We start from the raw sequence: 121,896 nt of genomic DNA, 5'->3' as shown, positions 1-121,896 counted from the left end.
AAAAAATAAAAAAAAAATAAAAAAAGGTAAAAACTACAAAAAAAAACTAAAAAGAAAAAAAAAAGAAAACTAAAAACCGGGACGCAGGGAATATAAATGACGACCGAGACACTCGATGAGAAATTACAGACTGGGACACTGGGACACAAATAACGACCGGGAAATATAAATGACAACCGGGACACTCAAAGATAAATTACAGACCGGGACACCGGGACACAAATGACGACCGGGATACTGGGAATATAAATTACGCCCGGGACAGAGGGACACAACTACTGTTCGTTCGGACACCGGGACACAGGGAATAAAAATGACGGCTGGGACGCTCAAAGAGAAATTACAGACTGGGACACTGGGACACAAATGACGACTGGGATACTGGGAATATAAATAACGACCGCGACATAGGGACACAACTACAAAAGGGATACTGGAGCACAGGGGGGATATATAAATGACAACGGGGACACAAGGAATGTTCGATTAGCAATCACCATCAACAAAGCTCAAGGGCGATCATTAGAATAATCAGGTATAGATCTGAATTCGGGTTGTTTTCCCGTGGACCATGATATGTTGCATGTTCAAGAGTCGGTAAACCTGACAATCTATTTATATGCACAGACAATGGGACATCGAAGAATGTTGTATATTCGCAAGTTTTACGTAGTTAAAAACACATATATAATTATATATATATATACATATATATATATATATATATATATATATATATATATATATATATATATATATATATATATCTTTCTATATTCACAGGTGGGACACAGGGACACAACTACAATGGCGCGTAACGACTTACGCGCGCGGGGGAGCTTGGGGGGGCGCGGAGTGCCACCCCAACAGCTAGTATATATATAAAAATAAGTTGTTTGTTTGTGTGTCTGTCGACTGACGTCATGTTTGTGTGTCGACTGACGAAATTACAGACCGGGACACAGGGAATATAAATGACGACCGGGACACAGGGACACAACTACAACGGGGACGCCGGGGGCGCAGGGGGGATATTAGCAATCACCATTAAAAGCTCAAGGGCAATCATTATAATAATGAGGTATAGATCTGAATACGGATTGTGAAACAGGGACACAACTACAACGGGGACGCCGGAGGCACAGGGGGATATATAAATGACGACGGGGACACAGGGAATGTTCAATTAGCAACCACCAGCAACAAAGCTCAAGGGCAATCATTAGAATAATGAGGTACAAATCTGAATACAGATTGTTTTTCTCATGGACTATTATATATTGCATGTTCAAGAGTCGGTAAACCTGACAATCTATTTGTACGCACAGACCATGGGACAGCAAAGAATGTTGTATATTCGCAAGTTTTACGTAGTTAAAAACATATATATCTATCTATATTCACAGGTGGGACACAGGGACACAACTAAAATGGCGCGTAATAATATGGCGCGCAACGACTTACGCGCATGGGGGGGCTTGGGGGGTTGCGAAGCGCCCCAACCAACTAGGTGTTGCAGTGGCGCGAGTGCCACCCCAACAGCTAATATATTTATATATATACATGAATATATATATAAATATATATATATATATATATATATATATATATATATATATATATATATATATATATATATATATATATATATATATATATATATATATATATATATATATATATATATATATATATATATATATATATATATATATATATATATATATATATAAATAAGTTGTCTGTCTGTGTGTCTGTCTGTCAGGTGACGTCATGTTTCTGTGTCGACTGACGTCATGAAGTTAGTTGTCGTCATTTTTGCTATGACGTTGACTTCATTAAAGATATTTAAGACATATATGTTCACGTAAAAATCTATTAATGTTTAGCTTTAAAATGACTGATGAACTTACAGTGGCAAAAGCCGATGAAGATGCTCAAAGAGTCTATGCCAAAGCACTTGCTGCTGATAGAGAAAGTCAGAAAAGAAAGCGTGCCGAGGAATCAAAAGAACAGCAAGGCAACAGGCTTGAGGCTGATAGAGAAAGAAAGAACAGAAAGCGTACCGAGGAATCAAAAGAACAGCAAGGAAACAGGCTTGAGGCTGATAGAGAAAGAAAGAACAGAAAGCGTGCCGAGGAACTACCAGAGCAACGCGAAAGCAGACTTGCTGCTAAAAGAGAAAGTGAAAAAAGAAGGCGTGCCGAGGAATCACAAGAACAGCAAGCAATCAGGCTTGCTTCTGATAGAGAAAGTAAGAAAAGAAAGCTTGCCGAGGAATCACAAGAACAGCAAGAAATCAGGCTTGCTGCTGATAGAGAAAGTAAGAAAAGAAAGCATGCCGAGGAATCAGAGCAACCTGACAGTTATCGCCTGGCATTCAGGTACAACCCAGTCGATGATTATAGCTTGAATAGATGTGTTCAAATCGGGACAATGTCTAAAATTTGTCCCTATTGCAAGGCCTTGAAATTCAATGGTGAAACAATGGGAATGTGTTGCGCCTCAGGAAAAGTTAAACTTCCTCTATTGGCTGCACCACCAGAGCCATTGAAGACTTTCCTTACTGGAACTACGTCAGAATCTAAGCGTTTTTTGTCACAAATCAGAAAATACAACTCATGTTTCCAAATGACGTCGTTTGGAGCCCAAATCGAAAATCCAGATCAATTTATGTCTACTTTCAAAGTAAAAGGGCAAATTTATCATGGAGCAGGGTCCCTTCTACCATTCTCAGGCGAGAATCATAAATTTTTACAATTGTACTTCATCAGTGATAGAAATTCTGAATTGAAAGCACGTTGCGAAATTTCTCCCAACGTTGAAAGGACAATCGTTTCCCAATTGCAACATATTTTCCACGAAAATAATAATTTAGGGCGTCTGTTCAAAACAGCCATCGATTTGATGCCTACTGATACGCATAAAATTGTTATTTCCGCTGACAAAACGCCTCCTGACCAACATGTGCGTAGATAAAATGCTCCAACTATCGACGAAGTGGCAATCGTTATGGTCGGTGATCAGTTTTTACCTCAAGATATTATTCTTCATAAGCGAAACGCTCAGTTGTTAAGAATTGCTGAAACTCATCGATGCTACGAAGCCCTACAACATCCTATCATTTTTTGGGATGGAGCCGACGGCTATCACTTTAATATTAAATTGATGAATCCAGCCACTAACAAAGAAATGAATAAGAAATGCAGTGCAATGCATTATTATTCCTATAGACTAATGATTCGGCAGGATGAAGAAAATTATATTTTAAAATGCCGTGAATTGTTTCACCAATTTGTCGTTGATATGTATGCTAAAATTGAATCAGAACGTTTGCTATATATCCGCCTGAATCAGACCAAGCTTCGCTCTGAACAATACATTCATTTGCGAGATGCAGTTATAAATGACGGTAATACCACAAACGTTGGAAGATTAACAATTTTACCTTCGTCATATACTGGCAGTCCCCGTCATATGCATGAATATGCTCAAGATGCTATTGCGTATGTTCGTCTCTATGGTCATCCAGATTTATTTATTACATTTACATGTAATCAATCTTGGGACGAGATACTGCAGCTTTTACTTCAAGGACAATCGGCGGTTCATAGGCATGACATTACGGCCCGTGTCTTCCGGCAAAAGTTGAAATCACTGATAAACTATATAGTAAAACTTGAAGTGTTTGGGTCAGTGCGATGCTGGATGTACTCAGTGGAATGGCGAAAACGAGGTTTGCCTCGTAACTCCGTAAAGGCAATCAAATACATATGTAAATACGTCAACAAAGGCAGTGACATGGCAGTTTTTGGCTTGCAGCCCGAAATCAAAGATTTCGACAAAATCGTACAATATCAGGCTGGAAGATACATATGCAGTAATGAAGCTGTTTGGAGAATTCTTTCATTTCCGATACATGAACGTAGTCCAGCTGTTGTTCACTTAGCGGTACATTTACAGAATGGTCAACGTGTTTATTTCACGGAAACCAACGTGCAACAAAGAGCCCTGAATCCACCGGATACAACATTAACAGCTTTTTTTTCGCTTTGCAAAATGATTCTTTTGCAAAAAAACTGCTGTATACTGAAGTGCCTTCGTATTACACGTGGAATACTAAAAATAAAGTATTTGAAGGTCGAAAACAGGGTAAGTCAGTCGACGGCCAACCTACCATCTTCAAAGATACAACGATAGGAAGAATCTACACCGTTCACCCCAATCAACATGAATGCTTCATTCTAAGCCTGCTTTTTGTGAATGTACCCGGTCCGACATCCTTTGAGTATTTGAGAACTGTAAACGGTACTATACATGACACTTACCGTAGTGCATGCCAAGCTCTGAATTTATTGGAGAATGACCAACACTGGGATAACTGCATCAATGACGCGTGCGAAACGTCAACCCCAAGTCAAATTCGTGCATTGTTTGGCATCATTTTAACAACTTGTTCTCCATCAGCTCCTACAGAGCTATGGGAAAAATATAAGTCAAAAATGTCCGAAGATATACTCCATCGAAAACAATTAGAGACGTCAGATATGAGTTTTGATTTTACATCAGAAATTTATAACTACACTTTAGTTATTATAGAAGATTTGTGCGTACGTATGGCAAACAAACCTCTTCAGGATTTGGGAATGCCTTCACCTAACCGTATCGCTGCTGTTTCGACATGTGTAGAATTGGATCGTGAACAAAGTTACAGTACGAGTGATCTATTGTCGTATGTACATAATAACATTTCCAAGTTAACGTCGGAACAAAAAGACCTTTATGATACGATAATGCATTGTGTCGATAACAACGTTGGAGAAATTTTCTTTTTGGATGCGCCAGGAGGTACTGGTAAAACGTTTGTGATAAAACTGATTCTGGCATCAATTCGATCAAAAAATGATATAGCGTTGGCAATTGCGTCGTCCGGAATAGCCGCAATATTGCTGCCTGGTGGAAGAACTGCTCATTCCGCTTTGAAATTGCCTCTGAATTTGCATTCTACAGAAACTCCCACGTGCAATATTTCCAAATCATCTGGGATGGGTAAAGTATTGCAGCAATGCAAACTTATTATTTGGGATGAGTGCACAATGGCACACAAAAAATCGCTCGAGGCTCTGGATCAATGCTTGAAAGATTTAAGAGGGAATTAGAAACCCTTCGGTAGCACATTAATATTGCTTGCGGGAGATTTCAGGCAAACATTACCTATAATACCTAGATCAACTCCTGCAGACGAAATGAATGCTTGCCTGAAAAATTGTAATTTATGGGCACACGTAAAAATATTAAAATTAACTACAAATATGCGTGTCCGATTGCAAAACGATGACTCTGGTCAAACATTTTCAGATCAATTGCTGGCAATTGGAAACGGAAAGCTCCCAGTAGACTCAATTTCAGGACGTATACAACTACCTGCTGATTTCTGTAATTTAGTGACGTCCAAAAATGAATTGATTGTAAAAGTATTTCCGAATATTCTAAAAAATTATAAATATAATAAATGGCTAAGCGAAAGAACGATTCTCGCACCCAAAAATATAGACGTCCATGAAATCAACAATATTGTTTTGACCAAGATTCGAGACCAGGCAGTCCTTTACAAGTCAGTCGACACAGTTTTGGAACCAAATGAAGCGGTTAATTATCCATCTGAATTTTTAAATTCCATAGATCTTTCAGGGTTTCCACCACACGTGCTACAACTAAAAATAGGCGTACCAATAATACTTTTAAGAAATATCAACCCACCAAAGATTTGCAATATAATTATAGCGGCAATAATTATAGCCGTCCTGGCCCAGTGGGTTGGTGCGCTGGATTCGGGATCCTTTGTCTGAGAGGACATGGGTTCGAATCCCAGTGTACCCAATTATTCGGTTTGGGACGGGGGTCAGTGGTGTGACCCTGCAAGCTTAGCCAGAGTCGACCCAGCTCTAATTGGGTACCTGGAGAAATCTGGGGAAGGTAAACAGGAAGGGTTTGCGAAAGCACAGGATGGCTGGCCCCCAACCCCCCATTGCACTTCCTGGCTGAAGGGCCAAGAAACGGAGATCAGCACCGCCGGTAAGGTCTGTTAAGTCTAATGCCGTATCCTTTACCTTTTTTTTACCTTTAAAGATTTGCAATGGCACGCGACTTGCAGTAAAAAAAACAAAGGAAAACCTAATAGAGGCCACAATCTTGACAGGGCCTTTTGAGGGTGAGGCTGTTCTTATTCCTCGCATTCCCATGATTCCAACGGATCTGCCTTTTCAATTTAAAAGATTGCAATTCCCAATTCGATTAGCATTTGCAATCACCATTAACAAAGCTCAAGGTCAATCATTAGAAAAATGTGGTATAGATCTTAATACTGATTGTTTTTCCCATGGACAATTGTACGTTGCATGTTCGAGGGTCGGTAAACCTGACAATCTATTTATATGCAGCGACAATTGGACAGCGAAGAATGTTGTATATTTGCAAGTTTTACGCAGTTAATTTGTATTGTATCTATCTATCTATCTATCTATCTATATAAAAACGAGTTGTGTGTATGCATGTTTGTTTGTTTTTAAAAAGAACGTTTGCATATGACGTCATTATTAGTAAATACGGCTTTGTATATGCACAGACAATGGGAAAGCCAAGAATGTTGTATATTCGCAATTTTTACGTAGTTTGAAACACATATGTAAATCTATGTATATTCACAGGTGGGACACAGGGACACAACTACAATGGCGCGTAACGACTTACGCGCACGGGGGGGCTTCGGGGGGCGCGAAGCGCCACCCCAACAGCTAGTATATATATATATATATATATATATATATATATATATATATATATATATATATATATATATATATATATATATATATATATATATATATATATATATATATATATATATATATATATATATATATATATATATATATATATATATATATATATATATAATTTTACTTAACGTAAGCTTTCGATAGATCTTTTTTTTCAGTTTGCAAAATTATCAAACATGTCAATTATAATTACAAATGTCAACAGGTATTTACGTCAACAGCTTTTTTACTTATACGGTAATTTCTATGATTTTTGAGACCACTTTAACATTATGTCCTTCTTTTGCTCGAAAATAAAATATTCTGTGACACCAATTACTGGAGTAAAAGAAGCCAGAGCTCTTATTTCGTCACGGTAACTCCTTCAAACCTACCTCAACATTGCTTGCGTAGTGGTTTATTCAAATGATGTAAACTTAACAATAAAAAGCAGTGGTTAGACTAGATTGGATGGATATAATCCATACCTGTTCAGATTTAATCCATCCTAGTTTTCTTGTAATGACTAAAAGTATATTCATGAGTCAAACAACTCGATAAAATGCTAATAAAAGTATTCTGCCTGTTTCAGAAAATGAAAACAACCTTTATTTTCTCTGGTAGCTACAAGGTTTTTTTTGTTTTTTTTTTAAACATATCAGTACATCCTTTTGTTGGGGAAAAAATAATAATAATAAATAATTTATTAATATATAAAAATGACACAAATGTATAATAGAGTTAAAGCAAAAACATGGCAACTTAATTCTAAGTATACACATTGCGATCTATCCACTTGCATACGTTTACCAATTAAATTTTGGTTTTACCAAAAGATCAAAATGGAGAAGGTCAATTTTTGGAAAATGTCACATCACACACTGCTATATAAAATATATTATCACAGATGAACAGAAAACATCAACAATGACACAGAAAATGTTAAGCTTTGGCCAAGTCAAACTTAATACGATTTGTGTTGCACTCAATAAGATTTGTCTATGTTGCCATTCCAAAATTTGAGGTTACAAATGGATAAGTATATTAAATAACGTTCTAAGACCACAACGGCAATGCATAACGTTTAAAGTTTCATTCACAAAAATGAAAATCTAAGAAAAAAAAACACATTAAAATAAATTAGAAATACAACAAGGTGGATGTTCAGCCAGCTGAAAAGAAACGTAACATCAGATTTTTCTGCAAAGACCTCCACCAAGCCGTCCAACAAGTTCAGAAAAAGAAAAGGAAAAGAAGAAGTTTTGCGCAAAACAACTACAAAATATTTTGAACTAAATCGTACGGAGACAGAGAAATCAACTAGTTTTGGCTTCTAAATCGGTTTTTTCTTCGTATTTATTCGTCTTTGTCAAAGGTAATAACAATGTTTAGGATTTCCTGAAAATTCACTGTTTGCAATTTTGAATGAAATTCACAAGCATTCTAGCGAAAGATATAATGATACATGATAAAATTATAAGAAGATGCTTTAAAACTTCATAACAATTCGGATTACTTTACACTATTGGTATCCAGTTAGATATAAGATAGGCTTTTTTATAAATACCTTCAAGCCAAGGTGAGAAGAACTTGGAAATCTAAATTTCTTATTACTTTTGCAGCCGAGAAAAAAACGATTTGAAAATTGTTTTTACAAGCTGAAGGAAAGCTCAACCACAATCAGCAGAAATGTAGAATAAGATGTTTAACAAGACACTAGGTTGTGAAGACCCATGCCTTTTTTGGATTTTCCTAACTTGCCTAAGTGTATTCACTCTTGAGTGGTAGTTTCTTGGCTTTTATCTTGTTGGTAGTTTCTACGTATTTTCTTTTTTGAAAAATTACCAATTTAGAAAACTGTAAAGTATAGAATTTATAAGAAAATTCTTACATGGGACCGTCCAATGGCCTAAGATAGCCTCAGTGGAAGGGAATATTAAAGGTTATCACAAAGAATATTTAAAAGAAACATGAAAATTTTATGTTTTCTTAAAATTGAGAATTCGGAAATATCCAAAGAATCGTAGCCCTTCTAAATCCTAACCCTTCCACTGCATAGACAAGTATTGAGCTCAAGGTTAAACAACTATGAAATGGCAACAAAGCCCATTGTAAGAAGAGCTTCCTCTAGTGAGAGGAAGGCATATATTATTTTTTCTTTTGAAACAACTTTTGTAGTGTCTGGAGGTTTGAAGCGTGTCCGGTTCAGCTGCTATTTAATGAAGAAAAGTAGGTGTTGTCAAGGGTTTAAAGTTAAATGTGCTTTTGAAATTGCAGTCAGTGAAAGGAGTGGGGGCTAAATTAAAAAAGTAGTAATTAAAAAAGAAAATTTTGATCAAGTTAAGTCAGGTTCATACGTAAGACATTCGCTTTCCAATACATATATAATTACGTCGGGTAGTTACGTCGGATTAGCATAGTTCTGCAGAAACTTTGCTGAACAATATCTGAATTCCATCAAGCCAAGCATGGATGATCTTAGCAAAAAACATTGTACCATATCCCGCCCCTTTGAAGCGTGCCCAGCGTGGTAACGGGTTAGGGTAGGTTTGATTGCTTGTATCAATAGCTTGTGCTGTTAAAACAATAATAGTCCCTATTGATTCAAGAAGTTCACTAAATCCGAAAGTACGATCATCTGCAAGAAGTCGTATTATATATGGTGGCTCTGAGGTTCCAGCTTCTGAATTTTGACTAAAAATAAAAGTTTAAAAATAAAATTTTGAAGTAACAGTATAAAAATAGATGTTTATATAGGTCCTGCTACAGTAATAGCAAATTTTTCAAAACTTTTCCTTGTTTTACAAAAGAGTATATTATTGTATTTGAAAATTGATCCCATTGACAATTTAGAATTTTCGCGAGCCTTATTTGCGATATGAATAGAGGCAAGTAAAACCAAATCAAAGCTAAGGAATCAACAATTATCTAAAAGAAAAATCTAATAGTGATAAAGATAATTTTATTTTAGACGAAAAACTGTTCCTTAAAAAAGGTCATTATAATCCCAAATATAATCTAAAGTGCTTATATTTTTCAATGGAAGCCTTTTTAATAGAGATATCAAATTGTTTAATGTAAAATGAATAATTAAATGAATGTAGGCTAACTTTTATCTACCGTTAGAAAAAGCAGAAAAAGAAGATAGTGTATCAATTGTACATATGCAATATTCGTTAAATCTAACACTACCAATCAAAAGTTATAAGAAGAAGATATTAAACAGTTGTCAAAAATGGGGAGAAACATATAAAAGTTTGATTTTGTATCCCAAATCTTTAAGAGCGACCGCTCAAACACAAAGGCTGTTGATCTAAAATAAGAAGTACATATTTAATCAAGCACTGTAAGGCCTTAGTATTGGGAGGGGGGTTGAGTAGATAGTCCTGTTATGTCTGGAATAATTATATTTGTTTTAAGTTTTAAAGGCACAGTTTAATTTTATTTGAAAAGAAAAATTAATTAATTGAATAATCTCAAAGAACGACTGAAGCTCAATGTGCATATAAAACGAAGTCCAGTTGTCATTGCTTACACGCAGGGGGCCTTATGTTGTACTTCAGATGCTAACTTCAAATTTTTGTAAATATAATAGATAGTACTTCGTAAATTACGATTTTATATGGCAGCTCCCGACCTGAATTGCGAATAATTTTTCCCTTTAATTTGTCCATGTAATTCTACTCAAAAGCTATCCCATATTAGTTAAAATATTTTCAAAGCAAGTTATGCTCCTTCAATATTAAGGAGCATAAGATTCCTCATCCCTGGTAGTAGCTTCTATAGATTCTAGAAGTCTTAGGGCCTGAAGAATTTTACCCTTACAGCTAACTTGTCACCTAATTTGAGTTGCCAGTCATACCAGAAATTTCAAAAAATCAAGGTTCATATCCTAGTACCAGTGTTTGGTATTGACTTTATTTACAATCATACGGTTTCTATATTTTGGTGTAAGGTGACAATTTGGTAATTCTTTTATTTACTTATTACTGACATAACTAAGAAATAGACATAATTTTAGAATTAGAATTTCTTTCTGATTCCAAAAATAGCATTCATTTCTACCAAAAGAGTCCCCCCTCCCACGTTGTTTAGTGGTGTTAAACCCAAAAGGTTTATCTGTAATGAATGCGCATATTACCATTTTCTTGCTTTTTGAAGTTAAATCAACTCCAAGGAAAGAGTCACGAATGGAAAATACGTTTTTTGCACACTAGCTTAACCTAAAACTTTGCGACGGAAAAGAATGTTACATTTGGAAACAGAATAAAAATCTGCTTCTAAAGGTAATCCTACATCTCAGCTGTCTCAATTATCAGTGAATCAAAAACTTTTACTGACAACTCCTGTATCATACAATAGCTAAGACTCAGGGTTATCTATCTACTAGATCACAATATTTACGTTAATTGATCGAAAAATACGCTCATAATTGTTTAAAAAAGAAGAATCTTCCCACTTTCTAAGCAAAATTTATGATTTTCTAAGGAAGTGTTTCAATTGCATCAGAATTTGGATTTAGAATGAAACTCTGATTGTAAAGTTATGTCTATTTCTCACAATAATCAAAAAAAGTCCAAAAAAGAGATTTTTCAAAGAATTTTCGGAGCCCTTTTAAACCTAAGATCAGCAGAAATAAAGTCCTACAATAATTCAAACTCAAGAGGACCACAGAATACTTTTAGAGACATCGTGAAACCCAAAACGAACATAAATTAAAATAAATGATCATACTAGCCATAAAGATTACACACAAAGATATAGATGAATAAATAATTCTCAAAATAAGTGAAAATTAAAATGAATTTAAAATGTGAAACATAAACGAACAAAAACATTTCAAGCAGGAGATCGGCTACTGTCCCCTTTCCCCTCCCCTAACCATAAATACTCTTAATCGTGCTGCGTCATTTGCGTTTAATGATCCTCGGCAAAAATTCCTGCCGTTTTTAACAATTTCCGTTTTTGACGATAAAGTTTTGTACTAAAAGATTAACAAAAGGAAAAGGAAAAATCTATCATTTCCCGGAATTATAATAATCTATATATATATAAAAATAAGTTGAATGTATTTTTGTATGTTTGAGGATTGACGTCATTATAAGGATTGAGCATTATGACGTCATGTATGTATTTTGTATGTTATGTATGTGACGTCATTATAAGCTGGTGCCATTATTTCTTTATGTAAGGCTTTTTATATGACGTCATTATAAGTATATAAGGCTTGTGATTCAAAGAGAATATTTAGTATAAATTCTACAATGGCAAAAGAAACAGCCGAGGAAGCGACTCAAAGAGATAATGCCAAAAGGCTTGTGGCTAAAAGAGAAAGTAAAAAAAGAAAGCGTACCGAGGAATCCCAAGAACAACGTATGATTCCTGGATCTCCTGGACAAACCCTGGATCTCCCAGGGTTTCCACCACGGGTGCTACAACTAAAAATAGGCGTACCAATAGTACTGTTACGAAACAGTAGCCCACCGAAGCTTTGCAATGGCACGCGACTTGCTGTAAAAAAAAACAATGGAAAACGTAATAGAGGCAACAATCTTGACAGGGTCTTTTGAGTGTGAAGTTGTTCTTATTCCTTGCACAACCGGGACACTCAAAGAGAAATTACAGACCGGGACACCGGGACACAAATGACGACCGGGACACCGGCAATATAAATGACGATCGGGACACTCAAAGAGAAATTATAGACCAGGGCACAAATGACGACCGGGACAACGGGGACGCTGGGGAGGGGCACAGGGGGGGATATATAAATGACGATGGGTACACAGGGAATATTCGATTAGCAATCACTGTCAACAAAGCTCAAAGGCAATCATTAGAAAAATGCGGTATAGATCTGAATACGGATTGTTTTTCCCATGGACAATTTTATGCAGGGATACAGGGACACAACTACAATGGCGCATAACTAATATGGCGCGTAACTTATTATAATTACCTAGTTACATTCTCATTGTTCTGCCTTTGTGCTCTAAATAAAGCTGTGTTAAATAACGATCGCCGATTCCTTTCTAGAGCTCCTTTCTGAGGTCTATACTCTTGAAGCAACTTGCAGTTGTTGGCCCGTTCTGGACCTAAAAAACAATTGAGGTAATGGCAACGCAAAATAACATTGACAATTGTGATTTGACATTATTCGTCATTTGTGAAACGACCGTGTGCGGTTTGGCTTCTTACAGAGTATGTAAAAGGCATATAAATTCTACTGAAAACGAGGTAAAACCTGTTCTTCCTCCTGTAGTTTTCCTCCTTATGAAGTTGCTAGGTTATTCCTCCCTCTTTAGAAAATGAAGAAATACTCAAATGCAGTTTCATGGTTTGTAGCTTCCTAGATGTTTTCCAGAAAAATTGCCTACGGATTGTTTTGGGTACCTGACAAACCGAACTTATCTCAAATTGTAAGTTGTAAAAAAATATGGTTCAATACCATTTCCTAGTACCATAATTACCTACTAACCAGGACTGGTTTCCAAATAACCAGCGATTCTACAGGATTTAATCCTTATTTCGCTGGACTATGCGATTTGAGGTAATGATGAAAGATAGGATGAAACTAATGGGATGCATTCTGTGGATGAAGGATGACAGATAGGTTAGGTTAGGAGACTATTGAAATCTGTCGTGATATTTTTAAAGTAGATATTCTTGAGAGGCGCCGGAGATCACATCTGAGTGCAGATTTTATGCCTGACTTTTACAAATTGCTCTCAGACAGATTGTTGAAAGATGATCTTCTTCCACGATTTGCGATTTTCCGAGTTCCGGTTTTTCATCGACCCGGTTTTTCATCGAATATCGGACCCGTCAGATGTTCCGGTTTTTCCGAGCGAACCAAATACTATTTTGGCATCAAGATTAATTGACTGTGTTCGAATGTTAAATTTCCTCACTGAAAAACAAGAGTCAGTTTGCACGGATACGGGTGAACGAAACCGTTTATGGCCTTTCCTTCCTAAACCAGAAAATGCTACAGTCGCTGTCATTTTTAGTAATTTACCCGCTAGTATGCAGTCTTCCAACTCCGCTTAGCAGAGGGAGTTTGTTTCGAGTTTAGGGTGCTTGGACAAAATCGACCATGTCGAGGAACGGAGAGATAGGCTACTGGTGTTTATGAAAGATAATGATTCTGCCTCTTCGGTGGTAAGCTCCCTACCACCCTGTTCATACATCAGTGCTAAGATCGTAAAGAAGGAATATCTAGAAATTATATGGATTGACAAGGGCTTTGACGAATCAAATATTACAGGTCTAGTTAACTCTCTTGTGCAAGAAAATTGCTTTGGAAGTAGTTTAGTCGTGCAGTTGTCCTTTAAATCTCAAAAGGATCTCGATAAGGCTCTGAAGTACGGCAACAAAATTGATTATTCGCTTTTCTGGGTGTCAACTCCACTGAATCGACCCAAGCAGTGCTATAGATTCCAAGGATTTGATAATTTTGCACGTGAATGTGTGAATGCACTTCAATGTGGTAAATGTGCCAGACCAAATGTTAACAACCATGATAATGCATGTTCAGCCTCCACTGTGAAATATGCAAATTGTGGTGGTAATCACAGAAACAACAGCTTCTCCTGCACCAGTTTGAAGAGCCGTATGCATGTCGCTCCTTCGAGCACTCAAGCTTGAGGCTGGTAACCCCCCTCCCGCAGGTATGAACCTTCACACCGAACCTGACTGCATAAACTTGTATTTTCAGAACATAAATGGAGGAAGAGATAGGTTAACACTTTTTGCCAAAATAGTCAAATCATTCGAAATAGTATTTGTAGTAGAGCCCCAGTTTAAGTAGCGTTAATAGTCATCAGTTGGAAGTTTCTTTTGAACACGAGTTCTTCATCCGTCCTGTGAAAATCAAAGTAGGTCGTCCCTCTGGCGGCATTATTATTGGAGTAAATAAGAGCATTAAACGTGCTTTATTTGATACCAATGATACTTTTGTTGTGATTGATCTAGGCCATACCGCTATCCTTGCAGTTTATATGCCTACTAATTACAGGAACTAACAATCTAACTAACGTTTTGCTATAGCATGTGCAAGTGTCTCAAAAATTTTTCATGAAATACAAGCGTCTGGTAGAGCCATCTTGCTTTGTGGCGATTTTAACACTGACCTTGCTATTCCTAGTTTACCGTGGTCCAAGCTCTTATTATCATCATTTCCGAAAGATCTAACTGTGGCTATAACTAGCAAATATTATGGTTATGTTCATAGTTCAAGTAGCGTGGCAAATTTGGACTTTATAATTTCAGATCTTGAATCGTTAAAAAAGACTTTTGTTAAAGTATCGGATGAAATTTTTGTTAGTGATCATTCTCACCTGGAAGTGACTGTTATTTTAATTTTTTTTTGCCCTAGCCGTTGTAATCCGAAATGGTTTCAGAAACAGCTATGGGATAGGATAGACGTAAACTTATATCACTGCGTATTAGATGATATTCTCTGTAGAATCAGAATTCCTTTTCACCTCCTGTCCCATTCTCAAAAATTTTGTTCGTTGGAATTAAATATGTATTATGCTGAAATAGTTCATTTTAGGAAAGTTGCGGCATCCGTTGCGGTTCCTCTTATTAGAGTGCATAGAAATACTTAAAAAAGGGATGGTCTGTTATACCAAAGATGGGTGAAGCAAATAGAAACATTGGCTATGGCAACATATTTGGGATCTATGCGACCGACCGAGAAATGGCCCCTTTTCCAGATAATTAAATCAACAAAAAAAGAAACTTAATAAGTTATTAGCAACAAGGAAGAAACAACAAATAAAAGATATATCAACCAAGATTAGGAATAATCCAAAGTTCCTTTATAGTGAGGTTAATGGATTAACGCAGTCATCAGCTGATTTATCAGACTAAATCCCGCTAGAATAATGGTATGTACACTTTACTTCAGTTTTTTCGTCCAACCCACCATCCACCGAGTTGAGTTATTTTGGATTGTTATCTAAGCATTTTTCTCGGCTGAACCCATATAAAAACCTAGTTTGTTTTTCTGCCTCTTCGGTTTAATTAAAACTAGCTGAATAAAATGTTGGAAGGCCCCAGGTCCAGAATGTTTGTTACCAGGGCACCTTCTGTATGATACTACAAAACTACTAGAGCATCTTACGTTATTATGTCAAGTAATAGTAACCCATCATTATGTCCCTTTGATAGGAGAAGGTAAAGTAGTTTGTATACGCAAGAAGGACAAGGATCCTTCACATTGTTCATCATATAGACCTATAACACTTTTTCTGTTATTAGTAGATTATTTAAAAATATTTTACTCTAATATTTATCAACAAAACGTGAGGTGGGGGACCATTAATTGGGTTTTTGATGCGGTGTAGGGGTTCAAACTGCAAAAGCAATATTTCTAGAAATATTGGAACACCATCATAGTTTTAAAAGACACCTATTTGTGTGCGGAGTTGATATTTCATAAAAGTTTCATAGTATATTGCATAGCCACGCTTCTTTTTTTTTTATCAATTTAGCGTAGTGGAGTGAACCCATTTATAGGCCAGTGTTTGAAGGGTTGGTATGGTAATTCATCTGTCAGATTTTTTTATTTTGGGGAGGTGAGGTGACTTTCAGACCGAATTTCTTTACGTCGTGGAGTAAAACAAGGGACAGTTCTTAGCCCTTTTATATTTAATAATGCAATTAGAACAGCCACGCGGTACCTACCCACAAATGTGATTGACGGTGTCGACATTAGCGACTTGTCGTATGCTAATGATATTTTGTTATTTTTGGACAATTTAATATCAATGCAGACCGCAATTAATATATGGCACTCGCATCTACGAGAGACAGGATTAGAGATTGAACCTACTAAAACAGAATTCCCAGTGGCAAATAATAATATGGATTTCCAGCATCATTTAACCAGGGTGGGATCACTGAATATTTTTAAATAATTATTCCATTAATTACCTTGGGTTGCCAATTGATCCGTCAATTAAAGCGACACAGGAATTGGTGTTATCTTCTGTATTGGGAAAACTTAGGAAAACATATGGCCCGTTAGTCTGTGTGAAAGGTCATGTATTTTTCATTTTTCTATTTTTGAAGTTCTTAAGAAAAAGTGATAAAGAGCGTATCCTCGTGTAATTTTTCTGGTTTTGTAAATATTTTCTTGGAATTCCACTATGGTTCAAAAAAAGGCATATTATATGAAAATTCGCAATTTTTGATATTACTGTTAAAATGGATCAACAATGTGATCGATTTCTCAGATGGTCTAGAGAATACAGAATAAATTTTCCCTTAATTGTCTTGTTTAACGGAAAAATAGTTTTGTCGCCATAGCTTTAATAAAACAGCTACTTATGCGTTATGTATGAGTGTTTATGCGTTATGTTTTATGAGTTCTTTTATTGTTACGCACTAATGAGCTATCAAAAGCTGTTTACGATAGTCATTATGAGTATTATGAGCTAATTTTTGTCGTCCTTTTCGTTAGAAGTGTAATTTTATATTTTCCAGTTTTCTTGTCGATTATTTCCTATACTCCTCTGTGTACATAAAGGAAACAAATAAATTACTATTATTATTGTTATTATAAGAAAAAGTCTGTCCCCTCCTCATTACCCCCTTTCTTTAGATTAAAATTTAACTTTAAAAGGCTTTTTATCAGGTGATTCGTGATATCAAACTATAGTATTGAGCGACCCGGCTCAATAGTAACCGAAACTCTAGAAAACAGAATTTTGATACTAATACATACATCAAAAGAATCAAATGGAGGAATTTATAATGGGAAAATAGAATTACCATGATGGGGAGCTGGATTTTCCAGCGTTATATAAAAAATAATGAGAAATTAAATAAAAAAAACAAGTTATTTCAACTAAAAGCAAGGAGTAACATTAAAACTTAAAACAAACTGAATTTATTAAGTAAATGAGTCGGTTCCTCCCCTCCTGAATACTTTGCTCTCTGCGCTAAAGTATTCCTAGTAATTTAAAAAGAGTTATTTTTTCTAATTAAACAGCATTTGTGATTCATGGTTCATTCTCAAAGAATTGGAAAAAAATTGAACTTTAGTGTAAAGAGCGAGGTATGGACGAAGAGGCAAACCCCCTCATATACCCGGCATTAACCTCTGATTTTCCTTTTAATTCAATCCATTGACTCTTAGAATTTTGCTTGTGCTCATGCTGTATGAGCTCTTGGCTCTCGGCTCTTACAGCCTCGTCACAAGTGCCATATGAGCTCTCAGCTCTGTTTTGACTCTGTAAGCTAAGCCAGAGTCAACCCAGCTCTAAATGGAAACCTGAAAAAATCTAAGAGGTAAACAAGGGAAGTGTCGAATGATTTACCCCCCAGCCACGCGTAACACTCCCGGCCAAAGATAATGAATCAGGAGATCTGTATCTGTATAACACAGACTATGGGTCAGTATGAGAATTTTTAGTTTTTTATTTTTCAAAAAACTCTAATATTAGTCTGTATTGGTGAATCAGTCACTTTTTTGTCCAAGGACGAAATGATTAACTTAATTACATTAGCGTCAACGTTTTTGACGTTTCACATTTTGACAAATATGACATGACCTTCTTAGACTATTTTTTGTGTATCATGCTTCTCTGATGTTTCAGTGGTTAGTAAAACGTTAACAATGTCAATGAATAGTCACAACTTGAGTTTTATATGTTTAAAAAGAAGAGAAAATAAGATCGAAAAACACGTTTAAGACCTACCTAATGCCCATTCCGGACCAGCCAAAACGATGATATAGTAATAGACAATAGGAGGTATTCCAAAGGACGTGAGGTTCATTATTTGACACTCGGGCGAAAGTTTAAACTGATCTGGTATGGTATCAACTGACCTTGCTATGTATAGTGGTTATTGTTTACTACTATGATACAACCTAGAGAGACCCAATCACCAATCAGGAGTTGAAGTCCAGAATACTTTGGTTCTCTATATAATTATGTATTCTTGTTTTGTAATTTTTGGATAAGTGAGTTTTCCTGAAGATGGGTGGAATAAGGGGACAAAGCTTCTTTGAAATTACTCAGAGTCCTCCCCAGAAGCATACTAGAAATAGATTTTGAGTACATTCTCACAAGAAGTTCATAATTTTATGAGCATCCGCTCCGGCACCGAAATAATAATAAAAAAAAGACAGAAATAAACAAATGGGAAAAAATATATTGATACCTTACTTAAACTATATTTTTTTTACTTGAAAATAAATAACCCCTTGACTACCGCCATCCTATTTCCTTATATTGCCGATAAAAGGCTAAGAATATCTTTTCGGAAAAAGATTTCTTAATTATTAGCATATATAGAAACAGTGCTATTTGAGCCTTATTAGCATTACTATTAATATCATTATTGTTATTACCTTTAATAATACTATTATTATTAATATTATTTTTATTGTTGCTTGTACTATCATTATTGCTTTTATGGACAGACTCACAGAACTGAGTGCAGGCTCAAATTATAATTGTCTCTTTCCTCCAAGCCCATTTCCTGCAGGGCTATTGGTGCCTTTAAGGATAATGTATATTCGAACAGGGCTCACCTACCTTATTTTCTCTGTAGAGGAGTTTTCCTTGGTAGTGTTTAGGTGTTCACCATAAGGCGTAATTATATTTCCATAGATTTAAGTTAGGGTAATTGAGGTCAAGTTTGTGCCACTACCTGAATATGAATTAGCCGAACTTAAAGCTATAAAATTATAATTTAACTTTATGCAACCTAGACTTACACAATATGACAAATCAAAGCATGACACAAAGCAAATAAATGATTTTGCAAAACATACCTTCGAAATAGACGAAGAAAGAGTCAAATCAGGAAATACAAAAAAAAATTTTAAATTATAAAATTCGAACTAGAATAAGGTTAGGTTGGAAAAGTCGCAACTAACCTTCTAAGCATCTCAATTTTAAGTTTTAAACAACACCCACCTACGAAAGGCTAAGAAATTTAGCTCATAGCAAGCTAAACTTCCAAAACCAAAGGTTTCAGACAACACACCAAACACCTGCAAAGGCTAAGAAATTGTTGAAGCCTACAAAGGATATAAAGGCTCAGAGTATGCCAAAATAGCAAAGCAAACATCTGGAATCCCAAATCTAACGCAAACCACAAACGCCTAAGAAAAAGCACCAACCAGTTAAAAGATAAACCATAGTAAACCAAAAACCTAGGACAATACACATAGAAAAGGATAAGAAACCACTACAGCTCCTACTACCATCGCTACAGAAACTGATATTACTACAACTCTTTCTACTACCCCCCCACACTACTACAGCAGCTACTTCTATTAATAGTACTATGACTAATACTGCTACTACTACAACTACTACTGTTACTGCTGCTGCTACTGCTGCTACTACTACTACTATATTTACTACCACAACCGCAGCTGCTAGTACTATTACTGCCATCACTACTGCTGCTACTATTAGTACCATTCCTTCTACAATTATCACTACTATTACAACCTCTTTTGCTTCTTCTACTGCTGCTACTACTACACCAACTACTACTGCTATTACTACTACTATTACTGCTACTACTACCCCCAATACTACAACTACTGCTATTATTAATACTGCTATGACTAATACTACTACCACTACTACTACCTCTTCTACTACTACTGCTACTAGTAGTAGTACTACTGCTGATACTACAACAGCTATATTTACTACATCAACCACCTCTACTAATAATACTACCACAATCACTACTGTTGCTACTGCTACTACTAATGCTTCTACCAATGCTACTACTACTGTTCATATTACTAAAACTACTACTATCAACGCTACTACTAATAGAATTACTACTACTGCTGCTACTACGCATACTAGTACTGTAGCTGCTACTACTACCACTTACTACATTTATTACCATCACTACTACTACTTCTACTACTGTTAAAACTACTACTATTACTACTAATATCACTACTACTACTACTATTACTACTAAGAATTGTTGCTCAAAAAGGCCTGAATTAGCGAACTAATGATACTAGATCCTGATTTTGCAAATCCTAAATATTACACTATTTTGGGAGGGGATATGAGTGTGTAGCCTCTTATCCTTTCTATTTAAAAGGATTCGACCTATAAAGACCTTTTTTTTGTACAAAAGAGGAGAGCTGGTATCACTGGTGTTGGTAATTGTCTGTTGACAAACCTAAAAGGTGAAGACAGGTTAATCCTAATGAAAAATACCAAAACATGATGTAATATAATACTTAAAAAATAAAATTATGGAAACTACGACAAAGTATTATGGAAAGCATTCCACGCAGAACGTATTATATTAAATACCTAACCTAATTTAACCTAACTCCTAACCACATCTAAATATTAAATATTTAATTAAAATATAACAACATTGTAATTTTCTCACTCATAAGTAAATCGTAACCGATTCCAGAGACGCAAATCGATCTTTGTCAGGTCTTAGACAGTGTAATTCTTGAGTGAGTTCCGCTTAACAGAAAAGTACCGTGTTGTCAATTTATGGAAATGTAGAAGAGGGAGACAAAAATTTATTTTTCAAAATAAAAGGTGTACTAGGCGGAGGGGTGTTAGTTCAAACACCAAAAAGGTATGTTTCGATGAGAATAATGAAAATGTGTCGTCCAAAATCTAAGGGGGGAGGTAAATATCCCCCATTCATTGACATGATTGGCTTGTAGTAAACTTTAATATTTCTTCAAATACACCATGGCAGAAGAAGGAGAAAACTTAATATGAAATAATGCTCCCCTTTACTTACTGTTCTTAGCAATCGATAGACTCTTAGGTTTTTGTTAATAGATTATGGGTGAGATTAAACTTAGTAAATGAATAAGATTTAACATACAAGCGAATGTTGAGCAATCGCGTAAGAGTAACTAGATTCAGGGTATAGGATTGGGACATCCAATCAAAAGTGAGCTGCTGTTTCACTATACCTTGTCCAGATTTTTGTCAGTTATAGCTGGACTTATAAACATGATTGGACTGCTATTCTACTATCTTTTTAGCTATATAGGACCTTATATTTTTTCAAGTAAGTTTAACTCTTAAATAGTGAGCTTTATTAGCCTGAGAATCATTCTTCTCAGTTAATTCTACTACTACTATTCTTGCTACTTATTTCTTACTACTCTATTTTCCTTCTTTTGAGGCTTCAAAGATTCTATAGTGGTACGTTTTAAACCTATTTTTTAAAGGTAGAATGACCGTTAAGTGAATGGTTGCTAGGTAATTTAAGGCGTTGAGGCAAAGTGAGTATTCTCAGGCTCTTAACTTTACATTTCTTCTTCTTGTTAGGGGTTAGCAATTGTTTGAAAGCATGCATCTTTGACTCAGACTAAAACATAAGTAGAAAAACCAGCAAATTTTGGTTGTGAGTCTGATTTTCTTTGACTTTAGGCCTTGGGAAAGGTGATTTGTCACGAAATGTACTACCACAGCCCGATTTTTGTTTATGTTCAAAGTTGGTAACGATTTTCCTAGAATCTTTTTCTAGTCTTAGAAATAAAGAAATAGCAGAAATGGGTGGATGGGGGTAGCAATAAAATTTTACCAGTTACCATCAAATATTTCCATCCAGGTTATCCATTATGGTAGATAAATTTGTGAGAGTTTGGCTTTCCTAAGATTTCCCACAATTTTGGAAAGACAGTGTTGTAAGAAATGAACGAGTACTTAAAGATGCTACTCTGACCTTAACTCAGGTCTGCAAATCAGCAAATCAGTACATGAATACCGTAAATTTACCTCTAGACGAACGGAAATTTGAACAAACGGAAAAGAAAACAAACAGAAGTAGGGTTACTATCCCCTACGGCAGATCTAGAACAAAATCTTGGGAGAGGAGTCATGTGACAAGGACACCAATAATTGACCAAATTGAAAAGTTCACTTAAAAAAGGGGTAAAAAAAGAAAAAAACAATTGGGGGTGCAAACAAATTTTTTTGGGGGAGGGAGGGGGTGCATTTTCCCCTAGCCTCCCCTTTCGAACCACCCCTGACTGTCACCTAAATCTTCTAAGGGCTTGAAAATCCATGGAAAGCCCTTCCTATGTAAAAGAGCCTCCCCCCTCGTTAGAGAAATTCACCTAGGAAAATGCCATTTTAGCGTAAAATTCCACCCCCCAGAAAATTTTCTGCGGACTATTATGGATGAACGGTTTTTCTTAGCGCACTTTTATTTGAAAAAAACTTAAATTTTTTATTTTTATAAAAATCATCTCAGAAATTCCCTCCTCCGTCGAACAGTTTTCCTATAAATTGCCACCGCTCTCACCCCCTAATAGAATGTTGCTTCCGCAGAAAATTCTCTCCGGAGAATTCATCCTGTGGAAAACACCCCCATGGAGAATTTTTTTCATGAGAATCCCATCCTCCTGCAGAAAAATTCTAGATAATTCCAAGCTGGTCAAATATCTCCCTTCACCGGACAATTTCCCTGAGCATCTTTACCTGTAAAATTGAGTTCGCATAGAGAAAGTAACTCACTGCAGCACCAAGCCGCCTGAGGCCAACACAGCTACGCAAGCCCCTCCTCCAACCTATTCTATTAAAGGCCTCCCTCTTTACACCCTCCCAAGAAGTTCCCAATTCCTTTAAATCTTTATTTATAACATCCTCCCAAACGACAGTGACCTGCTTTCCGTGTAGCCCCAGAAGGTTGGCCAATAAGTATAATCTTCGGCAATCTGTCATCCTTCATCTGCAGAATGTGGCCTAGCCATCTCAACCTTTCTTTTATTATAGCCCTAGAAAGCGGGATTGAATCACGTTTTTCGTACAGCCTACTGTTTGAAATACGGTCAGTCAGCCGGGTACCTAGAATAATCCGTAGGCAATTTCTCTGGAAAACATCTAGTAAATTTTCGTCTGCTTTTCGGAGCGCCCATCCTTCAGAGCCGTATTTGACCACTGTCATCACTGTAGCTTTCAATATTCTAATCTTGGTTTGCAGACTTATCTTTCTATTCTTCCAAACTTTGTTTAACTGTGAAAAAACACCCTGAGCCATAGCTATTCTACTTTTAACATCTTCACTGCTCCAACCGTCTTTACTAATAATACTACCAAGGTAAGTGAAGCTGCCAACCTGATCAAGCTTTTTGTTACCCAATGTCACCTTTTCATCTTCACTTATTCCTAGCCTTAGTGCCATAGTTTTCTTAACATTAGTTTTCAAACCTATTCTAGCACCCTGAACTCGCAAAACCTGAAAAAATTTATTCCTTTCGCTCACACTTTTATCTAATATGCTTAAATCATCAGCATAATCTAAGTCCTGGAGCGTCTTTCCTCCCAATTTGATTCCTTGGTCTCCAATCGCCTTTCCTGTGCTCCTAAAGACGAAGTCCATCAAAATGATCCATATAAAGGGGAATAGAACACAACTCTACTTAACTCCTCATTTAGTACAAAACCAGTTGCTAACCTCATTTCCTACCTTAACCGCAGTAGTATTATTCTCGTACATAGCACAAATCACTTTAATGTATTTTTCTGGTATACCATATAAGGATAAGACCTTTGCTATCGCTCTTCTATCAACAGAATCGAAAGCTTGCTTATAATCGATAAAACTGAGGACCGAAGGTGTTTGACAACGAAGGGACTTCTCAATTATTAACCTAAGAGTGAAAAATTGGTCGACACATCCTCTACCTTTCCTAAAACCGCACTCTTCTTCTCTTAAAACTTTGTCTACAGCATGTCTCAGTCTAAAAAGTATCATATTACTAAGTAATTTGCAAAAACTACAGTAATTTACTAATAGCGTAAAGAGCGGAGCGTTGAGGAGGGAACAGCCCCTTTCATTTATGGAGTAATTTCTGTTCATTTTAAGTTTTAATATCGCTCTTTACTTTCGGTCAAAAAAACTTGTTTTTTTAAAATTTAATTCCTGAACGTATTTGAATTAATACATGTTTTGATTTTGGCTCTCCGTACATGAATAGTTAAAATGAAATTTCCATATTAATTTATTTTTATGGCTAAATGGCTTTCTTATAGTTTTGATCGGACTATTTTGAGAAAAAAGGAGCGGGGGAGTAGGCCTAGTTACCCTCCAATTTTTTGGTTATTTAAAAAGGCAATAGAACTTTTAATTTTTTACGAACGTTTTTAGTAGTAAAAATATACGTAACTTACGAATTAACTTACGTACCAAACTTCTATATTCGCATGTTTTTATTACGAATATGACGAGGTTCACCCTCTCGTCAATACCTCGCTCTTTACACTAAAGCTTAAATGACCCCTGAATCACAAAGGTCGTAGAATAAATAGTTGAAATTAATAAAATTAATTTAGCGTAAAGAGCGAAGTATTAGGAGGAGATTAACCCTCCCATATGCATAATAATTTCTGTTCGTTTTAATTTTAATGCTGTTCCTTACTTTCAGTTGAAAAACTTATCATATTTACTTTTTCATTGTTCTTTCAAAAAATAAATACTAAAAAATCCTGTGACCCCTTAATAGGAATTTTCTTCCCCCATTTCAAATTCTCCATGGAAAGTTCCCCCTTATAACCCCCTCCCCAAAAACCAAAAAATCCCCCTGAAAGCCTCTGTACACTTCCCAATAACCATTACTATATGTAAACACTGGTCAAAGTTTGTAATTTGCAGCCCTCTCCCACGGGAACTGTGGGGGAGTAAGTCGTCCCCAAAGACATAGTTATTAGGTTTTTCGACTTTTCTGAATAAAATTGCTATCTCAGAATTTTGATCCGGTCACTTTCGGGAAAAAATGAATGTGGGAGGGGGCCTAGGTGCCCTCCAATTTTTTTGGTCACTTAAAAAGGGCCCTAGAACTTTTAATTTGTGTTAGAATGAGCGATCTCACGAAATTCTAGGACCACTGAATCGATACGATCATCCCTAGAGAGAAAAAAAAACAAAAAAAACAAACAAATAAACACCCATCCGTGATCTGTCCTGTGGCAAAAAAAAATGCTAAAGTCCACATTTTTGTAGATAGGAGCTTGAAACTTCTACTATAGGGTTGTCTGATACGCTGAATCTGAGGGTGTGATTTTTGTTAAGGTTCTATGGCTTTTAAGGGGCGTCCCCCTATTTTCCAAAATTAAGCAAATTTTCTCAGGCTCTTAACTTTTGATGGGTAAAATTAAACTTGATTAAGTCTAAGATTAAGTCTTACCTTAATTCGTTTAAGTTAAAACTGAATTTAGATTAAGTCTAAACTTACAACTTAAACATTATGAAATTCATATATTTTGCAGATTGATATCTTTATATATTATATATATATATATATATATATATATATATATATATATATATATATATATATATATATATATATATATATATATATATATATATATATATATATATATATATATATATATATATATATATATATATATATGCATACATTTATTTCAAAAGTAATTGAAATAATTTTTTATAATAAGATCATTAAATCAACGTGTGATTCTGTCGGTTCAATTTTTGCTAATTTCATTAAAATAACTTGTAATACCAACGAAATAACTTGCGATATTATGTCATTGAAGTTGATTGTGATGCTTTAAGTCCTTTAAGCAATTTGTTATGCATTAGGTCTTATATTTGCTAATAATATTGAAACAACTTGTGATGCAAAGTTGATTAAAATAGCTCATGACTAAAGAAAATAAAGTTATTAGATTAGGTTGTGTTACTTTATTTTCAGTTTTTGTTAATGCCATTGAAATGAATAAAGATATTAAGGTAGTTAAAATAACTTTTGGTACTCTAGGTCCTCTTTTTGAATGTTATAACGCAGTGGGACGCCAAAGTAGAAATACCACGGCGAACAAACCAATTTTCTCGCGTCTTTTCAAACCAATTTTTTCACGACGTCGTGGGAGATCTGTTGATGGTAATTCAAGGTAAGTTTTAAGAAGTTTTCATTTTTTATTAATTTCAGGTCATTCGCATAGGGTAAAAGTGATCAGAAAATAACAAGACTTTCCAGGTACTCCGAGGCACCAACACTGCCACAATTATTATTACAATCGAAATTTCAAATGCTTTTTTAAGCTAAGCTGCTAAAAGACGAAAAATATTTCCAGGGAGATAAAATAAGCGGTAAGGACCCTAAATTATGTAAATTGCCTTTGTAAAAAATATTTAAATGAGGAGGTCACATAAAGTCTTCACTGATACACATCAGAGACACAACGCTCCAGCGTTGTCTTGGTTGCTGCGGTAGCTGTACCCTAGTAAAGAGTGAACCACTGACCATAGTAACCAAAAGTTGCAAAAAGCGTTTTTTAAAAAAAAGTAACGGCCACCTGAGAAAAAAGCACCATCTGACGCTGATTCAGGAACTGTAAATATTATTTCGGTTAATCTTAAAAGTAAAAGTTTAATGCGAAAACAAATTTATGTTGATCTTGAGAAAGAGCAGAAAATCCCTCGAGGCTGGCATCAGATAGAAATAAAAAGTGCACACACGAAATCAGCATAGCTTAAACCTTGTATAGGATAATCACACTTCTCCTCCTTGGAACAACAAGTAAAATCACTTTTTTGCTTGGGTCGCACTGCTGTGTCTCTTTTTTCTGCCATGGCTAGCGGGTGACCAGAACATCATTAAGAGGCGCTTAATGGCTCATTCGAATGAAAATTAAATTTCCTAAAACCCACTTTTAAGTGACCTAAAAGATAGCCCCCTTTAAGATGTTCCAATTAAAGTTTTGAGATATGCATTTTGTTCAACATTGTTGGACAAACAACATTGTCCAGTAACTATGGTTTTGGTGATTATTTAACTTTCCATAGTCCCTGGAGAAAAGGCTGTACGTGGTATCAGGCGTATCAGTATCTTGTGTATCGGTATCGGACGTATACCGATATAACACATATCGGTTTCGGTTTTTTTCAATCATGGTCTTGTGCCTTCTATCGTGATTGTAGCAGCAGCTGCAACCTAGTAAAGAGCAAACCACTGCCCACGGTAATCTAAATTTGAAAAATGCGTTTCAAAGGATAACTGCATAATAAGAAAAAATTACAATCTGATACTGGTTCAGGAATGGTAACTACGATGTTGGTAGTGGTGACAGCATAATGACTTTAGACGATGCCCTGTCCCATCGAATCCCCGTCTGGACACTTTTTTTAAAAACATCTTCGAGATGCAAGTTTCTCTGAGGTAATAGGGAATGCCTTCTAAGAAATGCAGGCACATGTTACGTAATAGGGAAGGTTCACTTTGATTGTTATCTAATAGGGTTTGATTATTACATCATGGTTTTTCTACTGTTACGTAATAGGACGTTTTAGAGTCCGTTATTCAGGCGGGGGAGTTTTGTTAAAACATAATTTTTCAATATGTTGTTTAAGACGTCTCATAACACTCCAAGAAGTTTTTAAGACATTTTTCTCCAAGACATCAATGAAGACATCTTAATATATTTTTGAGACTTTTTTCTTCAAGAAGTTTTTAAGGATTTCTTTAACTCTTATGCAATAGGGGATTGGTACTTATGTTAAGGATGACGTAATCAAGCGTTACTTGCTTCTTCAAGGCCCATGGTAGAGCCCCCACCTGTAACTGTGTAGGACAAACACATGGTACGCTACATAGTACTTTAAGAGATTTCATTTTCTTTTAAGGCGTTTTTCTTCAGGAAACCTTTATAATCTAAAGATTTTTTTATTCGATTTTTATCTGCATTAGGATTCGAATATACGACCAGAGATTTCCTCAAACGACCAGACTAGAGCTTTAACTATCTGGACCAGTAAAGGATTCACAATATTTTGATTTGAGGAATACTTTCTACATAACCTATCGCACGCAAGGAAAATCCTCTGTCCGACACAATTGAACAATTAAATGATTCGCATGTTTCCAACCCTTTCCATATGAGAGCACAAGCATCCCAATGCTATTGATTTTTTGTCTTTTAGATACAGCTGCCTATTATAGCTTTATTAATTTTCTAACTTGATCGAGACAGGTTAAATTAGCTATTCAATCAATGAGATGTTACATAGCATTAGCTTTAGATGTTTTATTGCGGGAATGATTACATACTGAAGTTTTACCCTGGAACAAATAATCTAAGAAATTAAGGCTTTTATTAAACATATAACTTTTATTAATAAAAACAAAGTTACAAGCATTATCAAAACAAAGAAAAATCATTTAAAACTCAACAAACGAAAAAAACATAACATTCAAAAAGAAATGAACCCTTCCGTCCAGCAATATACTTTCTTAAATCCCCGGAGAGAAACAAAAATCCTTAGTATTGAATTTACCGCAGTAAGACACTACAGCGTCTGGAACAAGGAAGTTCAATAAGTAGTTTTTCTATTCCTTTAACGATTTGCAATTGTTTCTTTAGGCAAGTGTTACTCTTCTTTTAGAGCTTGTTTCTATAAACTACAACTCCCATCTTTAACCACCGTGTTTTAAATTCAAGGTTAATGCTCATATTACAATGCCTCGAGATATGAAGGTCCGACCTTCTTAAAATAAAGAGCTTCCCTATAAATACCCATCAAACAGTTCTTGGTAATGAACTGTAAGTAAGGAGCGATCCGGGTCGATTTTTCAATAAAATTCTGAAAAACAGAAATTTAATACCAATAGAAACACCAAAAGGACTATATTTTTATGCTAATTTTAAATATATAAATTTCATCAAGTTTAGGCCTACCCATCAAACATAATTTCAAAAGAGCAGTTTATTTTAATTAAACGGCCTTTGTGATTCAGGGGGTCATTATGGAAGAATTGGGACGAAATTCAAACTCTTGCGTAAAAAGTGAGGTACTGACGACAGGGCAAAACCTCCTCACATTATGTTTATGAGGAAATTCATTCCCTCGTCAATGTCTTGCTCGTTACGATAAAGTTCGAATTTTGTAAAATAATGGCCGATATGAACAGTGATTTGTTTTCGTTATTTTTCGGCCAATCTTAGCATTCTATTTTGGCTTAAACAACTTCATAACTATGATTGTATTTGATAAGAAGCTGGGGCCTGGCAGCTTCGCCGCCAGGCCCCAGCATGACACGCGGCAGGCTTCTATATATGGATTCTCATTGTCTCTTGTGTTCTATTGCAGTTTTTTCAATTTTAATTTTACTTTTTTTTCTTTTTTAGTTTTTTTCTTTTTTAGTTTTTTTTTAGTATTTACCTTTTTTTCGTTTCTTTTTAGTTTTTTCTTCTTATTCTTATTTTATTTTTCTTCTTTATTTTTTAGTTTTTTCCGGAACGTGTCCCAGCAACACGTGTGCAAGGTCCTAATTTTTAACTCCGTAAAACTTGCGGATATACAACTGGTAATTCTTCTGATATACTCTGCTAATTCCTCGACACGTATTTTTTTTTTACTTTCTTTTTCAGCCGCAAGCCTGGTTTCACGTTGCTCTTGTAATACATCTATACGCTTTCATTTTGTACTTTCTCTCTGAGCCGCAAGGCTAACATCCCCCCCCCTAAGGCAAAACTTAGGCAAGGTGCTAATTTTTCACTGCGTAAAACTTGTGGATATACAACGTCCTTTGCAGTCCCATTGTCTGTGCATATAAATAGCTTGTCCGGTTTACCGACTCTAGAACATGCAATATATAATTGTTCATGGGAAAAACAATCCGTATTAAGATCTATACCGCATTTTTTAATGATGCCCTTGAGCTTTATTAATGGTGATTGCAAATGCTAATTGAATTGGGAATTGCAATCTTTTAAATTGAAAAGGCAGATCTGTTGGAATCATGGGAATGCGAGGAATATGAACAGACTCACCCTCGGAAGGCCCTGTCAAGATTGTTGCCTCTATTACGTTTTCAATTTTTTTTTTACAGCAAGTCTTGTGCCATTACAAAGCTTTGGTGGGTGAAAATTTTGCAATAGTATTATTGGTGCGCCTATTTTTAGTCGTTGCACGTTTGGTGGAAACCCTGGGAGATCCAGGAAAATTAAAAATTCCGATGGATAGTTAACCACTTCATTTGATTCCAGAACTGTTTCGACTGACTTGTAAATGACTGCCACTTCTCGAATCTTGATCAGAATAATAGTGTTGATTTCGTGGACGTCTTTGTTATTGGCTGCCAGAATCGCTCGTTCACTTAGCCATTTATGATTTTTATAACTGGTTAGAATATTCGGAAAAACGTTTTCAACCAGATCATTTTTTTGACGTCATTAAATTACAGAATTCAGGAGGCAGTTGTATACGTCCTGAAATTGAGTCAACTGGGGAGATTCCGTTACCAATTACCAGCAATTGATCTGAAAATGCTTCACCAGAGTGATCGTTTTGCAATCGGACACGCATATTTATGGTTATTTTAATGGTTTTTCGTGCGGCCATAAATAAGAATTTCTTAGGCAAGCATTAATTTCATCCGCAGGTGTCGATCTAGGAATAATAGGTAATGTTTGCCTGAAATCTCCCGAAAGCAATATTAATGTGCTGCCAAAGAGTTTAAAATTTCCTCGCAAATCTTGCAATGATCGCTCGAAAAGCCTAGAGTTCTAATGATTACCCTTGAGCTATGTTGATGGTGATTGCAAATGCTAATTGAATTGGGGATTGTAATCTTTTAAATTGAAAAAGCAGATCTTTTCGAATCGTGGAAATGCAAGAAATAAGAAGAGCCTCACCCTCAGATGGTTCTCTAAAGATTGCTGCCTCTATTATGTTTTCAATTTTTTTTTTTACGGCAAGTCGCGTGCCATTGCAAAGCTTTGGAGGGTTAATATTTCGCAAGAGCATTATTGGTACGCCTATTTTTAGTTGTAGCACGTGTGGTGGAAATCCTGGGAGATCCAAGGAATTTAAAAATTATGATGGATGGTTAACCGTTTCATTTGATTCCAGAACTGTGTCGACTGACTTGTAAATAACTGCCTGGTCTCGAATCTTGGTCAAAATAATATTGTTGAAATCGTGGAAGTCTTTGTCCTTGGCTGCCAGAATCGGTCGTTCACTTAGCCGTTTATGATTTTTATAATTGATTAGAATGTTCGGAAATACTTTTTCAATCAATTCAATTCAATCAATTCATTTATAGTTATTTTAATGGTTTTACGTGTGGCCATAAATGAGAATTTTTCAGGCAAGTATTAATTTCATCCGCAGGTGTCGATCTAGGAATAATAGGTAATGTTTGCCGGAAATATCCCGCAAGCAATATTAATGTGCTGCCAAAGGGCTTAGAATTTCCTCGCAAATTTTGCAATGATCACTCGAGAGCCTTGAATTCTAATGATTACCCTTGAGCTTTGTTGATGGTGATTGTAAATGCTAATCGAATTGGGAATGGCAATCTTTTAAATTGAAAAGGCAGATCTGTTGGAATCATGGGAATGCGAGAAATAAGAACAGCCTCACCTTCGGATGGCCCTGTAAAGATTGCTGCCTCTACTATGTTTTAATTTTTTTTTACGGCAAATCGCGCGCCAGTGCAAAGCTTTGGTGGGTTAATATTTTGCAAGAGTATTATTGGTACGCCTATTTTTAGTTGTAGCACGTGTGGTGGAAATCCTGGGAGATCCAGGGAATTTAAAAATTCTGATGGATAGTTAACCACTTCATTTGATTCCAGAACTGTGTCGATTGACTTGTAAATGACTGCCTGTTCTCGAATCTTGGTCAGAATAATATTGTTGATTTCGTGGACATCTTTGTTCTTGGCTGCCAGAATCACTCGTTCACTTAGCCATTTATGATTTTTGTAATTGGTTAGAATATTTGGAAATACCTTTTCAATCAAATTATTTTTTGACGTCACTAAATTACAGAATTCAGGAGGCAGTTGTATACGTCCTTAAATTGAGTTCGCTGGGAACATTCTGTTTCCAATTGCCAGCAATTGATCTGAAAATGTTTCACCAGAGTTGATCGTTTTGCAATCGCAAACGCATATTTATAGTTAATTTTAATGTTTTTACGTGTGCTCATAAATAAGAATTTTTCAGGCAGGCATTAATTTTATCCGCAGGTGTCGATTTAGGAATAATAGTTAGTTTTTGCCTGAAATTTCCCTTAAGCAATATTAATGTGCTGCCCAAGGATTTTGAATTTTCTCGCAAATCTTGCGATGATCGCTCGAGAGCCTCGAGTGATTTTTTTGCACCATTCTGCACTCGTCCGAAACACTAAGTTTGCATTGCTGCAGTACTTTACCCATCCCAAATGGTTAAGAAATGCTGCACGTGGGAGTTTCTGTAAATTGTATACTCAGAGGCAATTTCAAAGCAGAATGAGCAGTTCTCCCACTTGGCAGCAACCTTGCGGATATTCCGGACGACACAAGGGCCAATGCTACGTCATTTTTGGATCGAATTGATGACAGAAGCAATCTAATTAGAAACGTATTACCAGTACCTCCTGGCGCATCCAAGAAGAAGATTTCTCCAGCTTGGTTATCGACACAATGCATTATCTGATCATAATTGCCATTTTGTTCAGAGGTTAACTTAGAAATATTTGTTTTTACATACGACAATAGGTCAATGGTGTTGTAACTTTGTTCACGATCCAATTTTACGCATGTAGAAATAGCAGCAGTACGGTTAGTTGAAGGCATTTCCGAATGCTTGAGAAGTCTATAAATGTACCGCTAAGCGAACAACAGCTGGACTTTGTTTATGTATCGGAAATGAAAGGATTTGCAACATAGCTTCATTACTTCTTATGTATCTCCCAGCCTGATATTGTACGACTTCATCGATATCACTGGTTTCAGACTGCAATCCAAAAACTGCCATGTCGCTGCCTTTGCACATTCCCATTGTTTCGCAATTAAATTTCAATGCCTTGCAATAGGCACAAATTTCAGACATAGTCTCGATTTGAACATCTCGACTCAAGCTATAATCATCGGAAGGGCAGTACTTGCCAGGCGATTATACACGCGTTGCTTTTGTAATACATTGACACGCCTTCATGTTTTACTATCTCTGTCAGCTGGAAGCTTGGTTTCGCGTCGCTTTGGTGATACCTCGACACGCCTTTGTTGAAGTAAAGACTAAAGCCTGATTTCACGTTGCTCTGGTGATTCCTCGAAATGCCTTCTTTTTTACTATCTCTGTCAGCTGCAAGCCTGGTTTCGCGTTTCTCTGGTGGTTCCTTGACTAGCCTTCGTTGACGTAAAGCCGCAAGCCTGGTTTCCAGTTTCTCTGGTGATTCTTCGACACGCCTTCTTTTCTTACTGTCTCTGTCAGCAGGAAGCCTGGTTTTGCGTTTCTCTGGTGGTTTTTCAACACGCCTTCGTTGACGTAAAGCCGCAAGCCTGGTTTCGAATTTCTCTGGTGATTCTTCGACACGCCTTCTTTTCTTATTGTCTCTGTCAGCTGGAAGCCTGGCTTCGCGTTTCTCTGGTGGTTCCTCGACACACCTTTGTTGACATAAATTGGACATTCCTAATCTGGCCCTTTCTCTTTCAGCCGCAATCTCGGTTTTGCGTTGCTCTGGCGTTTCCTCCTGGTGTTTCCTTTTTGGTGACATTATACGATAATTTCTCTTTGACATTAGTGATACTTTCTCTTTGAACCGAAATATGATGGTAATTTTTCTCTGAGCCGCAAATATATATATATATATATATATATATATATATATATATATATATATATATATATATATATATATATATATATATATATATATATATATATATATATATATATATATATATATATATATATATATATATACTAGCTGTTGGGGTGGGGGCTTCGGGCCACCCCAATACCTAGTTGGTGGGGGCGCTTTGCATCCTCCCAAGCCCCCTCCCACGCACGTAAGTCGTTACGCGCAATATTAGTTACGTGCCATTGTAGTTGTGTCCCTGTGTCCCACCTGTGATATATATATATATATATATATATATATATATATATATATATATATATATATATATATATATATATATATATATATATATATATATATATATATATATATATATATATATATATATATATATATATATATATATATATATATATATATATATATATATATATATATATATATATATATATATATATATATATATATATATATATATATATATATATATATATATATATATTTAACTACGTAAAACTTCTAATATACAACATTCTTTGCTGTCACATTGTCTGTCCATACAAATAGATTGTCAGGCTTACCAACTCTTCAACATGCAACATAATAATTGTCTATGGGAAAACAATCCGTATTCAGATCTATACCGCATTTTTCTAACGATTGCCCTTGAGCTTTGTTGATGGTGATTGCTAATCGAACATTCCCTGTGTCCCCGTCATCAGTTATATATCCCCTGTGCCCCCGGCGTCCCTATTGTAGTTGTGTCCCTGTGTCCTGGTCGTCATTTATATTCCCTGTGTCCCGGTCGTCATTTGTGTCCCGGTATCCCAGTCTGTAATTTCTCTTTGAGTTTCCCGGTCGTCATTTATATTCCCTCTGTCCCAGTCTTCATTTGTGTCCCGGTCTGTAATTTCTCGTTGCTTGTTTTTTCTTTTTAGTTTTGTTTAGTTTTTCACCTTTTTTCTTTTTTCAGTTTTCTTTTTCTTCTTTATTTTTGAGCGTCACTATGAAATACCTATCGCCGAACCTTTGTTTTTTAACTAAAATCTGGTAGGCATTGATGACCTTATCCAAGTCAAAATCCCAAACCCAATCATCATCGCTATCATTTTCAGTTTTGATATGTTTTGACTCTCGCTGTCCAGTTGGATTTTCATCTAACTGCGCGGTTTTGCATTCTTTAGCCGCAAGCCTGTTTTCTTGCTGTTCTTGTGATTCCTCGGCACGCTTTCTTTTCTTACTTTCTCTATCAGCCACAAGCCTGTTTTCTTGCTGTTCTTGTGATTCCTCGGCACGCTTTCTTTTCTTATTTTCTCTATCAGCCGCAAGTTTTTGGCATAGACTCTTTGAGCAGCTTCCTCGGCTGTTGCCATTGTAGGTTCTTCAGTCATTTTACAATTAAACATTTTTCCGTTCACGATCTTCTTACAATTAAAAATTTGTCTTTGAACGATTTTCTTAATACCTTTAATGACGTCATCGTCATAACAAACATGACGACAACTAACTTCATGACGACATAATGACATGACGTCACTCGACAGACCCACAGACAACTTATTTTTATATATATAAATAGATATTTTTATATATATAGATTGAATAAGACGTCATATTGAATATGAAGTCGTGTATTATATATTAACGTCATATTGTGACAGACAACAGATAAAAGGCAACAGAAAGTACATTATATATATATATATATATATATATATATATATATATATATATATATATATATATATATATATATATATATATATATATATATATATATCGATAAATAAACCGAATATATTCTATGTGTTTAACATTAAAACTTAAAACGAACACAAATTGTTACGAATATCTTTTAAAGATCTTTTTTTTCACTCCTTTGAGAATTGCTCAGCTTGTGACTCTCATTTTCAATAAAAATAGTTTTGACCTCTTCGGCTGTTTTGTTACAATACCTTGCAAAATTAGTTCTGCATATGTCGCTTATTTCGGTTAAGTGGGAAAATCTTTCCGTGGAGAAATTTCTCGTGGGGGGAGGAAATTTTCTATGGAGGGGGAGCTGGATTTCCAGAAATTACTTAAAAACGATCAGTAATTAAATAAAATACAAGTTTTTTTCAACTAAAAGTAAGAAGCAATATTAAAACTTAAACGAACAGAAAATATTACGTATATGAGATGGGTTTAGTAGCTCGCTCTTACAATAAAGTTTCTTTTTTAACTTTTAAAAGAGGCCATTATTGTAATTAAATAGCCTTTCTGAAATAAAAATCAAACTTAGGTTATTATAAGGTTATTATTAGTTTAAAATAAAGAGTAAAATTAATATGCAAATTTGATTTTAATTATTCTTGTATGGTGAGCCAAATTCAAAACATGCATTAATTCAAAAACGTCCGGAAATTAAATTAAAAAAAAAAGTTGTTTTAACTGAAAGTAACGATTGACATTAAAACTTAAAACGAAAAGAAATTACTACGTATTTGAGATGGGTTGCCTCTCCTCAGTAGCTTGCTCTTACGCTAAAGTTTCTTTTTCTACTTTTAAAAGAGGCTCTTATTCTAATTAAATAGCCTCTATGATTCAGGAGTCGTTTTTAAGCAACTGAAACAAAAATCGAACTCGAGTTATTATGAGATTATTATTAGTTTAAAAAAAGAGTAAAATTAATATGCAAATTTTGTTTTAATTGTTCATGTACGGTGAGTCAAATTCAAAAACTGTATTAATTCTAAAATGTTCCAAAATTAAATTAAAGAAAATAATTTTTTTAACTGAAAGTAAAAAGCAACTTTAAAATATAAAACGAACATAAATTATTTCGTATATGAAAGGGGTTGTCCCCTCCTAAACTCCCTGCTCTTTACACTTAAGTTTTTTATTATTTTAAAAGTAGATTTGGGAGAAAGAGTCAAACTTCAGCGTAAAGAGCGGGGCGTTGAGGAGGGGACAGCCCCTTTCATATACGCAATAAGTTCCGTTTGTCTTCGGTTTTAAAGTTGCGTCGTACTTCCAAGTGAAAAGAGATTTGTTTTCTTTCTGACGAAAAGTAAAGGGAGAGGGTCTGAAAAATTAAAAGTGATTTTTGGGGTGATCATATCTACAGTTTTCAATGTAAGTTCTTCGAGCGAGTCTTTTATCTTAGGGATGATTTCAATAAGCGCCAGTAGGAAAACCATGACAAACCGGAAATAAAAAGAAATAAAAAAATAAGCTGAAAACAAAATAAATATTTCCTTTCGAAGTGCAGTAAAAACAAAAAAAAAGTTTTTACTAGAAGTATTCCAACTCTTGAAAAGTTTTCTAGATCCCTTACGACCTCTTTTGCCCCTTCCTCTCTACCTTTAGTTCTGAATTTGTTTTCTGCTGTAAGAAGGCTCTTGGAGATTTAGAATATTTTCACCAAAAATACACATTTTGAAGCTTAAGACGCTGCCCTCTCCCCTTTTTCCACCCTATCTACACCAAGATTCACTAGCCTTCCTCCATAACGGTTTATTTACAACTATACGTAACTTTAAACGTTTTTATGTAGCCTCAACTGATTCAACCTATTTAAATTAAGCTTCAGAATAAATGCCCGTTTTAAATAGCCATTATTTTAAACGGTTTAAAAATTTTTTTTCCAGAAAGATTTTTGAAGATCTCATGTTAGCCTTAAATTCAGAAGAAAACGAAGTTACTAAAGATATTGAAATGGCTGTTACGGAGCTTCCAGAATTCGCAACAACACTTGGCAATGAAACCAACTACGTTAATGCAAGGTATATCTTGACTTTTTCTTTCTTTTATTCTTAGATATGTTTGTATTTATTTTTACTACTTCCCAGTGTATTTGAATTTTTGGGAAACTAGGTAAGCTGCAGCACTTCATTGCAAACTGTTAAGGAGTATACTGCTGAGGAAAATGTTACTTTTATTTCATTTTGCATACAAAAGTTAGTTACTAATTTAAAATTTTTATAACTCAATCCAAAAATAGACTTATTCTTAAGACAAGGTATCCTAAAGTTCTTTCCGTACACCTTCACTCATTATTGCTATTCTGGTGTTTGACCCCCACCCCGTTTTCTGCGGGTACCCTTGTAGGCTTCTTGTCTGGCTGTTTCCCTGCTTAACCATAATGTACATTCTTCAGAAAGATTTACTCCTCCCTGGATTACCCTTGAGATACCCATTTATGCTTTGGGGTCGTGACAACTTCAAGGGTTTAAGTAAAATAAATTTTTGAACTTGGAATGTTCTTCCGTCAAAGATTTCCATCGAATTGAAATTATGAACCGCTAATTCCTGTCTACTGAACAGTACTTTTTATCAAAAAATCACCTTTCATGTTCACCAGACAACACGGCAACACCTTTCAGGTTCAGAATCACCAGAAAACACAGAAACATGACATTATTTGATGCAGTCTATTTATTTAGGTAAAGATAAATGCTTTTTCGAGAAAAAACACATGAGTAACATCACATTCACATATATCAGTAATGTAATGATTTCCTAAGCCAATATAAAAGACTATACAAGCTACAGCCAGAAATGACGTCATTTTAATTATCATTCACATCATATTATGGATTCCAATGGCGTCACTCGTAGCATATACCAGGTTAATCTTAGAAGAATATTCAGTACTAGCTGTTGGGGTGGCGTGAAGCGCCACCCCAGCACCTTGTTGGTGGGGGTGCTTAGCCCCCCCCCTCCAAGCCCCCCCCCCCCCTCAGGCGTAAGTAAGGTGGGACACAGGGCCATTGTAGTTGTGTCCTTTTGTCCCACCTATGAATATCTATATATATATATATATATATATATATATATATATATATATATATATATATATATATATATATATATATATATATATATGACAACTAATTGACAACTAATTAACACCTGACAACTAATTTCATGACGTCAGCCGACACAGAAACATGATGTCACCTGATCCACAGATCCACAGACAGACAACTTATTTTTATATATATAGATAGATATAGATAGATAGATAGATAAAAATAAGTTGTATGTCTGTGTGTCTGTCTGTTGATCAGGTGACGTCATGTTTCTGTGTTAACTAACGTCATGAAATTAGTTGTCGTCATTTTTGCTTTGACGGTGACGTCATTCAAGATATTTAAGACATATGTTCACGTAGAAATCTATTAATGTTTAAGTTTACAATGACTGATGAACTTACAATGGCAAAAGCCGATGAAGATGCTCCAAGAGTCTATGCCAAAAAACTTGCTGCTGACAGAGAAAGTCAGAAAAGAAAGCGTGCCGAGGAACTACCAGAGCAACGCGAAAGCAGACTTGGTGCTAAAAGAGAAAGTGAAAAAATAAGTTGTCTGTCTGTGTGTCTGTCTGTGGATCAGGTGACGTCATGTTTCTGTGTTGACTGACGTCATGAAATTAGTTTTGCTTTGACGGTGACGTCATTCAAGATATTTAAGACATATGTTCACGTGGAAATCTATTAATGTTTAAGTTTACAATGACTGATGAAGTTACAATGGCAAAAGCCGATGAAGATGCTCGAAGAGTCTATGCTAAAAAGCTTGCTGCTGATAGAGAAAGTAAGAAAAGAAAGCGTGCCGAGGAACTACCAGAGCAACGCGAAAGCAGACTTGCTGCTAAAAGAGAAAGTGAAAAAAGAAGGCTTGCCGAGGAATCAAAAGAACAGCAAGGAAACAGGCTTGAGGCTGATAGAGAAAGAAAGAACAGAAAGCGTGCCGAGGAATCAAAAGAACAGCAAGGAAACAGGCTTGAGGCTGATAGAGAAAGAAAGAACAGAAAGCGTGCGGAGGAACTACCAGAGCAACGCGGAAGCAGACTTGCTGCTAAAAGAGAAAGTGAAAAAAGAAGGTGTGCCGAGGAATTACAAGAACAGCAAGAAATCAGGCTTGCTGCTGATAGAGAAAGTAAGAAAAGAAAGCGTGCCGAGGAATCAGAGCAACCTGAAAGTTATCGCCTGGCATTCAGGTACAACCCAGTCGATGATTATAGCTTGAGTAGATGTGTTCAAATCGGGACAATGTCTAAAATTTGCCCTTATTGCAAGGCCTTGAAATTCAATGGTGAAACAAAGGGAATGTGTTGCGCCTCAGGAAAAGTTAAACTTCCTCTATTGGCTGCACCACCAGAGCCATTGAATACTTTCCTTACTGGAACTACGTCAGAATCTAAGCGTTTTTTGTCAAAAATCAGAAAATACAACTCATGTTTCCAAATGACGTCGTTTGGAGCCCAAATCGAAAATCCAGATCAATTTATGTCTACTTTCAAAGTAAAAGGGCAAATTTATCATAGAGCAGGGTCCCTTCTACCATTCTCAGGCGAGAATCATAAATTTTTACAATTGTACTTCATCAGTGATAGAAATTCTGAATTGAATGCACGTTGCGAAATTTCTCCCAACGTTGAAAGGACAATCGTTTCCCAATTACAACATCTTTTCCACGAAAATAATAATTTTGTGCGTCTGTACAAAACAGCCATCGATTTGATGCCTACTGATACGCATAAAATTGTTATTTCCGCTGACAAAACGCCTCCTGGCCAACATGTGCGTAGATACAATGCTCTAACTATCGACGAAGTGGCAATCGTTATGGTCGGTGATCAGTTTTTACCTCGAGATATTATTCTTCATAAGCGAAACGCTCAGTTGTTAAGAATTGCTGAAACTCATCGATGCTACGATGCCCTACAATATCCTATCATTTTTTGGGATGGAGCCGTGGCTATCACTTTAATATTAAATTGATGAATCCAGCCACTAACAAAGAAATGAACAAGAAATGAAGTGCAATGCATTATTATTCCTATAGACTAATGATTCGGCAGGATGAAGAAAATTATATTTTAAAATGCCGTGAATTGTTTCACCAATTCGTCGTTGATATGTATGCTAAAATTGAATCAGAACGTTTGCTATATATCCGCCTGAATCAGACCAAGCTCCGCTCTGAACAATACATTCATTTGCGAGTTGCAGTTATAAATGACGGTAATACCACAAACGTTGGAAGATTAACAATTTTACCTTCGTCATATGCTGGCAGTCCCCGTCATATAGTTGAATATGCTCAAGATGCTATTGCGTATGTTCGTCTCTATGGTCGTCCAGATTTATTTATTACATTTATATGTAATCAATCTTGGGACGAGATACTGCAGCTTTTACTTCAAGGACAATCGGCGGTTCATAGGCATGACATTACGGCCCGTGTCTTCCGGCAAAAGTTGAAATCACTGATAAACTTCATAGTAAAACTTGAAGTGTTTGGGTCAGTGCGATGCTGGATGTACTCAGTGGAATGGCAAAAACGAGGTTTGCCACACGCACATATACTAATCTGGCTACATAAAAAAATTACTTCGAACGAAATTTATGATGTGATTTCCGCTGAAATACCTGATAAAAATGTCGATAAGGGGTTACATGATATTATTGTAAAAAATATGATGCATGGACCTTGCGGTGCACTGAACGAAAATTCACCATGCATGGCCAAAGGAAGGTGCACAAAGCAATATCCTCGACTTTTAGTATCAACCACAATTACTGGCAATGATGGTTACCCACAATATAGAAGAAGATCTACTGAAGTTGGCGGTAAAACAGCAATAATAAAGAAGCGTAACGGTACCACCATCGAAGTAGATAACCAGTGGGTTGTTCCATATTCTCCATTATTATCCAAAATGTTTAATGCACACATAAACGTTGAATACTGTAACTCCCTAAAGGCAATCAAATACATATGCAAATACGTCAACAAAGGCAGTGACATGGCAGTTTTTGGCTTGCAGCCCGAAATCAAAGATTTCGATGAAATCGTACAATTTCAGGCTGGAAGATACATAAGCAGTAATGAAGCTGTTGGGCGAATTCTTTCATTTCCGATACATGAACGTAGTCCAGCTGTTGTTCACTTAGCGGTACATTTACAGAATGGTCAACGTGTTTATTTCACGGAAACCAACGTGCAACAAAGAGTCCTGAATCCACCGGATACAACATTAACAGCTTTTTTTTCGCTTTGCAAAAATGATTCTTTTGCAAAAAAACTGCTGTATACTGAAGTGCCTTCGTATTACACGTGGAATACTAAAAATAAAGTATTTGAACGTCGAAAACAGGGTAAGTCAGTCGACGGCCAACCTACCATCTTCAAAGATACCACGATAGGAAGACTCTACACCGTTCACCCCAATCAACATGAATGCTTCTTTCTACGCCTGCTTTTGGTGAATGTACCCGGTCCGACATCCTTTGAGTATTTGAGGACTGTAAATGGTACTATACATGACACTCACCGTAGTGCATGCCAAGCTCTGAATTTATTGGAGAATGACCAACACTGGGATAACTGCATCAATGACGCGTGCGAAACGTCAACCCCAAGTCAAATTCGTGCATTGTTTGGCATCATTTTAACAACTTGCTCTCCATCAGCACCTACAGAGTTATGGGAAAAATATAAGTCAAAAATGTCCGAAGATATACTCCATCGAAAACAGTTAGAGACGTCAGATATGACTTTTGATTTTATATCAGAAATTTATAACTACACTTTAGTTGTTATAGAAGATTTGTGCGTACGTATGGCAAACAAACCTCTTCAGGATTTGGGAATGCCTTCACCTAACCGTATCGCTGATGTTTCGACATGTGTAGAATTGGATCGTGAACAAAGTTACAGTACGAGTGATCTATTGTCGTATGTACAAAATAACATTTCCAAGTTAACGTCGGAACAAAAAGACATTTATGATACGATAATGCATTGTGTCGATAACAACGTTGGAGAAATTTTCTTTTTGGATGTGCCAGGAGGTACTGGTAAAACGTTTGTGATAAAACTAATTCTGGCATCAATTCGATCAAAAAATGATATAGCGTTGGCAATTTCGTCGTCCGGAATAGCCGCAACATAGCTGCCTGGTGGAAGAACTGCTCATTCCGCTTTGAAATTGCCTCTGAACATGCATTCTACAGAAACTCCCACGTGCAATATTTCCAAATCATCTGGGATGGGTAAAGTATTGCAGCAATGCAAACTTATTATTTGGGATGAGTGCACAATGGCACACAAAAAATCGCTCGAGGCTCTGGATCAATGCTTGAAAGATTTGCGAGGGAAGTCGAAACCCTTTGGCAGCACATTAATATTGCTTGCGGGAGATTTCAGGCAAACATTACCTATAATACCTAGATCCACTCCTGCAGACGAAATGAATGCTTGCCTGAAAAATTCTAATTTATAGACACACGTAAAAACATTAAAATTAACTACAAATATGCGTGTCCGATTGCAAAACGATGACTTTGGTCAAACATTTCCAGATCAATTGCTGGCAATGGGAAGCGGAAAGCTCCCAGTAGACTCAATTTCAGGACGTATAAAACTACCTTCTGATTTCTGTAATTTAGTGACGTCCAAAAATGAATTGATTGAAAAAGTATTTCCGAATATTCTAAAAAATTATAAAAATAATAAATGGCTAAGTGAAAGAGCGATTCTCGCACCCAAAAATATAGACGTCCACGAAATCAACAATATTGTTTTGACCAAGATTCGAGACCAGGCAGTCCTTTACAAGTCAGTCGACACAGTTTTGGAACCAAATGAAGCGGTTAATTATCCATCTGAATTTTTAAATTCCATAGATCTTTCAGGGTTTCCACCACACGTGCTACAACTAAAAATAGGCGTACCAATAATACTTTTAAAAAATATAAACCCACCAAAGCTTTGCAATGGCACTCGACTTGCCGTAAAAAAAAACAATGGAAAACCTAATAGAGGCCACAATCTTGACAGGGCCTTTTGAGGGTGAGGCTGTTCTTATATATATATATATATATATATATATATATATATATATATATATATATATATATATATATATATATATATATATATATATATATATGTGTGTGTGTTTTTAACTACGTAAAACTTGCGAATATACAGCATTCTTCGCTGTCCCATTGTCTGTGTATATCGCCACCCCAACACCTAGTTTGTGGGCCCCCCCACTCAGATTGTCAGGTTTACCTGTCAATTCGGTTTACCTGGCATATAATTGTCCATGGGAAAAACAATCCGTATTCAGATCTATACGTCATTATTCTAATGATTGCCCTTGAGACTTGTTGATGGTGATTGCTAATCGAACATTCCCTATGTCCCCGTCGTCATTTATATATCCCCCGGCGTCCCCGTTGTAGTTATGTCTCTGTGTTCCGGTCGTCATTTTTGTCCCGGTGTCCCAGTCTATATTTTTCTTTGACTGTCCCGGTCGTCATCTACATTCCCTGTGTCCCGGTGTCCCGGTTGTCGTTGTATCCTTATAATGACGTCAGTCGACAAACATGCATGACGTCAGTCAACACACAACACACAAACAACTTATTTTTAGTGTCTCGGTCGTCATTTGTGTCCCGGTTGTCCATGGGAAAAACAATCCGTATTCAGATCTGTACCTCATTATTCTAATGATTGCCCTTGAGCTTTGTTGATGGTGATTGCTAATCGAACATTCCCTGTGTCCCGGTCGTCATTTGTGTCCCGGTATCCTGGTCTGTAATTTCTTTTTGAGTGTCCTGGTCGTCATTTATATTCCTTGTGTCCCAGTCGTCATTTGTGTCCCGGTTGTCTATGGAAAAAACAATCCGTATTCAGATCTATACCTCATTATTCTAATGATTGCCCCGGTCGTCATTTGTGTCCCGATGTCCCGGTCTGTAATTTCTCTTTGAGTGTCTCGGTCGTCATTTATATTCCCTTTGTCCCGGTCGTAGTTTGTGTCCCGGTTGCCCATGGAAAAAAACAATTCGTATTCAGATCTATACCTCATTATTCTAATGATCGCCCTTGAGTTTTGTTGATGGTGATTAATAATCGAATATTCCCTGTGTCCCGGTCTTCAATTATATATCCCCCCTGTGCCCCGGTGTCCCCGTTGTAGTTGTGTCCCTGTCTCCCATTCGTCATTTATATTCCCTGTGTCCCGGTCGTTATTTGTGTCCCAGTGTCCGGGTCGTCATTTGTGTCCCGGTCGTCTATGGGAAAAGCAATGCGTATTCAGATCTATACCTCATTTTTCTAATGATTGCCCTTGAGCTTTGTTGATGGTGATTGCTAATTAAACATTCCATGTGTCTCGGTCGTCATTTATATATCCTCCCCTGTGCCCCCCGTCGTCCCCGTTGTAGTTGTATCCCTGTTATCCGGTCGTCATTTATATTCCCTGTGTCCCGGTCGATATTTTTGTCCTGGTGTCCCAGTCTGTAATTTCTCTTTGAGTGTCCCGGTCGTCATTTATATTCCCTGCGTCCCGGTGTCCCGATCGTCATTTGTGTCCCGGTGCCCCGGTCTGTAATTTTGTCAATCGACAAACATAAAGTGAGTCAACAAACAATTTCATGACGGCATAATGCTCAATCCTTATAATGACGTCATTCGATACACAAACATGACGTCAGTCAACACAAAACACACAAACTACTTATATTTTTATATATATATATTCTAGCTGTTGGGGGTGCTTCCTGCCCCCCCCCCCAAGCACCCCTTGGCACAGTTATTTGTGCCTTTCAATTACGATGAACAAAATAATTATCTCAAAATTTTGAGCCGACGATTTTTGAAAGGAGGAGAGGAGTAGGGGAGGGGGCCTTATTGTCCTCTAATATTTTTGGTCGCTTGAAAAGGGCATTAGAGCTTTTAATTTCCATTCAAACTTTTCCCGATGTTTTAAGACCAATGGGTCGATACGATCAAACCTGGAAGAAGAAGCAAATAAATACGCATCCGTGATCTTTATTCAGGCAAAAAATACAAAACTCTACATTTTTGCAGATTAGATAGTGAAACCTCTATTTTAGGGTTCTCTGATAAGTTAAATCTGATGGTGGGATTTTTATTTAGAGTCTATAAATTTTAGCAGGTGTTTCCCTTTTTTTCGAAAATCAAGCAAATTTTCTCAGGCTCGTAGCCTTTGATGGGTAAAGCTAAAGTTAATGAAAGTGAGTTATTTGAAATCAGCATAATAATCCGATTCTTTTTATATATCTATGGGTATCACATTTCGTTTTTTATAGATTCAGTTACTATTGAGCCGGGTCGTTCCTTACTTACAGTTCGTTACCACGAATTTTTGATGTATAATTGTGTATCACCTAATATGGAAGAAGGCCGTTAGGCCTTGTTGTAGGTTGAGGGAGAAGGGCTTTGACTGATCCTTTAAAAATGCTTTGCCAAGCCTAAAGAGGTTGAAGGAAGGCATCATGAGGACCTAAGGAAAACTCCCTACAAGGGAAGTTACCCAGGAGACTTTTGTTCCCAGGAACTTTGTTTTTTATTAATATTTAAGAGAAACTATTGGGTTTTATATGCATTTGAGGGAGGAGGGCTTTGACTGATCCTTTAAAAATGCTTTGCCAAGCCCAAAGAGGTTGAAGGAAGGCATCATGAGGGCCTAAGGAAAACTTCCTAGAAGGGAAGTTACCCAGGAGACTTTTGTTCCCAGGAACTTATTTTTATTAATATTTAAGAGAAAATATTGGGTTTTATATGCATTTTTAATTCTTGCCAACAAACTGTAAGTAAAGAGTGACTTGTGCTAATAGTAACCAGATCCCTCACTTAAAAAGAAAACTATGATGACAGTTTGTGCAATTCCCAATATACAAGGTTTATTGAGTTGAAAAGGGCTCACATAAAGCTACGAATCTCAGAAAATTTGATCCAGTTGCACATCAGAGAAGTCTAGTTTAGAAGGATCAAGTTCTCATCTAAAAAGTATTTTTTTTTATTATAAACTTTTCTTATTAAGAGAAGGAACCTGGATGCATGTTCGTTTATATGGTGTTTTTTCCCTCACGGGCATTCGTACTTCTGCTCCTTGAATATCGAGAGCAGTCTCATTGATATTCACTGTCCATCATAAAAAACATTTTTCTTTTTTATAAAGAGGTGTTTTATCCCATTTCGTGGCACAAACAGTTAATTTTGGCCCAAAGTTTGGGAAAAAGTAATCGACGAAATATTAGTAAGATAGTCAATTAATTAAAAATTTTCAATAAAGCTGTATAATGAGCTTTTACATGTACAATAATGTCGCGCAGTGTCACATTATTTCTTCAAGGTGTATGTAGTCAAACAAAATAGGAAAAAAAAAGGCTAAGTTTCATTTAATTAAGTTTATTCGCTTGAGGCTTCATTGAATTATATACAGTAATTGTATAATTGCACACCACCCATGATACAGAAGGACCGCTAGATCTTTTTGTAGGTCGAGGATTGTGCTTGAAACTTTGAAAAGCGCGCTTTTACACCCAAGTTACCCAGCTACCCATGAAGCTCAGGTAATTATAGAAGTCTAGTTTAGAAGGATCGAGTTCTCATCTAAAAAAGTAGTTTTTTTTTTATTATAAACTTTTCTTATTAAGAGAAGGAACCTGGATGCATGTTCGTTTATATGGTGTTTTTTTCCTCACGGGCATTCGTACTTATGCTCCTAGAATATCGAGAGCAGTCTCATCGATATTCACTGTCCATCATAAAAAACATTTTCTTTTTTTATAAAGAGGTGTTTTATCCCATTTCGTGGCACAAACAGTTAATTTTGGCTCAAAGTTTGCAAAAAAGTAATCGACGAAACATTAGTAAGATAATCAATCAATTAAAAATGTTCAATAAAACTGTATATTGTAGCTTTTACATGTAGCTTTTACATGTTCAATAATGCCGCACAATGGCACATTATTTCTTTAAGGTGTATGTAGTTAAACAAAAAAGGAAAAAAGGCTAAGTTTCATTTGATTAAGTTTATTCACTTGAGGCTTCATTGAATTATATACAGTAATGTATAATTGCACACCAGCCATGATACAGAAGGACCGCTAGATCTTTGTGTAGGTGGGGGATTCTGCTTGAAACTTTGAAAAGCACGCTTTTACACCCAAGTTACGTAGCTACCCATGAAGCTCAGCTAATTATAGAAGATCATTTGGGAGATTAGGAATAAAATTTATCTCTAATTCTCTTTGATTTCTGAGAATATTTTTGGACTATGCCTAGTGCTGGGAATTGATATCTTCCCTTTTATTCAAGGTAAACTTTCTTATATGATAAATAATATTACATTCACATTCGTACGGGCACAAAGAAAGAGGGATGACGAGGGAAGGGTGTGTCTTAAGCCCCAGCAGAATTTTCTTAGAAAGGGGTTTTGTAAGTACTACCAGGATCTGTGTTGTCACTGAGACTGAAATCGGAATCCACATTATTTAGTGTCTTCCTGTTTTCTCGGGTTGTTGCAACCGGTTGGGGTCCAGTAAAAGCATCCCTATAAAAATATTGTTTCGAAGAATTCACATTAAAAACCGTGGGTACAATTATCGTATGATTAATGGTATATTTTTCAGAGCCCCGTCCAATTACATTTTCGTATGGGAGAACTTTCCCTGGGATGAATATAATTCTCGTTGTATTGTTATATAAATATTAAAATTAAAATTAAATTTAGGTTTGATGTAGGAAGTAGTCATCCTTTACATTTAATTGAGCATTAGATCAAAGAACTCGTAATAAAAAACTAGAAATTCAGAACTGAAATTTTCAGTGGAAACGGAAACTCTAAAAACACAGTTTTGATTACGATATATAAATAAAAGTTTATTACTCAGGGTGTTTCTAGATATTCAAAATTGTTACCTTTAAAGTTGTTCGTTAAAGAGATAGCAGCGCACAAAGCTAGTAGGTGGCAGCCTTATATGAGAGGAACTACCCGTTGCTAAGCCTCTCTTTACTCTAAAGTTCCATTTTTTCCCAATATTTTTTTTTAGAATACCAGCTCAAAGACAAAGACTTTTGAATTGACTCTTGAAGAATTCAAAATAGATGCAAAAAGTATCTTTAAAACACTAAGAAGATTTAGTGCTAAAACTGGTCGTTGTAGAAGGGGGTAGTCCCCTCGCATACTGAATAATTTCATTAAAGTTTTAAATTCACTATCTGATTTTATTTGAAAAAAATTAATACATCGAAGGAGTTTGATATAATATTGTGCTTTATGGATCTCAAGTTGTATTTTGGTACAATAAAAGAGCAAAGAGCGAGGAAATGAGAAGGGATGACTTCCTTATATATGTAATTATTTCTGTTCGTTTCAAGTTTTGATGCTGTTTCTTACTTTCAGTTGAAAGAACTTATTTTTTTTTAATTTCTGACCATTTTTTAATAATGCCAGGATATTTGCCTCCCCTCCATGAATATTCCCTTCTCCTCTCAATAAATTCCCTGGATGGAAAACTTACTTCAGTTTAAAACACCCCACCAGGAAAATTTCCCCTAGACAATTCCATTCACACTGAAAATTCCACCTGGAAAAGTTTTTGCGGACGATTCCTGCCGAAATTTTTTCTTAGCACAATTTCTTCTGAAGAAGATTTTAATATCTGATGGTTTTTCAAATCAAGCCTGAAACCTATCCTCCGTGCATTTTTTTTCCGCGACAACAATAAATAAACGCGCATCTGTTATCTTTCTTCTGGTAAAAAAAAAAAACTAAATTCTATAATTTTGCCAATGGGAGCTTGAAACCTCTACAGTAGAATTTTCTGATACTCTGAATCTGTTGGTGTAATTATCATTAAGATTCTTTAGCTTCTAGGAATTATTTTCCCCCTTTTACGAAAGTCACTCAAATTTTTTTAGGCTCGTGGGTTTTGACTGGTAACACTAAATTTAATGAATCTTATATATTTAGAACTAACATAATAAGCTAATTTTTTTGATGTATCTACTAATAACACAATTCTATTTTTTAGTGTTCAGGCTTCTACTGAGCTCCATCCCTCCCTACTTGCAGTTTGTTACGATGGACTTTTTGACAACTAGCTAATAATAACAATAACAGTCGAATCCAAAGTACAATTTGTATATAGATAACTATTACACAGTTAATAGACTTTTTTATTGAAGATGGCTTACCGTGCCTCACCTCTAGACTTACTGTTCATGCAAGCTTATTTTTTTCTTTTTATTATAAGAAGCTTTCTGACAAGATATTTCTCTTTTTTTGTAAATTTCAATTAACATTTAATTAGCTTCTAAAATAGGTAAGTATAAAATAAGTTTTAGCTAGCGCAAATATAAAGAGATAAAAAAAATAAAGAGACAGTGTAAAAAAATGAAAACTATGCATAACGTAGAAAGAAAGTAAAAGAGATAAACCAATCTGTCCGTATGATATGTAACAATAAAAATAGATTTAAATAGTATCTAATTTACATCAATACGAAACAATCAAAACCAACTATATAAAATCAACCTTCTGGAAAAACCTAAGAAAAGCAAAAAAAATTTTCAATATGTGGTAAACTTTTCATAACTTCAGAATATGGTTAATGAGAGATCAATAGCACTACAATATTAATTTTTTAGTTTTATAATAGCTGTTAAATAACCTGAACTTTAGTTAAAAACGGATTAAATAGTAAATTAAAATTGATTTTTTTTTCCAGCAACAGTCTCAATACCACCCAAAATCCAGAAAAAAAGTCACCTCCTGAAGTCAATAATATTCCTAATATTCCTGAGCTCAATCTACCAAGGTTCGTAGAGATCTTTTCGAACGATAGAATACTCGAATATCAGGAGTATCTGGAACATTTTGGAACTATTCTTTTCTTGACTGCTCAGCAGATAGACAGTACAAATCAGACAAACCGATTTTCTTTATGGCAGTATTATAAAGGAGCTGGATATGGACTTATGTTCTACACAAAATGTCTTCATCTCATATTTGGAGGAGCTGCATTATTCGCAGCCCTGCTTGGTAATGTGTCTTGCTAGTTTAGTGAGAAGCTGTCAATTTACTGCTCAAGCTCTTTATCTGAGTGCTCGACCGATTGATTGCGGTTTTAAAAAAAGTGATTTTTCTAATTGTGATATTATACAGCAGCTAGATTTGACTTATTTTTTATATGAAATGTTGTCTTCTCATGTTTGGAGCTTCTGCTTTATTATATAATAGGTGATGCTACAACCTAACAGTGAAGTAAAAAGCTTTGTTTTGACAGCTTAAAATCTTTTTTGACTGCACAACAAATGAATTGCGGTAAGCATATGGGAAAAGCAAATTTTACTTGCAGCATAGTTATTTGCAAACCAGACGAGAATTTTTGGTGTTTTTTGGTTTCTTCATCTCATGATGAAAAATCTACATTATTCTTTGGCAGAATCGAGACTATGTCGTATTAGTGAGGAGAAAATCTGTTGTTGCAAGACATGTCCCACAACTGAATTCGTTTATCTTTATAAAATTTTTATTCCATTAAGGTGTAATGTGTATTTTCTTGGATTATAGCTTTTAAAAGGAAGCAAGGTTGCACAGAGATTATATGTATGTTCTGATTTTGTGTTGTATATAATCAGATTTGATTTTTAAGAGCAATGGTACTTCTAGTGGAGAAATAAGAGATTTTGATCCTTTGGAGTTATACAGAAAATGAAAGGAAACACTGGAAAAATAGATTTAAAGAAAATATCGGATATATATAAGCCCCAGAACTTCTTATTCTTTTTCATTTGCCATTTGTTACACTTTCGTTACATTATTTTAATAATTATTTTATTTGGTCTTATACTACTTTGGAACCAGCGCTTTCACTCTCGACTCTTAAAATATGAGAACAAGTCTTTAAAATTCGAGGAATTTTCTGTGACAAACATGAAACGGAATTTCGTTACAAAAATCCGGACACTTAAATTGGTTTTAGCTTCGTTTTTAGGCTCTGGCAGGACTTGAAATCGCATGGGGAATCAAGTATTTGACAAAGTGGGTTCTAGAGCCAAATGGCGGGACAGGGACTGCTAGCTGAAAAAACCCTTATTGCTGATATTGCGGTCAAAATTTCAAAATTGTTTTCAAAGTATGACAAATGTTTTAAATATACTCTGGCACTGGATTACTTTAGCTTTTACATTATATTATCTTTGTTACTTTATGGTTTTAGCCCGAAGACGAGGCTTTTATGACGCTTAATTTTAGAGAGATGGCAATAAAGTACGGAAAGGCGGTAATTGCACAGAAAGCAGCAACTTGTGTATAATTTCACCGAATAAATGATTATTCCTCTGCAAGCGGACATGAACTTAAGCCAGGAACTCAATAAAAATAAACAACAAGTGTTTTCAACTGAAACTAAGGAGCAACATAAAAAATTAAAACGAACATAAATTGTTACATGTATGAGGAGGGTTGCATGTCTGTTTACTTTTTAAATAATGTCAGGAAACTCAACCCTGCGAGAAACAATTAGCCTGAACATCTCCACGGGTAAAATTCCCCCTGACAGGTTTTTCCCACCAAATATTCTTTCCCCATGGAAAATTCTCCTGACGGAAAATCCCTCTAACAGAAAGTTCCACCCTCCTCACTCGAAAAATATACGCATACTTCCAAATAACAAATATTAAACAGAAATCTTGGGCAAATTTTACATGCTAAAGACCAACCCCAGGGTCTGTGAGTGTCACGTTGTGTCCAAAGGGATAGTTGTTAGATATCTCAACTATGCTGGATAAAATGTATATCTCAAAACTTTGATCAGACAATTTTTTTGTGAAAAAGGGGCGTAGAAGGCGGGTCTAGTTCTCCTCCAATCTTTTTTGTCCCATGAAAAGGGCAGTATATGATAGCCCCTGACAGTCCATGAGAAAAGAAAGAAAAAAATAATAATAAACAAGCACCCGTGATCTTTCTTCTGACAAAATATGGAGTTCCATATTTTTACAGATAAGAGCTTCAAACCTCTACAATAAGGACGTCTGATGCACTGAATCGGATGGTGTGATTTTTGACAAGATTCTTTGACTTTTGGGGATTATTCATCTCCTTTTGCGAAAATCCGATACTGAATATAATGAAGCTTATATATTTGGATTCAACATAAATAATAAGCTAATTCTTTTGATGAAACTATTAATATAATTTTTTTTTTGAGTTTCGTGTACTATTGAGCAGCTTCGCTCCTTCTCTACAGTTTGTTACCATAAACTTTTTGACGACTGCCGTATTTATATAGAATATTGAACGCTGAATAAAGATAAAATAATCAGATTTTCGGCTTACTATAACTTAAAATAAATCTGCAAAATCACTATGTGTTAAACACAAATATAGTGTGTCCGAAACTTAAAAATAGCCAAAGGAAACAGAGTTTATACTTTCGATCCAGCTCTCAAAACAATTTTTTCTATCCGTCGATGTTCATTATCCAACTAAATCTTATTACATTCCATATTTGAAACAAATTTTTCCACCGAAAAAGATGAGAAAACCTTGTAGCATTCACTAGGGGTGGATAGTCGCTGATAAATCACTAGGGGTGGCAACGTGGTTTGAGAATTTTCTGGGAAAATTGGGGGATTAGTGAAACCAATTTTTCTTCGGGGAGACACACAGATTTTTGGGGAAATCCCCAAAATTTGAAGATATTGAAAGCCCTGTTTGAAACAACACAATTTTGATTTCGTATGTAACTATAGTAGATTGTAAGACTTGTAACATAAATTGTTTTCTTGTAAATTTGTCTGTTTTCTAGAAAATTCTACTATTTATCTTTAGGTTAAGTTCATCGTGCGGGTTTTATTTTATGGTATTGGGTATATGTTATTAGTCGGTGAAGTTTAAAGGGACTGTCATTGCTTGCATTATCGTTTTCAACTTCAGGAACGAGATTGCCAAACAAAGGTATTTTATGGATGGTTGTACTTGCGTATGTGATGCATTCTATAACTTTGGCCATTTATTTGTTCCTCTATTTCTTTTCTTTTCCTTTACGGTTATCATTATCTTTTTCTCTTGAACGCCAAATATTAAAAAAGAATCCTAATGCGGAAATAATATTGCACCATGCAAATAATATCTCTTACCTCAGTAATATTCTTACAAATATATCAGAATATCTTGCCTTTTTCAATTGAATTATCATCTTTGTTTTACAAAGGTCTAGACTAATTATGACTGAAAATCTTGTGCAAAGTTTGACATTCAAACATAAATTTTATTTGTACTGTTAAGTTTTATTTTATACCCAGAATGTTGTAGTAAATGATTTAACTGTTATTGCTGTAATGTGCACGTAAAGAGTCCACGAGAAGAGAGGACTGCTTTTAAGCAGTGTGGTGACTCCAAATCTCTTCTGTCTTTATACTGGCTAATATTTCGATGCAGAATAACCAATCAGGCCGAGCATAACATTTTTTTTTTTTTTTTTTTTTTTTTTTTTTTTTTTTTTTTTTTTTTTTACTGGCTTAAGCTTCCACATAGATGAACTAATTAACCAATCAATTCTTACAAAAGGAAGAATTATTTATTGGTTCAATTAAGGATGTAGTCTGTAAGGGTGCGCCAGTACTTTTCTATTGAGTTTGGGGGCCTTTAAATTTGTAAATCATGAAAATGTTACTTACTTTCCATACGAATTTTGGGGATGCAGTTTTTGAAAATGTTTGAAACGGACATTACAAGAAATCCCAAATGACATCAGAAACCAAATAGGATGCAAAAAAAACATAGCTTTACCATGTTTCAGGTAGTTTTTTTATTATTTAGATTGGAACACTGAAGTTCAAAGGAAAACTTAAACTTAATATTAGAACAAATAAGTGAAAATTAAGAAAAAATCTGCTTACCTTTATAGATAATATCTAGTTTTGCCACTTTTTTTCCATTTCACATTGAAAGTGCCCAAGGGCCCCTTACAGATCAACTTTTGAATGTTGTCATTAGACCCATTACAATCTCTAAGGAAAAACAGTCCAAGCAATATCTTCAACCAAACTTTTTAGAAAAATAAAAAATCTACTTCCCTTTATAACTCGAATGGAAGTACACAACTTTTCTGTCATTTGAAACTTTCATTTTCAAGATTTTCCTTTCAAACTTCTTTTTATTATTCTTTTTTTAATTGTCTGTCGACGAATTAAGAAGTGTTAATACTCAAGGAGGTCTACAGAATGGGGATCAGACAATATTACAGCCAAAAATGATACAAAGTATTAAATCTAAAATGAACAGGAATTAATATGAATGAATAAATTTAACCTAAAACGAACGAAATTGAAATACGAAAAGCAAGTCAATCATAAAGATAGAAAATTCTTCTATGGGCAAAGAAAGTAAGAAAGTCCTAAGATGAATAGAAAATAAAACAAACAGTAAATTTAAGTTTTAAACTACCCTTTTAAGGTTTCAATACGTCATATCAGTCCAATTTTTATTTTGTTATTATTTTTGTCTATTTTTTAACAAATAAAACCCATACTATTAAGAAAATAATCTTTGATATTGAAATTAAACTGATATTACAACAGTTCTGAGGGTTTAGGTGCGGGCAGTCCCACTCTCATTAGGGTTGGCTCCAATTCGTAAATATTGGTTAGCATGGTGGTATCATTTTGTCGATGTGTTGTCAATGTTGCCGTTGGACTAAATTTGGTCAAAGAAGGAAAAAAATAAAACTTTCCTATTCTGCCACGGTAAAAAAAATGTATTTTATTTTGATTACATTGGTTCACCACTGAAGAGTCCACTCGTAAGATCTGTCATAAACAAATGCCTGTAAGGAATCCCAATTAGTCACATCTTCTTAAAACCTTTTTTTTTCATTTTTACTTGTGTGAAATTTTGAATGAGTAAATTGAAAGAAAAGTTAGGTTCTACCACATGGTTCTAAAAAAAAAAAACTTTTAGTAAAAAGAGAGAGGAATTTTGGCTCAAAAGAATTTTAAATATGGCACTTGGTTTACCTGCTTTTGATAATGTGAGAAAAGCTACTCTGTGTTTAAATATTCTATTTGTGTTTTTAATTGTAACTATTTTTTTCTTATATGAAGGCCAAATTTCCAATGAATATTTGGTTTTAGTGCCGTTCAAATTTTGTTATTTAAAAATCCTCCTTTTTAGAGTTTGTGTACGTTTTTATCATATACATATCTGGTGTCAAAATTATCCATTGCACTCAGTAAAATAATGCAATAAATAAAATAAATCAATAAAAGTAAAAATATTGTTGACACTAATTTCCAACTTTATTGATAAAGCTGTAACTTTATCAATCATGTAACAAAACATTATTAACTGTATTATCTGTATAACCATTATACTGTATAACCATTATAAACTGTATCTAAAGCATGCAACAAAACATTTTACTTCACTTGAATAGCTGCGGAAAGTTGGGTGTCCAGCTATTTCTGCCTCCAGATTTCCAAAAAAATTATTATTTTCTCTGATAAACGAAACTTAACGAATGCAATGTTCCCATTGGTGTGAAATAATATTTTTTTTTCTTTTTTATAGTGTAGTGTCCTAAAATTATAGCCTGTCTCAGATAAATTCGCTTTTGAGTTTTATGACATAAAAAAGTGCAATTTATACAAGCACATCTGCTAGTCAATAAGACAAGTGTCTTAAATGTTTTACCCTTTGTAAAAGTTTAACATCGAGTAGTTTTTTTTTAGGAAAAGTGTTGAAATAATTACGTTAAATAATTTTAAGTGGATGTATTTAATTACGCATCAATATAAAATATAGTGTTTGAAAATTTCTCATAGTGTTTGAGGCAATTCTTCTTGTTCTACTAGTTCCTCTAACTATGGAGATTAGTTATGTTGTACCCAACGAAGCTTTAAAATTTCCATCTTGACATACCCTTGAGATTTTGATTTCGCCAGAGAGGAAGGGGGAGGATAATCCCAAAATTTGAAAATACCACCAAAAATTTTGCTATTTTCAGTAAAATGGCTCACAATAAGCATGCGGTAATGGTGAGTACAGTAAGGGAAGGAAGTGAGGGGATGGCACACTCCTTTTAATAGTTATAGGTTTTTTAAGCTTAGAAATAAAAGAAGCAAACTTATAGTTTAGCTTGCGAATACTGCTCTATTTTGTTTGGAAATTAGAACTTTTTATTTTGATAAAAGAATACCATTTAATAAACGTAGGTGTAAAAGGCCAATCAAAGTTTAAGAAAAGACAAAATAAAGAGTACTTGTTAATTGAGCGAAACACACCGAAGAATTGAAGGTAATCTTAAATAAATATAACCTTCATATAACCTTTATTTGCAAAAGAATATAATTTAGGCTATGCCTGCGCACATACACGTCACTTGTCTTTGTGGTTATGAAACTGGTTTTCTTGTCACTTGTTTGATTTTTGAGTGTATTTCGTTGAATTAACAAGTTGCAAATAATCACCTGGAAGACAATTAGATATTATTATTTAATTTATATCAAAACAAAGCTATTTAATTTTGTTAGATTCACCAATTCGTAGAGACTACTCAATGGCTCTAATTTTCCTTCCACAAAAAAAAATACTACAGAGGCTACCACAGAAGATAGTAGATTCCAGAAAATTTATTATTTGAAAATAATAAAAAGGAATAAATAAAAGAAATGGACACTTTTGCGTTGTGAACGGATTTTTGTGACTGGAGCCCTGGAGCCAGGACTGAAGAACTACTAATTCAAAAGAAAAAGAAAATCTAGATTCTTACCACTAACGCAATTCAGTTGGCTTGTTGAGGAGAAATTTCATAACAATTGACGCATCAGAAAATCTATTAAGCAATTCGTTTTTCATCTGCGGTCCATCTTATGATTAAATAAAAAAAACTAGTTTTTTTTTAACTGAAAGTAAGGAGCGACCTTAAAACTTAAAACGAACGGAAATTACTCCGTATATGAAATGGGTTGTCCCCTCCGCAATCCCTCGCTCTTTACGCTAAAGTTTTTAAATAAAAAGTAGAACTGTGGCAATGAGTTAAACTTTAGCGTACAGAGCGAGGGATTGCGGAGGAGACAACCCATTTCATATACGGAGTAATTTCTGTTCGTTTTAAGTTTTAATGTCGCTCCTTACTTTCAGTTAAAAAAACTAGTTTTTTTATTTAATTTCTGAACGTTTTTGAATTAATACATGTTTGATTTTGGCTCTCCGCACATATATTATTAAAATGAAATTTGCATATTTATATTTTTTATGGCTAAATGGCTTTCTCTTAGTTTTGTTCAGACGATTTTGAGAAATAAGGGGTGGGGAAGGACCCCAGTTGCCCTCCAATTTTTCGGTTACTAAAAAAGCAACTAAAACTTTTAATTTTTAACGAACTTTTCTATTAGTAAAAAATATACGGAACTTAAGAATTAACTTACGTAACAAACTTTTATATTCTTATATTTTTACTATGTATATGAGGGGGTCTGTCCCCTTGTTAATACCTCGCTCTTTACACTAAATCTTAAGTTTTGTCCCAATTCTTTAAGAATAACCCCTGAATCAGGAAGGCCGTAGAATAAATAGTTCAAATTACTAAAATACTTTAGCATAAAGAGCGAGGTATTTATCTTATCCTAAATACCTCGCTCTTTATGCTAAAGTATTTTTAGAACCCCTTATATGCGTATTAATCTCTGTTCGTTTTAAGTTTTAATGCTACTCCTTACTTTCAATTGAAAAAAACTTTTCATGTTTATTTTTTCATTGTTTTTTTTATAGTAATGCTAGAAAATCCCGTGCCCCTTTCATTGAATTTCTCTTCCCCCATGACATATTCCTCCAAGGAAAGATCCTCCCACATAGCCCCCTCCCCTCAACCCCACCCCCAAACCAAAAAAATCCCACTGAAAACGTCTGTACGCTTCCCAATAACCATTACTGTATGTAAACACTGGTCAAAGTTTGTAACTTGCAGCCCCTCCCCCAAGGACTGTGGGGGAGTAAGTCATCCCCAAAGACATAGTTATTATGGTTTTTGACTATGCGGAACAAAATGGCTATCTCAAAATTTTGATCTGTTGACTTTGTGAAAAAATGACCGTGGGAGGGGGCCTAGGTGCCCAATTTTTTGTTCATTTAAAATGGGCACTAGCACTTTTCATTTCCGTTAGAATGAGCCCTCTTGCGACATTCTAGGACCACTTGGTCGATACGATGACCCCTGGGGAAAAAACAAAGAAAACAAAAAAACAAATAAACACGCACCCGTGATCTGTCTTCTGGCAAAAAATACGAAACTCCACATTTTTGTAGATATGAAATTTTCTATGACTTTTAGGGGGTGTTTCCCCCTACTTTCCAAAATAAGGCAAATTTTCTCAGGCTCGTAACTTTTGATGACAAAAACTAAATTTGATAAAACTTATATATTTAAAATCAGCATGAAAATCCGATTTTTTTTATGTATCTTTTAGCATCAAATTTATTGATGCTATCCGGATGCTTTTAGCATCCGTTTTTTGTTTCTTAGTAGCCTGACACTGCAAATTTTTTTTCGATCTAAATTTATTTATCGTGCTACCGTTTTGACAACTGAGTCTCCTCTTGAATTTGATTGATTTTTTTTAATCCTTCATGTTGCCTTATCAGTGTTTTGAGAAAAAAAAATAGCAAAAATCAAAATTGTAAAGAGAAAGACAAATCTATTTCAATGTAATCAGTTTTTTTCTTTTGAGTTTAAACGTATAGAAGACCGGACTCTATCCATGTTACATTATCACAGTTTCACATTTTTTACTTGGGAGGAAGCAAATCTTTGTCTGCTTTGACCAAAATGATCTACTGAACCTAGTCTTCAAGATTTAATCTACCATAGTCTACCAAGTACCTAGTCTACCAAAGGTGCTGCGATTGAACCAACTAATGGTATTTGTACCCATTCCACTTTCCCAATATGGTTATCATATTAAACGTGGAGCAGCAATTTAATTTTTCTTATAAGTAGCAAATTAGTGCTAGAAAAAATGCCAAATAATCCCACACCAAGATATCTTAAGATGAAAAGGTTCTTTGGTAAAATGCAAATCGGAAAAACATTTATTGATGATCTATCTTCGTAGTCGATCTGTTGACCCACTTCCTTCAAGCTATTCCAAGGTGTGGCGTATCAATTTTCTCAATCAGTAGAGAACCAGCAAAGTAAAATACATTCAGAATTCACCGTATCTTACGATAAACTAAGGGCCTCTGGATAACCATTGGTAATGACAGATTTATGCTGAAGCAATCAAGTTTCTTATGCATATATTTTACTTAAGTAGGTTAGCAGCCTATATGAATAACTTTGTATCTGATCAGTTGTTCTTGCTTCCAAGAAGGTATAAATATTAGTTTTAAGAGCATTGCTTATTTGAATTACTTCAAATACTTCAATAGCAATAATTGCTTTGTGATAGATTTTTTAACAAGATCATCTTAAAGCTGGACAGAATTTTAAATAAATTCTTTTAACTTCTGATCTCTTTGATGGATTTGTCAAGCTTTTTATAAAACCGGTATAGAACCAAAGTGCGTAAAATGTAAGGGCGGGGGTGACACTAAAATGTATATCTGGAAAACTGACCACTTGCTTAGTTTTGTAACCTCACTAAGGACTGCGTCAATAATTTTTGCTGTATGTATATTGTTTCAGACTTTCAACCATTTTGATGGAAATGATTATCCCAAATTTTGATCTATCGGGAAACTATAGGTTTCACCGGGTAAAAAAAGGTAGGGGGTGCATGTTCTCCAATTAAGTTTGCACCACCAAGGGATACTAGAATTTTCACTTTCAAATTTGAAAATTGTCCTCATAAGTTCCTTGGACACCTGTATGAATAGCCAGGAAAAATAACTAAGAAGGCTAATATCATGAAGACCTTAGCCTTAAACCTTAGGTCCCCCTGTGCCTCCAGAGAGATCTACGAGCAGCCACCAGTCATTCCTCATATGCGCTGCAGCATGTACATCTTCCCACTTCGGTTGAAGGAGAGCATTTATGTTTCCCAGGTCCGTCTGATAAGTGAGCCTGAGTGTATTGCGCGGCTTGCCACTTCTTCTTCGTTCGGGTTCTCTCTGGAACGTCGATTTTGGGATCCAGGACTCATCCATACGAAGTGCATGCCCCAGATATTTCAACCGACGTGTCCTAATGACATCTTTCACGATGGGTTGTCCGTTCATCCATCCCGCCTTCACATTACAGATTTTTTGTGACCAATGGATGCTTAATACTCTTCGGAGAAATGCATTCTCGAAAGGTAATATTCGCCTTTCTTGTGCGTTATTCTGATGTCAGGTATGAGAAGCATATAATAGGATGGGGATGACGTTGCTATTGAATAGACGAAGTTTAAGTCGATGGGAGAAACTCTGCGACCTCCATACCATTTTCAGTCTATTGAATGTACCGAGGCCTGCCCGATGGGGCATGATATAACTTTTTAGAACCTGTATTTATCACTGTGCTCCCAAGATATTTCAAATCTATAACCTCCTCAATGTGCTGGTTATCGCATCTCAGGTGCAAAGGTGAATCCGTTACTGACATACTTTTTGTTTTATCAGCAATGATTCTTTGTCCCATAAGTCGGTCTCTGTCACGTACAGCTTCTAGTAATTCTTGCAGTCCTTGTTTACTGTACTCACTGAGCGTGATATCGTCGGCGAAGTCAAAATCGTTGCTTTGCTGTTCTACGTTTAATTGTATGCTTCTGGTGCCAGTGTTACAGAGCAAACGATCAACGGCTAGGGCAAACAGGAAAGGTGACAAGACAAAGCCTTGTTCAACAACATAAAGGCACGAAAGCATATATTTCTTTCTTCTGTCTTTTTAACACAACATACAGAGTCTTCGTATAGAACCTTAATGAAGGCTACCAAATTCACAGGGATCCCATAAAAAGTTAGTAGTTTCCATAGAGTGTCACGATGCAGTGAGTCACAGCCTCTTCAAAGACTATAAATGCCATATACAATTTGTTTTGCCACTCTCGGCTATCATCTATTAATACCTTTAGGGTGAAGATCAAATCATTACAGGAGCGTCTTGGTGTAAAGCCATGTTGCTCTTCTCTCATGTACTTGTCGAGTGGACTCTGTATTCTTTGGGGGATTATTAGTGCAAGAAGTTTACCAGGTATAGATGACAGAATAATGCCTCTCCAATTCCTAGGTAGTGATTTACCGTCTTTTTTGACGAGTTTTATGAGTGTGCTGCGCTTCCAATCTGTTGGTACTTTTTGCGTCATCCAAATTTTTCGGAATAACTGATTGATGCCTTTATTAACTCCGCCGGGATACGGTCATTGCCTGGTGCCTTGACGTTTTTTAATTTCTTTGCAACTCTCAGTAATTTTCCACGGGGCTCTGTAATAATGTCGAGCTTGAGGAAAGCTATAGAGGGTACGTCTAGAAGCTTATCAGGCAGTGTTATAATCTAAAGCTTTTCAAAATAGTTGGCCCATGTCTCATCAGTAGCCGATCGCTCGGTGTTGAGGACGCCATCACAATTTCTTACAGGTCCATCTTGAATCGGTTTCTTGCCTATTATTTCGATCTTTAGTTTATAAAGGGTTCTAGAGTCCCCTCTCTTTGCTGCATCTTCAGCTAGTATTACTTTTTGCCCAATGTAGTTTCTCTTATCTGTCCATACCTTTTCTTGGTTTCTTTGTCGATCCTCATATAATCGCTTTTCTTGTGTATTAGTACACTTGGTATATGGGCATCCAGAAGTTAGCTTTTTACCTTTTTTCTTTCACCGATCAGGTCCCACGTCTTTGGGTTAGAGCCATTCATCATTCAGTTTTGTATATCACAGAGAAGATACATAAATTTTTATTCAAGTACTATTTACTGATATTTCAATAAACTTTTCAAAAGACAAACATAATTATCGATCATCTTTTTTCATTAAATCCTTAAGGTGGCAAAGAACATTCAAGAACTTTTCAGCTAAAAATTCCTGGCGTTTCTCACTATTTCAAAGACAATTATAAACAATTTTTATGTTCTGGAAGCATATCTTCTTAAATTAGGCGTAGTCTATCAATATCCAATCTCCCACAATTCACCAAAGGTCACCGCAGGGTGGATAGGAAAGTTCCTATAAATGGATATAAAGGTTCCTAATACACTTGGAATGATGTAACACACCAATGAAGGATCTGGTCCCTATGGGTTAGGGTTGAAACTGTATAATACTCGGCCAGGAGTCATAAATGTGATCATATGAGGGAAAAGGCCCTTTCAATGCATACCATATAACGTCTAACGGGATTTGTACATATCCCCTCAGTTGAACTTAAACAAAGGGTACTATGATAACGAAAGTAAATAATGACATATTTGTTGCCACGTAAGCAGAAAGTGACAACCCTCTCAAACACAGGGCGACTTTTAGGCCAGATGATAGTTTTATCTTACGAAAAATATTTAAGATTTTGTTTCAGTCAACAGCCGTATTTTAGTTAGAATTCTACAGACTGGTTTATTATTAGGAGGAAACTAAATGAGACATATCCGGTAAGGATCAGAAGTAACTTTCTAAACTCGAGAAGAAAATAACATTCATGTCGTAATGATACGTTTCATTGGCTGAATATTGGCTTCATCCTCTCTTTGACTAGCAAAATGTCACATACAATGCTCAGTCTTGAATCAGAAGAAAATAATCCGAAAAAAAACCCACTAAAAATATCTTAACCTTCCAATATTATGTTCCAAGAGGGTATGAGGAATTCAATTCCATGTACAAAGAACCACTAATAAAAAACACTAAAATGACACTATTTAATGTTTTCCTAGCTGGAATCAAGGAGAGAATGAATCATCGGGAATCAGACAGCGGAGTCACTCAGATGTGACAAAATACCCAAGAGAAGCAGATATTCAGAAGATATGTATGTTGTATCATCTCTTGTCCAAAGATATTCTCGGTCAACCCTAAACCTCCTTTTTATATCGATACATGATGTCATTTTTTTATTTGTCATGATTTGGGTTTTGATATGACATCCTTATGGTTGTGATCTGCCGAGGATTACCAAACAAAGTTTGAAATCCTCTAACACCAATATTGCTACTGTAAAAGAAATATATTTCTATTTTGTTCCTTGAAAGAGCCACCTTTCTTTGTTCTGCCATTTTACTTTTGTAATTTCTTAAAAAAGTCGTTTGTACCTTCCGACATTTCTCAATTTCATGGCTGTAGCAATAGCCACAATCTAGTAAAAACCCAACCACAGCTTGTAGTAAATGAAATTTGCAAAATGTATTTTAAAAAAAGGTATACTAAGAAAAAATTGCTTTGGTTACAATGGTTAAGATATAGTAGCTATTATCTAAGATCCATGTCACTTCACTTTTTACTCATAGTTACAAATTAAACTACAAAAAAGATCAAGCCATACGAAAACGAGAAAACTCTAGAGTTGTGACGACTAAAACAGTGAAAAAAAGCAGGAACATTATGGACTAAAATACTAAGAATTGTTGAAAGGGTATTAAATTAACCCCTCCACTCAATCTTTATGTTATAAATAAAAAATATTATTTCTTTCAATTGAAAGTAAGGAGTAACATTAAAATGTCCAACATATATAAATTATTCTGTATATGAGGGATACTACCCTCCTCAGCTCCTCAATGGATACGCTAAAGTTGTTTAGTGCTTCAAATTACTTGTATTCCAACTTAACGACACTAGTCTTTCAGCAGTCATTTCAAAGAATGGGCCAAAAAATTAAAATCTAGCATCAAGAGCGAGGATTTGAGGAGGGTGTAACCTCCCTCATACATGGATTCATTTCTGTTTGTTTCAGTTTTAAAATACTTGTTTTTTTTTCAATTTCAGATCATTCTAAAAAGCTACAGAATACTAACCAAGATATGATGTGGGCTCCCAACCCCGTTGACCCCCATCTCTTGCTGGTAAAATTTATATATCGACAATTTTAAATTGATTGGTAGCGTCCCTATTTTTTAGTTTTTCTGATTAAGAATTAAAATATTTGACTGTAGTTCCCCAGTGTGAGCAGTAGTTCCGTTAAATAGCTCTTTAATACTTTTTTTACAACAGAATTCGGAGCAGACGGAATGTTCTTCTACGCCGCAGAAGCCAGAGAGACCTCTACAATAGAGTTATATCACGTTTAATTATAAAGTAAATATATATCAATTCATTGAAACATTGTATACCGATTGGAAAAAAGAAACATTTTCATTGAAAACCGCAGAAATTAAAATTCTAGTAGCTCTTTCGAACCCTGTCCCCTCCAAACAAATCTTTTGGTTAGGCTCTTCATACCCCACCCTGCTTTTAACCCCTCTGCCGGTAAACATGTAAATGTGATACTTTATACCCTGAAAAAGATATTGTTACAATTGCAGAGGCACTATTACCCCTCCCTTTTCCGATAATAAAGGCTTAAACTAAAAATATTACCGAGAATAAAGAAGGACTTATCTACTTAGAGGGATATACAATTTCTACCACCCATCCCCACATCAAAACTCATTCTATATTAATCTGAAGGCTCGATGATAGTTGGGATATTCAGACATTAAAATTCTCTCTTTTGGGCATCTACCCACTCCCCTCAGATGCCTAATAACCCTATTGTTCATAATAATTAATGCGCGTTAAAAATCATTTAGTGCATTTCTTTTTAAATACGACACAAATTAATTTATTTCAGTGAAGCTTTAAATAAACGTAAGAAACAATTTTTTGCAGTAAGAAAGGGGGCATTACCCCGCAGAACTCTTATCCAGGGTTTGTCTAGATTAAGGGATATGAAACTAAATCCTATCTTCCCCCCATATCTACTTCTATATTTATCTTAAGGACAGTTGAAATTTAGAAAGTTTGATCATTAATCTCCATTTGACCATTTTTTAGGAGCCTGCCATCCCCACCCAGCCCCCTACAAAATGAATCAACACTCCTCCTTCGTAACAGCTGGTTCGCCATCATGCCTCACTAACATAATTTCATGAAAAATCAAGTGAATCAACATGATTAAATCAAGCATTAAGTTAAATGTCAATTTTAAATATTAATCTTGAATGGGCTATGTGACTTTTCAGGAATGAACCATGAGAAGTTCTAATTTGATTTTTGGGTCTCTAACTCTTCTACGGTTATTTATTTGCTCATTCTCAATCCTAAAAATATTCCAAATATACCTTCTAAAAAGCTCTAATGCTGAAAAAATAGTGGAAGTAATTTCTGTGTCTAGAATTCCTGCTTTATTTATTTATAAGGAAAATGTCCATGTGAAACGAAGTATGATGTTTAACTAAATGTAGATATAGTGCAACAAATATGAACCAATAGGCAACTTTTCTCGAAGAAATCTTTTCTCGAAGAAATGGAAAATACAATTACTGATGGCATATTTTAATGCGTTTAATAAGTGTATCAGGATTTTATTTTGTTTAATCGCTCTTCTAAAGCTCTGAATGAGCCTGATATTGGAAGGCTAGCATAATAAGACCATGCTTAACCACCAAATCGGATAAACCTTGTAAAGCATGTTTACTTTTGCTTGTTCCAATCTGTCAGAGAGTACACAGTGATAATGTCTATCGTTTCCCCAAAAACCAACGACAGGCTAGTTTTTTATCAGCCAGCCAAAAATCGCAAAACCCGACATAAAAACTGGGGCTAAAAATACATGGAATACGTGCGCTCATAGCCATCGCTGGATAGACGTTAAATATGGGATAGGTGTAATAATAGCAAGAATTAATAGATTTACCAAGATTAAATGAAAGATGAAGTGGGAAACACCTTAAGCCGTGTCAATGAAAAAGTTCCTACTTTGATTTCTACTGATAACTCAAATTCACTAGCTTCCATTAGCTTCAAGTAGAATAGCTTGAAGTATGTGAGGCAGGTGAGTGCCTTGGGCACATATTCTAGAAGGCAAAACAATTTAAACTATCATACTAAGTAGGAACAAGTAGGCTGTATAGTTTTCACTTAAATTACTCCTCAATTCAAAGTGCTAAGCCTGCTCTGTCCCCGACAATGGAATATTTTGTATTTATATTTCATTATCCAAGCGTGTAATTTTAAAGTTGTCTTGGGCCCTGCAATCCAAGACAAATAGAAAAAATTACGGCAAAAAGGATTGTCGTAATATCTCACAACACTATGAAAATGTACGACAAAATTTTGTAATATTTAAACATTATTTGGCAATACCATGACAGAGTTTGATATTATCATGTTAGGTTATGATAATATTTGATATGGTTTTGATTATCTTGATAAGGATAGACATGATTGTGATAAAATTATATTAAACTTTGGTAACATGATTTTGATAGTGCTTTATTAGATTTTGGTAATGGCAGACGCGTTTTGATTGTAGTTGCAAATATTTTGTTCATGTCATTTAAGGTTTTGATCAAACCATTAAAGATTTTGTTAATGGCTTGCAAGATTTTGACAATGCAATGTAAGATTTGATAGCAGCATAGAGAATTTTCATTATATACATGGAAATATTGATAATTTAGTGCAAGATGTTTGATAATATCGCACAGGAGGTATATATTAGCACACATCATATGGTAATAATTGGCAAGATTTTGATAATCTTGATAATAGCGGATAAAATTTCATTGTAATACGTTAAATTTTGGTAATAGGAGGCAGGATTTTGATGAAATCATTTGAGACTTTGAGAATATTAGACATGTTTTGACAGTAAAAGACAATATATTATTAATATCATGTAAGACTTCGATAGTACCGTTTAAATTTTGATAATACAGTATAGGATTTTGTTATATCGGGTCTGATTTTGATAATGTAGCGCAAGATTTTTGATTATGTCAAACAGGATTTTGATATTATCACACAAGATATTGGTAATGCCTGATAATATTTTGATAGTAACAGACAAAACTTCGGTAGAACCGTTCTGGATTTTTATAATAACTTGCAAGATTTAGGTAGTGCCCGAAAACATTCTCATAACATCTCACAAGACTCTAATAATTCAAGACAATATTTTGTAATATTTAACAAAGTTTGGTAATATCATGCGAGACTTTCATAACATCATATACAATTATGATACTATTCGATAAGAAGTTGATAATCTTGATAATATCTCACACGAATTTGATAGCACTATGTTAAGTTTCGTTAACATGTAACATGATTTTTGCAGCATCATATTATATTTTGCTAATAACAGTCACGTTTCAATTGTTGGTGAAGATATTTCGTTAATACCTGGCGAGATTGTGATAATACCATGTAAGACTTTGCTAGTAACTTGCATGATTCTAATAGTACCGTGTGTGGTTTTAATATTATTATAGAGCATTCTCATAATATCAGTCGAGATTTCGATGATCGGAACTAAGGAATCTGGATGGGGGCCGTAAGTGGACGGAACTTTGGAATCGGGGACAGAAGTGGCGGAACCAGAACTGACAAAACTGGAGCCAGATTTTGACTTGGGATTGGAGTGTGCAAAGTGGGAACTAGAATCGGCTGAACCTGGGTGAAAACCAATATAATTGGAGGTGGAACCGTTGTAACCAGGGATCAGAACTGCATATCGCCAAGGAAGCGGAATTGGGTATCACTTAAACAAAAATATATCTGAGAAGTATCTTATGGCTGACGAGGAGTACCAGAGGGCCAGTCTGAGTGTGGCGAAGTGACTTGACTTGCCGCATGGAGCATCAAGCTAAGGAATGGATTGCAAAAACAAGAATCAATAGACTTTAAGCATGATATTAATAGGAAAATACCTGGAAAATATCTTAGGAATGATTAGCGGATGTCAGAAAGATGTCAAGCGCTAGCCACATATAGCCATACTGGCGTGAATTGCCGTGTGGGTATCACGTTGGAGGAGGTCCTGCAAAAACACGAATTGAATTTAAGCATAATTTTATCGAGAAAACATCCAAAAAATGTCTTAGAAATGATGAGGGCGTGCCAGAGGGATGTCACAGGGTAGCAACATATGGCTATGGTGGCGTGAATTGCTTGGACTAACATGTTTTACCACTTAAAATTGAGGTGGAAGTTGTTTGAAAAAATTTTTGGTAATGGCGGCAGAAATCTAGTACCCAGTCAAACATACAAAGCATTTTTCATTAAACCTTTCATAAATAACTCTTAATATGGTTTAAAGTTATCTCCAATAGCAACCCCTCCTTTGGCATTGCTTATGATGGTGGACTAGCCACATATTGGCACGGTGGTGTGAATATTCATAGTCTTGGCTCAAAGATACGGAGCATTTCCGTTAAAAGTACTCAGAAATGACCAAATGCAAAAATGTGTCTCTCATTTCTTGCAGGTGCGTCTAATAGAGCAACAGAAACGTAGCACTTTCATAAAGACCTCTCAGAAATAATTCTTAATATGATTTAGATTTATCTCAAATCACAACCCTCTCCCTGGATGTTGTTCCTACCTTTTTTATTTCATGACCTTTCCCACCTTTTTATTTCATGATTTTTTTCACTTATATTTTATCCCTTATAAACTTTTTTACGTTTTCTTTTCTTGTTTATTGTGTTGTAATTGCTTTTTTCTGTGGTTTGATAATGGTTGTAAATTATTTTAATTCAAAAAGTTGTCTGCACAATCAAAAGCCTTTGTTCTTTAGATTTCGTGCTCAAATGCGAATCTTAAATACGTAATCATTTACGTAATGAAATATCTAAATCTGATACTATGAAAGGTGAGCGGTGCTAAAAGATTTTTCGGTGGAGAGGGACTGAAATCTAACACCCAGTCAAAGAAACCAGGCATTTTAATAAAGGCCTGTCAGAATAACTCTTAATGCTTGGTCACGGAGGTGTGAATTAACATAGTTTGACTCAAAGAAACGTAGAATTTCCATTTAAGCCTCTCAGTAATATCTGAATGCAAAAATGTGTCTCGTTTTCTTGCAGGTGCGTCTAATAGAGCAATAGGAACGTGGCATTTTATAAGGACCTCTCAGAAATAACTCTTGATATGGTTTAAAGTTGTCTCTATAACGACCTCCCCCTAGAAATGGCTGCTAGGGCCCCACGTTTCTTTTATTCGTGTTTGTTTTTGCTTAGATTTTATCCTTTATAAGCAGTTTTCACGTTTTTTTACGTTTTCTGTGCTTTCATTGTTTTTAATGTGTTTCAATAATGCTTGTAAATTTTTTTTTATTATCAAAAAATGTGTATACAATAAAAATCCTTTAATCTTGAGATTTCCGGTTCCAGGATGAACCTTTAATACTTTATCATATTTGCAATGAAATACCTAAAGCCAAGCATTTGTAACATCTCACTGATTCAATATCTAACTTAAACTGGTTAGGTCACCTTATAAAACAAATAGCGCTGTAACATGCAGGTGTATGTAATAGAGAATAAATCAATAGTATTGGGACGCTTGTGTGCCTTTAAGTGGGAAGGGTTGGAAACATGCGAACCATTTAATCGTTCTAGAAGGCTGACAGAGAGTCCCCACTGCATGCAATAGGTTAATATGTAGAAAATATTCCTCGACTAATAAAATTAGAAAGTCTTTCATAGTTCACCTCTCTAGCACTCCATTCAGTTGAGAGAGAATTCCTTTCGAATCTTATTGTGGAAAAAAAGTCTTTAGATTATAAAGATTCCCTGAAAAAAAAGCATTGAAAGAAAAAGAAAATCTCTTAAAGTGTATTGTAACAACCCAAGTGTGGATTGTCAATTTTAACACCCACTGTGTTTATCCTCCTTAGTGACAAGGAAGGGTCCCCAATGGGACTCTGAGGTCTGTCATTTCAGGCGAGATGTCATCATCCTTAACATAAGTAAACATTCATCTATTAATAACATCCACTGAAATCTTGAACGTCTTGAAAAACGTCATGCCAGTGAAATTGGTTGCTAGACCCCCCTGTTAGAATTGGATGCTAGGTCCCCGAAGGAGTTGCTTGATAGGGCCACCGCTGGAATTGCTTGCTGAGGGCCCCGTTGAAATTGAATACTAGGATCTCCCCTTGGGATTGAATGTTAGATACCCCCAGTAGAACTGGCTTTTAGGTCTCCTCATGGAAATGGTTGCTAGGGGCCCCCCGTTGAACTAACTTGCTAGGGAACCCCCCGTGGAATTGACAAATTTAATGCTAGAGTCCCCTGGTGGAAAATGTTGCTAGGTTAGGGGGACCTCCGATAAAATATGTTGCTAGGGGGCACCGGCTGAAAAGGTTGCTAGGGGGTTCGGTGAAATTGGATGGAAGGGGCCCCGCTGGATTTTGTTGGTAGGGCTCCAGTGGAAATGCTAGCGAATGATCCTGTTAAATTGGCTGCTAGGGCACCTTCGGAATTTTTCGCTAGGGTCCTAGTTGAATTGGTTGCTAGGGGCCTGGTGGAATTGCTCGCTTGGATCCAGCGCCTAAAAAGCTCCCCACTAGCGGGTCCTGAATGTTTTTCCCTGGCCCTCTCAAGGTTTTATCTTAAAAAAAAACACTCTCTTATTGTGTAACATGCAAACCCTAGTACCTAACACCCAAAAAGACCATGATTTGGCGGGTCACTGAAGGTTCTTCCCTACACCCTTAGGTTTTTAAATAATTAATACATGCATCGCTTAGAAACTACCCCCTACTGCGTAATTGCAACCTCCATATCTGAGAAATCAGTCCCTATTACGTAACAAGTACCGGCCTCTTGAAGAAGCTTTAAAAAGGTGTGGAGACTGGGATTCAAAGGGGTTTCTATGTTGTCGGATCAAAAAAGGTATCACTACTGATACTCTAGACGATTTCAAACTGATAAGAATTTTCTCCGTAAAATAGCCCTCATCATTTTCCCGTGCAAACTTTTTTACCATTTTTACGTTTGATTGATTTTTTTAATAATTTTTAGCTTATGTCTTTGGTTTGTTTGTTTTTTATTTCGTTTCCTTTTACTTGGACATGTGAAACAAATTCGGCTATATTAGAGCTATTAATACCTTTTGAAATATCAGATCTTAAACTACATGTACCGGGGTCATCAAAAAAGGATGTCTGCAATATTTTGAAAACAGCCTGAGAAAGGAATAGACAATTTCAGGAACTAACGGATAAGAAAGGAGAGAGATGGTTAAACAAAATCAAAATTTTTATTTGGGGGGAGTACTAAATAATTTTTCGCAGAGATCCTGACAAAATTTATTTTGTACTATAAGCTCTAACTGGAATTAAAGTTTGTGCAAGGTTGAACAGCAAGATCAGAGGAAACACTGTAGCGTTGCCTATAGTAAAGGCCATACGCCTCCAATGCTTTATTATTTATTCATTTATTTTTCTCTCATAGGTAATTCATATGGAAGAAGTCATCGTATAAACTTCAAAGGAGCCTCATTCGATTGGAACTCGAGAGTTCTAGTGCCCTTTTTAAGAGTCAAAAATGATCGGTGGGCAGACCCCCCTCTGTGCCCTTTTCCGCATTTTTTTGGCGATTTCCTTCAGAGTTGATGTCTCTGTATTGAGTTGGATATTTAATTCAGTTTGGGAAATCATGTGCTACCCCCTGCCTAGTTTTCATTTTTGGGTATTATTAAGGTGGACTGCTTGTTTTTTTTTTGAATTTTGGTTATATTTGTTTGTGTTGGTAATTTTTTCCCTGTCTTGAAGTAGATTGTCTTGAAGTAGTTTTTTGTTTGTGAATTTTATTGTTTTAATAAAGAACTCGGAAATACATCCGATAAAAATTTTGAGATAGCCATTTTGTTCAAAAACATTCAAAGATCATATAGTAAAACTCCGGTGTCGACACAACCACCCAGGGCCAGGGGGCGTTGTAAGTTATGCTCTGGGGACAGTTATGGTACTTATGGAAGGGATGCTCGTATAAACTTGACAGAGGTCCTATTTGATTGGAAATTAAAAGTTCTAGGTCACTTTTTCAGAGTTAAAAGAGATCGGAGGGAAACGACCATCAGATAAAAGTTTTGAGGCAGCCATTTTGTTACAAATAGTTCAAAGGTCAGATAACCAAAATTTTGGGGTCTACACAACCACCACAGGGCCCGAGGGCAGGCATTTAAGTTATACCAATATAACTTAACTTTAGGTGGTAACTTTAGGGCAAATAAGGTACTCGTTTAGACTTTATAGGGGGCTCATTTGATTGGAAATTAAAATTTTCAGATCACTTTTTCAAATTCGAATAGATATCGGAGGAAAACTAGCCACCCCACTCCACGCCTTTTTTCCCCAAATGTATCAGATAAAAATTTTTAGATCGCCATTTTTGTTAAAAATATTTCAAAGGTCAGATAACAAAATTTTCTGTATTGAAAAAACTCATCAGGCCCAGGGTCGAGCGTTTAGAATTATGGCTTGGTGGTATATAAGGTTCTTATGGAAGGGATGCTTGAATAAACTTCAGAGAGGGCACATTTGATTGAATATTGAAAGTTCTAATTCACTTTTTAACATTTAAAAGTGATCAGAGGGTAGCTATCCCCCCGCCCTTTTTCCTTCAAATGCATCAAATAAAATTTTGATATTAGCATTTTATTTAAAATGTTTGAAGTCAGATAACAAAGACCCTGGTGTCTACACAAACCCCAGGGCCCGGGTGCAGGTTCTGTCAGTTTTGCCCCGGGGCATATATGGCTTTTATGGAAGGATTGCTCGTATACCAGAAAGGGCTATTTTGTTCGGAAAGTGATAGTTCTTATTCACTTTTTAAGAATCTAAAAAGATCGGAGTGTAACTAGCCCTCCTCCACGCCCTTTTCCTCCAAATGCATCAGACAAAAATTTTAAGATAGGAATTTTATTGAAAATAGTTTAAAGGTGAGGTAGCAAAAACTTCGGTGTTGACACAAACCCCTGGACCATGGGGTAGGCGTTGTAAGTTATGCCCTGCGGGTATTTATGGTTCTTATGCCTTCTCTAGAATTAAATAAAAAAAAAACAAGTCTGTTTAATTGAAAGTAAGAACCGACGTTAAAGCTTAAAATGAACAGAAATTACTCCGTATATGAAAAAGGGTGATCCTTCCTCAACGCCCCGCTCTTTGCGCTAAAGTTTGACTCTCTCTCAAATGTACTTTTTAAAACAGTAAAAACTTTAGCGTAAAGAGCGGGACGTTGAGGAGGGAACAGCCCCTTTCATATACGGATCAATTTCTGTTCGTTTTAAGTTTTAATGTCGCTCCTTACTTTCAGTTGAAAAAACTTTTTTTTTTATTTAATTTTTGAACGTTTTTGAATTAATGCAAGTTTTGATTTTGGCTCTCGACAAATAAATAATTAAAATGAAACTAGCATATTAATTTTTTTTTTTTTTTTGCTAAATGGCTTTCACCTAGTTTTGATCGGAAGATTTTTAGGAAAAATGAACGGGATAGTAGGCCCAGTTACCCTCCCATTTTTTTTAAGGCAACTAGAGCTTTTAATTTTTTACGAACGTGTATATTAGTAAAAATTTACATAATTTACGAATTAACTTACGTAAGGAACTTCCATATTCGTATGTTTTTATTACGTATATGAGAGGGTTCACCCCCTCGTCAATACCTCGCTCTTTAGACTAAAGCTTAAATTTTGTCCCAATTCCTTAAGAATTAACCCTCAATCACAAAAGCCGTAGGATAAATAGTTGAAATTAATAATATTTCTTTAGCGTAAAGATTAAGGTATTAGGAGGAGGTGAACCCCTCATATGCATAATAATTTCTGTTCGTTTTAAGTTTGAACGGTGCTCCATACTTTCAGCTGAAAAACTTTTTCAAATTTCTTTTTTCATTGTTTAAAAAAAAAAATTTTAAAGTCCTGGGCCCACTTAATGGAAATTTTCTTCTACCATGACAAGTTCCTTCATGAAAACCTCCCCCTGCATAAGCCCCTCCACTAAAACCCTCCCCCCAACCAAAAAAATACCCCTGAAAACGTCTGTACACTTCCCCACATTAATTTCCTCATTGGAAATTAATGAGCGTGGGAGGGGGCCTAGGTACCCTCCAATGTTTTGGTCACTTAAAAAACACACTAGAACTTTTAATTTCCGTTAGAATGAGCCCTCTTGTGAAATTCTAGGACCACTGGGCCGATACGATCACCCCTGGGGAAAAAAAATAAACACGCATCTGTAATCTGTCTTGTGGAAAAAAAAAATTCAGAATTCCACATTTTTGTAGATAGGAGCTTGAAACTTCTACTGTAGGGTTCTCTGATACGCTAAATTTTATGATGCGATTTATGTTAATATTCTAAGAATTTTAAGGGATGTTTCCCTCTATTTTCTAAATTATGGTAAATTTTCCCAGGCTCGTAAATTTTGAAGTCTAAGTCTAAACTTGATATTTAAAATCAGAATTAAAATGCGATTCTTTTGATGTAACTACTATTACAGATTCCGTTTTTTAGAGTTTCTATTGAGGTTACCAAATTCTATTCAGGTAAACCAAATATCTGTTCCTTTTTCAAGGGTCAAAGGGGATTGGAGGGCAACTATCACCCTCCTCCCAAAGTAATTTGTTCCCCAAATGCATCTTGTAAAAATTTTGAGAGAGCCCTTTTGTTCAAAATAGTTTAAAAATCAAATAACAAAAACTCCAGGATCAAAACAACCGCCAGAGCCCAAGGGCAAGTGTAATAAGCTATGCAACAGGGCCATATAAGGTTTTATATAAGGAGTGTTTGTACGAAAGATATGAGAGATATACATTCATTAAAAAAGAAAACAAAGACTATTTGCCATTCGCCTGCCAAGAAAGACAATAAGCTCGGAAGGACAAGCGAGGCTATCACCCTCAGTTAATTAAAACTACACTCATATTGCGCAAACCAATCCGAAGGAAACTCAACTGATGAGTGCAGAGAGGAAAAAAGAGAGATAGGAAAAGACAAGAAGAAGGCAGAAAACAAAAGAAATAACAGCAAAAACAAAAATCAGGGAAATGTCTTGAGTAGAAATACAAGCTAGAGCGAGGTTCACATCAAAATTCCTCACGAGATAAAATAAACTTCTTTGCCCGTGACTTGAAGGCCGGAAGACTATGTGCATTTTCACACACTCGGGCAATATATTCCAAACATGGCGACCATAATGGCGAATCAAAAGATGCCCAAGTGGTAGGCTTAGCCTACTCCTAAAATCATGAGATAAGTTTTCAGCTTTTCTTGTATTATGATCATGACGGTCCCTTTTAAAAATAAAAATATTCTCAAGAGCAGGGGTAAAAATTCAGAGGTGGCTCATGTGATTGAAAATTTTAAGTTCTATTTGCCTTTCTAAGAGTCATCGAAAGTGATCGGTGGGCTCCAATCTCTTTTCCCTAAATGCATCCTATCTAAATTTTGATATAGCCATTTTGTTCGAAATAGTCCTGACATCAGATGACAGAAATTTCGGCATCAACATACCCCCCTCCCTCCCCAACGCCCGGTAAAGGGTTTTATTTATGTCCAGAGGGCATATAAGGTTCATATGGAAGAGGTTGTCGCATAAACTTCGGAGGGTACTCAAATAGTCAGAAACTGAAAATTCTAGTTCCCTTTTTAACAGTTAAAAGTGATCCGATGGCAAATAGCCTCCCCCACCAACCCTAAGGCCATAATGCATAATTTATATAGTTTTTTTTCCCAGAGACACTTCATATGAAGGGTATGGTCCTATATGCTTTGGAGGGGGCTCATTCGAAGGGAAATCGAATGTTATAGTGTCGTTTTTAAGAGTCAAAAGCGATCGAAAGGCAACAAGCCCCCTCATTATTTTTTCCCCTAAAAATCCGGTAATTTTTTAAATATAGTTCAGCGATCAGATAACAAAACTCCGAGGTCAACAGAATCTCCCGGGGCATAAAGGTAGGCGTTTTAAGTTATGGCCTGGGGTTATGGATGATCCTTATTGAAGGGATGCTCATATAAACATCCGATGCGGTTCATTTGACTGGAAATTGAAAGTTAAAGCTCTAAGCACCAAAAGAGATCAAAGGGCAATTACCCCCCACCCCCCTCCCCTTACTTCCTTTTCCGTCCAAACCTATCGGATAACAATTCTGAGATAGTCCTTTTATTAAAAATAGTTCAAACTCAGATAAAAAGAATTCCGAGGTCAACACAACCCCCCAGAACCCAGGGGCAAGTGTTTTAAAAAATGCCCAGAGGGCATATAAGATTTATATGTAAGTGGTGGTACGTGTAAACTTCAGAAGTAGTTTATTTAATTGAAAATTAAAATTTCTAGTTACGTTTTTAAAGGTCAAAAGTTACTGGAGGGTATTTACACACACCCTTCCCCAACGCCCTCTTTTCCTCAAACGTATCGGATTAAAATAAGATAACATTTTCTTTGAAATATTCCAATAATCGTTTACCAAAAACTTCAGAATCAAGATCCCCCCCAGAACCCAGGGGAATGGCTGTTATTTATGCCTCAGGGGCATATAAGGTTGTTATAGAAGAGTTGGAACTATAAACCTTAAAGGGGATTAAAAGACCCCCCCCCCAAAGAGCTCAGGGGAAAGGTTTTAACTTATGCTCTGGGGGCATACAGAATCCTTATGGAAGAAGTAAGCTTAGGAGGGGACTCAAATGACTAGAAATTGAAAGTCCTAATGCCTTTTCGAGAGTCAAAAATGATTAGATGGCAACTAGAAACCCTCTCCCATAAACCCTCTTTTCCACAAATGTATCCGATCAAATTTTGAGGGTTTCATTTTGTCCGAAACACACCAAACAGGTGTTGTAAGTTATGCATTGGGGGTATTTGAAGCTTTTATTATGGAAGAAATGGTTGTATAAACTTCGGAGGGGGCTTATTATATTGGAAATTGAGTGTTTTAGTCCCTTTTCAAGAGTTACAGTGGACAAGAGCAACTAAGGGACCTACGTCCCCTACCCTTTCTACCCCAAATTCATTCGATCGACATTTTGAGACAGCCATTTTGTTAAAATAAGTCAAAAGTTCAGATAACAAGAACTCCAGGGTCAACACAAACCCCCAGAATTCGGGAGCATGTGTTATATTTTATACCCTGGGGGATATAAGATTGTTGTGCGAGGGTTTTCAAAATGGTTCAAAGATTAGATAAACCTGACCCCCACCCACACTCGAAAAACGCAGTGACGATATTTTATCCATAAATTACGGGAACTCAACCCAGGTCCTTCATGGTCTGCTCCCCCCTCAACAACAACCTATTAAACAAAACAACACATTAACAATATTTTACTCCAAAACCTATGGGTGCTGACCCTCGTTCCCTTTGAGATGATACCCCCTATTCAAAAAAATATTATCATGATAAATGGTAAGTCATGAGGGCTGACCCCTTGCCCTCTCTCTATGGCGTGATCCACCTCCCCCACCCCAAAAAACTTAGTAATGATATGATCAGGGTCATGGGAATTCCATTAATTTTTTTTAGCTCTTTCCAAAACTGTTCAAGACTCTTACATTCTTCACTACAAACAAGAGTTTGGCCACTGCCTTTCTCCCTAACGGTAAAAGCAGAAGACCTACCGAATATTTTGCGCTTTACTAGAACGAATTATATTACGAATATTTTCTTTTGTACTTATTACAAGATTAAAAATAAAATGAAAAATGCAGTGAAGTCAGGCGAGGATTTACCAACAGGCCAACTAGGACCCGCAGCTATCACTATCCCCGAAGTTTTTGGAGATTTCCCCAACCATCTTACAAAAATAAAGCGACAAAAACACTTAGCCCTAGAAGCGTCAAAGCTTTAAATCCGGCCCTGAGTGATATTAAATAATAAAGGAAAGGTTTTTTTTAAACTGAAAGTAAGGAGCGACATTAAAACTTAAAACGGGCCTGACTATCATTTTCTCTACAAAATGAGGCTGTGAAAAATTGCTTCTGCATTTCCGTGATTATTTAAAGTGCATTTGTGATCCTGCTTCTAGGAATGTCTTGTGCTTTTCTTGAGCACTGAGCCGAAAAAGTAAATTGCAAACATTTCCTGAGACAACTTAATGATAGTCTGAACCTATATAAACATTCAAAGTATGCCTATTTATTTCGGTAAATATCTAAACTGCATCTGTCATCAAGCTATTATGGCACATTTTCTTCTTCTCTGGGATGTGTGAAACAAAAATGACATAATAAATTTTCGACAAAATAAAGACATTTTCACCAAAAATATCTCCAAATAAATATTTAAACTACTACCTCAGCAGTTCTATTAATGTAGTCATCCTTTTTTTTATTTGTTTTTCATCCGGCTGTTACAGCCTTTTCTTTATCCGGAAAAAACTACGATAGAAAAGTAAATAATATCTAACTGAAATATCTCATTAACGAAAAGTATTTAACTATATTTAAAGCATCAACGAAAAGTAAGTATTTAACGATATTTCTTTTTCTGAACTGTTTAAAATGTATTTGTTATTAAGTTATTTATTTCTTTTTTTGTAAATCTTTAACAAACTTCATAGCAAGACTAGCTAATAAGATCCTTTCCAGAAAAAGCTACTGATAGTAAAGTATTAGAAGAAATGTAAATTTTGCATTCTTTATTTTGAACAGATATTGTTTTATTTATTACAAAATCAATAATAATAACAAAATAGAAAATCAAGGACCTTATTAGTGATTGATTATTATTATTTTTTTTAAATAAGTGTGGAGCCAACCCTCTTCAATTCCATCAAACACTGAACTCTGCTTTTTGCTTTACTGAAAAAAAAGATATTATAGAAATTTTCTCTTTTATGAAGTTAACTCACCAAAAATTTCTGAGACTTCCTGGAATGAATGCCATTAAATATTTAATAGTCTGTCCTCTTTGATTTGTTTTTTTTCCAATAATCATCGTGATTATGGTGTTTTTCATTCTTTTTTATTGTTATTGTTGCTGCTTTGTTGACAAATGGAACCAACACTGTGATTTTATGACAAATATAAACACATTACGTGAAGTACAAACCTTTCTCAGTAAAATTACTGTTTGGCAATAAGATTGTTAAAAGAGTGACTGGGGACATTGCCCCTATTAGTTTTTGTGAAGTGTTTTGTGGTTGTTCTGAGTTTGATTTTACCATTCATTTCATTCATTCGTGGTTTTTGATTAAGATGAATTTTTTAGTCTGAATTATAAATAAATTTACTACTGCTTGTCTTGGGTTTTTAGCATAGATTTATCTTTTTTTTTAGTAATCCGTTTTATAAATAAATTTCCTTTTAAATAAACTTCCATTCATCTTTAATTAATCTGTCTTTTTTTTGGTTTATCTGTAAGCATATTTGTAGTGGGGGGGGCTGCTTAAGAATAAAATTTTGGTAAGCTATTTAAATATTGGACAACATTTGAATACTATTTAGAAAAGTCCTCGAATAATAAAAAAAAATTTTACCACAAATTTTAATAATAGCTTTACAATAAAATTTTGTGTCGATGTCATTAAAATGGGTTGAAAATATGCATAGATAATGGTCTTCTAGGGTGATGAAGCAATCTTCATCCCCTTTTTGCAACCACCATGAAAAAAAATCAAATGGTGATCCACCACACTGTTCTAAAAATGTTACTGTGTTGCGTTATTTTTTGAAATGAACAATTATCCACGACCTTTCTTCTTTCAAAAATACAAAATTCCACATTTTTACAGATAGGAGCTTGAAACCTCTAGGGTTCTCTGTTACGCTGAATCTGATGCTATTATTTTCATTAAAATTCCTTAACTTTTAGGGGGAATATTCACCTTTTTCAAAAATCATGCAAGTTTTCTCCTGGCCTTTTATGGCTCCTGGCCTTTTATTTCCAGGCTCCTGGCCTTTTATGGGTAACACTAAGCTTAACAAATTTCACACATCGTCGCTGTTACACCTAAAGTTCGTAACTGACATTTTTTCACTTCTGAGATATGCGAAAAAATCTGCTTGCTAAGCTGTTTTCAAAGGGAGAATCAGCAAGGAAATGTATGTTCAGTCAAACTCTGAGTATGTAAAATACAGGCTTTCCGCTGGTTAAAAGAGGTTTTTTCTAAGTTAAACCGATTGGCCTACAAGGCAGATACGACATCTACTTGTAACAGAGAGTTTAGCCTGATGTCAGATAAGAGTTTTAATACAAACATATAAAGTGCAACAGGATTCAAGCTTTTACTTTGTCATTCAGCTAACAGAATAAAGGAACTCAAATTGGAACGGATACACTTAAAGATCTTTCGGATCTTCCTCTTCGACGTCTGACTCATACAAAGCGTCTCTGGTTGATTCCGATGAAGGAAGAGCAACGTAGTACTCGTAGAAAGTCCTGGGGATTACAAGAGTATGGCATAAGTCCATCAGATCTTTGTATTTCGCAGGAGGAAGAGGAGTCGGTCCCTTGTATGCACTGAGGAGCTGCAAAGAGTTTTTTTTTGGTGTCATTCTAAGTCACGACTCGTTCACTTTTATGATTGAAAGGTCAGAGTCTTAGTCATAGCTGAAATGGATCTCGGTTGGCCGCTCAATCGACTAGTTGAGCCACTTTTTCGAATTCTGTTTCACTTGCAGACTTTCCCCGCCGGCCTTATAGGCCCATTTTCTGTCTCTCAAGATAGTGTCAGCAGTTTGCTTGAAGTCCAGCCAAAAACTGTAGTCATCGATCACGTGCACCTTATACTGCTCAGGGTTGATTCTGGCTATTAGGCAGATGGTTCTCCAGTTTTCTATAGAAAACACAGGTAAGGTTTTGCCTGCTCTTTTGATGCATGAGTGCATGCTGACCCCTTCTTGCTGAGAATGGCCACTTTAAAGAAATACATGATTTATTTCTTGGACGTGATGCAGTGTCTGAACAGCATATAAAAACACGGAGGCAACGAACTGGTTTTTGAGCTGCCCACTGCAGCCATCAGTAACAAAATAGAATTACCTGTAGCTCCTATACTCATTCAGAATGTTATACATAAGCGGATCAACTTCATTGGTGCCTCTTTGCCCTTTCGTCTGGTCCCGAAGGTTGCAGTGAGCCTTTTTGGTTATCAAGTTAAAAATCATCATGTTAGAAACTACTAATATTCTTTTGTAAAAAATAGTACAGGTCTCTGCTTTCGGAGTTTCAAGTACTCTTTGTAAGTCCATATTCCGCAACATAGCGCTCTTCAGTCCTTCCTCACTGTTCAGGATAACATCTTTTATCACATTTTTAACTTGGCGAGCACGCTTTGCTCTTGACTGGTGCTGCTGAAATGACTCAGCCTAATTCTTTTTTTCTCCTTTAGTAAGTAAGTAGTATCAGGTGCATGTATGGCATTGATCCTTTTTGGGAGTGTGAAAAGATAAGTTCATATGTAGATATAAGATAAGATAATTTTTCTGTAGATACTTTTACACGCAGATACTCACGGGTTTGCATTTGCAACTAAATTCCTTTAGTTCTTTTGCTGGAAGAACTTTTTGCGTTTTCTGTGCTGTGTATTCTTGTCCGGCAGCACGTTCCTTTTTCCTGTCAATATCGGTCACTTTCTTTCATTTGGGATGTTGTTCTGTGTTCCCTCTTTCAACTAATGCCTGATTATCAACAACATACAGTTCTGTGGTAGTCCCTTTCTGGAACAGTTGCATCAGTTTGATCAGGAGCGCTAGTGTCTACTTCAATAAAACTTTCCTGATTGGGATTTTCTCTCTCATTGTCCGTGCTTGGACCCTCCTTGTCTGGCACCCAAGCCTTGTCTTTGGGATCACCATCTAAATCAAATGATAAATCTTCGTCATTGTCATCTTCTATGAGCCTCCGAAGCCCTTCCTCTGAAAGTGCAGTCCTCTTTGGAGTTCTGATTCCTGAAAGAGAGTTCTGTTTCATTCAAAGTTCTTCAACAAGGTAATTCTGGAAAGAAAATAAATTAAAAGTGACTACAAGACTCTAATCAGTTTACTGCACAAAAATTATAAAACAAAATGCGGATAGGCCTAATTATGCCAGTCAGGGAAACGTGTGATTTTCACTTGAAAAAATTCTAACCCTATGCTTTAAACCATACACCTTGATTGACCAAATGCCAAACCTTTGCTTTAAACCACACAACTTGAATCCTGATTCAGCCTAATTCAAGGTATGTGATTTAAAGCAAAGTGTTGGCATTTGGCCAATCAAGATATATGGTTTACGGCATAGGGTTAGACCATTTTCAAGTGATATAGAACAGTCTAACTCTATGCTTTTAATCATATACCTTGATTAACCAAATGGAAACCTTTGCTTTTAACCACATACCTTGAATCCTGATTCAGCCTGATTCAAGGTATGTGGTTTAAAGCAAAAGGATGGCATTTGGTCAATCAAGATATATAGTTTAAAGCATAGGGTTTGACCCTATGCATGATAATGGCATGATATGCCATTACAAGTTTCCCTGACTGACTTATGCAGGATATAAGTGCTATTAGGGGGAAGGTTTCAGGCATAATGCATTTTTTTTTAGATCAACCTTTCAAAAAACATGAAAATGTGGAAGCCTCTTATCTCCAGATACTTAGTCTGGTAAGTTTAGCCCCGTAACCTTCCAAATTATGATTTTGTATTTCCCAACTTCCAGATTCGTAATGGCGTAACTGACAAATAACTGATGAAACTGATGTACTTTGCAGAGTAGCTTTTTGCAGATACGTCCACGGTGGGATTGGCAATTTCGGCAACAAGTGGACGTTACGTATCCCTGTGGTTGCAAACTTGTAGCACAATGTTCTAGGAGTCTAAAGTTCAGATTAACTCAGTTTCGTCAAAAATGTCAGTTACAACCCTTAGGCGTTACTGGACGACATTTGGAATAAACACAATAAGTCAATCCTTTTAATATATTTATTGGTATCTAAGTTTCATTTTTAGAATTTCGGATACTACTGAGCCGTATTGCTCCCTACTTACAATTTGTTTCCATGACCTTTTTGATTTGTATTTGCTACTAAGATAAAATTAAAAATATAAAAATATTTTAGGAAAAATAAAATATTTTAACCATAATAAAAGAAATGTTTTTCTTTGAAAAAGCTGTTTTTATTACTGGTCGTTTTGAATTATTTATCTGGTGGGTTTGTAAACATAAGTTATTTTCTCCCCCCAAAATCGTCCTTGTTGTACCAAAACTTTCAAAATACAGTTAGGACAGTTTTCTATCAATCTGATGTACACATTAATTAGTTCGTGGTAACGAACTTGCAGTAAGGAGCAAGCCGGCTCAATAGTAACCAAAATTCTAAAAAACGGAATTTTGATACAAATAGTTAAATCAAAAGAATCGCATTTTAATGCTGAATTTAAATATATAAGTTTCTTCAAGTATAATTTTGCCGATCAAATGTTACGAGTCTGAGCAAATTTGCCTTATTTTAGAAAATAGGGGAAAACACCCATTAAAAGTCATAGAATCTTGACGAAAATCACACATCAGATTTAACGTATAAGTTTCAAGCTCCTATCTACAAAAATTTTTTGTCAGAAGACAGATCACGGGTGCGTGTTTTTTTTGTTTTTTTTTTTTTTTTTGTTTTTTTTTCTATGAGTGACCGTATCAACCACGTGGTCTTAGACTGTCGCAAGAGGGCTCATTCTAACTGAATTTAAAAGTTATAATACCCTTTTTCAGTGCCCAAAAGTAAGAGGGCACCTAGGCCCCCTCCCACGCACATTTTCCCTCAAAGTCACCGGATCAAAATTTTATGGTAGCCATTCTGTTCAACTTCGTCAAAAACTTAATAAATATGTCTTTTGGGACGACTTAATCCCCCAAAGTCCCCGGGGGAGGGGCTGCAAGTTGCAAACTTTGACCATTATTTACTTATAGTAATGGTTATTATGAAGTGTGCAGACATTTTCAGGGGGACTTTCTCACATTTGGGTGGGGGTGGGTCGGGGAGAGGGGGTTAAGTGGGATGATCTTTCCATGTAGGAATTTTTCACGAAGGAAGATAATTTCCATGAAGGGGGCGCTGGAATATCTAGCATTATTTAAAACAAAAAACACTGAGAAACTAAATAATTAATTTTTTTCAACTGGAAGAAATGAGCAGCATTAAAACTTAAAACAAATATAAAATATTACGCATATAAGGGGGTTCGTCTCCTCCACAATCTCTTGCTCTTTACGCTAAAGTATTTTAGTAATTTCAACTATTTATTCTACGGCCTTTGTGATTCAGGGGTCATTCTTAAACATTTGATACAAAATTCAAGCTTTAGTGTAAAGAGCGAGGTATTGAAGAGGGGGTAAACCCCTTAATATTCATAATAAAAATACACAAATATAGAAGTTCGTTACGTAAGCTAATTCGTAAGGTACGCATGTTTATTACTAACAAACGTTCGTAAAAAAATAAAAAAATCTAGTTGTATTTTTTAGTAGCAAAAAATTGGAGGGCAACTAGGCCTCCTCCCCTGCCCCTTTTTTTCAACATCATCGGATAAAAACTATGAGAAGGCCATTTAGAAAAGAAATATATTAATATGAAAATTTTGTTTTATTTATTCATTTGCGGTGAGCCGAAATCAAAAGACATTAATTCTAAAACGTTTAGAATTTAAATAAAAAAAACTAAGTTTTTTTTTAACTGTGAGTAAGGAGCAACATTAAAACTTAAAACGAACAGAAATTATTCCATATATGAAAGGGGTTGTCCTCTCCTAAACGCCTCGCTCTTTACGCTAAAGTTGTTTTTTATTGTTTAAAAAGTAGAGTTGTGACAAAAAGTCAAACTTTAGCGTAAAGAGCGGGGAGTTGCGAAGGGGATAACCCCTTTCATATACAGAATAATTTCTGTTCGTTTTAAGTTTTAATGTATGATGTTTTTGAGTTGTTGAAAAAATATACTGTTTAGAGGCACTATTTCCATGTATTACATTTATGTTGAATTATATTGCTGGACAGTATATAGTTCACAGCCCTCCTCCCCAGCTAAGGTCTGCTCGATACTTGTACATAATCAATGAAATAAAACCAGTCATGTTGAGTTGCTTAAAACATTGCCCATTTCTGGACGAAGAACTGGGTCATTAGTCTGCTCACTTCAATCTGTTACGCAATAGTCAATACCAAGCGGCACAAGCAACAAGAGCTGGAACAGATCAGTCGCAACTGACCATTTAACCCAAGTGTCAAACAATGAATCTGACATCTCTCGGGATACCTCCCATACTCTATTACTATATTATCTTGTGGGCAGGTCCAGAATGGGCATTAGGTATGTCTATATTTACTTTTTTATAGAAAATGAAATAAAGCAGGTTTAGGTATTTTGGTCACAGGGACATATACCCTTGGAGACTATTCAAAGACCATTTCTATACCCGTAGATTTGTTTTTTCGAAAAATCTTTGCTATAAAGAAAACAAAAGAGGAACAGTTTGAAACAACTAATGAATTGTTTCTAGCAACGGTATCATTTTGGAGAGAGACACGGGGGTTCATAAATTTCCTCTAGTCTTCATGGAATTATGTGTGTACTTAGCAAAGTGTTGCTTTCACTCGACATTTTTATAGGTTTCCCCATCCTTGTGTTACAAATAGATTTAGCAAAATAGATGTGGTAAATTTTTCGTTGTTCATATTATTGACTTACGAATAGAGTGAACATACCACTTGATGTGTTTTTTAAACTCTTTACGAATATAGTAATCACTTTTATCGGAAATTCAAATTTAAGCCTTTTGAGCTTTTGAAAATGACCAAATATTTCTAGTTTTTGGGTATAAAAAAGGCTTAAAATAGCATAAACCAAGCATTCTACACCTTCTTCCATCAGCTTTTATACTTTTGAGATTACATCAAAAACACTGTCAATAATACCAACAACGAAAATTTAGGTAAATGTTTAGTTTCGTCAACAGCTGTCTAAACTGGAAACTATGCTGTGAAGCAGCATAGTTTCCATACTATAGCACTTAGAAATGCTAACTCTAGGAGCGCATCCATTTTCGTTGACCATCCTCGTCCATGAGGCACACTATAAATGAGTTAAGTGGGCCTGCTTATAGGAAACATTACCTAAAGAGCGAAGCGTATTGGTCCATGAGCCCGTGGGCAGCGGGGTGAGGTTTATATTCTATATTTATTTAATTAGCCTCGTTTGAGGTTTTTTTTTTAGTTTTATCACTCCTTCTTGAATAAATATAGAATACAGAGCCAACCCCACTGCCTGCAGGTGGCATTTTCCATGGGGATAATTATCCGTGGGAAGGGGAGTTTTCAGGTGGTGAATTTTTCAAGGGAAATTTTACATTAGGTGAAAAAACCAGAATCCTATACGATATTCTTCTTATGTCTTGCTTTCTCACTGCCAACTTAGTTTTATGCGTGGAGACGTTAAGTGTAATTGTCCTAGATAACTTTTTACCAGGATTGAATTGACTAGAGAATCAATCCGAGGTGGAGGCGGATTTACTGGCACTACTTAAAAAACAATTAGAAATTAATTTAAAAAAAGTTTTTTCAACTGAAAGTAAGGAGCAGCATTAAAACTTAAAACGAACAGGAATTACTACGTATATGACGGGGGTGCCTCTCCTTAACGCCTAGCTCTTTACGTTAAAGTTTGAATTTTGTTCCACTTCCTTTAACACAACTTCCGAAACTCTGTTCGTTTAATTAAAAAGATAAGAAGTTTTTTTAAGCACTAAAAAACTTTAGCGTAAAGAGCGAGGTGTTCAGAAGGAGCTACTCCCCCCCCTGCCATGTATGTAATAATTTCTGTTCATTTGAATTTTAATGATTATCCTTAATTTCAGTTAAAAAATGTAATCTTTTTGTTTATTTAATGAAGATAAAAAGCAAAATCTTCAGATACATCTATTGTTTCCCAAAATCTGTTTCTTACACTTTCAGTTACTATTGGGTCGAGTGGTTCCATACTTAGAGTTCTGTACAACGAACTGTTTAATTGTGGAATTTATAATAAAGCAGCTCGGCGTAACAAACTGTAAGTAAGGAGTGACGGAGCTCAAAAGTAACCGAAACTCTAAAAAATGACAATTTGATTTCAAAAGATTTATCCGAAGAATTGACTTATTATGATGGTTCTAAATATGTAATATTCAATAAGTTTAGTGTTACCCATCAAAGCCTACGAGCCTGAGAAAATTTGCCAAATTTCTAAGAAAGGGGAAATATCAGAATATTTTAATGAAAATGACACCGTCAAATTCATCACACCTGCTAAATATCAAAACATTTTAATTAAAATGACACCGTCAAATTCATCGCATTAGAGAACCGTATTGTATAGGTTCCAAGCTCAATTCTGCACAAATGAGGAATTTTCTATTTTTGCCAGAAAACCGATCAAGTTTTTTTTTTTTTTTTTTTTTTTTTTTTTTTTTTTTTTTTTTTTTTTTTTTTTTTTTTGTTAATAATTGTATCTAGCCAATGGTTCTAAAATCTCGTTTGAGAACTTATTTGAACGGAAATCCAGATCTCTAGTCCCCTTTTAAGTGAAAGAAAAAATTGGATGGTAACTAGCCCCCTTCAACACCTTTTCAAAAATTCGTCTGATCAAAATTTTTAAATGGCCATTTTGCTTAGAATAGTTGAAATGTACAACAAGTATATATTTGAAGATGACGCCCCAGAACCAGTGGAGGAAGGGCGGCAAGCTATGAAATTTGCTCTTTATTTACATATAGTATCTGTTGTAGGGAAATACACTAAATTTTTTTACAGGAAGATTTTCTGGGATTGTTTTTCTTTGGGGAAAATTTCCCAAAGGGATGGAAGTTTCTTTGGATGAACTTTCCAGGAGAAATTTTACACGGGGGATTTGGCCACAATTTATTTACGAAATTTGTTTTACTTGTCTTACTTTCTCTGTGGTATCCCTATTTTAAATGTGAGATGCTTTGGGGAAATTTTCTGGGATTGATTTTTAAGGAAGTTTGAGTTTTCTTGGGGATTTTTACGTAGGGAGGGGGGGGTTTGGGAGAAATTTTTCATGGAAAATCATCACAAAAAAATTTTCCGTGGGCAAATTTTCTGAGGGGAAATGTTTATTCTGGGTTAGGGATTTCCAAGAGATATCTTCCGCACAAAAAAGATTCCCTCGTGGCCTTAAAAAGGATTAGAAATTACATGAAACCATTTTTTTTTCAAATGAAATTATACTAAGGAGTGTTTTTCAGGTGGAATCGTAAGCGAGAATTTTCTTGGGGGAATTTACAGCAAGGATAGAATTGTCCGGGGTAGTTTTCCGGCTGAAAGATTTTACGTTAGAAGAAACTTTCTATGAAAATTTTTCTTGGGTATGAAATGTTCCGGCATTATTTGAAATAAGATTAGAAATTAAATAAATAAAAATAAGTTTTTTTCTACTGGAAGAATGATCAACATTAGAGCACAAAACAAAAAGAAATTATTCCGTATATGAGAGTGGCTACCTCCTCTTCAGTACTCCACTCTTTACGTGGAAGATTGACCTTTTGTCTCAATCCTTTAAGAACGATTCCTGAAACAGAAAGGTCGTATAATTTAAAATTAGGATCTTTCTTTTTTTTAAGTTCCTAGGAACATTAGCTTGCTGAGAGGGGTATTCAGGGGGTGGTAACACCCCCCCTCCCCGATATACAGAATATTTCTGTTAGTATTAAGTTTTAATTTTTCTCCTTAGTTTATGTCGACAATTATTTTTTTGTGCTTAATTTACTTGTTGAATCAAACAGTTCGTAGTAAAGAACATTAATTACATAGGAAATTGTCAATAGAAGTAATAATTCTCAACAGAAAAATTTTGCTAGCTGTGTATGCATAGAAATAATTTTTTATTTAAATCTCTTTAAAGTCTATGATTACTCGCCAATATTTATTACACTGAATTTTTTTAACCTTAGATTATACATTGAAATTAGATATCCTTAATGAAAATCTATCATCCAATCTTAAACATTCAAAGACTACGCTAGGAGTTTCAGCCTTTATAAACATATTTCAGTTTTATATTTTATATATGTGATTTTATACTGTACATTTTAAATTTTTGTATTTGTATCTCACCCGTAAGAGATAGTCATTTAGGCACAATCATGATCGGAAAGGCCAAATATTTATATAATGTTAAGTCAGGAGCTCATTATCAAACAGTTCTTGATAACAAACTTTGAGTAAGGACTGACACATCTCAATAGTAACCAAAACTCTAAAAAACTGAATATTGATATCATTAGATAAATAAAAAGAATTAAATTGACTTTTATGCCGATTCCGAATATATAAGATTAATTAAGGTGAATGTTACTTATTAAAGCTAGAAGTCTGAGAAAAATTGCCTGAGTTTCAAATAAGGGGAGAAACACCCCCAAAAATTCAAAGAATCCTAATCAAAATTTCTAATCAAAATTTCTTTTCGAGGAGTGATCATATCGAACTAATTACCCTAGAAGATCAAAAGAGTCCACATTCGAACGGAAAATCAAAAGTTCTAGTTTCCTTTATAAATAACCAAAAAGATTGGGGTGCAGCTAGCCCCCCTCCAACACTCCTTTTTTCAGAAAAGTCATCTGATTAAAATATTGGAATTGCCATCTCGTTCGCCATAGTTGAAAGATCCAACTATGCATTTGGGGTAACATGGTTCCCAATAGCCTATGGTGAAAGGGCCTGTCAATTATGAGATTTCCGGGGGTGAGCTGCCAGAGTGAGGAAAAGCTTCACAAAAATCCAAAAATCAAATAATATAAAACATCCGAAAATACCTTACTTTTCTACCATAACTAAAAATCTAAAGTGCTAATTGTTCAACTAGACAAAAATCATGTTTTTTTCTTGTTTGTTTTCTCATTAAAGCCTTAGTTTATGAAAGTCTGCCAATACAGGAAAATATCATGAGCCGTTATATTTGAGCTAGTTTTCAAGATGTATGTTCACTGGCTACAAAGCAATAATATTGGTTTGTCTTAAGCTCCAACTTTAATCTTTACTTCTATCAAAAACTATGTTTTTTCTTCAGTAAATGTCCTTTTGGGAAGAATAGGAAAATCCTTTCAAAAAAGGGATTATTGCAAAAATCCTCGAATTAGTTTTACCTCAGAAGATAACATAGTGTATTAGCTGCCTCTCTGAGTGAGAAGGGTTGGTAAAGATAATGAAAGTACAATTCTTCATCAAGCAGTCATTATTTTGTAAAAAAAAGAACCCTTTTTTGGCATTTTGACTTTCTAAAGATGGAACATAAAAATTCTTGGAACATTTTTCTCTATGAGGAAGTCATTCAATGAAAACTTACAATAACTATCAGTTATGTAGATTATCTTATTTTCATTTATATGTTATTTTAGGTCCAGAAAAATCAAAAAACTGCAAGCTGCTTCAAGATTTCGGTTATAAACAACACTTTTTTGGCAAAAAAAACCAACGATTTTTTGGCATTTTGACTTTCTAAAGATGAACATAAAAATTCTTGGAACACTTCTCTCTGTGAGGAAGTACTTCATTGAAAACCTATAATAACTATCAGTTACGCAGATTTTCTTATTTTCATTTATATGTTATTTTAGGTCCAGAAAAATCAAAAAACTGCAAGCTGCTTCAAGATTTCGGTTATAAACAACACTTTTTTGGCAAAAAAAACAAAACTTTTTTTGACATTTTGACTTTCTAAAGATGAATATAAAAATTCTTGGAACACTTCACTCTGTGAGGAAGTACTTCAATGAAAACCTATAATAACTATCAGTTACGCAGATTTTCTTATTTTCAGTTATATGTTATTTTAGGTCCAGAAAAATCAAAAAACTGCAAGCTGCTTCAAGATTTCGGTTATAAACAACACTTTTTTGGCAAAAAAACAACGATTTTTTGGCATTTTGACTTTCTAATGATGAACATAAAAATTCTTGGAACACTTCTCTCTGTGAGGAAGTACTTCATTGAAAACCTATAATAACTATCAGTTACGCAGATTTTCTTATTTTCATTTATATGTTATTTTAGGTCCAGAAAAATCAAAAAACTGCAAGCTGCTTCAAGATTTCGGTTATAAACAACACTTTTTTGGCAAAAAAAACAACACTTTTTTGGCATTTTGACTTTCTAAAGATGAATATAAAAATTCTTGGAACACTTTTCTCTGTGAGGAAGTACTTCATTGAAAACCTATAATAACTATCAGTTACGCAGATTTTCTTATTTTCATTTATATGTTATTTTAGGTCCAGAAAAATCAAAAAACTGCAAGCTGCTTCAAGATTTCGGTTATAATGGCTACGAACAAGCAAGAAATCGACGGGCATTGTTTAGCTCAGATTTGCTTCGACCAATAAAGAAGAAAAAAGACAAACAAACAAAGATGGAAAGGTAATATTAGGATATTTGACAATAATTTTGACAATAATGAGGATGAACCTTTTTCACTGTGATTGAATGTAAGAATTTTTTTTTGGACCAAGTAAAAAAAGCAAAAACAAGACTGGGAAAGAGGAAAACCATCTAAACTCAAGTTTTTAATTCTTCCCGTGGTTCACTGAGGAGACTAAGCGTGCTGACTTCTTAAAAACTTTAAAAAGGCTTTCGTGGTTGAAGTTTGTAAAGTGGTAGAATCGAATCTTGTAATCAAAATTTTTCACTGTTTGCTAAATGGACATATGTAAATCGTTTATTCATACTTATACTTTACAGTTTGTCTAAAACCCCTTCAACACTCTTTCATCAACCCAATCAGCTTAATTTAGGCCAATGCTTACTGCTAAAAGGAAAAAAATTACTCAAAATTCTAAAAATAATCGTTCGTGTCAGAGTTTATGCTATTATTTAATTTAAAAAAAAGGCTTCCACAAAAAAGAATGATTGTCAAAGGTAATGAAAGAGCTATATCAATACCTAAATGGAGAAGAAACGGATTTGATGCCTACCATTCAGGGTTAAAATAAAAAACCCTCCAAACGAAATTAGAACTCCTGTGGGAGGACTGACGTAAGTTTTGTCTTTAGGATGGCATAAAAAACCTTTCTTCTCAGAATTGAGGTTGTATTAATATGAGTATGGTGTATTAACACGAAATTCTTTCCATATTTGCCACATAGCCGTAAAATTTCTTGTATTTGAACCCCCGCGTGCGCCGTCTGAAGTTGCCCGTCGCGAGGCTACCCGTGTTACCGTTGCAGGGCAAGTAGTACTTCCAAGCCGCAAGTTGAAGTACCTAGGTATCACATATGGAAGCGACCTCAGAAGCTCGCGTGCTCTTTTTGTTGACCAGGTTCTGTCGGGTTTTCGGTCTGGGTATGCTAAACTTGCAGCTCTGAAGTTTAAATTTAATAAGCATATTCTTGCTAGGTTGTATCGTGCCGTCGCTCTTCCCTTTGCTCACTACATCTCACCCGTTTGGCATTGGCTATCGAATTCGGATATGTTGCGAATCCGTTCAGGCTTTTGCAAATATTTAAAGTTTCTGCTTGGTCTGCCACTTTACCTCCGTAACACTGGTCTGCTAGAAAAGTATCATATACCTGATCCTGTTGAGTTCATGCCGAATTTTGAAAAACAAGCTCTCGTGAAACACAGGGCACTATTATTTGATTTCCCAGCGACTTTTTTGCTTGATAGTTGAAGTGTGATTTGTTTGTATTTAGTGATTATTATGTTCGGTTGATTTGTTTTCGTCTTTAATTTCTCTTTTCTTTTGTTTTGCTCCGCTTCTTCATGCTTCTTTGTATTAATATGAGTATGGTGTATTAACACGAAATTCTTTCCATATTTGCCACATAGCCGTAAATTGAGGAGGCACTGTGTAATAGGAGGGAATCGTCTGAAGAGTCAATCAATTTCACTAGTAGAGTTACTAAGGATATTCTGAACTCATGCATGTCTTTTTTATACATTTCTTGCCAACAGGAGTGCCTAACCTTCTTCCATATTAAATAAAAAAAACTAGTTTTTTTTAACTGAAAGTAAGGAGCGACATTAAAACTTAAAACGAACAGAAATTACTCCGTATATGAAATGGGTCGTCCCCTCCGCTACGCTAAAGTTTGACTCTTTGTTTCACTCTTTACGCTAAAGTTTGACTCTTTGCCACAATTCTACTTTTTAAAACAATTAAAAACTTTAGCGTAAAGAGCGTGGGACTGCGGAGGGGACAACCCATTTCATATACGGAGTAATTTCTGTTCGTTTTAAGTTTTAATGTCGCTCCTTACTTTCAGTTAAAAAAAACTAGTTTTTCTTATTTAATTTCTGAATGTTTTTGAATTAATGCATGTTTGATTTTGGCTCTCCGCACATAAAATTATTAAAATGAAATTTGCTTATTAATTTTTTTTGGCTAAATTGCTTTCTCTTAGTTTTGATCAGACGATTTTGAGAAATAAGGAGTGGGGAAGGAGGCCTAGCTGCCCTCCAATTTTTCGGTTACTTTAAAAGGCTACTAGAACTTTTAATATTCAACGAACGTTTTTATTAGTAAAAAATATACGTAACTTAAGAATTAACTTACGTAACAAACTTTTATATTCTTATATTTTTATTATGTGTACGAGGGGGTTTGTACCCTCGTTAATACCTCGCTCTTTACACTAAATCGTAAGTTTTGTCCCAATTCTTTAAGAATGACCCCTGAATCAAAAAGGCCGTAGAATAAATAGTTGAAATCACTAAAAATATTTTAGCATAAAGAGCGAGGTATTTATCTCCTCCTAAATACCTCGCTCTTTATGCTAAAGTATTTTTAGAACCCCTCATATGCGTAATAATCTCTGTTCGTTTTAAATTTCAATGCTATTCCTTACTTTCATTTGAAAAAACGTTTTCATGTTTATTTTTTCATTGTTTTTTTTATAGTAATGCTAGAAAATCCTGCGCCCTTTTCATTGAATTTTTCTTCCCCCATGACATATTCCTCAAAGGAAAGATCCTCCCACAAAGCCCTCTCCCATCAACCCCACCCCCAAACCAAAAAATCCCCATGAAAACGTCTGTACACTTCCCAATAACCATTACTATATGTAAACACTGGTCAAAGTTTGTAACTTGCAGCCCCTCCCTCAGGGATTGTGGGGGAGTAAGTCATTCCCAAAGACATGGTTATTATGGTTTTCGACTATGTTGAACAAAATGGCTATCTTAAAATTTTAATCTGTTGACTTTTGGAAAAAAATGAGCATGGGAGGGGGCCTATTTGCCCTCCAATTTTTTGGTCACTTAAAAAGGGCACTAGAACTTCTCATTTCCGTTAGAATGAGCCCTCTCGCGACATCCTAGGACCACTTGGTCGATAAGATGACCCCTGGGAAAAAAAAAAAAAAAAAACAAATAAATAAACAAGCACCCGTGATTTGTCTTCTGGCAAAAAATACAAAATTCCACATTTTTTAGATAGGAGCTTGAAATTTTTGCTATAGAGTTCTCTGATATACCGAATGCGATAGTGTGATTTTCGTTAAGATTCTGTGACTTTTAATGGATGTTTCCCCCTTTTTTCCAAAATAGGGCAAATTGATGACAAAGACTAAATTAATTGAAACTTAATATTTAGAATCAGCGTAAAAATTTGAATCTTTTGATGTATCTTTTAGCATCAAAATTCCGTTTTTTAGAGTCTCGTTTACTATTGAGCCGGGTCGCCCCTTACTACAGTTCCTTACCACGAAGTGTTTGAAAAGAAAATAATTCGGTATTTCGGGGCTTCTGACATTATTACTCCTTTGCGGAAGTTAGGCTCAAAATTGAAAAAGGATTATATTTTTTCTCTGGGCCCCTTCCACCTCTTAGTTCGTTTATTTTCCCGTTAGTTTTCACCTGTTTTCGCTTTATAGTTGTGTTATCTCTTAGCAGTTCTTTCGTTAGTTGAGTTATGGTTGTGGTATACATGTTTTATCGCTCGTATAGTTGTGTTATTTTCAAATTATACTCCATAATAGAGAGGCTCCGAACACCCAGCATTGTATATTAAGCTCTTAATTTGACATTTTTTTCTAACGTGACCAGATTCGTCCTGCGCCCTTTTCATTGAATTTTTTTCCCCCATGGCATATTTCTCCAAGGAAAGATCCTCCCACATAGCCCCCTCCCTCAACCCTACCCCCAAAACCAAAAAAATCCCCCTGAAAACGTCTGTACACTTTCCAATAACCATTATTATATGTAAACACTGGTTGAAGCTTGTAACTTGCAACCCCTCCCCCAGGGGCTGTGGGGGAGCAAGTCATCCCCAAAAATCATAGTTATTATGATTTTCGACTATGCTAAACAAAATGGCTATCTCAAAATTTTGATCCGTTGACTTTGGGAAAAAAATGAGCGTGGGAGGGGGCCTAGATGCCCTCCAATTTTTTTGGTCACTTAAAAAGGGCACTAGAACTTTTCATTTCCGTTAGAATGAGCCCTCTTGCGACATTCTAGGACCACTTGGTCGATACGATGACCCCTGGGAAAAAAAAAAAAAAAAAAACAAAAAAAAAAACAAACAAATAAACACGCACCCGTGATTTGTCTTCGGGCAAAAAATGCAAAATTCCACATTTTTGTAGATAGGAGCTTGAAACTTCTATAGTAGGGTTCTCTGATACGCTGAATCTGATGGTGTCATTTTCGTTAAGATCCTACGACTTTTAGGGGGTGTTTCCCCCTATTTTCCTAAATAAGGCAAATTTTCTCAGGCTCGTAACTTTTGATGGCTAAGACTAAACTTGATGAAACTTATATATTTAAAATCAGCATTAAAATGCGATTCTTTTGATGTAGCTATTGATATTAAAATTCAATTTTTTAGAGTTTTGGTTACTATTGAACCGGATCGCTCCTTACTACAGTTTGTTACCACGAACTGTTTGATAGTTATCGCTAGTTTCTCCTTTTGATTACCTTATTGAACGCTACTTAGTATTTCTTCAAGTGTGTCGGTATCCTCATCAGCTATGTCAACGACTTAGTTTTATGCCTTATTTTTGTGTCAAAACATTCTGGGCTGCGAAATAAAATCAATCTTGATGAGAGATTCTCATTTTCATTCTGTGGGGGGGGGGGGGGTAAGGTTCTACAGGTAGAATAAACTAACCCAAAACCAGTTTTCTTTGCGTTGAGATTCAAAAGTTTCCCTCTTGAAATAATTAGACCTTGGCAGAAGGATGGCTGTCCTATGTCTCCCCATGTGCATTGGATTTATCGGACTGAGTAGACTGAGCTTAGTGGCACTTCAGATCTCTCTGATTTTATTAATACTTAGTTCTTGCTCTCTAATTTCAGTCTCCAATCAAATTAACCATCTAATATGAAAAATTACCAAGAAAAGAAATATGGTTTGACAGTCTAACATACATATACGAATATTTATTTGTTAGAGTTTTAATAATTTTTGATTTATTAAAATTATAAAATTGAAAACATTTAAAATATATTTTGTTTTCTGTAAAATTCAACCTATGTTCTTCCCCTTGTTTTGAGTGTTACTAGGTAATTTATTGTAAAGTATTTACTTAAATACCTTACAAGATTTATTCACGTATTTATTGATGGTGATTTGTTGCAATCTTACGCTTTGACGGTTATTTGATTTTATTTTTGCAAATTTTTGGCTTAATGGAGCTCTGTACTTTTCTTTTAACTGCTTTGTGGAAAAAGTTCTTTTTAAATTAGATTATTATGAGATTTTTGAATGAAGATTTTATCTGGCAGTAAGTTATCCGCAGAACTTTGATCTTTCATCACCTTTGCAAAGACTTTTTTTTAAATTATTAAACACCAATAGAGAGGTTTTCAACAAATTAAAATGATTCCAACAAAAACATAATTTTGCCGTTTTTTTGGCGATTGAAGAGGAGATACAAAACGTACAAACGATACTAAGTAATAGCAATGTATTTGTGATTAGTACAATACTGTCCAAAGATTCAAAACTTCTGAGTGAAATTCCAAAGTCTCAGGGAAAACTTCAAGGAAGGGTAGTCCTGATTTAAAGTACAGGTCTATTTTAAAATTTATTCCTCATATTTATTTTGTTTTTTTTTAGTCGAAATGAAGAATGGCCTTCTCCCCCTTGGATAATAAAAGTTTTGGCTGATGATCGGACCTTTTACTTCCAAGATCTTTTGGAATCACTTGGGACCATTATTGTTTTAACGGCACAAGTTATTGACACCAGCAATCAAACCTACCCTAACCCCTTATCGCACTGGGCGCGACTGAAAGGTGCTGGCTATGGTGCTATGTTTGTTTCAAAGCTTGTTCACATCTGGCTTGGAGGATTTCAATTACTGTATAGTAAAATTGCAGCAGAACTTTGCTAATGTGATTCATGACTACAGATCCTTACTTTATTATTTGTGAGGTTGTGATATTGCTAACATTTTCAAGGAAGACTAACAACAGAACAGTGAACAAGCATTGCTATCCATTCATTCAGAGTATGTTGTCTATTTTCATATGTGTTAGTGAGTCTTCGGGTAAAATCAGATTTAAAGAATTTGATACATTAATTTTACCATAAGATTATGAACACAAGCATAAGTCACGTAAAATGTAACGAAATCAAAAAATCATTTTATTTAAAATACCAAAGTAAAATATTAGTTGTGTAAAATAAAAATTCTTGCTTGGAATAGCCAAACGATATTACTATAAAAAGGACTACAGTCGCAAGAAGCAAAAAATCGTACAATCTTATTCACATTCTCCTTTGACCTAAATCGTTTCCAGTGTGAACTTAATCTAATCTCGGTAAAATTGTTCTAAATCTGCTTGATTTATCAATCAACATGTCTATTATTAAATTTGTTTACGTTATTGATGGTTAGATTTAATTTTGTTGTTGATACTGTTGCGATTCTTTTCTTTCTTTTTTCAACGAAGGTTTAATTTGAGGTCATGCAGCTTAGCTGTCAGTTATTCATACCGTGAGAGTATTTAAATAGGTGGAGGGATTTCTTCCAAGTGCAAAACAGACAATGTTATGTCGAGATTTGTTTTTCTTAAAACATTGAGATGTTTATCTATTTTATTAAGACTCATAAGCAGCTTTTTAAGAAAGGGAGACTTAATACCAGAAAAAAAAGTTTTTAAGTTTTCTACTTTAGCTAATTCGAACAATGGGGAAATTGAATATATAACGGATCTCTCTCTCCGTCCCAATCTCTCCTTTTATGACTATATCAGTGCCTCTCATTATCATTCCTGATCTTTATTTCTCTCCATTTTCCGTCTCCCATATCTTTCTCTATATCTTTTAGTTTTATGCTGATGTTATTTTGTACTTTTTCAGTCTTTTTTAGTTCAGCTGTTTTTGTTGCTATTTTGCTTATGGTCAAATAGTTCACCGGCCGCTGGTCCAAATGGCATACAGCTATTTATAGATGCACAAGTTTTGTAGATTGTAAACTGTAATTGGGAATAGGTGAAAGGGAGTCTCTTATTTATTTTATGAATTTGTACTTTACCACATATGTGATAGATTTTGAACAACTGCCAAGTAAATAAACTGTTTTATATTGATTTTTTTTTGTTTCTTGAATCACCCAAAGAAAAGATATTGTGATATGTTTTAATCGAATTGAAAAGGAGCTTTTTGAAGATTCTGCAATTTAAATTTGCAGAGGTTATTTTACAAATTTGTTGCATTGGTCAGTACAGCTTTACCTTATCCTCTTTTTTTTCTCCTTGTCTGTTCTTCTATCCCTCCAGTGTTGTTATTCAGAAAACCATAGAAAGGATCAGATACTACCATTGTAAAGTAAATCATAGAAAGGATTAGAAATAATAGAAAGGAATTTTCTCGAAACGTTAAAGGGTGTTAATGCTTAATGAACTTAATTTATTCCTAATTTCAGAAGCGGCCCTCTCCCATCTTTTTACGCTAAAGTGTAATTTTTTATTTGCTAGGAAATTATTAGAAATGCAACTAATATTTTTCGTTGGCAGCTGCAAGGATTCTATTTACTTCTATTCTGTCAAAGTTTTGAATTGAAACAATCTGTTACGACTGTTTCAAGTGAAGATCTCCGCTGCTAGTTTACAGGGGAGAGTGGAATGGATCTGGACACGGGGCTGATCTAGACAGTCATGAATACAATATACCTTGTGGCTAAGCAAGAATTATCAAAAACTTGTGATAGGTGCACCATCTATTACCTTATTTTTACACCATTTTGAATTTAGATATGTGAAGGCATTCGTTTCCTATTTTTCAAACAGTACTTTGCACATGAAATTATTTTTCAGGCGAGATTAGCTCACATATCTGTTCAACAAACACCGTCTCTATAAGGCTGGTACAGAAAACACACGTATAAATCCTTTATAACAAGTATTTTCTACTAACCAAAAGGAAATCAATTTGTTTTTAATAAAAGTTTCAACTCTAAGATCACACTGGGCTTTGGCTAATCTACTTTTAACAACTACACTGCATCCATCATGCGTACTAATGATTTCGGTGCTATACTTTCTTATGGGACTCATCTTAAGTTATGAGATTAGCCTAGTCTTTCTCTTAAACTGAACAAGAGAAATAAGAATAGATACGAGAGGATGTTTAGCAAAAATTATCGGAATTATGGATGTTTTGTTGTAATGCACCCACACAAGGAATTGTGAAATTTTGTGTTTCAAGTCTCATCTATTTTTGAATTGTGTTACCAAAGAGACAGTAAAGAAGAAGTTGATGAGGTTTAGAAAATAGCATAGGGAAATAACTCTGTGATGGTTGGAATGGTAAAATTGATTCTTCAGATAAGAATACATTTTAAGTTATTGAAATGTACGCAAGTATTATTAACTAGCAAAGCAAGAAACCTTTTTTTTCGTAGCCAAGGAAATCCGTCATTACCCCAAGAACGAATCGCATTAAATGACTGGTTGACCTTATTTTTAAAGAGGAACAATGATGTGTTCCTTAGGTCGCTTGAAGTGACCAGCCAAGTAATAGCAAGTGGTTTTGATCGCATTGAAGCAAAAATTTTGTTTTACATAATTTTGAGTGTCCAAGTCCATTCATTTGGCCAATTGTGTCCACTGCTACTGTTTTGGGGTGGTCAGCTTGCAACCGGGGCCATCCTCAAATTGCTAATGACATACTTTAAAAAAGTGAGTAAATGAAATGACCAAAAGTAAAGAATACGACGAACTGAACCACAGACTGTTACTTAAAATTGTTGAAAACAGTAAAAGTGAACTTTCTGATCTCCAGAATGTTATTAGTGATGAGTGGCTTCATTTACCGTGAGCGAGAAGACATCAATCCTTTCAATCACGATCAAGTCGCTCAGAAAGATAAAAATCAAGGTGATTTAATAATTTCTTTTATGCGAAAAAGTGGAGAGAAATTCTTTGTTTACATATATTCCAGATAAGGTAGACATCACTGGTGACGACATTGAAATTTTCTCGCCCACAAAATTCAAGAGGCATTGAAAGAGCTACTTCGATCTCAGCTCACGCAGATTATGGTAATTTCGGTGTCATTTTGATGTTTTATTGGTATTTTATTCAGCTGAATTCATGTGGTTTACTTTTTATGGCTCTAAGCATATTGGAGAATAAAGATACCAAAATCTAATGACTAAGCATGGTATTGAATACATACTAGAATTACCCAGTCTAACCCCTTGAGCAGGTGCTATCTTGGACAACTTTAAATCAGTTTTTACCATTTTTGGAAGAAATTGCGAAAATTATAAGGTAGTCTCACGGCTACGCTCGCTCTCTCTACATCCCAATTTATTGAAAGCGTCTCTCGTTATCCCCTCCAAAGAATCTCTTACTTCTCTTAAATTTATCTTTAAGACCTCCTCTATTTCTATTCGGGGACAACCTACTTTTCGTTTAGCCCTTGAAGGCTGGCTGACGAGGACAACCTTCTGCAATTTCTCATCCTTTATCCGCAGAAGGGGTCCTAACCATCTCATTGTTTCTCTCACCATAGCCCTAGATGTCGGGGTCGAACAACAGTTTTCGTATATTTTACTGTCAGTAATTGGGGAACCCAAAACAATCCGTAGTCAATTTCTCTGGAAAACATCTAGGACTCATCTATTTGGAATCAGCATAATAAACTGATACTTTTGCTGTATCTATTGATACCAATATTCTAAAATTTAAAATTATTTTAGAGTTTTGGTTACTATTGAGCTAATTCACTTCCTATTTACAGTTTTTTACCACGAACTGCTTGATAAAAAAAAGAACAGTTTGGAGATGGGGCGAAATTGAACGGCAAAAGCGTTTTTTTTTTTTTCACTATAATACCAGGATTAGACCGTGTGTGTAAGTCCACTGCCCTTCTGAAAAGCTTCCGACTGAAGTTTTATTCAGCACGAAACATTTGTGGTCCTAATGATCTTTTATAAATTTTAAGGATAGATTGGCTGTCTCAAGCTAAATTGGCTATCTTTTACCTTAATTTCTTGTTTCAAATTTTGCCTGTTACCAGATACAATCAAAATCTTTATTCTGGGTATAGAACTTTCATAAAATGCACTTTTTTGTGGCTTAATATCTTCGTCGTTGGAAACAAAACTCTAACCCAATTTCCTTTTAGATGAGTCTTCTCGCCATATTGATGTATCTACTTTTTTCTTTTCCATTGACTAACGATGGCTCTTGACTATATTAAATAAAAAAAGTTTTTTGACTGAAAAGAACGAAATACATTTAACTTAAGACGGAGATAAATTAATTTTTATAAGAGGAGACCACCCCTTCCTCAACCCGCACATTTTGTGCTAAATTCTTAAGGTTCTCAGAAAACACATCTCTTTAAAATTCAACCGTCCTTGTTTTTGAGCTGTCTTTCATTTACAATTGCTAAAAGAAAAGTTAAACATTAAAATAAAGAGCAAAGTTTGGGGATCCCCCCCTTAAATACGGAATATATTTTGACCATTTTAAATTTTAATGCTTTTATTTACTTGAAGTTGAAAATACTTTGTGTTGTATTCACTTTCCGATCGTTTTTAAAATTATGCCAAGAAGTCTCCAGCCACTCCCCCTATAAAAAATGCAAAATTCCACATTTTTATATACAGGAGCTTGAAATATCTACATTAGGATTGTTCGATAGGCTAAGTCCGGTAGTATGATAATTATTAGGATTACATGACTTTTTCAGAATGTTGAATTGTCTTTTGCCACAGTCTTGTGGCTCACGAGATTGAACCTGGGGTTTATATCCCAAAGCAAACATCAATCCACTGTACGACCATGGGACCATCGGTAATCTCTTGGGGGCTTTTAGAAATTTCAAAAATTCAGACTGCTTAGTCATATGCTGCCCCACTCCGTATAGGTAATCTGGCAAAGGGTAGCTAAAGCCCTAATCCCATGCTCAACTGGAATTACTGCTCAACATTAAATGATTTGCTTTAAACCATTGTCATTTTGTCAAGGTAATCTGGCATTGGTAGCTAAAAGTGCAGTTCCATAAATAACGTAGCAAGAAAAATATATCCTTTTTTCTAAGGAACGAAAAATATAGGCAGTAATGTCGAAGGAGTATATTTTCAAGTATGCTAGGGTATGAGACAAAAATCTGGGATGGGTACTAAAAGTGTATAAATAACCAAACACGTCTGTTCCTGAAAGCATCATTTTGAAATTATGTATTTCTCTTAGGCCGCTTGCAATTTTTGAAAAATATTATGCTCAACAGCAAATTTTCATTGCCGTTATTATGTCTTATAAACTGTTACAGGTAGCAAAAATAGCAATTCATCCGTTGTCCAATTTGGCATTAACTGGGAACGAGCCCGAAGCCTTTATTGCCAAGTAGATCTCAATCCAATGCCCTGCTATTGGTTAATGCGTAATTTATCAAGAAAAATAAATACATTTAACCTCATTTTCAAGTGTATAGAAAATAAAAAGAAACCTTTAGAATAATTTAGGAAAAACGATGCTTTTAAGTTCGAAAAAGTATAAAAAATACTGTAAATACATGCTGAGTGTTAACTATATAACTCTAACAAAATACGTTTTCTTGGTAGAAACATTTCGGATATATATTCCTTTGATACCAATTGGGGAATTTTGAAAAGTGAATATGCTTAACTTCTGGTTTTACATTGTCGTCGTTTTGGCTAGGTGCAAAAGTATAGGAGAAAAACCTGGGTTGGGTATTAACTGTCTATCTCTAACCAACTATGCTTTTTTGGCTAGCATCATCTTGGAACTCGGTCGATTTCAAGCGCATAATAAGAAACTTTAATAATAATGAAAACATGCACTATATTAGGCAAGATTCACGGTATATGTAATCAACGGAAAACTAGTTAACACGGTATTTTTATTTCATGAGAATAAGGTACTAGGACTTGTAATTACGTAACTGAATATGCAACAAAGACAAGACTGGCATAGCATTAACTCAGTAAAACTTCCTTCTATTTGGTGTAATAAATAGATAGTATTACAATATCAATACAAGGAGACTGGAATTCACTTGGAACCAATAACTGGGAAGTGGCATCCATCTATGTCATTGTTTCTCGCTATCACTCGTCAGATTTCGAGTCGCATGTCTTCTGGCCACATATATTTTTGCACTTGAGTTTCGTTTGTGGTTCGTCATGATGCCTGTTGTTACATGTCTTTAAACTGCTCTTCGGATTAAGACCCGTTGATTATCCATCATAGTAGTATAGCTATAATATCTCCACCGGTAAGACCCCTAAGGCACTAAAGCTTGCCTATTTTGGGTCATTAACCTACCTAGGTGACCATACTACAATAGAGATACATCACTAATTTAATCCAGCCGACATCTCATTTTCAAATATCTGTCTTTTAAATAACTGCTTCTTTTGATTTCAAATTTGGACTAATAGAATTTATGATAAAGTATTGGACTTTCCATGACAGTTTCTTGAACATAGGCAGAGTGCAACCGATTGTATCATCATGTTCATGGCAATAAGTGCTTCACTTCTTTTAAAGGGAAGTTATGGCCATCCATGCCCCACCTCCAAGGGCCCCAATACCTCCTCCTCTAAAATTCTTACCCTCTTTTTGCGCTGAATTTTTTTTTAACTTTAAGTTTTTTTATTTTTTGGAAGGTTTATATTTTTAGTTTTTAATTTAAACTTTAATTTTTATTTACTTAGAAATTTTTCTAGCACGGCTATAAATTGGCTACCTATGGGAGCACTTTTATCTGGGCTACTGACAAATATTTATGCTGAAAACCTTGAAATATAGGCATTAAATTCTTATTTTTTAAAACATGTCTATTGGGGTCACTGCATGGATGACGTAATTTTGCATTGGAATTATGGGGAAATTGAGCTTCTAGGTTTCTTAAATCATCTTCATACTTATGATAGAAATTTGCGATTTACCCTAAAAATTGATACTGAAAATAAACTATCGCTTTTAGAAGCGTTAATTAGCCGTAATACTGATAAACTGGATTTTACTATCAATAGAAAACCAACGCAAAACAAAAGATATCTTCATTTTAATTCAAATCAACCGCCCCCCACAAATTAAAAGAGCAGTGGAATGCACTGCAGGGCCGACGCAGGGACTTTAGTAGTCATGAAGCGTCGTTAATTCTTAAACAAAAAAAAATAAATAATAAAAGAGCAGTTTAACTTCTCTCATCGTTTTTTCCCTGAACATTTGCTCTCATTCCTATTTTATTGCAGAAAATATTTTTGTCAGAAATATTCTTTTTGGTAACAGATTCCCTATTTCTTTTGCCAAAAATACAATTAACCGTAGACTAAAAAGACATTCCTGTAAAATCAAGAATATTTCACAATATGAGGCTCCTGATAAGCCCTCAAATATAAGGTATATTCCGTACATCCCAAAAATCACAACAAAATATAAAAATATAAATTTGCAAAAAAAGTAATCTGTATGTAGTTTTCACTAATAATTTTGAAATCCCAAATTTCTTAAACTCCGGTGAATATAAAACCATAGCTACTCACCAAAGAGAGGTTTATCAAATACCCTGCGACTGTTGCAATTACTGTTTTGGCAGAACTCATCAGAATTTAAAAAATGGCTACACCAGCATAAAGAAGACATAGATAAAGTATTAATTCTTAATAATTCTAGTAACCCCTTTGATTCTGCTTTAGCTTATCATATATTTAATAATCCCACCCAAAAAATACTATTTGAAAAATCTTCCCTCATTAATGATGATTTGTAGATAAAACAAGCGGTTCGGGAATCAATCAAAATTAGTCACAAAATAAGTAAAAATATTTCTTTAAACAGGGACTTGGGGAAATTTTAACTAAATTCTTTATGCTCAAATTTAATTAAAATGATATAGCAAAATATTTCACTAGTCATCCGTCCGAATCAGACCAAGCTCCGCTCTGAACAATACCTTCATTTGCGAGATACATTTGTAAATGACGGTGATATCACTAACATTGGAAGAGTAACGATTTTACCTTCTTCATATGCTGGCAGTCCGCGTCATATGCATGAGCATACTCAAGATGCCATTGCGTATGTTCGTCTCTATGGTCGTCCAGATTTATATATTATACTAGCTGTAGTTGGTGGGGGTGCTTCGCGCCCCCCAAGCCCCCCCCCCCCCCCGCGCGTGTAAGTCGTTACGCACCATATTAGTTACGCGCCATTGTAGTTGTGTCCCTGTGTCCCACCTGTTAATATAGATTGATATATATATTTTTTTAACTACGTAAAACATTCGAATATACAACATTCTTGGCTGTCCCATTGTCTGTGCATGTAAAAAGATTGTCAGGTTTACCGACTCTTGAACATGCAACATATAATTGTCCATGGGAAAAACAATCTGTATTCAGATCTATACCTCATTATTCTAATGATTGCCCTTGAGCTTTGTTCATGGTGATTGCTAATCGAACATTCCCTGTGTCCCTGTCGTCATTTATATATCCCCCTGTGCCCCCCGGCGTCCCCTTTGTTGTTGTTTCCCTGTGTCCCGGTCGTCATTTGTGTTCCTGTGTCCCAGTCTGTAATTTCTCTTTGAGTGTCACGGTCGTCATTTATATTCCCCGTGTCCCGGTCGTCATTTTTGTCCCGGTCGTCATTTGTGTTCCGGTGTCCCGGTCTTTAATTTCTCTTTCAGTGTCCTGGTCGTCATTTATATTCCCTGTGTCCCGGTCGTCATTTGTGTCCCGGTGCTTTGTTGATGGTGATTGCTAATCGAACCTTCCTTGTGTCCCGGTCGCTTTCTCTTTGAGTGTCTCGGTCGTCCTTTATATTCCCTATGTCCCGGTGTCCCGGTGTCCCGGTCGTCATTTGTGTCCCGATGTCCCGGTCTGTAATTTCGTCAGTCGACACACAAACATGACGTCACTTGACAGAAACACAGACAACTTATTTTTATATATATAGATTACATGTAATCCATCTTGGGACGATATACAGCATCTTTTACTTCCCGGAGAATCGCTGGTTCATAGACATGATACTACAGCTCAGGTCTTACGGCAAAAGTTGAAACCACCGATAAATTTCATGGTAAAACTTAAATTATTTGGGTCATTGCGATGCTGGCTTTACTCAGTGGAATGGCAAAAGCGAGGATTGCCACACGCACATATACTAAACTGGCTATATAATAAAATTGCTTGTAATGAATTGACGGTGTGATTTCTGCTGAAATACCTGATGTTGATGTCGATAGAGGCTTAGATTAAATTGTGGTAAAACATATGATACATGGACCTTGCGTTGACTGAATGAGAAATCACCCTGCTTGGACAGAGAAGGTGCGAAAAGAAATATCCTCGAATTTTAGTACTCAGCACAATTACTGGCAATGATGGATACCCTTTATATAGAAGAAGGTCTACCAAAGATGGCGGTAAATCAGCAATCATAAAGTCGCGTAACCGTGACATCAAAGTTGATAACCAGTGAGTTGTTCCATATTCACCTTTGTTATCAAAAATATATAATGCGCTCATAAACGTGGAATACTGTAACTCCGTAAAGGCAATCAAATACATATGTAAATACGTCAACAAAGAAAGCAACATGGCAGTTTTTGGCATGCAGTACAAAAGCAGTGATATCTATGAAATCATACAATATTAGGCTGGAAGATACATAAGCAGTATTGAAGCTGTGTGGTGAATTCTTTCATTCCCGACACATGAACGAAGTCTAGCTGTTGTTCACTTAAGGGTACATCTACAGAATGGTCATCGAGTTTATTTTTTGGATGCCAACGCGCAACAAAGAGCCCTGAATCCACTGACTACAACGTTAACTGCTTTCTTCATGTCATGACAAAGTGATTCTTTTGCAAAGAGACTGCTGTATTTTGAAGTGCCTACGTATTACACGTGGAATGCTAATAAAGAATTATTTTGAAAACCAGAAACAGGGTGAGCCAGTAGACGGCCAACCTAGAAGCTTCAAAGAAAACCACGATAGGAAGGCACTACACCATCCAGCCAAATAAAGATGAATGTTTCTTTCTCCGCATGCCTTTGGTGAATGTACCCTGCCCGACATCCTTTGAGCATTTGAGAACTGTAAACGAGACTCTACATGACACTTACCGTAGTGCATGCCAAGCTCTGAATTTATTGGACACCGACCAACACTGGGATAACTGCATCAATGACGCGTGCAACATGTCAACTCTCAATCAAATTTGTGAATTGTTTGCTATCATATTGATAACTTGCTCTCCTTCAACTCCTACGGAGTTATCGGAGAAACACAAATCGCAAATACGGTCAAAGAGGTCAGATATGACCATGGATTTTAAAGCAGAAATTTATAACTGCACTTTCGTTATGATTGAAGATTTGAGCTTATGTCTGGCAAACAAACCTATCAAGCATTTTGGAATGCCTTCACCTAATCGTACTGCTGCTCTTTTTGCATGTGTAGAATTGGATCGTGAACAAAGTTAAAACACGATTGATCTATTGTCGCATGTACAAAATAATATTTCTAAGTTAACATCTGAGCAAAAAGACATTTATGATAAGATAATGCATTGTGTAGATAACAACATTGGAGAAATCTTCTTTTTGGATGCGCCAGGAGGTACTAGTAAAACGTTTCTAATAAGATTGATTCTGGCATCAATTCGACCCAAAAAAAACATAGCGTTGGCCCTTGCGTCGTCTGGAATAGCCTTAACGTTGCTGCCTGGCAGAAAAACGCCTCATTCCACTTTGAAATTGCCTCTGAATATGCAATTTACAGAAACTCAAACGTACAACATTTACAAATCATCTGGGATGGGTAAAGTATTGCAGCAATACAAACTTATTGTTTGGGACGAGTACATAATGGCGAAAAAAAAATCAATCGAGGCTCTCGAGCGATCATTGCAAGATTTACAAGGAAATTCCAAACCCTTTGGCAGCACATTAACATTGCTTACGGGAGATTTGAGGCACTGCTATTCCTAGATCGATACCTGCGGACGAAATGAATGCTTGCTTGAAAAATTCAAAATTATGGGCACACGTAAAGACATTGAGACTATAAATATGCGTGTCCGATTGCAAAACGATCGCTCTAGTGAAATATTTTCTGATCAATTACAATGGAAACGAAAAGCTCCCAGTTGACTCAATTTCAGGATGTATGCAACTGCCTCCTTAATTCTGTAATTTAGTGACGTGAAAAATGATTTGGTTGAAAAGGAGTTTCCAAATATCCTAATCAATTATAAAAATCATAATTGGCTAAGTGAAGGAGCGATTCTGGCAGCCAAGAACAAAGACATCTACGAAATCAACAATACTATTCTGACCAAGATTAAAGAACAGGCAGTCATTTACAATTCAGTCGATACAGTTCTTGGAATCAAATAAAGCGATTAACTGTCCATCAGAATTTTTAAATTTACCGGATCTCCTAGAGTTTCCACCGCAAGTGCTACAACTAAAAATAGGCGTACCAACGATCCTGTTGCAAAATAGTAACCCACGTAAGCTTTGCAACGGCACGCGACTTACCATAAAAAAACGATGGGAAACGTAATAGAGGCAACCATCTTGACAGGACATTTGAGGGTGAAGCTGTTCTTATTCCTCGCATTTGCAGGATTCCAACGGATCTGCCTTTTCAGTTTAAAAGATTGAAATTCCCATTTCGATTAGTATTTGCAATCACGATCAACAAAGCTCAAGGCCAATCATTAGAAAAATGCAGTATAGATCTGAATACGGATTGTTTTTCCCATGTACTATTATATGTTGCATGTTCAAGAGTCGGTAAACCTGACAATCTATTTGTATGGACAAACAATGGGACAGCGAAGAATGTTATATATCTACAAGTCTTACGCAGTTAAAAATTAGCACCTTGCATACGGGTTACTGGGCGCGCGTTACTGGGGCGCGCAGTGCTACAGCAACGTGTGGCAGTGGTGTTATGCCAGGCTGCTAGCTACTAGTGCAACCCGAATTAGTGTAGGCAGGTGTTCGTTCTCTATTAGAACTCGGTGGAGCGTTTTTATAACTTGTATCTTACTTATACTATTACATAGGTATCTACCGTAATTCCTTCTTTTCAAAATTTAATTAATTCATATGGGAAAGTATTCGTCCTTTACCAAAAATTCTTGTCATAAAACTTATATTGTCCCCATTTATAATTAGCTATATTCATCGTTTGTGTGTTGTATTTTACTAGAATTCTAGTGAACGCTGCAGCCCGGTACGTTGAAGTTACAAACAGGTAAAATCCTACAGCCTTTTCTTAGTTTGAATAATAAGAGATCAATTTCAGAGAATAAAACAGCTGAGTAAGTCAAATATTGCACCATACTCTAGAAAAGTTTACCGATGATAAGGCTGCCACTAAAGCTCATGCCGCTACGATTTATTAATTTTTCAGTTACTATAATCAAGCGTTTGTTCTTTATTGTAATTTTACAGCCATGATACCGATGAAATTTACCTATATTCAATTTAAAAGTAACTATACCGTTACTTTATATAATCTCTTAGCATAGGCTATAGTTCGGTCTTAAATATAATTAAATAGAAAGTATACGTCCTTTACCAAAAATTCTTGTCATAAAACTTACATTGTCCCCATTTATAATTAGCTATATTGATCGTTTTTGTGGTGTATTTTACTAGAATTCTAGTGAACGCTGCAGCCCGGTACGTCGAAATTACAAACAGGTAAAATCCTACAGCCTTTTCTTAGTTTGAATAATAAGAGATCAATTTCAGAGAATATAACAGCTGAGTAAGTCTAATATTGCACCATACTCTAGAAAAGTTTACCGATGATAATGCTGCCACTAAAGCTCATGCCGCTACGATTAAATAATTTTTCAGTTACTATAATCAAGCGTTTGTTCTTTATTGTAATTTTACAGCCATGATACCGATGAAATTTACCTAGATTCAATTTAAAAGTAACTATACCGTTACTTTATATAATCTCTTAGCATAGGCTATAGTTCGGTCGTAAATATAATTAAATAGAAAAAAACAAGTTTTTTTTTAACTGAAAGTAAGGAGCGGCATTAAAACTTAAAACAAACAGAAATTACCCCGTATATGAAAGGGGCTGTTCCCTCTTCAACGCCCTGCTCTTTGCGCTAAATTTAGACTCTTAATAGCTCTTAAAAGCTTTTAATTGTTTTAAAAAGTAGAATTGTGGCAAAGAGTCAAACTTTAGCGTAAAGAGAGAGGGATTGCGGAGGGGACAACTCATTTCATATACGGATTAATTTCTGTTCGTTTTAAGTTTTAATGTCGCTCCTTACTTTCAGCTAAAAAAATTAGTTTTTTTTTATTTAATTTCTGAACGGTTTTGAATTAATGCATGTTTGGTTTTGGCTCTCCGTACATAAATTATTAAAATGAAATTTGTATATTAATTCTTTTTTTTTGGCTAAATAGCTTTCTCTTAGTTTTGATCAGACGATTTTGAGAAATAAGGGGTGGTGAAGGAGGCCTAGTTGCCCTCCAATTTTTCGGTTACTTAAAAAGGCAACTAGAACTTTTAATTTTTAACGAACGTTTTTAGGAGTAAAAAATATGCATAACTTAAGAATTAACTTACGTAACAAACTTTCATAACCTTATATTTTTATTATGTATACGAGGGGGTTTATACCCTCGTTAATACCTCGCTCTTTACACTAAATCCTAAGTTCTGTCCCAATTCTTTAAGAATAACCCCTGAATCAGAAATGCCGTAGAATAAATAGTCGAAATTACTAAAAATACTTTAGCATAAAGAGCAAGGTATTTATCTCCTCCTAAATACCTCGCTCTTTATGCTAAAGTATTTTTAGAACCCCTCATATGCGTAATAATCTCTGTTCGTTTTAAGTTTCAATGCTACTTCTTCCTTTCATTTGAAAAAAAACATTGTCATGTTTATTTTTCATTGTTTTCTTATAGTAATGCTAGAGAATCCTGCGCCCTTGTCATTGAATTTTTCTTCCCCCATGACAGATTCCTCCAAGGAAAGATCCTCCAACATAGCCCCTTCTCCTCAGCCCCACCCCTAAACAAAATAAAATCCTCCTGAAAACGTCTGTACACTTCCCAATAACCATTACTATATGTAAACACTGGTCAAAGTTTGTAACTTGCAGCCCCTCCCCCAGGGATTATAGAGTAAGTCATCCCCAAAGACACAGTTATTATGGTTTTCGACTATGCTGAACAAAATGGCTATCTCAAAATTTTGATCCGTTGACTTTGGGAAAAAATGAGCGTGGGAGGGGGCCTAGATGGCCTCCAATTTTTTTGGTCACTTAAAAAGGGCACTAGAACTTTTCATTTCCGTTAGAATGAGCCCTCTTGCAACATTCTAGGACCACTTGGTCGATACGATGACCCCTGGGAAAAAAAAAAAAAAAAAAAAAAAAAAAAAAAAAAAAAAAAAAAAAAAAAAAAAAACACGCACCCGTGATTTGTCTTCTGGCAAAAAATACAAAATTCCACATTCTTGTAGATAGGAGCTTGAAATTTCTACAGTAGGGTTCTCTGATACGCTGAATCTGATGGTGTCATTTTCGTTAAGATCCTACTACTTTTAAGGGGTATTTCCTATTTTCCTAAATAAGGCAAATTTTCTCAGGCTCGTAACTTTTGATGGGTAAGATTAAACTTGATGAAACTTATATATTTAAAATCAGCATTAAAATACGATTCTTTTAATATAGCTATTGATATCAAAATTCAATTTTTCAGAGTTTTGGTTACTATTGAGCCGGGTCGCCCCTTACTACAGTTCGTTACCACGAACTGTTTGATATAATACATAATAACTTTGGCGATTCTAGATTTGTACTTTACCACATATGTGATAGATTTTGAACAACTGCCAAGTACATAAACTGTTTTATATTGAGTTTTTTTTTTGTTTCTTGAATTATCCAAAGAAAAGATATTGTGATATGTTTTAATCGAATTGAAAAGGAGTTTTTTGAAGATGCTGCAATTTAAATTTGCAAAGGCTATTTTACAAATTGATTGCATTGGTTAGTACAGCTTTATCTGATCCTCTTTTTCTTTTCTTTTTTCCTTGTCTGTCCTTCTATTCCTCCAATGGTGTTATTCAGAAAACCATAGAAAGGATCAGATAATACCATTGTAAAGTAAATCATAGAAAGGATTAGAAATAATAGAAAGGAATTTTTCTCGAAACGTTAAAGGATGTTATTGCTTGATGAACTTAATTTATTCCTAATTTCAGAAGCGGCCCTCTCCCATCTTTTTACGCTAAAGTGTAATTTTTTATTTGCTAGGAAATTATTAGAAATGCAACTAATATTTTTCGTTGGCAGCTGCAAGGATTCTATTTACTTCTATTCTGTCAAAGTTTTGAATTGAAACAATCTGTTACGACTGTTTCAAGTGAAGATCTCCGCTGCTAGTTTACAGGGGAGAGTGGAATGGATCTGGACACGGGGCTGATCTAGACAGTCATGAATACAATATACCTTGTGGCTAAGCAAGAATTATCAAAAACTTGTGATAGGTGCACCATCTATTACCTTATTTTTACACCATTTTGAATTTAGATATGTGAAGCAATATGTTTCCTTTTTTTCAAACAGTACTTTGCACATGAAATTATTTTTCAGGCGAGATTAGCTGACATATCTGTTCAACAAACACCGTCTCTATAAGGCTAGTACAGAAGACACACGTATGAATCCTTTATAACAAGTATTTTCTACTAACCAAAAGGAAATCAATTTGTTTTTAATAAAATTTTCAACTCTAAGAACACACTGGGCTTTGGCTAATCTACTTTTAACAACTACACTGCATCCATCATGCGTACTAATGATTTCGGTGCTATACTTTCTTATGGGACTCATCTTAAGTTATGAGATTAGCCTAGTCTTTCTCTTAAACTGAACAAGAGAAATAAGAACAGATGTGAGAGGATGTTTAGCAAAAATTATCGGAATTATGGATGTTTTGTTGTAATGCACCCACACAAGGAATTGTGAAATTTTGTGTTTCAAGTCTCATCTATTTTTGAATTGTGTTACCAAAGAGACAGTAAAGAAGAAGTTGATGAGGCTTAGGAAACAGCATAGGGAAATAACTCTGTGATTGTTGGAATGGTAAAATTGATTCTTCAGATAAGAATAAATTTTAAGTTTTCGAAAGATGCGCAAGTATTATTAACTAGCGATGCGAGAAAACCTTTTCTTCGTAGCCAAGAAAATTCGTCATTACTCCCAAGAACGAATCGCATTAATTGACTGGTTGACCTTGTTTTTAAAGAGGAACAATGATGTGTCCCTTAGGTAACTTGAAGTGACCAGCCATGCAATCGCAAGTGGTTTTGATCGCATTGAAGCGAAAAAAATTTTTTTTACAAAATTTTGAGTGTCTAAGTCCATTCATTTGGCCCATTATGTCCACTGTTACTGTTTTGGGGTGGTCAGCTTGCAACCAGGGCCACCCTCAAATTGCTAATGACATGCTTAAGAAAAGTGAGTAAATGAAATGACCAAAAGTAAAGAAGACGACGAACTGAACCACAGACTGTTATTTAAAATTGTTGAAAACAGTAAAAGTGAACTTTCTGATCTCCAGAGTGTTACTAGTGATGAGTGGCTTCATTTACCATGAGCGAGAAATCATCAATCTTTTCAATCACGATCATGTCGCTCAGAAAGAGTAAAATCAAGGTGATTCAATATTTTCTTTCATGCGAAAAAGTGGAGAGAAATTCTTTGTTTACATATATTCCAGATAAGGTAGACATCAGTGGTGACGACATTGAAATTTTTACGCCCACAAAATTCAAGAGGCATTGAAAGAGCTACTTCGATCTCAGCTCACGCAGATTATGGTAATTTCGGTGTCATTTTGATGTTTTATTGGTATTTTATTCAGCTGAATTCATGTGGTTTACTTTTTATGGCTCTAAGCATATTGGAGAATAAAGATACCAAAATCTAATGACTAAGCATGGTATTGAATAAATACTAGAATTACCCAGTCTAACCCCTTGAGCAGGTGCTATCTTGGACAACTTTAAATAAGTTTTTACCATTTTCGGAAGAAATTGCGAAAATTATAAGGTAGTCTCACGGCTACGCTCGCTTTCTCTACATCCCAATTTATTGAAAGCGTCTCTCGTTATCCCCTCCAAAGAATCTCTTACTTCTCTTAAATTTATCTTTAAGACCTCCTCTATTTCTATTCGGGGACAACCTACTTTTCGTTTAGCCCTTGAAGGCTGGCTGACGAGGACAACCTTCTGCAATTTCTCATCCTTTATCCGCAGAAGGGGTCCTAACCATCTCATTGTTTCTCACACCATAGCCCTAGATGTCGGGGTCGAACAACAGTTTTCGTATATTTTACTGTCAGTAATTGGGGAACCCAAAACAATCCGTAGTCAATTTCTCTGGAAAACATCTAGGACTCATCTATTTGGAATCAGCATAATAAACTGATACTTTTGCTGTATCTATTGATACCAATATTCTAAAATTTAAAATCCTTTTAGAGTTTTGGTTACTATTGAGCTAATTCACTTCCTATTTACAGTTTGTTACCACGAACTGCTTGATAAAAGAAAAGAACAGTTTGGAGATGGGGCAAAATTGAACAGGAAAAGCGTTTTTTTTTTCACTATAATACCAGGATTAGACCGTGTGTGTAAGTCCACTGCCCTTCTGAAAAGCTTCCGACTGAAGTTTTATTCAGCACGAAACATTTGTGGTCCTAATGATCTTTTATAAATTTTAAGGATAGATTGGCTGTCTCAAGCTAAATTGGCTATCTTTTACCTTAATTGCTTGTTTCAAATTTTGCCTGTTACCAGATACAATCAAAATCTTTATTCGGGGTATAGAGTTTTCATAAATATCACTTTTTTGTGGCTTAATATCTTTGTCGTTGGAAACAAAACTCTAACCCAATTTCCTTTTAGATGAGTCTTCTCGCCATATTGATGTATCTACTTTTTTCTTTTCCATTGACTAACGATGGCTCTTGACTATATTAAATAAAAAAAGTTTTTTGACTGAAAAGAACGAAATACATTTAACTTAAGACGGAGATAAATTATTTTTTATAAGAGGAGCGTGTATTTCCCTATAGCAAATATTGTATGTTAATATTGGACAAACTGTGTAAGTTACAGCCCTCTTCCCAGGTAATATGAGGTTTGTATAATCCCCAAAGGCGTAGTTCTTATAACTTTATCTCAAAATTTCGATTGCATGTTTTTGAGGTTAAGAAAGGGCGTAGAAAGGGTGCTAATTGCCCTTCAATCTTTTGGCCACTTACAAAGGGAACTAGAACTTTTGATTTCTAATCAAACGAGTCCCCTTCTGATCTTCTAGAATTACTGCTTCGATTCGATCACCCCTGGAGAACAAACAAGTTTTTTACTGTTTTAAAAAGAAGAATTGAGAAACAGAGTCAAACTTTAGCGTAAAGAGCGGGGCGTTGATGAGGAAGCAGCCTCTTTCATATACGAATTAATTTCTGTTCGTTTTAAGTTTTAATGTCGCTCCTTACTTTCAGTTAAAAAAACTTGTTTTTTTTATTTAATTAAAACTTAAAACGAACAGAGATTATTACGCATATGAAGGGTTTTAAAAATACTTTAGCATAAAGAGCGAGGTATTTAGAAGGAGATAAATACTTCGCTCTTTATGCTAAATTATTTTTAGTAATTTCAACTATTTATTCTACGGCCTTTCTTATTCAGGGGTCATTCTTAAAGAATTGGGATAAAACTTAAGATTTAGTGTGAAGAGCGAGGTATTAACGAGGGGACAAATTCCCTCATATATATAATCAAAAATATAAGAATATGAAAGTTTGTTACGTAAGTTAATTCTTAAGTTACGTATATTTTTTACTAATAAAAACGTTCATTAAAAATTAAAAGTTCTAGTTGCCTTTGTAAGTAACCGAAAAAATTGGAGGGCAACTAGGCCTCCTTCCCCACCCCTTATTTCTCAAAATCGTGTGATCAAAACTAAGAGAAAGCCATTTAGCCAAAAAAAGAATTAATAGCAAATTTCATTTTAATAATTATGTACGGAGAGCCAAAATCAGAAATGCATTAATTCAAAAACTTTCAGAAATTAAATAAAAAAAACAAGTTTTTTGAAATGAAAGTAAGGAACGACATTAAAACTTAAAACGAACAGAAATTACTCCTTACATGAAAGGGGCTTTTCCTCCTCGACACCCCGCTCCTTGCGCTAAAGTTTGACTCTTTCTCGCAACTCTACTTTTTAAAACAATAAAAAACTTTAGCGTAAAGAGCGGGGTGTCGAGGAGGAAAAGCCCCTTTCATATAAGGAGTAATTTCTGTTCGTTTTAAGTTTTAATGTCGCTCCTTACTTTCATTTCAAAAAACTTGTTTTTTTATTTAATAATTATTAGGATTGCATGACTTTTTGAGAATATTGAATTGTCTTTGCCACAGTCTTGTGGCACACGAGATTGAACCTGGATTTTATATCCCAAAGCAAACATCAATCCACTGTACGACCATGGGACCATCGGTAATCTCTTGGGGGCTTTTAGAAATTTCAAAAAATCAGACTGTTTAGTCATATGCTGCCCCACTCCGTATAGGTAATCTGGCAAAGGGTAGCTAAAGCCCTAATCCCATGCTAAACTGGAATTACTGCTCAACATTAAATGATTTGCTTTACGCCATTGTCATTTTGTCAAGGTAATTTGGCATTGGTAGCTCAAAGTGCAATTCCATAAATAACGTAGCAAGAAAAATATATCCTTTTTTCTAAGGAACGAAAAATATAGGCAGTAATGTCGAAGGAGTATATTTTCAAGTATGCTAGGGTATGAGACAAAAATCTGGGATGGGTACTAAAAGTGTATAAATAACCAAACACGTCTGTTCCTGAAAGCATCATTTTGAATGATGTATTTCTCTTATGCCACTTGCAATTTTTGAAAAATATTATGCTCAACAGCAAATTTACTTTGCCGTCATTATGTCTTATAAACTGTTACAGGTAGCAAAAATAGCAATTCATCCGTTGTCCAATTTGGCATTAACTGGGAACGAACCCGAAGCCTTTATTGCCAAGTAGATCTCAATCCAATTCACTGCTATTGGTTAATGCGTAATTTACCAAGAAAAATAAATCCATTTAACCTCATTTTCAAATGTATACAAAATAAAAAGAAACCTTTAGAATAATTTAGGAAAAACGATGCTTTTAAGTTCGAAAAAGTATAAAAACTACTGTAAATACATGCTGAGTGTTAACTATATAATTCTAACAAAATACGTTTTGTTGGTAGAAACGTTTCGGAAATACATTCCTTTGATACCACCAATTGGGGAATTTTGAAAAGTGAATGTGCTTAACTTCTAGTTTTACATCGTAGTCGTTTTGCTAGGTGCAAAAGTATAGGAGAAAAACCTGGGTTGGGTATTAACTGTCTATCTCCAACCAACTATGCTTTTTTTTTGGCTAGCATCATCTTGGAACTGGGTCGATTTCAAGCGCATAATAAGAAACCAAAATAATAATGAAAACATGCACTATATTAGGCAAGATTCACGGTATATGTAATCAACGAAAAACTAGTTAACACGGTTTTTTTTTATTTCATGAGAATAAGGTACTAGGACTTGGAATTATGTAATTGAATATGCAACAAAGACAAGACTGGCATAGCATTAACTCAGTAAAACTTCCTTCTATTTGGTGTAATAAATAGATAGTATTACAATATCAATACAAGGAGACTGGAATTCACTTGGAACCAATAACTGGGAAGTGGCATCCATCTATGTCTCTGTTTCTCACTATCACTCGTCAGATTTCGAGTCGCATGTCTTCTGGCCACATATATTTTTGCACTTGAGTTTCGTTTGTGGTTCGTCATGATGCCTGTTGTTACATGTCTTTAAACTGCGCTTCGGATTAAGACCCGTTGATTATCCATCATAGTAGTATAGCTATAATATCTCCACCGGTAAGACCCCTAAGGCACTAAAGCTTGCCTATTTTGGGTCATTGACCTACCTAGATGACCATACTACAATAGAGATACATCACTAATCTAATCCAGCCTACATCTCATTTTCAAATATCTGTCTTTCGAATAACTGCTTCTTTTGATTTCAAATTTGGACTAATAGAATTTATGATAAAGTATTGGACTTTACATGACAGTATCTAGGCCATCCATGCCCCACCTCCAAGGGCCCCAATACCTCCTCCTCTAAAATTTTTGCCCTCTTTTTGGACTGAATTTTTTTTTAACTTTAAGTTTTTTTTATTTTTTGGAAGGTTTATTTTTTTAGTTTTTAATTTAAACTTTAATTTTTATTTACTTGGAAATTTTTCCAGCACGGCTATAAATGGGCTACCTATGGGAGCACTTTTATCTGGGTTACTGACAAATATTTATGCTGAAAACCTTGAAATTTAGGCATTAAATTTTTATTTTTTTAAACATGACTATTGGGGTCACTGCATGGATGACGTAATTTTGCATTGGAATTATGGGGAAATTGAGCTTCTAGGTTTCTTAAATCATCTTCATACTTATGATAGAAATTTGCGATTTACCCTAAAAATTGATACTGAAAATAAACTATCGCTTTTAGAAGCGTTAATTAGCCGTAATACTGATAAACTGGATTTTACTATCAATAGAAAACCAACACAAAAACAAAAGATATCTTCATTTTAATTCAAATCATCCGCCTCCCACAAATTAAAAGAGCAGTGGAATGCACTGCAGGGCCGACGCAGGGACCTTAGCAGTAAAGAAGCGTCGTTAATTCTTCAAAAAAAATAAATAATAAAAGAGCAGTTTAACTTCTCTCATCGTTTTTTCCCTGAACATTTGCTCTGATTCCTATATTAACATAGAAAATATTTTTGTCAGAGATATTCTTTTTGGTAACATATACCCTATTTCTGTTGCTAACAATACAATTAACCGTAGACTAAAAAGACATTCCTGTAAAATCAAGAACATTTCACAATATGAGGCTCCTGATAAACCCTCAAATATAACGTATATTCCGTACATCCCAAAAATCACAACAAAATATAAAAATGTTTGCAAAAAAAGTAATATGTATGTAGTTTTCACTAATAATTTTGAAATCCCAAATTTCTTAAACTCCGGTGAATATAAAACCATAGCTACTCACCAAAGAGAGGTTTATCAAATACCCTGCGACTGTTGTAATTACTGTTTTGGCAGAACTCATCAGAATTTAAAAAATGGCTACACCAGCATAAAGATGACATAGATAAAGTATTAATTCTTAATAGTTCTAGTAACCCCTTTGATTCTGCTTTAGCTTATCATATATTTAATAATCCCACCCACAAAATACTATTTGAAAAATCTTCCCTCATTAGTGATGATTCGTAGATAAAACAAGCGGTTCGGGAACCAATCAAAATTAGTCACAAAATAAGTAAAAATATTTCTTTAAACAGGGACTTTGGGAAATTTTAACTAAATTCTTTATATTCAAAATTAGTTAAAATGATCAAGCAAAATATTTTACTAAACAAATTTATAATAGCATTGAGCCAATTACAAAACGGCCAATTACCTGAGGCTAGATACCAAAAAAGCACGATTAGTAAGTAAGTCAGTAATTAAGTAGGTAATTTATTGTTGCCCACTCATACAACTTGAAAAAGTGGAGTAAAATAAAAAGAAAAAGATAATAATAGGGCTTCTAATACAACTTCAAAAATCGCAATCATACAAAAAATGTACAGATAAGAAACTTACCAGTTTACGAAGGGACTTAGACCTTGCCGACTTTTCCACCTCAGGTATCATGTTCAGAGGATCATGCATATTATAGCGTCTTTGCAATGAGGAATTTCTTTCGTCGAACGACATATGCGGTAAAAATTTTAGGTAGTTGCAATAAGCTGAACGAATCTTCAATTTTTCTGTCGCTGAAAGCCACTGCCGTAGAGCTTTCAAAGCCTTTGTTTAATAATTTGTTCTGCTTTGTTTGAATGAATTTATTATGTTACAGCATTTTATTAATCAGTACTGGTTGCCTCCTGTTTCACCAATACACCGTTGATATATAAGCAAAGATTGAACGTTTGCTATTCATCCATCCGAATCAGACCAAGCTCCGCTCTGAACAATACATTCATTTGCGAGATGCATTTGTAAATGACGGTGATATCACTAACATTGGAAGAGTAACGATTTTATCTTCTTCATATGCTGGCAGTCCGCGTCATCTGCATGAGCATGCTCAAGATGCCATTGCGTATGTTCGTCTCTATGGTTGTCCAGATTTATATATTATATTTACATGTAATCCATCTTGGGACCATATTAAATAA

The 121,896-nt window shown here is 35.3% G+C and overlaps 4 protein-coding genes and 1 long non-coding RNA gene across 5 annotated transcripts; 3 read left to right on the top strand and 2 right to left on the bottom strand.

The window, feature by feature from the left end:
- Nucleotides 1–7,609: 7,609 nt before the first annotated feature.
- LOC136025287 (uncharacterized) lies at nt 7,610–18,658 on the bottom strand. The gene is made up of 3 exons (XM_065701173.1): nt 18,530–18,658; nt 12,778–12,913; nt 7,610–9,512 (listed from the first exon to the last, which is right to left on the bottom strand). Exons 1-3 carry the CDS (start codon nt 18,606–18,608, stop codon nt 9,230–9,232), a joined length of 498 nt encoding a protein of 165 aa, XP_065557245.1. The 5' UTR covers nt 18,609–18,658; the 3' UTR covers nt 7,610–9,229.
- A 3,107-nt stretch (nt 18,659–21,765) lies between these two features.
- LOC136025286 (uncharacterized) lies at nt 21,766–57,043 on the top strand. The gene is made up of 4 exons (XM_065701172.1): nt 21,766–21,869; nt 26,596–26,728; nt 38,036–38,170; nt 50,950–57,043. The coding sequence occupies exons 1-4, from the start codon at nt 21,812–21,814 to the stop codon at nt 51,278–51,280; spliced, it is 657 nt and encodes a 218-aa protein (XP_065557244.1). The 5' UTR covers nt 21,766–21,811; the 3' UTR covers nt 51,281–57,043.
- Nucleotides 57,044–62,164: 5,121 nt separating this feature from the next.
- Nucleotides 62,165–62,509, bottom strand: LOC136025540 (uncharacterized). Its single transcript, XM_065701568.1, has one exon. The coding sequence runs from the start codon at nt 62,507–62,509 to the stop codon at nt 62,165–62,167; it is 345 nt and encodes a 114-aa protein (XP_065557640.1).
- Nucleotides 62,510–67,605: 5,096 nt separating this feature from the next.
- On the top strand, nt 67,606–72,953 carry LOC136024648 (uncharacterized). The gene is made up of 2 exons (XR_010616874.1): nt 67,606–67,726; nt 72,570–72,953. It is a non-coding gene; the product is annotated as an uncharacterized LOC136024648 (long non-coding RNA).
- Nucleotides 72,954–86,236: 13,283 nt separating this feature from the next.
- Nucleotides 86,237–99,614, top strand: LOC136025285 (uncharacterized). The gene is made up of 3 exons (XM_065701171.1): nt 86,237–86,397; nt 92,348–92,492; nt 98,137–99,614. Exons 1-3 carry the CDS (start codon nt 86,319–86,321, stop codon nt 98,411–98,413), a joined length of 501 nt encoding a protein of 166 aa, XP_065557243.1. The 5' UTR covers nt 86,237–86,318; the 3' UTR covers nt 98,414–99,614.
- Nucleotides 99,615–121,896: the final 22,282 nt, after the last annotated feature.

This window comes from Artemia franciscana, chromosome 3, assembly GCF_032884065.1.
Source record: "Artemia franciscana chromosome 3, ASM3288406v1, whole genome shotgun sequence".
In the NCBI taxonomy this organism is placed as follows: Eukaryota; Metazoa; Arthropoda; class Branchiopoda; order Anostraca; family Artemiidae; genus Artemia; species Artemia franciscana.
This window is presented reverse-complemented; position numbering and strand designations above follow the sequence as displayed.

Excerpts from the sequence above, each read along its gene's own strand:
- LOC136025285 (XM_065701171.1), top strand. The coding sequence starts at position 86,319 with ATGAATCTGACATCTCTCGGGATACCTCCCATACTCTATTACTATATT. Across the intron at positions 86,398-92,347 it reads AGGTCCAGAATGGGCATTAG|GTCCAGAAAAATCAAAAAAC; the intron begins GTATGTCTATAT and ends ATGTTATTTTAG. Across the intron at positions 92,493-98,136 it reads AAACAAACAAAGATGGAAAG|TCGAAATGAAGAATGGCCTT; the intron begins GTAATATTAGGA and ends GTTTTTTTTTAG.
- LOC136025286 (XM_065701172.1), top strand. The coding sequence starts at position 21,812 with ATGATTGGACTGCTATTCTACTATCTTTTTAGCTATATAGGACCTTAT. Across the intron at positions 21,870-26,595 it reads AGGACCTTATATTTTTTCAA|GTCCTCTTTTTGAATGTTAT; the intron begins GTAAGTTTAACT and ends TTGGTACTCTAG. Across the intron at positions 38,171-50,949 it reads ACCAACTACGTTAATGCAAG|CAACAGTCTCAATACCACCC; the intron begins GTATATCTTGAC and ends TTTTTTTTCCAG.
- LOC136025540 (XM_065701568.1), bottom strand. The coding sequence starts at position 62,509 with ATGACGCAAAAAGTACCAACAGATTGGAAGCGCAGCACACTCATAAAA.
- LOC136025287 (XM_065701173.1), bottom strand. The coding sequence starts at position 18,608 with ATGAACCTCACGTCCTTTGGAATACCTCCTATTGTCTATTACTATATC. Across the intron at positions 12,914-18,529 it reads TGGTCCGGAATGGGCATTAG|GTCCAGAACGGGCCAACAAC; the intron begins GTAGGTCTTAAA and ends ATTGTTTTTTAG. Across the intron at positions 9,513-12,777 it reads AACAATGAGAATGTAACTAG|TCAAAATTCAGAAGCTGGAA; the intron begins GTAATTATAATA and ends TTTTATTTTTAG.